The sequence below is a fragment of the Mytilus galloprovincialis genome, chromosome 5 (assembly GCF_965363235.1).
Source record: "Mytilus galloprovincialis chromosome 5, xbMytGall1.hap1.1, whole genome shotgun sequence".
In the NCBI taxonomy this organism is placed as follows: domain Eukaryota; kingdom Metazoa; phylum Mollusca; class Bivalvia; order Mytilida; family Mytilidae; genus Mytilus; species Mytilus galloprovincialis.
In genome coordinates this window covers 52,965,121-53,109,299 of record NC_134842.1, presented here as the reverse complement: position 1 = coordinate 53,109,299, position 144,179 = coordinate 52,965,121, and the positions used below count along the sequence as shown (strand labels likewise).

At 32.5% G+C, this 144,179-nt stretch overlaps 4 protein-coding genes across 5 annotated transcripts; 1 reads left to right on the top strand and 3 right to left on the bottom strand.

Moving 5' to 3' along the window:
* Nucleotides 1–60,034: 60,034 nt before the first annotated feature.
* Nucleotides 60,035–74,990, bottom strand: LOC143076030 (uncharacterized). Its single transcript, XM_076251641.1, has 7 exons — nucleotides 74,943–74,990; nucleotides 74,176–74,247; nucleotides 69,745–69,789; nucleotides 65,094–65,159; nucleotides 63,493–63,588; nucleotides 62,155–62,264; nucleotides 60,035–60,432 (listed from the first exon to the last, which is right to left on the bottom strand). The coding sequence occupies exons 1-7, from the start codon at nucleotides 74,976–74,978 to the stop codon at nucleotides 60,339–60,341; spliced, it is 519 nt and encodes a 172-aa protein (XP_076107756.1). The 5' UTR covers nucleotides 74,979–74,990; the 3' UTR covers nucleotides 60,035–60,338.
* Nucleotides 74,991–77,235: 2,245 nt separating this feature from the next.
* On the bottom strand, nucleotides 77,236–119,154 carry LOC143076029 (myb-binding protein 1A-like protein). The gene is made up of 29 exons (XM_076251640.1): nucleotides 118,918–119,154; nucleotides 118,243–118,347; nucleotides 115,800–115,889; nucleotides 114,742–114,813; nucleotides 113,704–113,814; nucleotides 112,577–112,699; nucleotides 108,316–108,408; nucleotides 107,736–107,841; nucleotides 106,758–106,849; nucleotides 103,312–103,413; nucleotides 102,315–102,449; nucleotides 101,610–101,674; nucleotides 101,148–101,325; nucleotides 99,724–99,820; nucleotides 99,025–99,092; nucleotides 95,763–95,819; nucleotides 94,623–94,676; nucleotides 94,167–94,262; nucleotides 93,311–93,380; nucleotides 92,330–92,472; nucleotides 91,180–91,240; nucleotides 90,584–90,804; nucleotides 85,806–85,939; nucleotides 84,476–84,533; nucleotides 83,730–83,843; nucleotides 81,677–81,752; nucleotides 80,839–80,888; nucleotides 78,891–78,953; nucleotides 77,236–77,320 (listed from the first exon to the last, which is right to left on the bottom strand). The coding sequence occupies exons 1-29, from the start codon at nucleotides 119,068–119,070 to the stop codon at nucleotides 77,246–77,248; spliced, it is 2,862 nt and encodes a 953-aa protein (XP_076107755.1). The 5' UTR covers nucleotides 119,071–119,154; the 3' UTR covers nucleotides 77,236–77,245.
* A 699-nt stretch (nucleotides 119,155–119,853) lies between these two features.
* On the top strand, nucleotides 119,854–126,395 carry LOC143076025 (centromere protein M-like). Its single transcript, XM_076251637.1, has 6 exons — nucleotides 119,854–120,013; nucleotides 122,306–122,385; nucleotides 122,986–123,084; nucleotides 123,698–123,777; nucleotides 124,719–124,810; nucleotides 126,096–126,395. Exons 1-6 carry the CDS (start codon nucleotides 119,951–119,953, stop codon nucleotides 126,225–126,227), a joined length of 546 nt encoding a protein of 181 aa, XP_076107752.1. The 5' UTR covers nucleotides 119,854–119,950; the 3' UTR covers nucleotides 126,228–126,395.
* A 751-nt stretch (nucleotides 126,396–127,146) lies between these two features.
* LOC143076024 (cytochrome P450 4F4-like) lies at nucleotides 127,147–138,369 on the bottom strand. 2 transcript variants are annotated; one of them, XM_076251635.1, is made up of 13 exons: nucleotides 138,252–138,369; nucleotides 136,891–137,066; nucleotides 135,900–136,101; nucleotides 135,040–135,167; nucleotides 134,404–134,528; nucleotides 133,969–134,031; nucleotides 132,316–132,442; nucleotides 131,345–131,474; nucleotides 130,543–130,666; nucleotides 129,356–129,551; nucleotides 128,581–128,663; nucleotides 127,890–127,955; nucleotides 127,147–127,410 (listed from the first exon to the last, which is right to left on the bottom strand). In XM_076251635.1, the coding sequence occupies exons 2-13, from the start codon at nucleotides 137,059–137,061 to the stop codon at nucleotides 127,311–127,313; spliced, it is 1,515 nt and encodes a 504-aa protein (XP_076107750.1). In that variant the 5' UTR covers nucleotides 137,062–137,066; nucleotides 138,252–138,369; the 3' UTR covers nucleotides 127,147–127,310. The 2 variants fall into 2 exon arrangements, with proteins under 2 accessions (XP_076107750.1, XP_076107749.1); XM_076251634.1 differs by having other exon boundaries at nucleotides 138,261–138,351.
* Nucleotides 138,370–144,179: the final 5,810 nt, after the last annotated feature.

Genomic DNA, 144,179 nt, shown 5'->3' with positions numbered 1-144,179 from the left:
AAATTTTAAGTACAAATCAAGTACTGTAAAATACAGGTACCTGAATATTACAATAGTTCTTAAGTAACAAAATAATACTGAATATTAAAAGTAAATTTCCAGTACTACAGATTTTTGGTATAGAAATAGTACCTATGCAAAAGTAGCTGTGTATGCTGGAGTTTCTTATCGACAACATATTTGTTGAGTTTGGAGGTAGACTTTTCCAACAAATTTTCGGCATTCCAATGGCTAGAAACTGTGTGCCTCTTCTTATTTTCATATGAATCGGAGTTCCTTCAGACACTTGGCAAAAACAAGATGATCAAAGAAGCGAGATTATTTAATTTCACTCTCAGATGTATTGATGATGTTCTTTCCATAAACAATCCGAACTTATCTGATTGTGTTCCATTAATATATATCCCCCAAACCTAGAAATTAAAGAAACAACAGACACGGATTCGTCCGCCTCATAACTGTTTTGATCTGAGCGTCACTGATGAGTCTTATGTAGACGAAACGCGCGTCTGGCGAAATAAATTATAATCTTGGTACCTTTGATAACTATTTTATAGCATAAATTGTTCTATATAATAAGGATGTTCTTATCACAAGCAGAAAACCCTAGCCGTATTTGGCACAACCTTTTTCAACTTTTGATCCTCAGAGCTGTACAACTTTGTACCCCACCCTTTTTTTTTACTTTCGAACTTTTATATCTGGGCGTCACTGGTAATTCTTGTTTGGACGAGGCGCGTTTTTGACGTAATGAATTTTAAACCTGATGCTTTTTGTTATCTGTTGTTCGTGTGTTTCTAATACGTTATCCTATTTGTTTGTATTGTGGTCCTGTATTATTATGTTGTCATTTCGATGTTATATTTAACAATGCCATCAAAGTGCGAGGTTTAGCATGCCACAAAACCAGGTTCAACCCACCATTTTTTTCTTTAAAAATGTCCTGTACTAAGTCAGGAAAATGGCCATTGTTGTATCATAGTTCGTTTCTGTGTGTGTAACATTTTTACGTTGTGTCGTTTGTTTTCTCCTATATTTGAGTGTACTATAAGACGTGTCACGGTACTTTTCTATCCCAAATTCATGTATTTGGTTTTGATGTTATATTGGTTATTCTCATCGGATTTTGTCCAATGCTTAGTCCGTTGCTGTGTGTTACATTTTAATGTTGTGTCGTTGTTCCCCTCTAATATTCAATGCGTTTCCCTCAGTTTTAGTTTATTACCCCGATTTTGTTTTTTGTCCATAGATTTATGAGTTTTGAACAGCGGTATACTACTGTTGCCTTTATTTATATCTCCAATTTGACTTAGTCATCTCAGTACAAGAATCTATGACAAACGAAACGATTTTAATTTTGAAATTGTAAATTTTCCCCACCTTAGTAGCAATATACCAACTTCACCTACATATGGGATATATATTTCCCAACTTATTCGATATTCAAGAGCTTGCAGCTCTTACTCAGACTTTGTTAAACGTCACCAGTGTCTGAGTAGAAAGTTGATGAACCAGGGGCATGTCAAAGAACGTCTCGTCCTTTTTCTAAAAAAAAGTTCAACGGAAGGTACCAAGACTTTGTTGATAAATATTCCGTATCAACTTCACAAATAATACACGATGGTCAAGATGTATAGATTCTACGTACTGATGTTGTTTATCATCGTGTTCAACAACGTGTATTATATTCTTTATAGTTTTTTCATTTGTTCTATTATTAATATTACTTTTACTGTTGAATGGTTTTATGTGATATCCATTTGACGTGGCTCAGTACTTATACATCTCGTCAATGTGTTTGTGTTGTCTTTCATTGTTCGGTGGCGTGTTTTGTACATGCAACGTTTTGTATTTTTTTGGTTCTTATAACGTGACTCTGTACTTTAAAAGATCCCGTCAGTTTGATATTGTTCTATTTTATGACATTATGATTATATCTATTATGAATTACAAAATACGTTGAACCATAAACCCCAAAATCATTCAATCACGTAGTGGAATTAACTATTTGTGGATTCTTATAAATTCTATATATAACTTTTGGACTATTTTCAATCTCGGTCTATTTCTGAAATTTATTCTTACATACTTTTTATTTTTTAACCCTATATATATGCTAACATTGCCTATGTAAATTTTAATTTTGTTTGTATTCACATTGAACGACAAATCTATGTGACGTCAGAGGTGTGGAAATGATACGCCCGACTCGTACATTTGATCATCCCGACAAGTGACTTTATTTGTCTGGGTTGCCCGGGAACAAGTACAAAATAATACTAGACAAAGTTGAATTCATACAAAAGTATATAATTATTTTTTAAACTTATAAAGCAGTTTAATTTCATGTAAAGGAAAAAAATGATAAACAAGTGAAACACATATATTTAAGTTTAAAAATCAATGTTCATGACCATAAATATTAAAAAAAAACACCGGGAAAAGATCGATAAACAAATATAACAAAACAGGCTTCTGGGGGAAATGGACAGGGCTTTGGCTAAGGTAAATCAGTCTGAGGTTGATAGGCATTAAAACTCTTCAACCCAGCATATGCAATTGTCAAAAACAATCGACCCTTTTCTGATTAGTTTTATGTGTGACATTGAAATAGAAAATGGTATGCAACTAGGCAATGACCACCTTGGACGGGATGTCTGTGGTAATTTCTTGAAAGCCATGTCTGGAGTTCTTTCTGACAAAACAAAAGAATATATATGAAGTTGGTAAGGTTCATATCTATTATGTCAGACGGAAGCACCGACTCGTCAGTAACAGAACAAGGAAGTGTTCTTATATATGTCCACCCTGAGACACACGAACCAGTAACTGCACTTGCTAGTATAGAAAATCTAGAAAGTGCAACTGCAGATGCTGTATATGCTGCAATAAAGTCAAAGTGTGGCATAACTTTGGGTAATAATGAGGTTGAAGATCAACCAAAAATTGCCTGTGTTTACATGGATGGTGCAGCTGTCAATATGGGGGCTAAAAATGGTGTTGCCAAACAGATAAATGACCAGCTGGTTAACAACAAAGTAATTGTTATGCCCTGTGTTGCCCATAATCTGGAACTTGGAATTTTGGATGCTGTTAAGGATGTTGTATATTTGAAAAAAAATTGAAGATGAATTGAAACGTATCTGTAAGTTTTATTCTTTTAGTCCAAAACGAGGAGTTGAGTTAAAAAAAACGTAGCCAATTTTTTATGAAGACTTGTTGATGCATACAGAAATAAAAGCTGTCAGATGGGTATCTCAAAAGCAGGGCTCTTTAATTAAGCTGATTGTCAAGATTTACATATAATAGCCTCACACATGGAAGACATTTTAAATAAATCCAAACGTGCTGGTGAAGTTGGGCAGGCAAAGGTTATTCTTAGTGACCTAACACAGGTCAAATTTGTAAAATATATCCGTCTCATTCTTGATTTTTTGGGTGCAATATCTGCAACTTCAAAGTTGTTTCAGGGCAAGGATTTAATGATTTTTGAAGTAAAGACAGCTATGGATACTCTATTTTCCAAGATCCATGCTATGAGACAGGAACCTGGTGAAAATCTCTCTGTATTCTATGAGAAATATGATGTTAAAACTAAAATGTTTGACGGCAGACTTGCACTTAAAGGGAACCTGGATCCTTTCAAAGATGACAAAAATGTTTCCACACTTTTTGGAATTTGAAAATTATGTTTTGAAAAGGTTTTCTGATTTTGATATCCCCACTATTCCATTTCAAAGTTTTTGATTTTTGGGCATGTCCACACAGATTGACAGAACTAAGTTTATTTGGTAACTCAGACTCAGAACAAATGCAAATTGTTGTAAAAGGTGTCAGAATAAAGGAATTTGATCCTAGACCATCAGTTATATATTGGTTAAAATCAGGCAACAGACATTTAACTCACAAAATGCCTGTTAAAGCAACTTCTGAAGCTGTTGCAACTCGCTCTCAAGATAAAGATGTAACAAATGTCAGACCTCTTTTGCATGACTTAGTTAAGTCACTTGGTGGGGAAGAAGCTGCACGAGCTAAACTTAAATAAATGGCTAGTAGTGAAAATTGTATGATAATAACAATAAACATGATAGATTAAAACTCAGTAGTTAATCTATTAAGTTTGGTTTTTTTTTTCTTCACTCACTGCCCTCAAATTTATTTTGTGATGCAAAACAGTGCTAAGAAACGTGCAAGCTTTAAACAGGGAAATACTTCAATTTTTATAAGAACTTTCAGGGCAAGTAACTTTTTTTCTGGACAAGTAGAATTTACAGTTTTACTTCCCCTGGAACAAGTGCTCTCAACAAATATTTCCACACCCCTGGACTTATAAAAATTTCTGACGTCAGACACACAAATCAATGAATGTGTTTGTAGATAGATGTTTTTGTGTTCTGTTAAATTGTTCCTTTTAAAATTGTTATACGATGATGACTGGTGTACCCATATTTTGACTATTTTATTTATTGTGTCTGTTTAGTTAACGCATTGTTAAATTGTTCCTTTTAAAATTGTTATACGATGATGACTGGTGTACCCATATTTTAATTGACTATTTTATTTACTGTGTCTGTTTAGTTAACGCATCAATGTAGATATAACGGAATTTTAAAAGGAATATTCAAGTTTGTAATTTAAAAGGTTGATGGTTGATTTAACTTTATTTTGTATACTAGGTGCAATACTAATTATGGCTACACGGCTATTCACTTTGTGATTAGTTAAACACCATCATATGGTGACCCCTATGGATCTGTTGGAGGTTAGTAAATTTCAATGAAGGTTCGTGACGTTATGCCTATTGTTAATTGGCATCAATTAATGGTGTCGTGTTTCAATGTTTATTTTTATACAAAATGCAGCCAAAGATACTAAAATAAAACTTAATGAATTAAAGTTTGGTTCGATAGTATTGGCAGAATCGTTAATCAATTACCCTTTCATCCCCGACGGTGATTTGAGGCATCGCCTTACGTTTGCCCAACGATGCCTAGAGGCATAGTTTTTGGGCATTTTTAAATCACGTTCATAACGAAATAACGGGGCGCATGAACGGAAAAATGGACGTAGTCATTGAACGTATTTTGAAATTTGTTTTAATGCTTCGTTTAGTGTAATCGTACGATTTAAAATTTAAAAAAAATACAGTTGAAACGTCAAAAGGGAAAAATTAATGGCGTCCTCGATGAAGCAAAATGTGTTGAACGGCCGTTTATTTCAATGTTTTACGTTTTGAAAAAGGCCTTCTTCGGTGAAAATTGTAAATGTTTATTCCGTGACCTCATTTGCAATCATTTGAATATCAATGCGGATATTCAGGTGGCATTTAATCCAATATTTCATTGAAAGTTGTCGTTTTCAGATTCGGGTGCGCTAACCTTATTGCTGCTTTGTTATTTATTCATTTGTGCCTGTAAATGGCAACGATATACATTTATTTAGTCCAAAAATGAGACGGCCTGCAAGTCTCCATTTGTGTTTTGTTTTCCGATTCTATTTTATAAATATATTGACCTTTGAAGTTGTCCTTCAGTTGACCAATAACAATGGGGATTCCGTTTCTTTTGTCGTAATGTCATGTGAGACGTCATGTGCTTGCAGTAAAAATAATGTGAAATTTTTCGATGTTATGAACTCATTTGTATACGGGTTTTTTTCATAAATCTTTTGAAACGTAAAATAACGTGTTTATTTTTATTTTTATTTATTGAAATACCAAAGCAGTTGTGAAAAAAAACATCCTGTCTGGAAGTTTAATCAGAGTCCAAATTAAAAACCTATGTCAATGTTTTTCATCTGATACGTGTTTTTCTAGTGCTCAAAAGTCTCATCAAGGATTCTTGGAACTCATTTGCATATTGTTAGGATTTCAAATTTTCACAAATGATAACTAATTATAAGAGCAGGCGTATGTGTTATAAAAAGAAGTAAATATAGATTATTACATTGATACAAGTGGATTATCGAATTTATCCAATCGAGATAGTTAAATTATCAATTTTAAAGTCCGAGCCTCGGAACGTTGGAATGTGTATCACACACATTTCATTTTATTTTTGACTCTGACCTTATATCGTCCAATTAAAACTCGGGGTTCCCTTCTCAATGTATGTGATATATCATGTGATTATAATATGTCTTCTGTAAACAAATAACAAAATTGAAATGTCCGATTCTTCAGACAGAGGAATTCTTCGGTTTTTAAGCTGATGAAATTCAGCAGGCTGCTCAACGGTACAAGCAATTATTACTAGATCAAGGAATTGCTGATGATTTTGAATTCAATACTTCAGAAAATGAGTCCGAGGGATTAGAAACAGAACCTATCGATGATACCATTCCTATTTATAATGTCAATCACCAAGTAGTCCCAGATATAGACAATGTTGCAAACAACTGGCTTAACAATTTTGATATTCATGAAAGGGGTTTACCTCATTTATTTCAACCTAGAGGTCCAGATGGAAGGGCAACCGGTCCAGCTACCATTTTAGCTGCTGATAAAGGTCCAATTGATTCCTGCAAACTTTTCTTGAATGACATAATTTTTGAACATATAATTAATGAAATTGAAAGATATCTGAAAATCTGTCTGGTCAAAACCAAGTCTTACAGAAATAAAAGCTTTCATTGATCTTTGCTTTCTGATGGGAATCTATGTTTAACCAGAAACCAAACTATACTGGTCAACTGATCCCTTCATGGAATCTCCAATATTCACAAAAACAATGCCCAGGAATAGATTTATGCAAGTCATGAGGTACCTTCATTTTAGTGAAAACCATAATGCACAACCAGGTCATCCATCATATGATGTACTTTATAAACTAAGAAACATCTTGAATATGTTTAACACATCAATGAAAACAGAATTTGTCCCTACACGCCAGGTCTCAATAGACGAATGTATGATCCCATTCAAAGGAACGGTCAAATTTAAACAATATATGCCAGCCAACCAACTAAATGGGGTATAAAGATATGGGCACTTGCAGATTCAAATACAGGATACATCTGCTATACAGATGTTTATACCGGAAAAACTGATAGACCACAGGGCAAGTTGGGTGAACATGTTGTAAAACAATGTATAGAGGGGGCTGATATTGTTGGGCAGGGATACCATGTATATGTTGACAATTTCTTTTCATAACCAAAACTATTCCAAGACCTGTTTGATAACTATCAAACTGCAGCATGTGAAACAGTTCGCAAGATTAGAAGTGGTTTACCAGCTGATTTCATGTTAAAACGGCCTGTTGGTATCAATTCTAGGGGGGGGCATGCAGTTCTTTCAAAGGAAGTCTATTTCTGGTGTCTTATGGAAAGACAAAAACAATGCAACAGCAATTTCAACAATTATTGATCATTCTATGTCTGAAGTAGAGCGTTTGGTTCAAATAGATGAGCAATTTAACAAAGCAGATATACCATGACGAAAAATCATAGTCGGCTACACTAAATACATGGGAGTGTCGACAAAGCTTATATACATACAGTATATACAGTACTACTGCTTCAACCAAAAAACACATAAGTGGTATAAACCGGTTTTTTTTTAATGTCTTGAAATTTTGAAAATACAATGCTTTTTTTTGTTGAGTCCAAACCATCAAACCGTTACAAACTCACCTGCTATGACATATCTCCAATTATCACGTCAAATTGTCAGTAGATTCTGTGGTTACTGTGGCATTAGTAACAAAGGTCGTGAAGATGCTGCCCCACGTCTTACAGAGAAACATATGCCAAACATTGTTGGAAACAAATCATGGTGTCATGTGTTTTGGGCGAAGGTTGCCGCTGGCTGTCAGGAGAAGAGAAGATAAACCATGTATGGATGTAATGAATGTGGTAAACACTTCTGCCTACCAGAGTGCGTTACAGCTTACCACACAAAAGCAAAATACTGTTAATTGATTAACTTGTTATTCTTTAAATTGTTGGTTACTTTGTTGGAAATCGTTTGAAACATTTATTCTAATCATGGAGACTTAAATTTCTGTTGGAGAAAATCATTTGAACTTTAAAAACTGTTTGAATTATAGTCACAGATGTGAGGGAGGAATTGGTAAAGGTAAAAGAGGATGGATGGGAAGTCATTAAGGAAGACATCAGGCTTGTCGAAATAGATGAAATGACGCCTATCCCAAATTATCTCCCATCCAGAACTACGCCTACCAACTTAAAATATGGCAAAATATAGGACTGCAGACAACACTATGGCCTGCCCGAGGATAAGGACAAAGAATAACCTAGACATATTCTTCTTTATCCACCTTCCACATACAACTCTTCTAATAAGGCTATCCTGTTAAAGAGACTGAGGAAACAGGCAAGGAAGAGCCACATCGATACTACCATTTTGCCATATGGCTAATCTGGGCTTGGCAAAACAGAGAGGTGTGAACTTCGAATTATGTACTGTTTTTGTTGCCGAATTCGACAACACTGGCTTCAAATTCTTATCGGCAAAGTTCTAGAACTATCGGCATTATCTCCCTTAGACCATAGAGGTCGCGCAAATTTCCGCTTTCACTTTCACTTTGGTTGAAGAAAATCCATCCACGGGAATCTCCAGAAACAATTCAAGAAGACAGGTACAGATCAAATTTTACTGAAATTCTTCTTTCCCTCTTATAAACGTACCACACATATAACCCAATCTGACCAGCACAATTTTTAGCAGTTTAGAAACGTTCGTCAATCTTGTGATTGTTCACATTCCAAAAGATATATATATATAACAGATGGCATGGTTTTTTTTATCAAATCAAGTGTCCTAAATTTGGACTCCCTGATTCTTAACCCCCCGTTTTACAAAAAAAAACACCTCCCTTTATTAGGGCAGTTTTAATGTATTAAACTTTTAGGATGTTCAAATTTTTATTTTTAGAATATTATGGCGTATTATGAGAATTTATCCCATGATATTGATAAACTGAAAAGGAGCTTCCCCGACAGGAAACAAAAAGAAACCAATTAGTTATATTACAAATGAGGGATCTAGGCGATCCACCTATTCAAAACGGGGAACATCTCTTGTATTATCGGTAATTAGTTGTTAAATGTTCAAACGATGTTTATATTTGTGACATTTGTTTCATGTTTATTCTTTTAATTTTTAGCTCACCTGGCCCGAAGGGCCAAGTGAGCTTTTCTCATCACTTGGCGTCCGGCGTCCGTCGTCCGTCGTCGTCGTCGTCGTCCGTCGTCGTTAACTTTTACAAAAATCTTCTCCTCTGAAACTACTGGGCCAAATCAAACCAAACTTGGCCACAATCATCATTGGGGTATCTAGTTTAAAAAATGTGTGGCGTGACCCGGTCAACCAACCAAGATGGCCGCCACGGCTAAAAATAGAACATAGGGGTAAAATGCAGTTTTTGGCTTATAACTCAAAAACCAAAGCATTTAGAGCAAATCTGACAGGGGTAAAAATGTTTATCAGGTCAAGATCTATCTGCCCTGAAATTTTCAGATGAATCGGTCAATCGGTTGTTGGGTTGCTGCCCCTTAATTGGTAATTTTGAGGAAATTTTGCTGTTTTTGGTTATTATCTTGAATATTATTATAGATAGAGATAAACTGTAAACAGCAATAATGTTCAGCAAAGTAAGATCTACAAATAAGTCAACATGACCAAAATGGTCAGTTGACCCGTTTAGGAGTTATTGCCCTTTATAGTCAATTTTTAACCATTTTTCGTAAATTAAAGTAATCTTTTACAAAAATCTTCTCCTCTGAAACTACAGGGCCAAATTAATTCAAACTTGGCCACAATCATCTTTGGGGTATCTAGTTTAAAAAATGTGTGGCGTGACCTGGTCAACCAACCAAGATGGCCGCCACCGCTAAAAATAGAACATAGGGGTAAAATGCAGTTTTTGGCTTATAACTCAAAAACCAAAGCATTTTGAGGAAATCTGACATGGGATAAAAATGTTTATCAGGTCAAGATCTATCTTCCCTGAAATTTTCAGATGAATCGGTCAATGGGTTGTTGGGTTGCTGCCCCTGCATTGGTAATTTTGAGGAAATTTTGCTGTTTTTGGTTATTATCTTGAATATTATTATAGATAGAGATAAACTGTAAACAGCAATAATGTTCAGCAAAGTAAGATCTACAAATAAGTCAACATGACCAAAATGGTCAGTTGACCTGTTTAGGAGTTATTGCCCTTTATAGTCAATTTTTAACCATTTTTCATAAATCTAAGTAATCTTTTACAAAATCTCCACTGAAACTACTAGGCCACAATCATCATTGGGGTATCTAGTTTGAAAAATGTGCCCTTTATAGTCAATTTTTAACAATTTTCATTAATTTGGTAAATTTATGTAAATTTTTACCAAATATAGTTCTCTGTTACTAATGGGCAAAGTTCATTATAGATATAATTGTAAGAAGCAAAATCATTCAGTAAAGTAAGAACTTCAAACACATCACCATCACCAAAATACAATTTTGTCATGAATCCATTTGTGTCCTTTGTTTAATATGCACATAGACCAAGGTGAGCGACACAGGCTCTTTAGAGCCTCTAGTTTGGTTTTTATTTTTCTTCTGAATATATTTATTTATTCAATATTTACATAGGTTTGATATCCATTTTAGTATTTAAATTTTTTTTTCATTTAATGCTTCATGACTAAGGACAACTAAGTCTATAAAGGTGTGCATTTCCTGTAACCCTGCCAACCCTATTTTAGGAGGATACAAGTATGCATTTTGTAATGTATAAGCATTATTAAAGTCAGAAAATTTCTCTCATAGATTTATTTTAAAAACAAACTACATTTAGTTCTATTTTTCAAAGATGTAACAGAAACAAACATACTTTTTTGTTTGCTTTTATAAGATGAAATTATAAACCAGGATATGTACAGGTAATCAAATTGTTGCTTCATTAATGTCTTACACGTTAATGAATGTATTCATTGTTTTAGTCAAATTTTCTATAAATCGTCTTACCTGGTATCTGAAATATATCAATGTTCATTATATTTTGCAAAATACTGTTCTTCAACTCTAACACATGGTTCATCAAGTAAATCTTCACAATTCATTGATAATATGATTTTTTATTGTTTATATAGTTTCATAAAATTGTTAAGTATTTCAATTGCTGGATATTATATTTAACATGTGAAGTCATGTTTTAGATGCTACATTTAGCTGATATAGCAGCCTTCCAAGAATAAGACTTATATTCAAAGATATAAAATATATATATATATATGGTGGTGTTTAACGACCTTGACTGGCTATACAGCCCTCGCATGGTCGGTTAATATAAAATATATGAATTCTCATTTCTTCATATAAACTTACAGGCTATGGAGTTGAAACTACAGACTCACTGTGAAGTGTCTGTTGATGTAAAGCCTGCCTGGTACAAAGGAAAACGCCACCCTTACAGAAGTAGAAACGAGAAGTTAGCGGCTGCAGAAGACCAGACATCTGTCCCTAATGTACATGTATCTGTAAGACCATCGGGTGACAACAGTGCTTGTGTACCAGCTGTCAGTAGCCCGGCAAGGGTCTCAAGGAAACCCACGTTAAAAGCGACTTTTCAAAAAAATCCGCCTTGTAGGATGTGTGGGGCCAAAGAAGATGTTTCGTTTTGACTGGGTTGTGGAAACCGCAACCCCAAAACAAAAAAACCCACGACTGTCCATATTGGGTTTACCAAAATTGCATAGGGCTATTTTACAAACAGCAGGGAGATTGGAATCAGTTCCTTTTTCTTTTGTCCAAAGCATGGGAAATAGCCTTTTATAGCTCACTATGCGATATGGGCTTTGCTCATTGTTGAAGGCCGTATGGTGACCTATAGTTAATGTCTGTGTTATTTTATTCTCTTGTGGACAGTTGTCTCATTGGCAATCATACCACATCTTTTTTATATATACATTTTTGGTGACTCCAATATGATGTTGTTTTTTTCACAGAGGACATTTTTATTCAAGTTATTCTGAAAATTTAATTAATTACAAGGTGAGTATTAGAAAATTCCATGCTGTTATTTTTTGAGTAAAGAAACATTTCTTGAGATGAGGGGGGTCCAACTATGTAAAGACTAAAAAAATCAGGAGTACTTACAAATGAATGACAGAACCACCAAAACAAGGACAGGAGCAAATCTAAAGAACACAAGAGAAATTCCTCAAAGGGCCTGGTCCAATGCAACTGATCCAACAAAATTTCATGTAGAGGTATACAAACATTTCAAGCCAAAAAGACCTACAAAATATAGTAAGCCTGAAGATCCCTTTATCATTCAGGAGAACAACATCCCTGTCAAGTCCACCCTATGGTTTAAGACAAAGAATTGGTATCAATAAATAAGGAAAGTTCATAAAGAAAATGGCTTTACACAAGGTAATAAAATATTGTAAACATGTACATGTTATAAATGTATCTCTTTTTTTATTTATCCTCTGCGTCGTATGTTTTCTCTTATTTTTTACATTGCGATAAGACGTGTCACGGTACTTGTCTATCCCAAATTCATGTATTTGGTTTTGATGTTATATTTGTTATTCTCGTGGGATTTTGTCTGATGCTTGGTCCGTTTCTGTGTGTGTTAGTTACATTGTAGTGTTGTGTCGTTGTTCTCTTATATTTATGCGTTTCCGTCAGTTTTAATTTGTTACCCCGATTTTGTTTTTTGTCCATGGATTTATGAGTTTGAACAGCGGTATACTACTGTTGCCTTTATAGCAATATGAAAGACCAAAAATGAATAAAATTACATACAGAAAATAAAATATGATTCTTATATTATTATGATTTGCATATTATTATCAAATGTGTCCAATCATGAAAGTTTAAAAAAAAAAAATTTATGACCGCTCAGACTAAATTGATTCAATTATTTTCCAATCCAGATTTGAGAAAACTATTATTTAGGGTTACTTGCTAACCTTACTTAGATTTCTATCTAATTTTCAAACCAAGATTGGTATATTGGTATTCTATATATAGTACATCCTTCAATTTGAACTTCACAAACAAGGGTATTGATGCTATAAATATAAGTAATATTCTTCACCATAAAAGAGTAAAAAGCAACATTCCTTCTTACTTTAAGGATCATTCTTCTCCTATAGTATCATATTCCTACACCAACCCTGTTGCATCTAAAAAAAATAATCAGAAAAAAAGTGTTGCAGAATCTAAATATTGATGACCTCAAAGCTAAACCACCTGATTGTGCCTGTTCACATTCCCTTTTCGTGAATAATCCTGCTGGCCATGTAATTTCTGGAGACCTAAACATAGTCAATAACTACAAGTTGAGACAACTTTTGTCCAAAGGTCCGAAATACAGAGAGCCACAGCCAATCATTTGGAAGCAGAACTTCAAACTACTAATGGATTCTGTTGAGGGTTATGCAAAAGACTGGGCCAAAAAAGAAAAGGTTGAGGTTGACACTCTTTCGGGGTGGGTAAAATCAGTGAGGTCATTGAATCAGATAAGAGTGTGTAAGCTTAAAGGGTCAATGAGCACCAAAGCTCCTTCCATCTTTAAAGACCCTCATGTCATGGAGGAGTTGTCTTGCCTCCATGACAAATATGTTGTCGTTCTAGCTGACAAAGCCTCAAACAATATTGTTTTTGTTTGCAAGCAACATTACATTGACTGCCTGATTAAGGAACTGGGGATGGATAAATAACACACTTGGAAATCCTACATATACACTAAGTACGCTTACGAAGCAGGAGATCCTGGAAAACCACAAATCGGTTCTAATCTTCTTTGGTGTAAATCCAGGATCTTCCATCCTTATATTGGATTCCTAAGCTTCACAAGAATCCTTATAAGGAAAGGTATATTGCAGGTTCTCTCAAGTGTTCCACTAAACCCCTTTCTAAAGTGCTTACTGCCATACTCACTGCAGTCAAAGAAGGACTTCAGAAATATTCCGAAACGGCATATTCAAGAAGTGGTGTTAATCAGATGTGGATACTGAAACATTCAAAAGAGTTATTGGTGAATTTACAATCTCAATCATTAAAACATTGTACCAACATTAAAACCTTTGATTTTTCAACTCTTTAAACCACCATTCCACATACTAAACTTAAAGCTCGACTGAAAGAACTCGTCAGCTTATGTTCCTTTAACAAAAAGGGCACTAGACGTTTTAAATATCTAGTTTTGGGCTGGAATTCAGCTTACTTTGTGAAAAATCATACAGAGTCGAGGAAAAAATATACCGACGAGGATATCACTGCCATGCTGGACTTTTTAATTGACAACATATTCGTTGAATTTGGAGGTTTGGTCTTCCAACAAACTATTGGAATCCCAATGGGTACCAATTGCACTCCTCTATTTGCAGATTTGTTTTTATATTCCTATGAAGCAGAATTTATCCAAGGGCTAGTACAGAAAGGCGAAAAGAAATTAGCCCAGTCTGTTAATTTCACCTTTTGGTATATTGATGATGTACTGTCTCTAAATAATTATAGATTCAGTGATCACTTACATTTGATATATTTAAGTGAACTTGAAATTAAAGATACTACCGACACAGATAAATCTGCTTCATATTTAGACCTTTTTTTCTCGAAATGACTACTGATGGTAGGTTGAATACCAAAATTTATGTCAAACGCGATGATTTTAATTTTCCTATAGTCAACTTTCCATTTCTGTGTAGCAACATCCCAGGGCACCAGCATATGGAGTATATGTGTCTCAATTGATACGTTACTCTAGAGCTAGCTCAGAATACGTTGATTTTGTTGAACGAGGAATAATTCTTTCTCAAAAGTTGCTAAGACAGGGTTATGAATCAATCACATTAAGGTCATCACTAAAGAAATTGTACGGTCGCCATCATGAGCTGATTGGCCATTATGACAAAAGAGTGTCTGAAATCATATCTGATATTCTTTCACAGTCATAGTTACCTTCCATCATTACCGAACTGAACAAAGAAATAACAGGACGGGTGCCATACACGGTGTAGGAAATGCTTACCCTTCCGGAGGACCTGATTTCACTCCCGGTTTTTAGTGGAGTTCGTGTTGTTTCTTATTATTATTTATAACTGTTGATGTAAATGTCCTTTGGTTTTGCGAGTCTTTGTTTACTCCTTGGTTTTGATTGTTATTGTCTTGTCACCAGTAAAGTATTGTGCTTCATTATGAACGAATGGAATGTTACATGATTTAATTCTCAAGATATATATAGATATATTAAATTTTAAAAGGGGGGGGGGGCTTTTAATTCTATATCAGTGGATAACCAGGTTTCTCCAATCGAGACAGTTAAATTATGGAATTTAAAAGTCCGAGCCTTGACGAGAATTTTTTAATTTCCATAATTCAACTATCATTTTTGGAGAAACCCATTCGTCCACAGTAACAGATAATAGTTTAAGAATCTGTCTCTTTTATAAATCAGTTTAGTTTTGAAATTAAAAAAACTAAGTCATCATAAAGTCTTTACCAATACGCAGGTAGAACTGTGAACAACACGTTGAATTTAAATTTTTTAATAATCGTCAAATTAAGCTCCTAGTACATCTCTATTTAAATTTTAACAAGGATAAATTGACATATTTTTAACCTAAAAAAATATTACGTTTTCACGCATGCAAAAAAACATTTGTACATACCACAAACACTGCATCAAGTGTGTTACAATATTTCTCCACTCGAGACAGTTAAATTTTAAAATTTAAAACGCGAGGCTTGCCGAGCTTTTTAAATATTTAAAATGTAACTGTTGAGAGTGGACAAATATCATAATACACGAGATATAGCGGTGGAATCTGTTTCTCTTATGAATTTTAGACTTATTGTTCATGTGTATAACCAGCATTTTCTTTTAATCACTGCTTTAAAAAGTGGAAAGCAACACGTTTAATAATTAATTGCGTCCGAAGCGCTTTTCTGGATTTACCTTCATCAGGAACGCTCAAAGCCAAACATTTGAAATCCGAAGATGCATAAGGACCGAAAATCGTTGAAGAGCTGTATGTCAAAAATACCTAAAATAAATCGCGAAATTCATCTAAAGCCAACTTTGCCTGAGGGAGTTGAAACCTAAGTTTCACAATAATTTCAAAATTTATAAATTGACAATTTTAGTAAAGTTTGTTAAATCATGTCAGTACCGAAGCACTGACTAATAAGCTGATAAATCATAAATACATGTATATGTAGGTATTATTAAAGAACCCAATCAAAATGATGAGAACCAACCTCTGGTTGGTAAGGCGCCTGTTTTAGATGATAGTACACACAACAGGCGCCTTAACAACCATTCAGCTAGAAGGTGTATGCTTCATAAGCTTGATGATGAGGGAATTGAACATAATCATATCCAACAGGTTATTAATTATAGAAATATCACTACAACACCACTTCATTAATTACAGTTTGCATCCAATCCATTGTTGTCATGATTGAATTTTGAACAATCATCTGGCGAGAAAATTTTGTCACTAGAGATGAGAAATACTTTTCTCACACAGATTGAGAAATGTGAAAAAAGCATCAAAACTAGACAATTATATGTACACCCATAAAAATAAAACTTCCTACCTGTATGTGACAGGGTTTGTAAATGCCGTTTTATATTTGTATGGTTGAAAGTGGAAAAAAAAACCAAATTTCAAGCTTTTTAAGCATCCAAGCACTTGTCTAGATTTACCTTTATCAGAAACACTCATAGCAAAATATTAAATATTTATATACTCGCCTTTAGCAACCGTAAAACTTCAACCTCTGCTTTACAGTGGATTCAGTAACTTTACTGACTTATAAGTACTGCATGTATATTATGTGCAAGTCTGTAAATAAACTCATCATAGATACCAGGATTAAAATTTTATATGTACGCTAGACGCACGTTTCGTCTAAAAAAGACTCATCAGTGACGCTCGAATCAAAAAGTGTATAAAAGTAAGTGTCTTCCAAGTTATAATCTTACGACTGTTTATCTCAATGTGGATTAGCTTTCTGCAGCTCTAAATGAAGTAACTATAGGTTGCCCTGTTTGTTTTCTATTTTTAGCATTCACGTGAGGGTACCGAAACTGCACCTATATCGACCGTTGGATAAAATTAATATAGGATCAGCAAAACATAAAGAAAGCAAGGCAAGAAAAGAAATTGTTGGACAGATTGTGCGCAAAAAGCAACAATAAATCAACTAATTTACCATATCAAAAATATAAACATGGTTTTGTTAAGGGGCAATCCGAAGCACACCTCCGAGTGGGGGATTTTCTCGCTGTGTTTAAGACCCATCGATAGTCTTCGGCTAATTTTCTGTTTTTGGTCGGGTTTTTTTCTCTTTGACACATTACACATTGCCATTCTCAAAACTATAGACTGTTTTATTACTGTTGGATTATTTTATGCGATATCCATTTAACGTGGCTCGGTACTTAAAAATCCCGTCAATGTGTATGTATCATCTTTCATTTTTTGCTGGTGTGTTTTGTAAAAGCGACTTTTTGTGTTTCTTTGGTTCTTATAACGTAACTCTGTACTACAAAAGATCCCGTCAATATGATATTGTTCTATTATATGTCATTATTATATATTTCTCTTATGAATTAGAAAATACGTTGAACCACAAAGGTCAAAATTTTTCAATCGCATAGCGGAATGAAATATTTGTGGATTCTTATAAATTCTATTTAACTTTTGGACTATTTTAAATCTCGGTCTATTTCTGATATTAATTCATACATTCTTTGATTTTTTTTAAACCCTGTATACTAACATTGCCTATGTGAAATTTTTAAATTGTTTGTGTATAGATTGAACGACAAGTTTATGTGACGTATACAATTTGCTGACGTCAGACACGCGAATCAATGAATGTGTTTGAAGATAGATGTGTTTTGTGTTGTTAAATTGTCCTTTTTAAAATTGTTATACGATGATGACTGCTGTACCCATATATTGACTATTTTATTTATTATGTCTGTTTAGTTTACGCATCATTGTAAATATAACGGAATTTGATGAGACTGTCATCAAAGTGAGAGGTTTAGCGCTTTAAAACCAGGTTTTGAAAATGCCTGTACCAAGTCAGGAGTATGACAGTTCTTGTCCATTCGGTTTTGATGTGTTTTGTCATTTAATTTTGCCATGTGATTATGGACTTTCCGATTGTATTTTCCTCCGAGTTCAGTATTTTTGTGATTTTACATTTTTTTATACCAAATATATAAACATTAAAATATTTACCGCTGGACTTAAAGCAGCTACATGTATCAATACTCATAATTAGATATTGCAGCTTTTGTGTGATGTCAAAAATAGCAGATCCTTTTGTTCCAAAATATGTCTTGTTTGTTAAAATGTTATTCAGCATGTGACAGTTTAAGCAACGAATAGTAAGATAGCTCCCAAATCCTTGCAATGTTTCTTTATCTTCGCTGAGCAGATTCAGCTGGGTCGTGAGGTTTGACAGTTATTCAGTGCTTTTGCCAGACTGAAAAGCTCCACATATTCTTATTTCGTATCGCCATGTTATACTGTCAGTATCCTCTTCTGTTGCTATTTATACCATTTAATACTTCAATTTCGTCATGCAAAGTTGTATTTGATTTATTTTTGTTCATCTCCAGTATGTCCTTTGATCTTCCTGCTCTTCAACCGATTTCTCAATCTTTTAAAAATAGCATGGCCGCTTTTTTAGCAGGTACTTTTTTGTAATTCGCACAACCGGAATTATGACGTCAGCGAATATTCTGCGAAAATATAACTTCATTTACAGCGACGTCGCGAAAATAACAGGAACAATTTTCGAAACATTATCTGCCCCTGCTACTGTATCGTATTCCCTCAAATCACTCTAATTGATTGAATTTGTGTTTTCAAGTTCCAAAGAACAAGTAATTCATTGATCTTTGCGCTGGAAAATTGACATGACGTTATAAGTTTTATGTTTCATTACTGACCCATACGAATCCATAGAGGGTTAGTAAAATCCGTAGGGGGTGAAGCCGGAGTCCGAATCTCTTATAGATTGTATTCACCCTCTATGGTCCATAGGGGGTCAGTATTTAACCGAAAACAAGTTTTTACTGCACGCTTGACTTTTTCTGCTATGTTTTGTTGAAGATAAACGATGAAACACACCAACCTTTTATATGACGTCACCGTTAACAGTAGACGTGACGTAACCCCCTGCGGATCCATAGGGGGTCACCAATCAAAACGTGATAATTGACCCGCGGTGCGATAAAATCAAATACTAGTAGTAATCAAATAAATAGATATAAAATACATGTTTTAGCAACCCCATCTATGACTTTCAGTCGGCAGACACCATCATATCTAATGTAAACAAACTATAGAGCTTTTTCAGGGGTAATAACTTATAGGGGCATGCCATTTCCGGACCATGAATGTTGTTTTGAATCAAAAGTTTTATCTTGATACATTTCATGTTCTCCTGAAATGTATGTATATGAAAAAGATATAAACATTTAAAAATTATGACAATTGTGACATGTTTAATGACATATCTTTCCTGAACAGTTGTTGGTTATCAATAATAGTGTCTTTTGTGATCAAGTAACGCCTCTTCATTTAAAATTTCAATAGAAATAAGTTGTATGTTTACATTTTCACAATAATTATGATTCTGTTGATGGTATTGGACATGTTGGAGAAGTTTTAAAAAACATTACACAATTTTTCATTGAACAAAAATATCAAAAATGCAAAAAAAAATGTCTCTGATAAAACAAGATGTAAATTTCAATACATTGAGGTGCAATGGATGCGATATATATTTATTTTGCAATTCCGATTTGACTAATTCTATGTGTTGGTTTTTCTTTTATATTTCAAATTAAATGTTATATTTTAATGCACACTTGTTCAAACTGACAGTAGAATAAAAATTTGCAGTAAAACAGCTTAACTTTGTCAATTTTAGGCATCAAAATATTTAATTCTGAGCCCAAATGAAAGGGTGGTCGTTTCTGTAGCAACGGGGATATAAACAAAATTTGTGTTGCTATATTTTTGATTTATCCAAGATTTGCTATCATCAAAAAAATATTCAAGAAAATTCGTGACTATGCGTGCCTCTGCATCTCTTCTAAAGTCATATCACTTATGATGATATTTTTTAATAAATGTTCAGTTTTGTCATCAATAGTTAACTAGTATGGCTAACAATTCTTCATTTTTCACGGCAGATAAATTATGTTAAAAAAAGCAAACAAAACTGTTACTGTTTAAATTAAGGATAGGACATATCCACCTGACCAATACTGTATATACACTGTAGTATACTGAGGTATGTTATTAAATTACGTCTACTCTAAGTCCTTGACACGAATAATTTATCCGTTTATGATATTCAAAAAGTAAAATCACAAAAATATTGAACTCCGAGGAATATTCAAAACGGAAAGTTCCTAACCAACTGTCAAAATAAAAAGCTCAAACACATCAAACCAATCTATATCACCCGACTTGGCACAGGTATTTTCTTATGTAGAGATTAATGGATTAAACCTGATTCTATAGCAAGCTAAACCTCTTATTTGTATGACAGTTGTATAAAATTTCTATATATTGACAACGATGTCTGAACAAAACGTACAAGGTTTAAAAAATGTCAAAATAGAGGTACATCAGTCAACGTTGTGTTATTATCACATACTTAACTATAAGACACTCGAATAGGTTACACAGAAGCACAACAATGCATATAGATGCAAATAGAGTTCATTAGCATAAATGAATGACAAGGATACAAAAATTTACCGCCTAATAACACAATGACGGGATGTATAAGTACTAAGCCACGTCCTACGTAACAAAACAAAAACCACAATATAGACAAAACTTATAAGTAAAAATGAAAAACAAGAATACGATAGAACAATAACACTATGACGGGTTATATGAGTACAGAGCCACGCCAAATAAAATGAATATCGCAAAAAAAACAGACTAAACAGTAAAAGTAAAATTCAGAAAAACAAATAAGGTAATATGTATCACGTAATAAATGATTAAGATGATAAATAACGACAGTACCTTGAATCTATACTTCATTAACATCGTGTATTATTTGTGAAGTTGGTGCGGAATATTAATCAACAAGGTATCTTTTAGAAAAAGAACGAATACCCCTAGTTCATCAACTTTCTGCACAGAGAAATGCAGTGTACTTTAGCTGATCAAGTCTCACATTACCTATGTATTCATATAGGAATTGCATTTACAAGGCTCATGAACTAATGGCTGAAAAGATAATTGAAAAACCTTTTTTTGTAGAGACCCTTCGTTAAATCACGCATATTCTTTATACAAATAACAAACCGTGTGTAGGAATATATAATGTAAGTTGTATTTGGTGATTATTTTACGAATTTTAGGTCCTCAATGCTTTTCAACTTCGGCCTTAACTTGGCCTATTAACATTTTTTGGTTCGAGTGTCTCTGATGAGTCGTGTGAAGATTTCCGGTCTCGTGCAACTTTAAAATTTCATTTCTGGTATCTATGAAGAATTTTATTGTACTGGTAGCTTCATGTCAGAAAAATAATATGGGAGGTATGCAGGAATTTTTTTATTTACATTTTTTACATTAAGTGAATTGATTGATTTATTTATTGATTGATTGTTGATTGCTTAACTTCCAGTGGCAAATATTCATATACATTCAGAACGAAAACAAGTGAATAGTTAATGCAATAGGAAGGTCTTGTTATCATAGGGCCATTTCAGATGATGGTCGAGTAAATTTGGACTACCACTGGAAAATGAGGGTATATTGGATAGAAACAAAAATTTTGCCTTGCAACAGGACCGTCAAAGAGTTGTTGCAAGGGTTCTAAACGTGCAAAGAGCATGGCACTCTTTGAGTGAATTGAGAAAAAATAACAAAAATTCCGTACTTCGAGGAAAATTCAAAACTATCAATACCTAATCAAATGGTTAATTCAAAATTGTAACACCTCAAACGAATGGATAACAACTGTCATATTCTGAACTTGGAACATGCACTTACTTTGTACAAAATAAATAAAACATGGTTTTATAGCTAGCTTTACGTCACACATGTATGACAGTGGCATACAATTTCCATCATATTGCCATATTGGTGTATTAAGAGTACACTAACAATGGATAAATAAGTCCAAATAAAGGGAACAGCAGTCAACAGTGTGTTATAATTTTGATCACCAGTCAAACAAACAAAATATGTCAAAAACAAATGGGCATATAAAGACAAAAACTTAAATATATACCATAGCGCAGATATAAAATGGCGGGATGTATAAGTACTGAATCACGTCAAAGAGATATCACATTAAAAAACTCGCACTGTAAAAGGTTTTTTTTTACAAAGTTTAAGTTTAACAGAGTTAACGAAAAATGTTTAACACCTGTCAGTCACAGAATGTTTAATGAAAGACAAAAAAAATGGAACGCATTGCTGAGGGAGATTCTATGAGGGAATGTACAGAGAAAAAGAGTTCTGGAGTTTGAGGCATACTAGTGCAATCTTAAGAAAGTATTGAGTCTTCTTACAGATCGATATTCAAATTCATTATCACTCATTTCTTGCTTGCTTAATCCACACAAGTACATGTTACAAAATGACACAGAGAAAAACATGAAAAAGGGCAAACAAATTCAGACTATCATTTGACATATATTCGACTTTATAAACGCGTGTAGATTTAAAGTAACTTGGCCGTGCATCTGTCTACATATGGTCTCTTTATTATATATTATGGCATATTTATTAAGTATGTTTTGCAAGTATCCAGCTGTAACATTCACTACACATGGGGTCTCAGAGTGTTGTATATCATATATGCAATTAAGTTTTAAAAGACACATCCGAATTATGCCTAATCAATGTGTAATCAAATTAGATCTAGAGTTTACGAAAAAAAAGCCCTTTTAGACATTTCTTTAAAAGTGGGTTTAAATACATAAACTTAGAGTATTAAACTATAAAATGATATACCTGCGTGTTTTTAGTTTCCAAGATTTTTATTGAAAATGTAGTGGAAATGAAAACATAACTGTTGACGCAGGGTGGGAAAAATGAGGTGGTGGCTGATCTTATGATATTCTCAAAGGTAAGTAAAAGAAATTAATAAACATGATAAAAGAGGGACGAAAGATACCAGAGGGACAGTCAAAGTAGTGAATTTTCATACATAAGATTTTTTCAAAAATATTTATAAAACAGAAAACCACAAAGATTTTACAGAGATATAAATATAACCAGAATCAACGTAGAACAGTACTTAAAAACACACACGAAGAGAAATAATAATCACATACAGATCAAGTTAGATTTTCAGACATATCCCTTATACGGTTATTATGCGGTGGCACATGTGGCCTTGCGACACATTATTTTTTTTATTTCCATTACTTAATGGTTGGTACCAGAACAGGGATAATTTTGGGTCCTCAATGCACTTCAAATTTGTACTTGTTTAGTTCAAACTATTTTAACCTAACGTCACTGATGAGTCTTATATACGAAACGCACACCTGGCGTATAAAAAATTGGGAGCGTAGTACAGTTTGGGATCATAAACAAGCAGAATAAAATGTATGTGTAACAACCAGATTGATTGACTGGTTGTTAGTTGCTTAACGTCCAGTGGCAAATATTTCATGCATGTTCAGGACGATAACAAGTTAATAATAAATACAATATGTATGTCTTGGTCATAAAAGAGGCCATCTGGGATTATGGTCGAGGAAATTTGGACTGCCTCATGAATAAAGGCAACAGTAGTATACCGCTGTTCAAAACTCATAAATCCATGGACAAAAAATAAAATCGGGGTAACAAACTAAAACCGAGGGAAACGCATTAAATATAAGAGAACAACGACATAACACCGAAACGTAACACACACAGAAACGGACCAAGCATCAGACAAAACACCACGAGAATAACAAATAAAACCTGAAAACCAAATACATGAATTTGGGATAGACAAGTACCGTGCCACGTCTTATCTAATGAAAATGAGGGTAAATTGGATACGGACAGAATTTTTGCCTTGCAACAGGCCACCTACGGACCCCTCAAGGAGTTGTTGCAAGGGTTCTAAACGTGCAAAGAGCATGGCACTCTCTTTACACGAGGCATCGGGTTTGACGTCCCCATTCTGACCAGACGTAGCTGCAAACTTGATACATCCCGCACATCCAAAAGGACGCCCCACTTTGTAAAGCGTTTTAGTGCCGGTCGGAAGAAGACCAAGTGACCATATTTTTTTCCCCAGTCACCCTTGGGGGGTTTCACAGCGAAGGATGACCAATATACCAAAAGAAGATGTGTGTCGAAAGAAATACAGTGGAAGTTCCAAGGCAATGGAATCTGATATGGTTGTATAGATAGTAGCAGCTACAAGAACAAAAGGTACAAATATTTTGATTATAGTTGGAGAAGATGAGGATGCTACAACCATAGCCAGACTCAGAACTTAAGTTGACAAGTCTATTATAAAGTTTTCAGACAGCAATCACATCAAGAAAACATCAGGAACATTGTCGCCTCACAACATAGATGATTTACTTTTGAATAAAATGCTTTAATTTATTGGTTGCACAAGCTAGAGGAAGACTAGAAGAATTTACCCGCATTACCAAAACACTCCTTGGTGTCCACAGCAATTGCAATCCATTTTTGGTGCAAGTCTATTGAAGACTCTGGTATGAAACTTTGCTTTAACCATATGGTTAACCTTTTAAAGACCAAAAACTGCAGGCCTATGTATGCACCTTGTACAGTAACTATATTACAGTCTGAAAATGTAGCTCATATCGGGAGTATCCAAGGCAACGAAAGATTCCTTAATACATTGGACATCCAAAGCACCGAAACGAAACACTATGCTAGTTTCGGAAGTCTTTGCTATAGGAATGATTCAAGTGTTGTTAAAAAAATATTGTTCAGATAGTTTTGATGTAAGAACAAAATATAATGCATCATTGCATTATCGTTAGTTTCATAAACAGGCCTGGACACTTAGTTATAAAATTATTTTCGTATGTTTTTACTTGAACCAGATGAATATAATTATGAACAAAGTAGATTTCGAGATCCACTGAAACTAAATGCATACATAAGCCAGCTGTAGCAAAAGATTTAGTAATTATTTAAGAATCATCCAACTTCGTTGTTAAATCATCAAGGCAATATTTTACTTAGTTTGGTTCCAACAGCTTAAATTGTTTCAGGAATGAAAACACACATGTGAAAAACTTCTGACTATGAACGATTTAAAGTAGAAGATAGGTTTCATAACTGTATTTGGTTGAGATATCTTGTTTGAGTATCGATTAACGATTACAATACACTTGTTGCTATTGTTTTGTCATATTATCATAGCTGGAGATTCAAACAGAAATGAAACACAGTAGTAATCAGAACCTATTAAAACTGAAATCTTGAATTTATCAATGTCGCTTACAGAGGCTCCCACAGGGTACCCCCCTCAGGTCGCAAGGTCGCTTTTAAATTCGTCGAAAGGTCGTTTTTAAGGGAAATGTACAGGTCAAAGGTCGTTTTTCCCAACACAAGAGGACGGAAGTCGGTCGGAGGTCGTTTTTTTCAAATTTACAGATCGCAGGTCGTTTTTAGAAGGCCCTCAGGTCGGAAGTCGCCTCTAAAAAGCCCAGAGGTTGCAGGTCGTTTTTGACCCTGCGGGAGCCTCCTTACAGGGTGTGGTAATCTAAGTCCACTGAGGTACGGCAGTTTAGCAGCATTGTATAAAACGGTGCTGCAATAGTGGAAACAATCAATAATTATATCGGTATTTTCTTTCCATTTTGAGTCTGTAAATATATTACGGCAGTGTCTAAATTTCATACACCTGTGCTTGCATCTCCAAAATGCTGCAAGGTGAACTTTCAAAGTTACATTTGGTTTTAATTGTAATGTTGTAGCTTACTTAGGTTTTGCTGTTGTGGAAAATGACGCAGTTGGAGTAAAACTGTTTATTTTTTTTGAAGTACCAGTTTCCTGAACGAACATTTCTTTACTGATTCCTTTGCCACGGTTTATGTTTTTTTTTGTTACACTAACATTGAGTGCCAAGGGATAGGCCCTAGATTTCAAATTTTGTATATATCTCCCAATTTATACGATATTCCCGTGCTTGCATTTCCTATCATGATTTTCTTGATAGAGGGTTGTTGCTCACAAGGAAGCTATTAAATAAAGAGTTCCAAATGGTGAAATTAAAATCATCTCTTCGTAAATTTTACGGACGCCATCACGAGTTGGTTGACCGTTATGGAATAACCGTTTCACAAATGATATCGGATATGTTCCTTACGTCGTAACTGCAATTCCCTTCCCTTTCATAAATGTGACATACCGAATTAGATTATTTAACGGATTTGTTATCTCATAAGCAACACGACGGGTGCCACATGTAGAGCAGGATCTGCTTACCCTCCCGGAGCACCTGATATCACCCCCAGTTTTCGGTGGGGTTCGTGTTGTTTATTCTTATGTTTTCTATGTTGTGTCGTGTGTACTTTTGTTTGTCCTTTTCATTTTAGCCATGGCGTTGTCAGTTTATTTTCGATTTATGAGTTTGACTGTCTCTCTGGTATCTTTCGTCCCTCTTTTATATGAAGTTGTGTCGAAGTGGCATTTTTCATAATTCGCTCGTAGAGAAATGCATATACCCATGCGGTTTGAAATGGCAATATTCATACTAGATTTGTTCCTGCAACGATGTTTTATGCAATTATTTTATGAAACTTTTAACTTATAAAAATATAACATTTTCTGTATTGTATTGATCTTCAGTTTCCTCCTCCGTGAAGCAATGACTAGGTCGGAGATTTGTTGGCAATGTATTCTCTTCCCTATTATACTGAGACACTGCAGTTTTATATATATTCATTTCAGGTCTACAGACACTCTGTTGTTAACATATTGATGGTCTGTATCTGACATAAATTCCGACTTGTCATTCCAAAGTTTATACCCTTTGACAAATTTACTTTTTCTTCTTTTTAGTTTTCTGGGTTTTTTTTTCTGCGATCATAGCCCGGCATTTTGAACACTGAATTTTTACTGTAGAACAAGAAATTATCTGATATGGCATTGATGACGTCGCAAATTTTGCTATGACGTCATAATTGTTTTAAAGGTGACAATAGACAATAGCAATTTATTTTATTTTATGTTTTATAGAATTGTCAAGTGCAAATGCAATATTGTTAAATTTGTTATTTGACTCTCTTCATTGTTTCGTGTGTGAATTTGTGCTTTGATTATCTCCCCCTTGACCACAAATAAACTCTGCTATAGAAATATACATATATTTTTTTATTTTGTGATAAAGTGAAATAAAAAAAAGTAAATTTTTCACAGCTCAATATGTCATATTAAAAAAAAACCTGGTTAATGTCTATACCATTTTAAACATACAGTACAATGATATGGCAAGAAATACATTATGTTTGAACTTTTCTTGAAGACGAAGTCTCGGTTCGTCATGTTCTTTATTTCATTCAACAGAAACACAAGTTGCAATAAACATGTCTATACAAATTGAATATTCTGGTTTTTCATTTTACATTTTATTTTTTTATTTTTTTTTTGGGGGGGGGGGGGGGTCAGTGAAGGTTTCACGCAGTGTATCCTTAAATGTCAATAACTTGGTCATATTTACATATAAGTAGAAGATCAAGACACAAAAATGCTTGAAGTGATACTGTTTTTGCAAATAAATGCACAAATGGGTTAATATAAGACATGCTAATTGGTTAAGGGTGCTATAAACAGTTTCGTATAAAAACTAGCTGTATTTCCCCAGTGAGATTTTTATATTGGAGGAATTCCCTGCTATTTATATACCACTGATGTAAACATTTGATTGTTTTTTATATTTATTGTGAAAAACATATAAAAGTTCAGTATAAATGACACTTCAGTCATGATTTTTAATAAAAACAAATGTTTTGTGACTTTTATACGCCCGTCTTTTAGACGGGACGTATTATGGTATACCGTTGTCCGTCCGTCCGTCGTCCACACTTCGGACAATAACTCAAAAAAACTTTCACCAATTTTCATGAAACTTAAGTGAATTATTTATATCTATTGACGTAAGCTCTCTTTCGGTTTTTTTTAATTTCAGATTTTAAGTTTTGGATTTATGGGGCTTTATTCATAAAAAAAGGGGGGATTTTCAACACTTCGGACAATAACTCAAAAAGGCTTTCACCAATGTCCATGAAACTTTGGTGAATTGTTTATATCTATTGATGTAAGCTCCCTTTCAATTTTTATAAATTTCAGATTTTAAGTTTTGGATTTATGGGGCTTTATTCATAAAAAAAGGGGGATTTTTAACACTTCGGACAATAACTCAAAAAGGCTTTCACCAATGTCCATGAAACTTTGGTGAATTGTTTATATCTATTGATGTAACAAATCTATAATACTAAAACTACGAGGTCCAATTTGTCAGCCGTCATCGGGTAAAAACGACAAATCAAAGAATTCAACTCTATATATAACTAATATAGGACAATGGTGTAGATTAAAAATTACACCACTCCAGACCCTTTTGTTTTCCACATAATTAATAGTGCCAATAATTAACAAGTTCCGGGTCTAATCCGATACCGATACCAATAGTATATTCACCTGTTAGCTATTACCTTATCTGTACGTTCCGCATTTGACAGGCGCACCACCAAATGGTGTATTTAGGATTTGATATATATACACGGGTCATAATCAAAGGACTGACACTACTAAATCCAATCATTGTCAAATTGTTCCCTATTGTAGCTTTATTCAGCAATCATCAAGACTTTCTAAGCTAACTAATATAGGACAATGCTGTTGATTAAAAAATACCCCATTCCTGGATAGCCTGGACCTTTTGTTTTCCAAATAATTAATATTTTCAATAATTGATAAGTTCCAGGTCGACGGGTTCAAACAGAAAGATTTGAAAGCAGAGAAAACTGTGTATCTTATAATCGACATGACTTTATCAGATGACAATACCAATTACTAAAATAAGGCTTAGGCATAGCTATATACATTAATTCAGTCACGGACCCGCGATATCACGGGTGTGTACTTGCAATACTTAATAAAAGCTGATGAAAACATAAAATTTGTAAAATCTTAAGTTCAATTTAAAACATTAAATTTCTTGTAAAAAATAGGTTCCATGAATGTCATACGTTTGTACTATTATTGAATGGTTGCAAGGATGAAAGCACATTAGAAGTCCCTGAGATACTAACTGTTCCCTGAGGCATATATCTTTTTATGATAACATTTTTACTATCTAAGCTATGGATAAAAATCAAATACTGTTTTTGCATATAGGATGTTTTACTCTTGTTAAAATTGGTTGCAATTGAAATCACAAATGATACTTTAGCATTGCAGCTTTTTTATAGAGTTCGGTTTCGGTGGAAGGGTTGAGCGCAATAAAAAATGTTATAAAACATAACTAGTCTACAATAACACATAATAAGTGAACAAGTGACAACATGAAAATCCTAACATGTGACTAAATATTCCTTAAATGTTAAAGGGTGTCATTTTATGAAACAAATAAGGAAATCAAGTCTCCTAAACATTTATCAATATGATCATCTTGTGAATATTCTAAACAATAAAAAGGTAATAATCATTATCCACCATATTAAGCACCATTTGAACAACTTTTGCATACATCTTTGTATAATTTAGTATGGATTCCTTACTGTATTCAACAGAATCTAACTATGAGCAATATACCCCAAAAAAATTACCTTCTTTCAAACTACTATAAAATTTGGAAATCAGCCATAGAATTACTAAAACCCATAATCATATATCCCTTTCCTTATATTGCATTGAAGACTTCTATGTAATATGCCAATGTTAATGATATTTGTTTTTTATGCTAAATATTGAAAAGCTGAACTAGGTTTAATCATCAGTGTCTTCTTCACTGTAATCACTGTCCTCATCTTTAGAAAAATCCTCATTTTCATTCTCAGAAGAGGCCTCCTCATCATAAATGAAATCTTTATCTTCATCATCAATGAAATCCTTACTTTCATCACCTACTTCCTCATTTAGATCATAACTTTCAGTAGAGTCACTTTCCCTGTTATCTTCTTGCTGCTCCTCATTGTCATTGTAGTCTTTTTTGCCATTTTTATACGCCCGTCGTCAATGAAATCCTTACTTTCATCACCTACTTCCTCATTTAGATCATAACTTTCAGTAGAGTCACTTACACCATCTTCACTTTCCCTGTTATCTTCTTGCTGCTCCTCATTGTCATTGTAGTCTTTTTTGCCATTTTTATACGCCCGTCGTCTTTCAAACAACGGGCGTATCAAGCGCTAAAGCGCAGCCCTATATTATTTGATGGGAGGCAACTCCATTAACATCAGATGTTCACCTGTTGCAAAAAGCTCTTTGATTTGTCATGTAAGATAGTTCCTTTCGGAGCAGACAAACGTACCCTGAAACTACATTATCTAAAATCAGCCGGATAAGCTCTTCGAAATACATAAAAAAAAAACCTCAAATGTGTGCACAGGTTAATGATCCGTGTGTCCAAATGGGGTATTTTTTTAAGGTTTTTAGAGAGAAAATGCCTAATTTTCAGCTGATAACTTGTCAATTTGCATGTTTAAACAAGAGATGTTGGATTTTGATTTTATTTATTCAAAAAGTTCATAGAATTATCATTCCATTGAACGGATGTATATATATGAATATCTGACTTTTGTACGATAGGTCCACTATTAAATACCCTGTTACAGAATGACGTCACGTAAAAAACTATCGATTGCACCCTTAGGAAAATAGGTACAGAACCGTAAATTTTACGGATGTTTTTGATACATGCAAAGTTAATTTACCCGTTAGAACAGAAAAGGTATAAAAAAAAACCCGAAAAAAGAACAACTAGAGGCTATCTGAGCCTGTGTTGATCACCTTAGTCTATATATTTATCAAAGATACCAGGATTATAAATGAATACCGCAGACGCGCGTTTTGTCTACATAAGACTCATCAGTGACGCTCAGATCAAAATAGTTAATAAGCCAAACAAGTAAAAGAGCATTGAGGACCAAAAATTCCAAAAAGTCTATGTGCATATTTTTCAAAGGACACAGATGTATAGATGTATTCTTGATAAAATTGTGTTTTGGTGATGGTGATGTGTTTGTAGATCTCACTTTACAGAACATTCTTGCTGCTTCCAATTATCTGTATCTATATTGAACATGGTACAGTAGTTAGGGAAAAAATTTTAAAAATTACAAATAAAATTTAAAAAAGTTAGATATAATTACTAAGGTGATAATAGAAAAACGTTCTTTTTTATGTCTCACCCGTTGCTATTTCTGGTTTAAAATGTTTAGTATTCAAATTGGATGTTATCTTTGTGTAGTAGGGATTAAGCCATACTATTTATGACCCCCAGTGCAGTCTTTTTGTTTACCGCGTAGGAGTTTTCTGATACCTGGCTGTGGTATTAAAGAATTACCTTTCTTTAGGAGATGTTCATGATCTAAACTGTCAATAACACTTTGAATAAACTGAAGTCGTGTCAAAGGCGGACGTTTTGGTAGTATAGTATATAAGAATTAAATGAAATGCGATGGAATATATGAATAAGAACTTTTTTCCAAACTCTGCAACTTTTTCTATTATCATTGTATTGTCACAATCATTTGATCTGCAAAATAAACAACCCCAATAAATGTGTTGTATGCACACAGAACTTTTGGTTTGCCCGTATTTGAAAGTGCTTTATAATTTGTTGTAACAACTATTACTGGTGTTCGACGACGTTCACACAGACTCATCGACATTAGGTTTTGCATCCTTCATCATTTTTCTTGTGGTACCTTCTAATTACCTGTAAGATAAGTATTATGTCATAACAGTGTTTTAACCAGAGAAATCGATGTGAAAAAACAAATACGTGGTAACCTTTTCCCAAAAGAGAAATGAGCTCAAAAGGTTCATTCCAACATTAGAACCTTCAAGTGTACCACTAGGAACGGGATCATATGTTTTGCCCTCGTAAACTTTCATATGTAAAATGTTACCAGGTATGGCTTCGACCAACATCCAAAATCTTATTCCGAGTCTAGAACGTTTACTAGGTATATATTGTAGCATAGATGTACTCCCTGTTGTACCTACTAGTGATTCTCTTCGATTGAAATTTCCTTTCTTGGGCAGTATTAACACAGAAACTTGCGGTTCACAAAATCTATAAATTGCTGAAATCTTTGTGCAGGACGATAGTTTTGGTCATTATGTGGGGGAATTCTGTTATCACAAACGAGTCGAAGAAATTTCAAGATATTTTGAAAGCGGTTTCTTAGAAACATGCATCTGAACCAAGGTGTTGACTGCGGTACTGATTTTGTATTCCAGTACTCACTTATCGATACTTTCCCATATTAAAAATGACAGAAAGAAAACGACTTCAACTTCATTAAAAACTGCTTTGGTCACACGCTTTAACCTGACGCGGCACAGACGGACGAACGAACGTAAGCACAGAACGATAAACATAATAACCCTCTTCTATCGTAGGTGGATGCATCAAAATTAAGGTATATAGATTTTATAGTATAGTGCTTTACGGTAGACATTTTCCATTTAAAAGTACACCAACAACTACCTTGAACATTTTTTTTTTGTTAACTCTTTTCTACTAGCTTTTTTGACAAATTAGTAGAAAATATAGTACACAATCAAAATATGCAAAAAAAAATGTATTCCCCTAATAATAATCTTTTATGAAATAAATTTAAAAAAAAATGGTTCTTTTGTCATTTTTTGAGACATTTTGACGGAATTTATGACATAAGCAACAAATATAAATAAACATTATGCCATAAAACTCTGATAGTTTTGCTTAAAGTTGAATTAAGTTGTGTTTCTTCTTCTATAGATAAGCTATACTACAATGCATCATACATAGAGATTTTATTACAAGAGAAAAAAATAGATTAATGTATTTTGCTAATGTCATTTTTTGACTGACAGATGTAGTGCTAATGTCAGCATTTTACCGACTAATAGTTGCTAACATAACATTATGACGGATTATTGTTTGCTAACTAAAATATTTTACAACAATATTCACTAAAATGTTGACTGATTAATATTTGCTAACATAAATATTTGACGGAATGCTCTTTGCTAAAATAAAAGTTTAAAAAAAATGCTTTTTGCAAGCATAAATTTGACAAAAAGCTATTTGATACATGTACCAACAATTCTAATAAGATCATGCTATCGATTTGCCAACATGAAGTTTTGACAGAAACAGACAACTCCTGTTAAGATCAAACAAGTATTTAATGATAAAATAAGTAAAATGGAATCAATTAAGGAAGCGTGCACAGCCGGAGAGTCATAAATTAGGTTGTACTGATGCAACGTAAAGCAATCAGCAATCTATCAATCAAAAAGAAGGAACAACGAAGGACAAGGACAATCCCAGGGACAATAAAAAAAAATACAACAAACAATTGACACTCAATACTAAAGAACTTAAGACAAAGACCCTGTAAAATCGGGGTGACCTCGGGTGCTCCGGAAGGTTAAGCAGGGTTTGTTTCTTGCAAGACACTCCCCTTTTCTCGCATGAAGGTCATTTTTTGGGAACATATATCTACAAAACTTGGAGAAAGTTTGATGTCATTCTGGACACAGAAATCCCATAGAGGACAATCAATTAGTGATGATTTCCGTAGATGATTGGTCATTATATTAAGTATACTTATGCTGTACTTTATTGCTTATCCATGTATCTTTTTCGGTTTTTGTTTTTATATCATGAAATAAAATAACTTAATTTGCTAGGATTAAAGAAGTTATGTAACTCATTTCACAAAAAAAATCTAACGAGAAAAAGTACTTGTAAGTCATGAACATTTCAGTATAACTTACAAGTAATTTTAGTCGTAAGACTTTTTGTGAAAAAAGCACCTTGTTTGAAAAAGCTTGTTAAATGTTTAGGTCAAATCTTTCTCACAATCACTAGTTACTAAAATAAATATCAAGTAGTCACAAGTTTTTAGACTATAGTACATATATTGTAAAAAAAAAAATTCAGAACAAGATCTACACAGTTTGCATTGAATTCTATTTATTAATATCATTTTAACAAAAAGAATGGACAGAAATTTGTTTTCTTCATAGTTCATGTGGTTAGCTAAAGATCTTCTGAGGCCCATTCTTGAAAACATCACCTGTAAAGAAAAAATGTATTGACTAAAATCATTTTTATAACACTATATTTAAATAAATTAATATCATTGATATAAATAAACAATATATAATGTGTCACTTGTTTTATAAATATCTAAACAGGCACAGTCACAACATGGAAGCAATATGCCATGTACTATAACACCTTATCTGCAAAAAGTAAAATCACAAAAATACTGAATTCAGAGGAAAATTCAAAACGGAAAGTCCCTAATCAAATCACAAAACACACCAAACGAATGGACAACAACGGTCATATTCCTGACTTCGTACAAGCATTTTCAAATGTAGAAAATGGTGGATTGAACCTGGTATTATAGCGCTAAACCTCTCACTTGTATGACAGTCGCATCAAATTCCGTTATATTTACAACAATGCGTGAACAAAACAGACATTATCGCTAAAATAGTCAAAATATGGTTACATGACTGTATTTCAATCTCAAAACAAATAAACATTTACAAAAAAGCACAAAAAGCATCTATCAAATTAAAAAAACACATTCATTGTTTGGCGTCAGAAAATGTAAACATCACATAGGAAGAAATTTTGTTGTTCAATTAAGAATTGAATGCTTCTTTGTGTAACTCCGTTTGAGTGTAAAAGCGTTGACCGAAGTATATTTGTCGATTCTAAAAATGTGCGCACGGTCATAGCTTTGAAGTTACAAAAAGAAGCATTTAATACTTATAATTACATTTTTTAGCAAGGATCATGAAAACTCGATTTTTATCAAGTTTTATTTAATTTACCTGTGCACTTTATTGTGGGACCTCGTGTCATCATGAATGATAAATTTTATTGTGTAATTAAGCTGCTTAAGGAATAACGCGAGATTGCAGAGTAGCCAATCAGAATCTCTTATTGTTATGAAACATACATCTAATGTTATTATTGTATATACAAAACTGGGGAGTGGTGGTATGCAGGGTTAAAAAATCAATAGTTATGTTATAATAAATTTCTGAAAAAAGACCAACATTTAAAATTATCCAGAAGTTCTTTAGATTTAAAAATCCATTTAAGGTTAATACCACTACGCGAGCAGGATAATTTTGTCGTATGTCGTTCAAGGTATTATAAAAGGAGTAGTTCCGGTTAGGGCCGATTTTGGCCTCAAATTTCAGGTTCATCTAACGAAAGATTTTGAACACTTTTTAAACACTTAAGTGTCTATTTCAATTGATTTGATTAGTTTTTGTGAAATATTTTAACTGATTTAGTCATTGACAACGCTCTGATTTAAGCTTAAATATGAAAAATCTATCAAATATAGCAAAAAACGTCACTTTTCAGATGGTTCTTGTCAAAAATGAAAGTGGTCGCATCCGTGTTCATCCTCAACCTTAATATATGTTATGTATTATCATCATATACAACTTACGTTTCAATATTATGAATGAACACGAATGCGGCCACTTTCATTTAACTAAAATTTAACTAAAATGCTAAAATTGTGAAAATTTCAGTAATCTAGCATGACTTAATGATGCTAGTACTCGATATATGTACATTGTACAGACGCGATCTTTAAAAGTTCAGAGTCACGTTATAAGAACCAAAGAAACACAAAAAGTCGCATATACAAAACACACCAGTAAAAATGAAATGTAAAATTCGAGATATAAGTCTAAAAATGAGGCGGAGGAATCCGTGTCTGTTGTTTCTTTAGATTTAAAAATCCATTTAAGGTTAATACCACAACGCGAGCAGGATAATTTTGTCGTATGTCGTTCAAGGTATTATAAAAGGAGTAGTTCCGGTTAGGGCCGATTTTGGCCTCAAATTTCAGGTTCATCTAACGAAAGATTTTGAACACTTTTTAAACACTTAAGTGTCTATTTCAATTGATTTGATTAGTTTTTGTGAACGATTTTAACTGATTTAGTCATTGACAACGCTCTGATTTAAGCTTAAATATGAAAAATCTATCAAATATAGCAAAAAACGTCACTTTTCAGATGGTTCTTGTCAAAAATGAAAGTGGTCGCATCCGTGTTCATTCTCAACCTTAATATATGTTATGTATTATCATCATATACAACTTACGTTTCAATATTATGAATGAACACGAATGCGGCCACTTTCATTTAACTAAAATTTAACTAAAATGCTAAAATTGTGAAAATTTCAGTAATTTAGCATGACTTAATGATGCTAGTACTCGATATATGTACATTGTACAGACGCGATCTTTAAAAGTTCAGAGTCACGTTATAAGAACCAAAGAAACACAAAAAGTCGCATATACAAAACACACCAGTAAAAATGAAATGTAAAATTCGAGATATAAGTCTAAAAATGAGGCGGAGGAATCCGTGTCTGTTGTTTCTTTAATTTCTAGCTCTGGGGGATATTTAAATGGAACCCAATCGGAAAAGTTCGGAATATTAATGGAAAGAACATCATCAATATATCTGAAAGTGAAATTAAATAATCTGGCTTCTTTTATCTTCTTGTTTTTGACAAGTGTCTGAATAGATAAAGCTAGCATTAGAACTATGGCTGCTACATGTACAACATTGGATAAATTACAATGTATAGTAACGTGCTACTCTACTGATTAATCAACGATTTTGTGAATTTATAGACAAAACTTGTTTATCCCCTCAACATATTTATGTGCTCGTCAAAAGTCAGAAGCCTTTTCAAGGACTATCAGTCGAGTACCTACTATTTAATATGTAGAAAATGCGACGGCCTTACATTTTAGTATCAGGCGGGTCCACAGTCCTGAGAACATATGTGGCAGCAACAGTATACAGTGTCTGCCCATCTATCCATTTTCCTTCTGTATATTATTTTAATAATGTAAATTAACAGAAAATATTGGAAAGACTACTTAGAAATGACAGCCAGTTGTGTGTATATATATATTCAGTAGTGAAAATAAAATGGTGAGATTATACAAGTTTTTCTTTACAATTGATATACAGAAATTTCTGTATTCTCCGATGACTGACAGGTATACACTTGTCAAGAGTGATTAATTTTATTTTTATTTTATTTTTTAACTTCAGACTATACGATTCTACTTCTCCTACTACATTTGTACTTGCATAACTAATTATTTGAATTTATCTGGGTTTTTTTTTAAATAAACTAGAAACATAAAATGTGTGTCCTTCAAACTGAAAGTTTATGCTTGCAACATAGCACATTAAACACGAGAGGTGATCATTGTCAGACAATACCAAAATTATGTAAACCCCCAATACAGTTAATGAAGGGACATAGAGCTTATGTTATGGTTCACATAACACACTCACTATGAACATAAGAAATTATTAAAAACACTAAAAGTAAAGGAACAGTTCCCTAATAATGAATAAATGTATTGATAAGATTTTTTAGGCGACACAGTATTCAATTATACACTGTGTACCAGTATATTTTCTGAGATTTATCATATCATGGTGTACTGTGAATAAAACAAAACAGAAATAACAAGAAAATTGTTCATAAACTCAACTTACTACTGCTGGAATAAGATGACAGCCAAGTTTGTACCATTATTATAATGTCTGATAAAAAAACATTGAGAAAAAGTTGAAAGTGTTGGATTAAATCCTTATTAAGCAAGTGTTAGAAATAAGTGCTAATTTTTTTTTTATTAAAAAAAATATTTTTAAAAAGTTTAAAAAGTCCAAATGAAGTACGACGTTGGAGAGCGTTTAGGACCAAAAATTCCAAACAATTTTGTCAAAAACAGCTCGAGCCATTCCACTGCCATAAAATAGATACACTAATCTGATTTTTCATTTTAAAACGGATGCCAAAGAAAACATCTGCCGAATCCCTATGTACCTGCCTAGCACTATATTATTTCAATGATTTCTTGGCGAAATACCCTTCGTTCAACAGTTTGTGTTTAGACTGCAGATAGATCAAACGCATCAGAGTACTGAGCATAGAAAATTGTATGGTTTTTAATCACATATGCGCCAGGAACCCTTACTTAAAATTGTGTTATATGTTTAAATGTTCAAAGGCAATGCCTTCTGTTGCTATTCTTATACGCAATTTAATATGGTGCGAACCAGTAAATACTGCTACACATCGGAGTAATTTGCATTATTATCTATTCCACATTGAAGGTTCAAAATTGTGATATATGGATTTACATTCACTTCATAGCCCTGTATAAGTGTTAGTGAATTTAGGCATTCAGCTTGGATTTTAAAAGGATGAACAATTTTTCGCAAAGTCCATTATGTGTAATGTCAGTTCGGTGGCAAAGTATTTTTAAATGCTGCATTGTTTACTTGCCATTGAGCACAATGCAGGTGTTTGATAAATGTTGTTCCTTGTGCTGGTTTCATTATGTCTTCTTCTACCATTTCTTTCCATAATGAACCCTTATTTCTAGACTAAGATACTATAACTCTCTTTACTTTTTTGGTTACGGTGTCTGTTGATTTTCCCCTGTACTTCATTGTGTTACTTCATTTTCAAGGATTCCGTTGTAAAATAGCTGGAGTTTCCTATTGTAATTATTGCATATTGAGCATTCACAATTAATACACCGGGACTTATGAAAGTGCTCGTTGTCAGATTTACTGCATACAAGTATATCCAAAATATCCTTTTCACACTTTTTGTTTTGCTGGAATCTTTCACTGTCCTGCTCAATACCAAAAGTTTGCATCTGATATTACACAGTATACACAGGCCAGGCACAATACTCCCTGTAACTGGCTGCAAGTTTACGTACATTTTTAGGTCTAAGAGCTGCAAATTTCCCTAGGCTAACAGGCTTTGCATGATTTTCTGTCTGATATATTGAATGAGCTGCTTTCACGGAAATTGCATACCATACACAGGGCCATCTTTGGTAGCAAATCTTTTTGAGGTAGTATGCTTGCGATATTTTCTCTTTTGTAAAAGTTCTGTATACCCTCTTTACCCACTCTGGTACCCTTCTATTGCCCTATCTTTGAAATAACTTTGGTGATTGTTCTTCTATTTAGTGTCAATGTTTTAATCAAAGACTTTTGCTTTCATGAACAAGGGACTTTGTAATTGTTTTGAGGACACGTTTGCCTTCTGAAAATGCCTTGATGTCTGTAAGTATGCCAAATAATCTAATTCTACAGATTCGATAATTATTTTTTCCATAGATCTTCACTTCATTGGTGTGGCGTTTTCCACTAAATTCTTGACAATTTTGGCAAATTTTACAGGTGTATTACTCCTTTCTAATCTTTTTTTTTATCTCTATTGTATTGCTGACGACTTTTCCTGGTTGCGTATCTGTACCTTTCTCTTTTTTCTTTGGTTTCCAGTTTACATTCTCTGATTTCTTTCTGTCTATGGAATGAGCTTGCCTTTGCCTTTGTTGTTCTAATTGTTGATGTTTTTGGTTTTTTTGGCTTCATCAGATGTTTTTTTTTTCCTCATCTTTTATTTTAGATTTTCTCCTTTTTTTTTTGCTCTTTCACGTTGTTTTTCCAGATATTCTGAATATTTTGGATGATTTTCTTTCCTAATTTGAGCAGATTTACTTTTAACTTGACCCCCCATGTCAAAGAACTACGTAATATATGCAGGTGTAAAATGTTGGTATCTGATCTACAGTTGTCTCATTTGCAATCATTTCACATCTTATTTTATATATGTGAAAAACAAGGTGTTACATCTCATCAATCAATCAATCCTACAACTTTATTTTTTAGGCGTTTTGGAACCCAACATTTTAATTAAGTAATCCAAATTGTCTTGAAGGCTTGATATATTTTTTTATCATGTTAAATTTTGGTTCCCATCCCCGAGTTTCCGTCGAATGGTATCCAAAAGGTTGGGGACAACCCGCCAAATTGAGAACTATTCCCCAAATGAGTAACAATCAATTTATTTGGTAGTGATAAACCAAAATTTTCTTAATTGACTCTTTTTTACTTTTCATGGCACATATTCACAAACATTGCAGCAAATTTTCAAAAAGATGTATAGTCCTAAACTGATTAACTAAGAAGTTGCAAGCCGCTGAACACTTTGAAAAATTGACAATTTCCAATGCTACTATCTTTAAAAAAAATATTATATAGGTTTTTTTTAAAGAAGTTAAAAGACCAAGTTAAGAAAATTTCGTTTTTAGCGCTATCAAATGATTACAAAAATGATAGATTGTTACTCATTTGGGGAATAGTACCCCATTTTGCGGGTTATCACCAACCTGTCCAATGCAGGTTATTTACATTATTATTATTATTGTGCACATTCCATGATACTTTCAGATTGTTTGAAGTTCCATCACATTTGTTTAAGTTAATATCGTTTTGGCCATTAATTTCTTAAGTCTGTTAGAAAAATGACCGTCAGCCATATAATAACGATAGTAAAATAAATTCTGTCAAATTCTGACGAATGAATTAGTAATGCTGTATACTGGTAATGGTATTTATGTCAATTACTAGTGATAATAATATGGCCATTGATAAACATTTGGTATGTAGGGACCTAAATTAAACAGGAATTTAGTATACAAAATAATTGGCCATGTAACCTGCATACTCACATAGTTAAATTAAGTCATTGTATGTTAATAGTTTTAATGTAAACAAAATAATTTCATGCCATGATAAAGAATTAAAAGACGTCTTACTGGAACAGGCAATATTAAGTAGATAGATCAATGTTTTGGTTTTGTTTTCTTGTTTGTTTGTTGTCTTTTAAATGATGAATACATAAATTAAAATTGGAAAACAAATACCACTTAGAGGACTCATGTTATAAAAATTACTGTATATATGTTCCGGACCATATGAGTATTTGGACCATACCCGTATGGTCATGACCATATGCGTATACTCATATGGTCCGACCGTACGCGATTGGTCGGACCATATGAGTATAATACTCTTTTGGTTATTAACGGGCCGGACCATATGAGTATTTACACCATTTAGGTAGTTTTTTTCAAATTACATTATAAACGTTTCAATAATTAAATACAAAAACTTTATCTAAAAAAAAAATGATGGTTACATGACAGTTTGTTAATTTTATAATTAATGTTTTCTACCTCAGGCATAGATTACCTTAGAATTAAAATTTTTCATCGCTAGTTGCATTCTTGCATGTATGCTTGAGTTGACATTTACTACCACGTGGTATCATGTTTTTTTGCATTTTTTGCATTTGCGAGTCTTGGTAGTGCACGATCCTTTTCAGTTACACCTTTTGTTTGCGTGTGAAAAGCTAGCCTTTTTGCAGCTGCGTACAGTGATACCGAGGTCTTTGGCCATTATGATCTCTACGGTGTTTTTAAGAAGCTCTTACAACCACTGGGTCGATGCCAATGCAGGTGGAGATTTATTTCCCCGAGGGTATCACAAGCCCAGTAGTCAGCACTCTTTGTGCTGACATGAATTATCATTGATATTGTTTTATCTATAAATTAACTGTTTACAAAATTTTGAATTTTTTGAAATACTAAGGCTTTTCTACCTCAGGCATAGATTACCTTAGCTGTATTTGGCAACACTTTTAGGAATTTTGGATCTCAATGCTCTTCAACTTCGTACTTTTTTGGCTTTTTAAACTTTTTTGGATTCGAGCGTCACTGATGAGTCTTTTGTAGACGAAACGAGCGTCTGGCGTATATATAAAATTTAGTCCTGGTATCTATGATGAGTTTATTTACTAGATCTCAAATCTCGCAAAATGACTGCAATACACCATATTCACAAGAATTTAAAATAAACTATCATGTTACTTTCAAGTAACTTCTTGTTACAGTAACCATGGTAACAGTTCATTAAGAGATTTTTGGAATTTAATTATTTAATATTGCCATTCACCCGCAACAAATCGGCAATGAACATCGGTAATGACCATCGGGCAGCAGTCCTTTTGCGTCAATTACTGTTTTTCAGGGGTATCATTTGCGCCAATATTCGGAACTCATTTGCGCCAATTTACCTGTACACATATCTATCATAAGTATTAATGATTAGTATATATTTATTCTTATTTTTGGCTTTAAAAGTATGTATATGTTCGAAGATATTTTTTCACCATGAAGATGAGCATTTGGAGAGAAATGACTTAAAATGCATTGACAGTTCATGTATTGATTGAAAGGGAAGAAAAAATGTTACTTTGCTGAATATTTAATAAAAGATATGCCAAAAGAGAAGCAAATAGAAGCATTTTCTGATTATGTTTTAGTCACATATGTTGATGACACAGTGCTTTGTTTCCACCATGCGTATGGGCTGAAACTATCTACCGCAAGACGTACCAGTAAAGGGGCAGAAGCCTTCCACGGGCATTATCATGAACTGTTTTACGCATTTCATCCTTCAATGTGTGTGTTTTTGGACAATAAAGTGAAGTTACAAGCTACTATCTACATTAAAGTACCCATGCAGCAGCAGTAAGAAGAAGATATGTTTCAGAAAAGGAAACATTTGCCGTGTAAACTGCCAGTTCCAAGTCCGAAAAAAGGAGCAGGGAATTCATTTTTCTTCTGATTGGCGCAATCGTATGTTTTATTTTTGGCGCAAATGATACCATGTAATTTTGAAACAGGTGGCGCAAACGTAGCATTGGAGAAAAAAGTTGTGGCACAAAAGGACGCATTTTTGGCGCAAACTGATTTCTCCCATAAAATGTGTTGTTTTATAGTTTTGACAAGTAAGTAAAATCAACTTTGTGAAACTTCTTTTTTTTAATAAGCAAATTTTTTAATCATAATAAAATATACATAAAATTACCTATATGATAGTGTCTTTTTAATTAACGGTCATACCATATGAAGAGTTAAGAAGTATTAGAAGTATGCTATAACAGAATGTTGATTACCCCGACCATACGCATACGGTCGGACCATACGCGTATGGTTGGACCATATGAGTATATACCCATATGGTCATGGCCATACGCGTATGGTCAAAACACTCATATGGTCCGGAACATATATACAAACTGAACTTAATTGGTTTCTATAAGAATTAAGACATTGTTAATACTGGATATGTTGATGTGTTTTTTCTTATTTTTTCTTATTATAATTATTAGTCGATACTGTAGAAATATGCAGATATTCATTAATTTAGATTAAGATCATTTCTCATTAATATTTTTCTAGTTAATACATCTTTTAATGAGAAAATAAATTTAAGGCTAAATATTAACAAAAACTACATTTTACCCCTATGTTCTATTTTTAGCCATGGCGACCATCTTGGTTGGATGGCCGGGTCACCGGACACATTTTTAGATTAGATAACCAAATGCTGATTGTGGCCTAGATTGGTTAAATTTTGTCCAGTAGTTTCAGAGGAGAAGATTTTTGTTGAAGATAACAAAAATTTGAGAAAAACTGGTAAAATTGACCAAAAAGGGCAATAACTCCTTAAGGGTTAAACTGACCGTTTTGGTCATGTTGACTTATTTGTAGATCTTACTTTGCTGAACATTATTGCTGTTTACAGTTTATCTCTATCCAAATAATATTAAAGATAATTTCCAAAAACGGCAAAATTTCCTTAAAATTACCAATTCAGGGGTGGCAACTCAACAACCGGTTGTCCGATTCATCTGAACATTTCAAGGCAGATAGATCTTAAATGTTTAACAATTTCACCCCATGTCAGATTTGTTCTAAATGCTTTGGTTTCAGAGTTATAAGCCAAAATCTACATTTTACTCCCTATGTTCTATCTTTAGCCATGGCGGCCATCTTGGTTGGCTGGCCGGGTCAACGGACACATTTTTAAACAAGATACCCCAATGATGATTGTGGCCAAATTTGGTTAAATTTGACCCAGTAGTTTTAGAGGAGAAGATTTTTGTAAAAGTTAACAGACGACGACGGACGACGGACGCAAAGTGATGAGAAAAGCTCACTTGGCCAGGTGAGCTAAAAAGCAGTAAACATTGCATCAAGGGCAGAGTCAGGACAATATTCAATAGATGTATATGTAAAGGTTCAAGCATTAAAATATATGGCAAGAGTATCTAACACAGAAATTAATCCGTTTTTATATGATGCATATTGCACAGCTAAACTGTTGGATGAAACAGGAATCTATTCTTGGTATACCTTTGTAAAAAAATATAACTCATGAAAATAATTTAAATATATCTGATATACAAAATATTAATTTTATAAAAGAACCATAAAATAAATAAACACTTGAAAGAGATTATGCAAGAAAACTATAAAAAGCTGTTCTTTAAAAAATTTAATTTTTTAACAGAAAATAATAAATTATTTATGTATAGTAAATTCAAAAAGAAATATGAAACTGAGCCTTATTTACTTTTAAAAAGAGAATAACTTTGAAAAAAGGAAAAAAATTACTAAATTAAGGGTAAGTGACCATATTATGGAAATTGAAAGGGGTAGATACAAAAATAATAAAAAGGGAAGACCGTTTATGTCAACATTGTTGTCTAAATAAAAAAGATGACGAAGAAACATTTTTTATTTTACATGTACACAAAAAAAGATTTGAGATTTGAATTTTTGCAGAAAGTTAGAAATATCTATTCCGATATAGATAATTTGGATAAATTGGTTTTATGTCTTTCGTGTCCGTCAATTATGCAGTATGCTGCTCCATTTGTTAAAAAGTCATGGTCACTGAGGAGGGTGGACTCAACAGCTGCATGATAGATACATATATGTATATAATGTTTTGTTCTTTTGTCGTTGTTGGTTTTTTTTTGTATGATGTATTGTAAAATTATTATGTTGATTTATGTATGCCTTCATCCCATATGGGTAAAAATGTACATTTATTCAATAAACTTATTAAAGTAATGTCCGTCAAAATATGACGATCGCAAAAACAAATTTGTGAAATAAACTCATCATAGATACCACGATTAATTATTTTATTTACGCCAGACGCGCGTTTCGTCTACAAAATACTCATCAGTGACGCTCGAATTCAAAAAAGTTAAAAAGGCCAAATTTGACGATCGCAATATAAAGATCCCTCAAAATTTGACGATCGCAATATAAAGATCTATCAAAATTTGACGATCGCAATCACAAATTAATATCCATGTGCTTTCTAGCCGATTTTTGCGCGTTTACCGATGTTTATTTATTAAAAATAGGGTTAGGATGGTGTGTGTAAAAATATCGGTTACAGGAACTGTTAGAAATGACAACTTTAATAACATATTTCAATCGTCATTATTTGCTAACGTTTAAAAATATGACAGACGGATGAAAAATAAAGATTGCTGTTAGCCTGTTGATGTGGTCACTGACTGGCCATGCTTTTCGTTGTATGACATTATCTAAAAGCGCTCCAAGCGGCAAAAGTTTTATTATAGCACTGTATGACACTGAAAGTCAAAGTTGAACGCCTTTAATTTTGACAGAAAAGACGATCGCAAAATTATTTACGTTGATAAATATACTGCCAACAAAAATATGTGGTTCAACTGATGTTTATTTAGTCTTTGTGATCGTTTATTTTTATAACATGAATCAGCAGGAATAATTATTTATAAATAACCAACTTTTCACGTGTGTTTAAGAAAAATGTCAAAATGGCTGACAGAACGGTTGCTTTGAAATGGTAGATTTTCAAATTAAAAAAAAAATCGATATTTATGATCATATTACTCCATTCTAATCTAATTTTGTCGTTCAAAGTATATTCAAAATTATGATTTCACATGGGGAATGGTAGTATACAGGGTTGAAAAAATTAAAGGTTCAGTAAGAAAAAACCGAGATTTAAATTATCCAGAAGTTCTTCACAGTTTTTAAGAATCAACATATGGTTAATACCACTACGCGAGTAAAATAATTTTGTCGTTTAAAGTATTTCCAAAATTATATTAAAATAGACTAATAACAGAAATAAAATAATAGCGGGATCCCATCAAAAGTACAGAGCAATGTTATATGTACCAAAGAAACACATAAAGTCACAGGTACAAAACACACCAACCAAAATGGAAGATAATACATGCAAACAACACATTGACGGGATGTATAAGTACCGATCCACGTCAAATGGACATCACTAAAACCAGACCAAACAGGAAAAGTAATATTTATAATAGAACAAAGATTAATAAAAGAACAATATTACACGTTATTAAGATGATTAACAACGTCAGTACGCAGAATCTATACATCAAGACCATCATGTATAATTTGTGAAGTTGACACGGAATATTTACCAACAAGGTCTTGGTACCTTCCGATGCACATTTTTAGAAAAACGGATGAGACGTTCTTTGACAAACCCCTGGTTCATCAACTTTTTGCTCAGACACTGGTGACGTTTTGCAAAGTTTGAGTAGGAGCTGCAAGCTCTTGAATATCGACTAGTTGGAAAATGTATATCTTATATACACATTATGGCGGAGAAGTTTGTATATTGCTACTAAGATGGGGGAAATTAATAGCTTGCTGTTCGATGTAAGCCAAGGCTCCGTGTATTTTGAACAATAATTGTTTACTTTTATCAATTATCACTTCAATGGAGAGTTGTCTTATTGGCACACACAACACATCTCTTTATAAATATATATGATAAGTAAAAATGTCAAAAATTTGTGTCATTAGTTAACATAGTGTTATAATCTTAATCATTATAACATAAACAATATAACATAAACAAATATGTGACATAGAAACACTAAAAAGGCATATAGAAAAAGCACATTTAGTGAAAACAAAACACTAAAAATCTACTATAACTCAATGACGGGATGTATAGGTACAATTCCATGTCAAATTGGTATCATCAAAAACAGACTAAACATTAATAGAAGTTTTCATAAAGACAAATAATAGAATACCGAATGTGCATGGACATGTAGTTCGGTGGTTGTAGGTTCATATTTCATAATTGTTTTTTTTTAAATGTTATGTTATTAATCGTGTTGTTTAATGCTAAGACTTTGGCTTTTAGGTTGTGTTTTTTTGTGTGTACTATTGTATTAAAATATTCTTTAAAGGAAACAATCCAGTTCCATTTTCACGAATGTGACCTACCGAATTAGACTTATTACTGGTTTTTACTAAAATGAGTAACACTACAGGTGCCTCATGTGGAGTATCTGCTGACACTTTTGGAGCACCTGAGATCACCCCAAGTTTTTAATGGGGTTGGTATTGCTTAGTCTTTACTTTCTTTGTTGTCTTTTGGGTCCTATCGTTTGTCTGTTCGTTTTTGTCGTATTTAGCCATGACATTGTCAGTTAATTTTCGATTGATGATAAAACTGAGAATGAAATGGGGAATGAGTCAAAGAGACAACAACCCGACCTTACAAACAGACAACAGCCGAATGTCACCAATGGGTCTTCAATGTCCTTTAGCTGGTCCCTTAACAAATATGTTACTAGTTCAGTGATAATGGAGTTTGAATGTCCCTCTGGTATCGTTCGCCCCTCTTTTGAATGTTGGTATTTTCCTCTTTATTCCTTTTTTAAATAGCGTTGTCAGTTTATTTTCGAATTATGATTTTGAATGTATGCCTGGTACCTTTCGTTTTTATCTATTTTAACCTCGCTTAAGTTTTTCCTGAATTTCTGTTGTTATTGAACTTTATTCTCTAAAAAAACGACGGACGTATCATGCGCTTATGGCGCAGCTGCTTATTCATTTCGAGGCCATGTAAAGTTTATTATATGGCATGGGCTTTGATCATTGTTGAAAGCCGTACGTTGACCTTTAGTTGTTGATTTCTGTGTCTTTTAGTCTTTTTTGGAGAGTTGTCTCATTGACAATCATACCACCTTTTTTTTTAATTTATATTCCAGTCATGATCACATTTCTGATGAATGTTCTTGTGGCATTCATTAGAGGTGACGATTACAGAGAACAGTGTCGTTAAAGTTTGCTTTTTGACAATGTTTAATATATTACACTGTATTGAAAAGCACTTTACTCCCATATGGGCCAATGGCTTAAAACATTATACATGATATACAGTTTCCATATATAAAACAATGAAAATAAACAATGCAGACACTTTGAACTATAAGTCTTGTCTTTTTTAAATCAATATATATATATATGTATATAAGAGATTCAAATTATATCAAGGACTCCCTGCCCTGTCTTAGTGACCTTTTAAAAAAGATGCCTAATTTGTAAGTGTCCTGTTTTGTTTCAGGATTGAGGATATGTTTTAGTAAATATCATTTAAGTTATTATATTTATTTTCATTTAAAAATTCTTTTCTTAATTGTTCACTTATTTTTCATATAAAAAAGAAATGAAACTCATCATCAAGTACATCACAATGTGTTCATAGTCTTAAATTTATTGCAATCTCTAAGACTTTTATATCTTCTATTACGGTATTGGTGTTTCTCACCGCTAAAGGGCGTAGGACAGTGAGTTATAGTTGCTTAACCATGTAAAATCCACTTCACTTTGTAAGATAGTAGTCTCATTGGTAATAATATCCTATCTTTTTGAAGTGGCAAAGCAGGATTGGTCATGTTAGTCAAAGATTCTTGTTAACAAATCGGTCATCTGTGTCAATATCACGATATTAAAAATATTGAACGGATGTTCACCTAAAACCCGAGTCATTACTTGCTTATAAACGACCATGATATTACAAATTGAATTTTAAAGCGATGATATCAAACACTTTGAAGTATAAATCTATCAAAAGGGCAGACACTATTAATCTCTACATGATGGTATGGAAATAAACATCAAATGAAACTCCTTATTAATATAACATGAATTAAATAAAGTATGATTAGTATATCATAAACAGAAATCTATTTTGTATATAGTCAAGCGTTTTATATCTCAATACAATAAACTATGCAAACATTCAATTCGGTTAATATCAGACGAATATAGATATTAAAAGTATATCAGATGCACTAAACTGTTAAATGTTCTATGCAACATCAAAAAAAATCATGAATTTTAAAAGTACGCAGATTATTTTTTTATTTTGCGCAAAGGAGCAATAAAGAATATTGTATTCTTATTCCGGATCATTTAAGTAGTTTGGGTTTTTTGTAATGGAATATTGAAATGCATTGTAAGACCGACAGATTTTGTATAAATTCAAACTTTTTAGGTGAGCATTTTGCAGAGATCGTTCAAACAAAACTGCGATTGCGTCTGGGCGGGGCGTCTATAAGGAGTTTATTTACCACCACTTGATTGATGTCACTGCTGGTGGGATTTTTCTTCCAGGGGTTGCAACAGCCCAGCAGTCAGGACTTCTGTGTTGACATGACTTATCATTAATATGGTCATAATTATAAATTAATTATTAACAAACCAAAAATCTGGCGTACAATATTTCAGTCCTGCTATATATGGTGAGGTTTTTTATTAGGTAACAAGCAAGGAAAGGAGCAATCTAATTTATATATCTTTAGTAAAACACTTATTTTGTCGTGTTTTGATAGGATTAAAAATAACAGATATCTAGCAAGTTGATAGATTTTATCGTTCAACATAGGACTGTTTGATTCACAAAACAATGGTTTTCTTTTATTTTCACTATATTTAACTGCATTAACGAATTGTTTCATACATGTTCAACTTTTTATTCTTGTTTTTTTCCCAGATAAGTTAATGATAAAAACGCATAGTATAAAGCAGGGCAAGCCAGCAACACAGTATTCAAATGATGCACCCTACACACAAGTTTTCGTTGACGCATTTTGTGTAAAATGTCCAGTCATGATCAACAGACCAGACCATCGGTTGACCTCTAGCGATAAACTGACACTCTTTGATTTTATGATTCATGTTGATTCCCATGCAATTCTGAAGTAATGCACATTCCAAGGCACAGCTTATTATACTGGAATCCATTGAAGTGGTCAGAATGACCATATCACCATATATCCCATTTGCACCACAGTACTGACCATTGAATAGAGCTACAAAAAAGAAGATAGATCATCATTATAAAAGATGATGCAAGATACCAAGTTGACATAACCAACTCAGTGAGGAGAAGCTCACGGGTGACACATGTGGAGGAGAATCTGCTTATCCTTCCGGAGCATCTGAGATCAACACAAGATTTTAGTGGGATTCTTGTTGCTTTGTCTTTAGTTTTCTATGTTGTGTCTTGTTTACTATTACTTGTATGTTTGACGGTATTTTTAAGCCATGGGGTTGTCAGTTTCTTCTCGATCTATAAATTTGAATGTCCCTCTGGTATCTTTTGCCTCTCTTTTACAACGCCATGACAAAAAACGAAAGACGACCAATAGTCAATAAAGTTCAAAAAGAAAAAAGCATTACATAGAAAACTAATGAATAAGCAAATCCTGAAAATATTTGATAGCAATTTACCCGAAAGGGCTCAGCAATCCTACCATTTGTCGTGTTGTTCACTGAAGGTATTTTTCGGTGATGTCATAATCGGCTAAAGAGGTGGAATTGTGATAACATAAATATGCATCAAACTAAAAGTGTCAATACTTTGTTTTAAGTATAAGATATGATAGGAACACCTTTTCGATATTTTCGATTGAACAGTTATTTGATGTTGGAATTCTTTGCGACTGTCGTACAAGTGAGAGGTTTAGCTATCTATAAACCTAGATTTGATCCATAATGCTCAACACAAGGAAATGCATGTACAAAGTCAGAAATGTGACAATTGAATTCGGTATTTTTATAGAGGACTTTCCGTTTTGGATTTCCCTTAGAGTTTTGGTATCATTGTTAATTTCCCTTTTTTATATTGATAAATAAAGGCAACAGTAGTATACCGCTGTTCAAAACTCATAAATCCATGGACAAAAAACAAAATCGGGATAACAAACTAAAACCGAGGGAAACGCATTAAATATAAGAGGAGAACAACGACATAACACTAAAATGTAACACACATAGACAAAATCCCACGAGAATAACAAATATAACATATATATATAACATCAAAACCAAATACATGAATTTGGGATAGACAAGTAAATAAAAGTGAATATAAAGGAGAACTTTGGAAAATATCGTCTCTCCGTTACATTTTTTACAAAACGCAATACCAATTGTCTTTTAATTTAGGTATTAACATGCAAATTACGTTACTAAGTTAAACATCCTTTTCTGTCGAGATTCTGTTTTTCATATTTTATAACACCCAACGTCCACACAGACGAACATAAGTTAAACATTATGATTATGTTTAAAACATGTAAAACTAAGCATCATATAAATACTTTAATGATAACAGGCTTAGTTATAAGATCAATTTGTCATTGTTACAAAACATGAACTTAATAAATATTTCAATAAACTTCAATTGATCTTTCCTAGCATAAAATGTAAATATGTTGCAATTAATATATATTGCTATATTTTTTCAATAAATAAATATTTTGCGGCTAATTTTTAACTGTAATTGTTATATTACAGCTGTACTACTAAATAATGGAGGCCTGTTGCTTACAATGTAACAAAGGTTTTTGATGAAAAAGGTCATCTACACATTCGATGTGTCACATATAGCGCAATAAGTATGTTCCATTTATCATATTCTGTTACATTTTTTTTTATTCGGCCGGATTAAGTAATGAACAACATGAATTATGCGGGTAGTGGAAACTGAGGACCGTTGCTCCCTCCCAGATTTTGGTTTGGCTCGTGTTGCTCGGTGGGGTATATTGCTTTATATTAGTGTTTCTTTGTTCGTGTTTTCTTCCTTCAATTATCGTTGTTGATTATCACAAAGAACAAAAGAAACATGATTTTACTTTTTACTGTACCCATTGGAAGTTATTGCATAAAAATAACAATATTTGAGTAGGTCCGGTAAGGGCCGATTTTGGCCTCAAATTTCAAGTTCATCTGACGAAAGATTTAAGACACTTTTTAAAAACTTAGATGTTTATTTCAGTTGGTTCAATTAGCTTATGTGAAAGAGTTTAACTCATTCTAGCTTAATATGATAATCGATCAAATATGCCAAAAAATGTCACTTTTCAGATGGTTTTTGTCAAAAATGAAATTGGCCGCATCCGTGTTCATCCTCAACCTTTATATATGTTATGTATTATCATCAAATACAACTTACATTTCAATATTATGAATGAACACAAATGCGGCCACTTTCATTTAAGACGGAAACCGTCTAATATTTAACAAAAATGCTAAAATTGTGCATGACTTAATGATGCTAGTACTCGATATATGTGCAATGTATTGTCAAAAACAGCCCATATTCATGTAGCAGAAGCATTCTTTCCAATAATTAACTAAAAGCTTACATTTTAACAATTTTGCTCAACTGATATATTTTTGGAGCCAAAAAAGGGTCTTACTGAACCTACTCCTTTGGACATACATCACCGAGATCTTAAGTCAGCCAAATGTTTTAAGAATTATTTTTTTCTCAATACCACTTTTAATATAACATTGCAAATACGAAAGTCTTCAAAACAGGCAAATGCAAGCAGATAATCATCGGCCATGACCTTTAATTGTACACATTTGCATTTACTTAGATATATAAAAAATATTAATCGAAATGATTTTTTTTGTCAGTATGACACTCATATTATCACGCTAGAAGTATCATTTGATACTATAATTAGCCCATAAACAATGACATCGATCCAGTTTTAGATCAATTTTTATATAGCCGATTGAAAAATTTTAAAAGGATAGATGCATTTGTTCTACAGTCTTTTACCTGCAAATGCTATTGAAAGTAATAATTGAAAATTTACTCTAATTTCCATCATTTGTCCTTTTAATTACATTTAATTCCAGTGTTAATTCACGTGGATTGTATTAACGTCCATCAGTGTAGAAATATATATCTAAAAAAGTTTCTTTTAATTAAGTTTTCTCGTAAATATAAGGTTATACATGAAACGATCATTCTTATCGAAGAGTTTCAAAATAAATTAAAATGTTGTTCATTTGGTCATTACCTTGAACAAATATCATCGTACTAGATGAAAGACTTTCAAATTACAATGCCAATATATTTTAACGTATAAGTGTATACATGAATTTGTTAGCTGCTGTAACACTGCATAATTTAATCAATAGATATAGATACTGACTAGAATGAATTGTATACAAAATTTTAACATTTAAACAGTGATTACTTTTTTTTATTCACTAGTAACACATTCAAACCAAATAACTTACATAAGTTCTCCACAACCCATGTTCCGTCAGACCCCCAAGCGCCCGCAAGTCCGACACCTTGTACATCTATAGGTATATTTCTGTCAGTCCAATTCATGACAATTCCCTTAGTTTCTGACCACAGAGTTATTGTACTGGAAACTCCCCAATTAAGTTCAAATAACCTGTAATCTTCACAGCTTAACAAACCATAACCATTAAACGCATATTGTTCATAATAGTTTGTTACATTCTGTCCAAGTTTACGTAGGTATACTGCTGTGTTTTCTGCTCCACCGATGCATACCTCATAAAAGTCGGGAGATTGTAGATCGATTGCAGCAGAGAGTAAAACTAAAGCGGCATCAGATGTTTTAATTCGAAATCTAAGAGATCTTCTTTGTGCGGGAAATATCTGAAATGTTGATAAACTGGTGTAATAGTTGAAAACATTTGGAGTCCTATAATCAACCTCTCCACTGTCTGCTGTTACAATCCACACTTCTTCCAAAATATTCCCTGCAATTACAATATGTATTTGAATATATTATTTTTGACATGTTTTTGTGCGATACTAGCTAGACAATTTACAATAATAGAAGATTCATACCACAAAAATTCCATTTGTCTAATAAACAAAAAAAGGTTGACAATTTTTTGTTGTGCTTCTATAGAGCTTTTGGTCATCTATTTACTTAAATGTTCCCAGGTAAAATTTACGAGCATGTTGGGATCTGTTTGGCTGTGCAAAAGCGTATATTTTTAAAGCACAGACTGGGTACGAACATGAACGTTAATGATGATGCATCATGCAGAGTGAATGAGTAAAAACTTGACAAATTAAAAAAGCTAGAGTTTCAACTCCATCAACAAAGTTGGTAATACCAGAACATGAAGAATTTCGATTTGTTTATGTACTTTTTGAAGAGAGGTACAGTATTGGACAATCGATTTGATAGACACTTTATGCATGTTATTGGAAAGGTTATCTATTATTTCATAGTCTAACCTAGACAATTGAGTAAACTTGTAAGACCAAACAATTTTAATTGGGTATTAATTTGCCACCATTTGTATTCACTATATGTATCTATTCAATCGATTCTTTACAAATAGTTACATTGTATAAATTCAATTATATAACCAAAATTTACAAGGAGCAAGATTGTGCCACTGCTGATCAACTCAATAAGTTCTATTAATTTAATCTACTGGGGAAAAGATCTTATCGATCATATTCAATACGTGTATTTTCTACAATTTTAATTTGACAACCTTTGCCTTACCAAGTTATCCTTATATTTGTTATTCCCATCGGAATTCGTCTGGTGCTTAGTCCGTTTCTGTTTGTGTTAAATTTTAATTTTGTGTCGTTGTTCTCCTCTTATATTTAATGTGTTTCCCTTAGTTTTGGTTTGTTATCCCGATTTTGTTTTTTGTCCATAAATTTACGAGTTTTGAACAACGATATACTACTGTTGCCTTCATTTATCCTTACATTTTTATTAAGAATTAAACATTGACTGCTATACATCTGAATACTAATAAAACTGTAACAAAAAGGGCTAGTTATACTGTATATTTTCATAATTATTGATTTTTAAATTTTTTTATTTTTTTTTTAATATACGTTAAACATTAGATTATCTGTTCATATAGAAAACTAGTAAGTAATTGCTAGTATTCAAAATTATAAAATATATACAATATATTATTATGTATCCATTATTTCCATAGTGTTCAATAAAAAGAGAATTGTATTTAAGAGAGAAGGAGAGAATATTTTCATAATATTGTCAGGTTTCAAACAGACGATCATACTGCATTGAAAAAGAAAGCCATCATTTCTTGTCCAATACACAATTTTCCGCTACGTACTTACATTATTGTTCGAAGAAAATATAAGTGATTGGAGCATTTGAGTCTCTGGCGGAAATATACAACTCTTATCACTGCACAATGGACAATACTAAGTTAAAAGAATAGACTTGTGTTCAACGTTTAAATTTCAAGTTTCTAAGAAGGAATTTTGATTCATGAAGTAAGTAAATAGTTTATCATAGTGAGGGCCCTCATGGGGTTTTTGATTATGTGATTACTTCGCCGTTTTTTTAATGATTATTTGATTATTAAGCCAAATATTTCATGATTATTTGATTACCTAGGACTGTATTTTTAGTTTATGATTATTTGATTACTAAAGATAAGCAAATATTTAATGATTATGTGATTATATTGGCAAAAAAATGGTGATTATGTGATTACTAGGACCCCCCATGAGGGGCCTCCATAGTGTCACGATTCAATATACATCATCATATAAGCAATATAAACATCTTTACAACAATATTAGATCCCTGCCTTCAAAACATATATGAGACACTTTCATTTACTCAAAATTAAAATATATGCTATAATGTCAAAGTTAATTTAAATAATTAAACTTTCAAAATGCTACTAAAAATTCTAAAACTGTGTTTTTGCAGTTCCGTATTTACTGAAAGGTTAAACGTTCTTTGCTGGGAAATATCATTCGTTTGTGGAATTGATTGATGCAATTTATGTTGAATGGATATATGAATATCAATCAACACGATGAAAAATCACTTACCTTGATTGAAACATCTTTATCAATCTTAATTTTGCATAAATATTTCGAATATTTTTCGCTTCATCTATACTTCATGTCTATAATATCAAACAATTTGAAACCTCGGTATATAACTAACATACAATGAACAGTATAGGTACACCTATAAGAATAATAAATATTTTTTTTGTTTTTTACTGCAGCTTTTCAAAGAACGAAGGAAGAAATTGATGGTCATTCGTGTCATGTACATGGTGAAACAAAGAGTACTGCATAATAGAGAGGAATAAAATATTAAGAAGAAGTATATGCGCCAATGCAGGATGTAGGGTAATCTATGACACCAATATTTACAGGATGGATTGGATAGAGAGTGGTGGTGAGGTTGGAATGAAATAGTATGTGGTTGAATTTTTTTCTTCAAATACTAGTATCATCAAGCATAATCAAACTGCATAAATCTTTAACGTAGACTTGGTCAAATTTTTTACATTACCATCATATTATTGAATAACAGACCACTGATAACCAATTTCGAACTGAAACGGCATTTTTTATTGAATGTCCACAGTTGTAAATTCAATAATATTCAGACATTTTCTTTGCATTTAATTTAGATCTGTTCAGACGGTTCGGTAGTTGTTACTTACCTGTACGAAACAACAATATACTGATTTTGTTTTTAAACAAAGCCTTTGAACAGTTCTGTTTTGACTGCAAACCAAATATTCAGTTCTGAATTTACATGAATATATATCTGAGAAGTTAATTCTTATCAAATCCTAAATATGTTGATATTCGGATTTTCAAATGAAATTATTAAAGTTCATTTGGCCCTTTGAGACTCAGATGCATTTACTAATGGAAATAAGGTAGTATAAAGCCGTTCTAGATCTATTATGCATGTTTTCAACAAGAAATTATTTGTGTTGAAAGAAAAGGATTTTGCTTTTTTTAATTAAAATTCACAGTTATATTGTTTTCTTAATATTGAAATAACTAAAATATCGGGAAGGTACAAAATGTATTATTGAGAAAAACTCGTTAAAGCTAAAACAACGCATTATGGCGTTCATTATTTGTGAAATACGACACGATAGGTATGCAAACAAGATCTTCCTATAATGACATGATTAATCTATATGTTCATATAAATAAGGTTATAAAATTAACGGTATCAATTTTCTTGCACCAGATGCGCATTTCGACATTACATGTCTCTTCAGTGATGCTCGTGGCCAAAATATTTGAAATCCAAAGCTTATATAAAAGATGAAGATATAATCCAAAAGGTCCAAAAAGTATAGCCAAATCTGTGAAAGGAATCAGAGCTTTGCATGAGGGAGATACATTCCTTAATTTATAATAATTTCTATCATTTTGTAACAGTAAATTTTAATAACACAAAAAAATCCGTATTTTCATGCCAGTACTTCGGTACTGGCTACTGGGTAACAGGAGAGATGTCCTTTCGTTACCATGACATATGTGTCTACTTTTTGGAATTAGACCTTCAAGAAACATGGTATTTGAATATTTTTAAGACTGTTGTTTATATAACAATTAAATTTAATGGTATCATTCATACTGCACCATATGCACATACACAAAAATACTGAAAACTGATAAATTTATATTCTATCAGAACTACACAGAAGAAATACATTATTACGCATTTCCTAGATATCATTAAAACATTGGTATGCGTATGCTAGTGTCGGGTCTGTTGTACTCTTGAGATTGTACTACAGTACTTTGCTGCTGAAACCTTGGGACTACCAGCAAAGCTAAAGACTATTATGTATAGACGTAAATAATGTTACTGTAGTTATGGAGGTCAAAAGAATTTTTCAAACCTAATAGAATCGTTTAATACCTAAATAATCGATAAGAATCTCAAATGTAGCTTAACCAGGGCAAGGTATGGAAAGCTATCAATTCCAGAATGTTAATCAATTATTTGGTTTCCTGAGATTTGGCAAGATTCTGCGGATTGCCGGTATCTGAACAGGTACCAAAAGTGCATCCCTAAAAGCTATCCGTTTTTATATTCAAATGAACCACAATCCATACTTAAAATGAGAAAAGAAAGAGGGCAATAAAAAAAGTCATGGCTAAAAGAAAAAGGATGAAAATAAACAACAATAACATTTTTTTTACATATAACAAACTTGACTGAGCAACACGAAATCCGCAAAATTGACTGATAAACAAAGGTTATTTTAGAGCTCACATTTCAGGGCTGAAATTATCAGTTAACTTGAAGGTCTGTTCCAGTTTTGTTTATTCATGGACTCGGGCCAACATACAATTTACGACAAACTAGATTGTTTTAACTTTTACATTGTCAATTTCAATGTACTATTATGTTCCATTTATTCTGAAACATCATATGGCATTTCATATTCTGATGGATGTATTTCGTGTTTGGCTATTCGCTCAAACGGATTTCATTAACAGGAATATGCTCCTTTACAAAACATCAACGATCTTCATTTGAATTTCAAATGGAGTTACAGTTTTAAACATATATAGACTATTGTTGTATTTGAGAACACCCAAATTCGTTTGTACAAAGTAAGTTTGTCTAATTGATATACGTTTTTTATGTTTAATTTAACGATCACAGCATTATTATTTTAAGTTTTAATTTAAAAAAAAATGTGTAGTAATTTTCTGTCATAGTTTAATGAGTGAATACAACAAAGTCCGAATTTATTTAGTATAATTTAATATAGGCCCTTTTTCATAAACAGTGACAGGTGGTTTTGTGGAAAGGGATTATTTAAATTCGCAAAAAAAGAGAGCATAAGCAATTGAAGAATTAACCCAAACAAATTATCAATACAGTAATTTCAAATTTAATATACTGAATCCGATACTGACATGATGTATCACAAACTGTTTTAATAGTTATCAAAGGTACCAGGATTATAATTTAGTACGCCAGACGCGCGTTTCGTCTTCATAAGACTCATCAGTGACGCTCATATCAAAATATTTATAAAGCCAAACAAGTACAAAGTTGAAGAGCATTGGGGATCCAAAATTCCAAAAAGTTGTGCCAAATACGGCAAAGGTAATCTATGCCTCGGATAAGAAAATCCTTAGTTTTTCGAAAAAATCATTATTTATAAGTTCCTGACACATGTACATAGGCAATGGTAGATTTAAAAAGATCCAATTCTTCATCTTTAGCTGGAATCTAACAGAAGAACAAGAGTGCAAAAGATGCTTGACTATTCATGATATGTTTTTAAGTTTATATTTCTAAAGATAATTTTTCTTCAAGTAACAAATAAACTTATGTTATCAATGATCAATAAAAATGAGGTAAACTTAGACAGACAGATATGTACACCTTGCAATCATTACAAACAGAAAATATAGTCTACCTATGGTTTATGGTATCTGAAAAATAAACCTGACCTGGAAACTTGTCTTTAACCAATGAACCATGAAAATGAGGTCAAAGACGGGTGACAACTGCCAGACAAAACTTAACACTTTACCATCATATCATACACAGAATTTAGTTGACCTGATCTATTGCTTTTGTATTAGAAAACCCAACTTAATCAAAAGAACTTAACGTTGACCAATGCAATAAACCATTGAAATACGGTCAAGGTCAGATAAAACATATAAGACAGACATGTACATGATACAATCATTCCAAACACTACATATAATTATCCTATTACTCATTATAAATGAGAAATACTCTAACCAAAACAAAACTAATTTTCTTTTATAACGATCAAAGAACCTTGAAAATAAGGTCAAGGACAATGATCATATGACAGACAGAAACTTTGTAACATACGTATATACACAAAGTATGTAGCCTAAAAATCTGCTATCCTCTGAAATATATAGCTTAATACAAAAAGTTTAAAACCCATCTACTGTCACCACCAGATTGAAATTCCTATAAGTCATTGCAGGTGAAACAATAAAACATTATAATTCTATCTACAACTATGAAAAATAATGTTTGGTCCTTCATCTACAGAGACCAAAAGTTTATCATGGAGTAAGGATAAGAAATCAGCAACATTCAGATCATTGTAGGTAGATGAAGCAGGAGTGTTCCTAAAATATTTGCTATCATTGTATTAACATTTCACATGGATTTAAGACACAGGACTTACAGCTAATGACCCATTTTCATATAAATTGAGTTTTCAAGTTCGATTTTAAGGTAAATGAAATCAAAAAGACACTGATTTATTTGTAGGTTAATGTTGCTTCTTTCATTATTGATATGGGAAAATATGACCAACATCCATCCCTATAGATATATGTCCTGTATAAATTGCTTATACTTAATTGTTCACATAGAAAAAGGAAAGGATATATCAAATGCAAAATACTATTGTCACGTTTAATATATATTTTTATTGTTCTTCTATTTTTGTCTTCTTGTCTGGTGATATCTGTTCTGTTTTTATATCTGTATCTGATTTTCTTTTCTTTTGTTGTGACTGGGCACTGCAAAAACAAAGTTTTAAGTTATTTGCAAATTGTCATAATTGTGATTCAATTATTCATATTTTTAAAATAATTCTTATACAAGCTGTAAGAAGTTTTATATTTGAAATAAACTGCACAGAATGAGAAATAATAAAAATAATAAGAAATACTGAACACAATGAGAGATATACTTTACACCATGAGAAATACACTACACACCATGAGAAATACTACATACAATGAAAAATACACTACACACCATGAGAAATACTACATACAATGAAAAAATAAAGTACACACCATGAGAAATACTACATACAATGAAAAATACACTACACACCATGAGAAATACTACATACAATGAAAAATACACTACACACCATGAGAAATACTATATACAATGAAAAATACACTACACACCATGAGAAATACTTAGTAACATACAATGAAAAATTTACTACACACCATGATAATTACTACAATGAGAAATACACTACACACAATGAGAAATACTACACACAATAAGAAATAATACACACAATGAGAATTATACTTTACACCATGATAAATACTACCCACAATGAAAATTATACTTCACACCATGATAAATACTACCCACAATGAGAATTATACTTCACACCATGAATAATACTACCCACAATGAGAATTATACATCACACCATGATAAATACTACCCACAATGAGAATTCTACTTCACACCATGATTAATACTACCCACAATGAGAATTATACTTCACACCATGATAAATACTACCCACAATGAGAATTATACTTCACACCATGATAAATACTACCCACAATGAGAATTATACTTCACACCATGATAAATACTACCCACAATAAGAATTATACTTCACACCATGATAAATACTACCCACAATGGGAATTATACTTCACACCATGATAAATACTACCCACAATGAGAATTATACTTCACACCATGATAAATACTACCCACAATGAGAATTGCTATCCAGGCAAAATGTAGTAGATTACTGCATCTAAACTGAGCAGGTAGAACCACAAAATGTTAATACAAATGAATACCAAATACATTGACTTACAATAAGAGGTTCCCCTAAATTGACCTTACCACAAACTTAGTATTTAAACTATGCAGAAATTACAAAGTCAATGAAACATGACTGAGGGTTAGGGACTGACAAATGTCAATCGCAATGATATTTTAGGCTATCTATCATAATTAAATAAAGCCTGTTAATAGTAGTCATGGTAGTGCTCATTATGAAAGTTAAACCAATAAAAAATTTACACAAAACACCTGTATGTGTAAAAAAAAATATTATTCACCCAGTTACTGAATCAATTAATAAAACCCAATCTTTCTACGAATCAACAGTCAAAATTCAAATATCTATTATCATGGACTTGAATGACAACATTTTATTCCATTTGATTTAGTGCTTAATCTATACATAAATAGTTCTTAAAATGAATAATTTTTTAAATAAACTATATGAGAGTATTTTATTATCTCATACTGTAGATCCATTTATTTTCGTCTGTATCAATTTTCGTGGATTGCTGAAAACTTGCATATTCGTGGATATTTGAGTTTGTGGTTTTGCCAATCTGTAAAAAGCCTTTTCATGGAACATTTGAATTCGTGGTGCACCTGTACCCACGAAAAACTAAGAAAAATTAATATCTAACAAATAATAATGAATCCATAGTAATTAGACAAACAAAATATATTACCTATAAATGTGTGCCTGCTGTTTATTCATAACTATATTGCACCTCCTTCTAACATTAGGGCTGAACTTCTGTTTATGTGATAACAGAATTTTAACTATATCTCTGGACAGCTGTAAGAAAGATTACAATAAGAAGTATTAGTTATAAAAAAAAACCCAAAAAAACACAATTCTGGAAAAGCTACATACAAATACTGTTATCAAAATATTAAATCACCATTACAGCTAATTTCCTATTGCTTGTTGAGTAAAACTTTGGTTGGATTTCTTGCTTTGTTTGAACAAAATTTAACCTTTAGGCTTTGTAATTAAGATTGACATCTTTAAACAATATATATAGGCATATTTAAACCTGTATACTTTGTTATGATTTGATTGAATGTTATCTCAATATACAAACAAAGCAAGCAAGCTAACCAAAGTCTACAAGCTTTAGGAAATTAGCTGTAATTTTTGAGAAACCTATCTTGTTGTAAATTTTGCAGTAACAAAAACATCATAAAAACTTTGAGTATCTTTATTTACAAAGACTTGAGTACACTTCAGCTCAAAAGGATTTTTTTCAGTATTATCTGATTACAGTGGGCACAGAGCAGATAAAAACTTCCATTAATCTTTATTGACGTCATGAATAAAACTCCAAGGAAACACATAATCAATGTCACAATCAAGGCAATATACAGTCAGCAGGGTTTCTTTCTGCTGGCAGTCACCGTTTTTGATTTTTTGAAGAAAAAATAATAATAATTATGGCGATTGAAACTGCAGGCAATTTTTCGTGAATTAAAGAAAACTATTATGTTTGGATATTTGATTTCGTGGTTTAAATGGTTTAGCAAAAGTCTGCATAAAAGGATACAGAAAATTTCTGATTCATTGGAGATTTTAATTCATGGTTAACCTGTACCCACGGAATCCATGAAAGTTGGTATGAAACAAATAATAATGAATCCACAATAAACATCTTCATTCCACAATTCACAATAAAGATCTTCATTCCACAATTCACATTGAGCAAACACAAACAGTATAGTCATGATCAATGGCCATAGAATTACAAATTATACAAAGAGAAAATGAACAGTTGTATATCTATCCCAAATTCATGTATTTGGTTTTGATGTTATATTTGTTATTCTCATAGGATTTTGTCTAATGCTAAGTCCGTTTCTGTGTGTGTTACATTTTAATGTTGTGTCGTTGTTCTCCTCTTATATTTAATGCGTTTCCCTCAGTTTTAGTTTGTTACCCTGATTTTGTTTTTTGTCCATGGATTTATGAGTTTTGAACAGCCGTTTACTACTGTTGCCTTTATGTATACAAACATGACAATCCTTACCACAGCTTTCTCTGACATTTGGAACAGCCTGCTCAGAACTATAACTACTTCTTCCAGTAATTTACTCTTTTGAAATCTGTCCATATTTCTCACAGCCTGTAAAATAAACTAATCATAGATACCAGGATTGAAGTTCTATATTTGGGCCAGATGCACAGTTGGTCTACAATAGACTCATCAGTGACACTCGAGTAAAAAAAATGGTTAAAGGCCAAATAAGTACGTAGTTAAAGAGCAGTGAGGACCGAAAATTACTAAAAGTTTTGCCAAATACGGCTAAAATAAATATAACTTTAAGGAGTGAATACTAAAGAAATGCATTTATGTCCAGTATATGTACAATGATGTAGAAGTCTTAAAAAAGGTGACTTAAAATCCTCATGATTCTGTTTGGTAATTAGTATATATACGCTTAATACAGAATATTAGAATTATTGATGATTAGGTAAAGACCTCAATAACACTACTTTGTTACATAGAAGTTAAAAATTTTCCTTTGGCATTTTTATTTTTTTCATATTTACAATTGGCTCTCAGTATTTCAAATTTGATCAGAATGACAAAATAAATTTTAGAAAAGAGCAATTCTAAATATCAGGAGTAAATTTAATGCAGATCTATCCATTGGCTTTAAAAATTTTACTTTGAATTAACAGGAATTTTGTGATACAACAGTTTGAGATAATTGTAGTATATTGTTAAAAGTCCATGTACTATAATTTTTTGGTAGATTATTTCATAGCAATACATATCATTCTACTATGCAGTGTTTTGTACTATAAGTATTATATTTCAAACACGACCCAGATTTCAGATAAGACAATTTGTATTATTCAACAACAGATTTAAGTATTAAAATGTGTTCGTTTCTATTGGGAATAGCTTGCCATTGAAGTGTGTATAAATGCATGTGTTAAATCGTGCAAACGTGATTACAAGAAAACTAGAACCTTGTAGTGCATGCATATTTTATGTTTGATGAAACAAAAAGCATTAAGTCAACATAAAATATCTGAGATTTTAAATACTCAATGGAGTATTGTTAAAAAATAACCACTACTGATCATGAAGCGTATATCCTTTCATATTAATATTGTCAAAAGCTTAAATCTTTCCCGCAACAATCTTTTGCCTTTGAATCTATTAATTTTAAAATAAACAAGCATTCTGAGAGTATTGAATGACAAGAAAACCATGTTTGCTAATATTGTCAATTTAAAAAAATAAGGATACATTGTCAAGAAATATTACTGGTAATTGTTCAAGTGTGCAGCGATATTGGTAGAGTTTAATGTTATACTGCCACCATCTTATGTTTTTCATGGAATATTAAGTTGCTCACCAATAAATTACAATTTCAAGTTCAGTGTAATCGTCACACTTTCATCATTCCAAATTACGCATTTAATCATTCACTAGACACCATACCCAAATTACGCATTTAATCATTCACTAGACACCATACCCGTTCCTCCATTGTATTATTCACAATATTGAACCATTCAAAATAATCAATTAGGGACCAACAAGCATTCAAATGACCACATTACTTCAGTGTTTTTGTGATGCAAATAGCAATGTTTGTGTAAATAAAAACTTACATATTCAATGGCCTCTAAAGACTCTGTTGTTAAGCTGTCCCACTCAGGTTCTTCCAAACTATCTTGCTAAAAACATAATGTTTTATGTTTGATAGATTATAATTTAATTTTGGATGTAACACGTTTTCTGATTGGCTGACGTTATTTTGTTATCAGACCATAGACATAATTTAGTCATGTGACCGTGACGTCATCAACGGTTTTTCAAGGTTTTCTACGGTTTAAAATGGAATTTAGAATAAAATTATAAGAAATGACAGTAATATTTTTTCTATCTATTCATAACATAAATAACATAAAAATGTAGTGCACACTGTTAAATAACCCGCTACGCGTGTTATTCAGTGTGCACCAATTTTTTTATGTTATTTCTTCATAGACAGAAAAAATATTACAGTCATTCCTTAAATAATAAAACTCAAACTGTTTAAGGACTTAGAGTAAAAAGTCTGGAAAATGACAGTTTTTATCCATTTCTTTGATGTGTTTTAGCTTTTGATTTTGCCATTTGATGAGGGACATCCCGTTTTGAATTTTCCTCTGAGTTCAGCATTTTTATGATTTTACTTTTTAGACTCACATAAATTTAACAAATGCCATATTATCTAAAAACATATACAGCTTGCCAACACTACTTTTAGTCTACAGCAACCTGACAAAATCAACTAAACTAACATGACATACTTCTTTTGTTTTATAATCAAAGCTATGTTATCATTTCAAGAAATCATGGGGCACACATGTATAGCATCAAAATTAAAATTGCAACACCGACGAAAGATCGAAAAGGACATTTCCATATGAGTTTTAATTGCTAAGAAATTCAATAAAACTTGAGATAAATTTACACTTCATACAACCATGAATTGTTTTTTTTTCTCTTATAATTGTGTTTGCTTATGGCTGCCTTAGCAGATGTTTGAACAGTTTGCTTTAAAAGAAAACTAGAGGCTCTAAAGAGCCTGTGTCGCTCACCTTGGTCTATGTGCATATTAAACAAAGGACACAAATGGATTCATGACAAAATTGTATTTTGGTGATGGTGATGTGTTTGAAGTTCTTACTTTACTGAACGTTCTTGCTTCTTACAATTATATCTATAATGAACTTTGCCCATTAGTAACAGAGAAAAATATTTGGTAAAAATTTACATAAATTTACCAAATTAATGAACAAGAGGCTCTCAAGAGCCTGAATCGCTCACCTTAATTCTTTTGGTTAAATCTCTCATCAATGATTATTTTGGCTTTTCAATTTATTTAAATGTTTTTTGGATCGTCCTATTTTCTTCAAAAGCCAAAAAAAATAATCATTTTCTCCTATGTTCTATTTTAGCCATAGGAGCTATGTTTCTTGACATACAAGGAAATAAAATATAAAATTTATACTAGATACTCTGAAACTCATTTAGCCTAAGTTTGGCTGAAATTGATACAGCAGTTTCAAAGGAGAAGATTTTTAAAAGTAAGTCAACATGATGAACAAATTGTGAAAAAAGTCTTTAAAGGGCAATAACTCCTTAAGGGGTCAATTGACAATTTTGGTCAAATTGACTTAATTGAAGATCTTACTTTGCTGAACATTATTGCTGTTTACAGTTTATTTCTATCTATAATTATATTCAAGATAATAAACAAAAACAGCAAAATTTCCTTTAAAATTATCAATTCAGGGGCAGCAACCCAACAACAGGTTGTCTGATTCATCTGAAAATTTCAGGGCAGATAGATCTTGACCTAATAAACAATATTACCCCATGTCAGATTTGCTCTAAATGCTTTGGTTTTTGAGTTATAAGCTAAAAACTGCATTTGACCCCTATGTTCTATTTTTAGCAATGGCGACCATGTTTGTTGATAGATCAAAACTTCGGATACAATTTACAAACTAGATACCCTAAGGAACATTCAGTTAAAGTTTGAAAGTATTTGGCCCAGTAGTTTCAGAGGAGAAGATTTTTGTAAAAGATTACTAAGATTTACGAAAAATGGTTAAAAATTGACTATAAAGGGCAATAACTCCTAAAGGGGTCAACTGACCATTTCCGTCATGTTGACTTATTTGTAAATCTTACTTTGCTGAACATTATTGCTGTTTACAGTTTATCTCTATCTATAATAATATTCAAGATAATAACCAAAAACAGCAAAATTTCTTTAAAATTACCAATTCAGGGGCAGTAACCCAATAACAGGTTGTCTGATTCATCTGAAAATTTCAGGGCAGATAGATCTTGACCTGATAAACAATATTATCCCTTGTCAGATTTGCTCTAAATGCTTTGGTTTTTGAGTTATAAGCCAAAAACTGCATTTGACCCCTGTGTTCTATTTTTAGCAATGGCGACCATGTGTGTTGATAGATCACAACTTCGGATACAATTTACAAACTAGATACCCTAAGGAACATTCAGTTAAAGTTTGAAAGTATTTGGCCCAGTAGTTTCAGAGGAGAAGATTTTTGTAAAAGATTACTAAGATTTACGAAAAATGGTTAAAAATTGACTATAAAGGGCAATAACTCCTAAAGGGGTCAACTGACCATTTCCGTCATGTTGACTTATTTGTAGATCTTACTTTGCTGAACATTATTGCTGTTAACAGTTTATCTCTATCCATAATAATATTCAAGATAATAAGCAAAAACTGCAAAATTTCCTTAAATTTACTAATTCAGGGGCAGCAACCCAACAACGGGTTGTCCAATTTGTCTGAAAATCTCAGGGCAGATAGATCTTGACCTAATAGATTATTTTACCCCATGTCAGATTTTCTCTAAATGCTTAGGTTTTAGAGTTATAAGCCAAAATCTACATTTTACCCCTATGTTCTATTTTTAGCCATGGCGGCCATCTTGGTTGGTTGGCAGGGTCACGCCACACATTTTTTAAACTAAATGCCCCAATGATGATTGTGGCCAAGTTTGAATTAATTTGGCCCAGTAGTTTCAGAGGAGAAGATTTTTGTAAAAGACTACTAAGATTTACGAAAAATGGTTAAAAATTGACTATAAAGGGCAATAACTCATAAAGGGCAATAACTCCTAAAGGGGTCAACTGACCATTTCGGTCATGTTGACTTATTTGTAAATCTTACTTTGATGAACATTATTGCTGTTTACAGTTTATCTCTATCTATAATAGTATTCAAGATAATAACCAAAAACAGTAAAATTTCCTCAAAATTACCAATTTAGGGGCAGAAACCCAACAACGGGTTGTCCGATTCATCTGAAAATTTCAGGGCAGATAGATCTTGACCTGATAAACAATTTTACCCATGTCAGATTTGCTCTAAATGCTTTGGTTTTTGAGTTATAAGCCAAAAACTGCATTTTACCCCTATGTTCTATTTTTAGCCATGGTAGCCATCTTGGATGATTGGCCGGGTCACCGGACACATTTTTTAAACCAGATACCCCAATGATGATTGTGGCCAAGATTGGTTTAATTTGGCCTAGTAGTTTCAGAGGAGAAGATTTTTGTAAAAGTTAACAACAACGACGGACGACAGACGCAAGGTGATGGGAAAAGCTCACTTGGCCCTTCTGGCCAGGTGAGCTAAAAACAAGACCAATATGAAATTATAATTTTTATTTGTCTTTCATTTCTGACAATATCATCAAATTTTTAATAATAAAATAATTGCTTTAAGAAATAAGCCGATTCATCTCTGAATACAAATTGTCTCATTGAAGGAAATTGCAAATTCAACATTTTAATTGTTGCACACATGTAATCAAAAATGGTGACAGTTATCAACCTGAGATGGAATGATCAATAGATAAATGATCAACAAAGTTTGTAATTGGGCCATTAACATGCCATTTAAAGAAAATGTTTGCATGAAAATAACACAAATTAAAACTGCCATAGGTCAATTCAACAAACATTTTGTCCTTCTCAGTTTAAAAATTGCAGCAGTTATGAATTTCTCCAATTTCTATGTATTTTCCAATAATGAATTATTATTATTTATGATTTATATATAATAACTACATTTGATCTAAAAACAAAATTCAAAAGATGGAACAATAAAATTTAATAAGAGTAAGGTTCAGTTTTTCTGTAAATTATGGGACAGAACCCTAAAAGTAAATTTAGACAGTCTGACTTGGCAAATAAAGACATGTTCAGCTTTCTTAAAGAATGTTCAGTAACTGTAATTTACATCTGAACTGTTCGAAAAAGTAAAAAAAAAGTACAGATCTAGATGTTTGAAACATCTGAACAGTTCATAAAGAAGCACCACAGAAAAAATCTGCAACCCTAAAAAAGACTCAAAATTCTTGTGTTCAATGCAGAGAGGGTGGCAGGGTTATTTTCATACTACATTTTTTGCAATTTTTATTTCACATGCAGCGTGAAAAAGGTTTGTTATTCACTGTGTTTCATGGAATCTGTAAAAAGATCAACGTGCAAGAAATTTTTCTATTGTTCGTTCATCGTGAAATGGCAATTTTATTTCATGTTCTTCCGTGCAGATACGCCTCTCTACAGATAACGTGTAAATCAAAAATGGCTATCTGATTAAATGCTGCTACTCATATTGGTAAGATACAAACACACAAGTGGTCTATATATACTTCCTTATATTTTCTTACACAGCTTAAAAATGATTTGAACTAGTTTTGAACTACTTAATATACTCACAACATTTGTATTGATGATCACAGCTAACAAGGAACAAGCCTGGATCTGTAAATAAACACACAATATTATCGTGAAATATTTTGTTTTTTTATGCTTTGCTTTTATGGTCAAGCCAATCATCAGGATTGATAATCTACAGAAATGCTTACATAGTTATAAAACTAAATATCCTTAGAATGATTGTGATCCCATTTGGTTATAATTGACTAACTAGTTTTTAGTGAAAGAGATTTTTTAATAAAAAAAACCAGGTGCTCCGCAGGGCGCAGCTTTATACGACCGCAGAGGTCGAACCCTGAACAGTTGGGGCAAGTATGGACAAAACATTCAAGCGTGATACAGCTCTGAATTTGGATTGTGATCAAATTTTTGACATTACATGGGTTTTTTTTACACAAAACAAATGTCAAGATTTTACAAATCAATTAAAGATTTCTTCTTCAAACTTTTTAAATCTAAAATTAAATAGTTGACACAGCATAGGTTTCTGACACAGAATGAATGTGGTCTAATGAACTTAAAAGTTTTTTTTTGCCTTTGAGCAATTCACTATGCTGTTGAATAAACCCCCCCCCCCCCCTTTTTTCACATCCCCGTTTCCCTTTCTCCAAAACTGATATCAATTCAAATTTCTAATGGAGTTTGCAACAATAACTACTCTTTTAAATACATCATAAAATATTAAAATGTAAAATAAAGTGCTTGTTATCACTGAATGGTAAAGATTGGTTGGTAGTAAAAGTGAATATACATTGTTTATTGTATAAAACAATAAAAAAAACTTCATCAGCAACATTTTATATTGGCAAATTTCCAATGAAGTTATTTACATAAAGTTATTGGCAAATAAAAATAGAAAATGACATCATAGTCATGTCTGGCAAATTTCCAACATATATTATCAACTACTATTCTATACAAAGAAAGATAACTCCAATTGAAAATTAATTGCTATTGCACAATATTGTGCAATTAGATATTTCTTGCTATTGTGCAATACTGTGCAATTGAAAATTTCTTGCTATTGCACAATACTTGATATGGAATCCTGATTTGGACCAACTTGAAAACTGGGCCCATAATCAAAAATCAAAGTACATATTTAGATAAAGCATATCAAATAAGCCCAAGAATTTAATTTTTGTTAAAATCAAACTTAGTTTAATTTTGGACCCTTTGGACCTTAATGTAGACCAATTTGAAAACTGGACCAAAAATTAAGAATCTACATACACAGTTAGATTTGGCATATCAAAGAACCCATTTATTCAATTTTTGATGAAATCAAACAAAGTTTAATTTTGGACCCCCATTTGGACCAACTTGAAAACTAGGCCAATAATTAAAAATCTAAGTACATTTTTAAATTCAGCATATCAAAGAACCCCAAGGATTCAATTTTTGTTAAAATCAAACTAAGTTTAATTTTGGACCCTTTGGACCTTAATGTAAACCAATTTGAAAACGGGACCAAAAATTAAGAATCCACATACATAGTTAGATTCGGCATATCAAAGAACCCCAATTATTCAATTTTTGATGAAATCACACAAAGTTCAATTTTGGACCCTTTGGGCCCCTTATTCCTAAACTGTTAGGACCAAAACTCCCAAAATCAAACCAAACCATCCTTTTATGGTCATAAACCTTGTATTTAAATTTCATAGATTTCTATTTACTTATACTAAAGTTATGGTGCAAAAACCAAAAATAGTACTTATTTGGGCCCCTTTTTGGCCCCTAATTCATAAACTGTTGTGACCTCAACTCCAAAAATCAATCCCAACCTTCCTTTTGTGGTCATAAACCTTGTGTTAAAATTTCATTGATTTCTATTTACTTATACTAAAGTTATTGTGCGAAAACCAAGAATAATGCTTATTTGGGCCCTTTTTTGGCCCTTAATTCCTAAACTGTTGGAACCAAAACTCCTAAAATCAATCCCAACCTTCCTTTTGTGGTCATAAACCTTGTGTCAAAATTTCATAGATTTCTATTCACTTAAACTAAAGTTATAGTGCGAAAACCAAGAAAATGCATATTTGGGCCCTTTTTGGCCCCTAACTCCTAAAATGTTGGGACCAAAACTCCCAAAATCAATCCCAACCTTCCTTTTGTGGTCATAAACCTTGTGTTTAAATTTCATTGATTTCTATTTACTTATACTAAAGTTATTGTGCGAAAACCAAGAATAATTCTTATTTGGGACCTTTTTTACCCTTAATTCCTAAACTGTTGGAACCAAAACTCCCAAAATCAATCCCAACCGTCCTTTTGTGGTCATAAACCTTGTGTCAAAATTTCATAGATTTCTATTCACTTAAACTAAAGTTATAGTGCAAAAACCAAGAAAATGCTTATTTGGGCCCTTTTTGGCCCCTAATTCCTAAAATGTTGGGACCAAAACTCCCAAAATCAATCCCAACCTTCCTTTTGTGGTCATAAACCTTGTGTTAAAATTTCATTGATTTCTATTCACTTTTACTAAAGTTAGAGTGCGAAAACTAAAAGTATTCGTACGACGACGACGACGACGACGACGACGACGACGACGCCAACGTGATAGCAATATACGACGAAAAATTTTTCAAATTTTGCGGTCGTATAAAAATGATGATGTATGATCACAAAAAAACACAAATGGTAATGGCCATTTCTTTAAGATGAGCTTTAAATACTGAATTAAATTATAAACACAGACTCCTTGCTGATACTGAGATTGACTGATTGATTGTTGATTGCTTAATGTCCAGTGGCAAATATTTCATGCATATTCAGGACGAGATGCTGATACTGAGCAGAGACTATTCAACCTGTGATAAGTCAAACCAATACAACCTTTACTATCTTACTATTCACAAACAGGACCAAATGCCTACAAAAATGTAAATCACAACAATGCTATAACTTGGTATTGCAATCTCTAGTTTGGACTAAAGAAACTCTTCTTCCTATAGGTCAGTGTTTAAGTGATCGTACTGTGAATTCATCTATTTTCGAGGGTACCAATTTTTGTGGATTGAGGAAAACTTGCACATTTGTGGATAATTAAATTCGTGTTTTTTCAAAAATCTGCAAAATTGGTATCCACGAATAATAATGAATCCACAGTTATAAGGTATAGGAAGATGTGGTATGAGTGCCAATGAGACAACTCTCCATCCAAATAACAATTTATAAAAGTAAACCATTATAGGTCAAGGTACAGCCTTCAACAAGGATTCTTGTTTTGTTTAATGAATCTTTATATCTGCCACAACAATGTGAGGAACAATGTTATGAAGAGTGACTGTTGAAATTAGACCAATACAGTGTCTGAATATGTGTCACTGCATCTAATTGATTCAGGTTTCATCTCTACTGAAGCATGACTGACATATCACAAAAATCATTGAATCCGAGAAAACTATGACAAAATGTTCCTTGTACAGTAAGTATTGTAAAATTTCAAGGTATCAGCAAACAAGAAGTACAAACACAACATTATCAAGGGATAAACCAAAAATTCAACCATTCTTTTCCAAAAAAGCTTAGAAAGGTTTGATAAAAATCTTAGTACACAATGAAAAGGAGTAGGGGTAATAAGGCCCATATTTGGCACTGCAAATTTTAAAGTTATCCTACATATTCTTAAATTACTGAAAACCTGTCTAAGGTATAAGGTCCTAAGAAAAACAAAACAAATTTAACATCGAACAAGTTACCATGGCAACAAATCATAACCTAATTTGCATATTTTGTTAAATTTCGTGATTTTCCTTGTTTTTTTATCAAATTTTAAGTATATTTTAGATTGAAAAGAAAGTGCGCACCCAAGAAACAACTGTATATTTGGTGGGATCTTGTCAATAGTTATAATAAAGCTTCTGTTAAATTATTTTGTTGTTTCTGGGCGGCGCAGGATGTTTTCACAACGGAAATAAAGTCAGAAAACTGCATAAATTCTGTATTTTTAATAGTTTTTGTGAAAACAGTACATATTATGACGTAATTATGACATCATCAGATAAAAATTTTAATGTTTCTCATTTATATTTCTTGACCCTATGCATTTCTAAACATTATGTGCCAATTTGAAATAGTTATCAAACATTTCATTTTCTTGGGCCAAAACTAAGCCTTAATGCCCTTACTCTTTTGTCCACCCAATATTTTTGGACTAATGAATGAACAAACAGATAACAGACAGGTGGGTAGGATAGACTGACCCACATGTCCAGCAGTTACTAGACTTGCTTTCACCATCTATAACACAGGTACAAAAAAATTTAACACACACTTGGTAAATTTACCAAGACATTTTGTAAAATTAAATAAATAAAAACTGCATTTTGTCCATCATTCCCTAGGTGCTTTATCTCCCTTTAATAATGAAATATGTAGCTAATGGTATAGTTTATTCAAATCAACTTATATATCATATATACCTACTTTGAAGAATCCTTTAGGATCATCCCCTTTCAGTATTTTAAATAATGTTTTAGATAATGGCCAGTATATTGCCTGAAATGTATAAAATAGCAGTATAATATTTTTTTATCTTTCAAACATTACGACTTCAAGGGTAATCATTAGGGACTTTCCATTTTGAATTTTCCTCAGAGTTCAGTATTTTTGTGATTTTCCTTTTTTCTCCAATGCATTAATAAAAATAAGGTAAATTCATAAATTATTAAGAGGTTTTTGTTAATGTAAAAAATGCAACTGGTTGAATATGGCAACAATAAAAACATGCATTCAGATATTAGATAAATATACAAATGTATTTGTATGCCAATTTTCATGAAATCAGATTACGTAATATCATATTTATGCCCATTCTTCAAATATTGTAATAAGAAATGACTGCAATAATTTCTGAATTAACAGTATTTAAGAAATATTTGTAAAGGGGAAAGACTTTTTATTTACCATATTTTCAATGTCACTCTGCAATAGACATTGAAGAATATTTACATTTTTCTCAATATTAATACTAGTCTATAATTGTTAAATGTTTCTAATTGTTCTTTGATAAATGTTGGGTTGCTGCTGTAATGGAGAACAAAACAAACATGGATTTATTGATGTCTAAAACTTTAGCATGAATCATGAAAATTCTTCGGATTTTTAAATTCATACAGCAATATATGTACTATTTCAAACTTGTTTGGAGTGTGTGTATTTTGATATTTCTTAAGTCTAATAAAAGTACTCACTGGATCTTTGGAAACAAGGTTAGTAAAGAATTCCATATTTATCTTACTTTTCCTAAAAATGAAAAAAAATATGCATTGCTGATTCATTTAGCACATAAAGAATTCAATTTTTATTTTTTTTTTCCGTTGAGAATGAGCTGTTAAGAGCATTTTTTGTATTTGGAGCACAACCCTGATTATGAAAACAGTATAATAATTTGTGTTGTTTGATTGATGTTTTTTGATAATTTCTGTTGTTTGGTTGATGTCTTTTGGTTTTTTGTGTTGTTTGGTTGATGTTTTATTGAATTTACTAGATATAGGAAGATGTGGTATGAGTGCCAATGAGACAACTCTCCATCTAAACAACAATTTATAAAAGTAAACCATTATAGGTCAATGTACGGCCTTCAACACGGAGCCTTGGCTCACACCGAAAACTAAAAGCTACAAAGGGCCCCAAAATTACTAGTGTAAAACCATTCAAACGGGAAAACCAAGTCTAATCTATATAAAAAAAAGGAGAAACGAGAAACACGTATAAATAACATAAACAAACGACAACTACTGGATATCAGATTCCTGACTTAGGACAGGTGCTCACATTTGCAGTGGGATTAAACGTTTTAATGGTACCAAACCTTCTCCCTTTTTCTTAAACAATAGCATAACATCACAACATAGAAAACCACACGATAAAATATCAATTGGAAGGCTTAACTCAATCAAAAAACATAAATTAACACACTATGAACGAATAAATTTGATCTGCGATACCTGAATTCAAATGCACAGTTGATAAAATATTAGGGACAAACATTCAAGGCCAAAAAGCAAACAAACAATCCAAACAAAGCCATGGCAAGACACCAACACGAAATATTTAACCCTTCGAAAATAATCACTTTTGAAAAAAAAGTTTAAATAATATCTACAGGTAAATAAAAAATAAATTTGTCGTTTTAGGTATACTACTTATGTGTATAAAATTCTTCCAATAATTAGGAATACCAAGAAAGTTCTGTCATATAAATACATGATTTAACACTAGATACAAATTTGGGTGAATATCAACAATAAAACTATACAAACAAAGCTAGCTAAAACTTCCCTGTACAGATTTAAGGAAAACAATCTTGATGTTTATACAAATGTATTACGAAGAAGTGAAAATTAGTAGATATTCCAAATAATCAAAGCTGGTATATAGACAAGATCCATATTAATTAAAATAACAAAAAAACATTATACAACTTAAAGTATCAACAGGTCGAATTAACAAGAAAATACGATTTGAGAGTGCTCGCAGTTACTGACAGCTAGTTAAAAGACAAAAATAATTAATAATAAAAAATCATGCATCAGAGACTAAAATCAATTAAAACACATCCCAGGGATTTAGTATTTTAACGTAATGAACAGTCAGAGAAGACATGACTTGTGCAATGCCAAAAATAAATGTATCGACAGGTAGTAGGATAGTGAAAGCGACTTCTTTAGAGATAAAAATTAACATGTGTGTGTCTCTATACATTCCGCCTCAAAAGAAGATACAATTTAGTGTTTTAATTTGGTAATGACAAAATCAATATTAGTGCCAATGTAAACTATATTCAGAGATCTAATTACAATATTGGTAGGATAACCCTTACTTATAAGATTGTTTGGTTCGATGAGTTTACACGGATCACATAGTGATTTCCTCCCTTTAAGTACAATATTACCGTAAAATTTAGGATGTAAAATATCATTTATAATAAGTTTTCTACAAATACAGCCAAATTTACTAATAAAATCTATGAAAGAATTTAGTAAAAGTTTTAAGTAAAATATGGTATCGAAATCCCTGACACAATAATTTCCCAGTGATGCATTGATTACGTTCGGTATAATCTATGACATAGGAAAACACACATGGGCATACCGAACGAGTTGGGATATATAAACACCGTATATACTAACATGTTTAACCCTGCCACATTATTTATGTATGTGCCTGTCCCAAGTCAGGAGCCTGTAATTCAGTGGTTGTCATTAGTTTATGTGTTACATATTTGTTTTTTCGTTCATTTTTTTATACAAATAAGGCCGTTAGTTTTCTCTTTTGAGTTGATATACATTTTCATATCGGGGCCTTTTATAGCTGACTATGCGGTATGGGCTTTGCTCATTGTTGAAGGCCATACGGTGATCTATAGTTGTTAATGTCTGTGTCATTTTGGTCTCTTGTGGACAGTTGTCTCATTGGCAATCATACCACATCTTCTTTTTTATATTTAAATACTTTTTAAAATACATTAAGGCAGTATGCTACTACTTTTTTCTTACTTTTTAGTTAAACATATCTCTAATTCCTCAGCCAATATTCTGATAACTTCTTTATGTAATCTTTCATGTTCCTGTCAAGAATCAAAATTATGTAAAACAAATATTGATAAAAGAAACAAACTGAGTAAACAATATATATAAAGTACAGGTTCCAGCCCCGGCACCGGGGAGGAAGTTACGAATCAAATCTACTCTAACATCGTTATATATATATATATATAAAACCCTGATCTCTTAATAATGTGTTAAATAATGTGTTAAATATCAAATCAAAATTAACAACATCCTACAACATTCTAATGCTGTGCATTTGATATTTCATTTTTGTTCTTTTTTCTATTATTGATAGGAATAGCTGTTAAACATCTAATACATTACAATGAATTAAAATGAAAGTAAATGTTCGGTAAAATATTGAATAGAAGCATGTTTTCAGCTTCTTTTTGATAGCTAATGGATAGTTATGATGATAACAAGACTCAGCTAGTGTTTTTAAGAAGCGTCCATCGAAATCACGGTTGTGTTTGCATACCTTAACGTAATAACGAGAACATTGCTAGAAAGATAAACACAGGGTTTTGTCAAGAATGAAATCAGTTGGAAAAAGTGAAAGGCCTAATCAATTATGTAGTTGGAAAGCATGGGAAACCAAAAGTTCTAATAAGGTACTACTTAACCCAGATTTATGTAAATTAAATTGAACAAAAACATTCAAGTATAATTTCAGTTTATATATTATTTTTTCATTTTAGTTGATGATATCCTTTTTTTACGTCAATGCAGCTTGACAATTTCTTTGTTTTAGGTCTAATTGTTCTGCATACTCAAGATAGTTGTCTTTTTTGCAAGTGCAGTATAAAGTTGTCATTTATTTATTTTATGTTGGAGAATTATTTGTAAATTTAAGTTAGATGTGGTCTCTGTCAATAAACCACCCTATAAACCTGGTCAAGGTTTTGGGGTATATCTTAAATTTGGGAACTACTTATTATTTTTATTAAAAAGCAAATCTGGCAAATGGGTGAAAGGACTGGCAAAACTTTCTTACAGCACCTAAATTTCATATATATAACATACAAATCTAAAACACTTAGTCACACTTATCCCAACTAAACTGAAGGGTAATCATATGGGATCTAGAAGGTAATTAGTTACTGTCCAACTATAGTGACACCAGCTGCAATTTATATAAGTTGTGACAAAATACAAAACTGGCAGAACGTTTAAAATGGGACACAAAAATGTACAATTGCTTGTAAGGGAATAAACCAAATAAAACAGCTATCACATATACAAAGAAAGATACATATTTAAGATTGAAAAACATCTGGGGTTGATATATATATATAACATGCCTAAATATTCAATATGTGTTGATTAAAAAAAAACAATACATTAAGCAGTTTGGTGGTGAATACCTCAATTTGGAGTATGTTTGAGGGGTGAATTAGAATTGATAATGCAATTAAAAAACTTCATCACCCAATTACATAAGAAAAATGGTGGGTAAAAACCCTAATTTGTGAATTCTTATCTGCAGCTCTGGGAAGGGTTGGGATCCCGCTAACATGTTTAACCCCACCACATTCTGTATATATGTTTTGTCCATTGGAATCATTTTACTAACCCGAAATAACTTACCTCTGACTTTGTCTTCTTGGGTTTTGCAATGTCACTGGGTTCCACATTTATTAATAATTTTGTCTACAAAATGAATGAAAATTATTCAATGATTAACTTAAGGTGGTATGATTGTCTAAATTAAAAATGATATAATTTTTTCATACTTTGCCAAAACATAGTATATATTGATATATGTTGAAAAATAAAATAAAAATAATAGGTCACCGCCCATTTCTCAAGCTATAGGTTGTGAAAAAATGACAAATTTTGTATAGATTATACAGGAAAAAACATCATTATGTGAATAGAAGCTAAACTAAATGATATAATTGTAAAATAAAATACGAGAAGATAGCTTTTGGAAAATGCTTTCAGAATATCAAAAGAAAAGATAGGGTCACTGTACGTTTTTTCCGGCTTAAATTCAAAATAGCAAAGTTCCATGTAGATTCCTTCAGAAAATGCGCTATTTCAGAGTTACTTCCCCTTAAAATGCCAATTTAAAAACATTGAAAATCAAACAAAAATAATCTACATTTGTAAAAATATTAATATTTTTAAGGTAAAATCTTCTAAATTTGTTCTTTTAAATGCAAATTCATATTAGTTATCTGCATTCCAGCATCAAATTTTGCTAACTTGATTGAAAATCTTGACCTTAGATTCTCTGTTTTTTACAATCCAAGATGGCGAAAGACACCCATACCATCTTAAGCCACTTGAAACCTTTATTCAAATCTTCCTTTGAAAGAAATATGTATAGGAAGGCAAGGAGTATTACATCTTTTTTTATTGAAATTCACTGAAATAAACTTTTATCACAGAGATATGTCTCACTTTTTTTGTAATTTTGATTATGCAAATGTTGAAATTAAAATAGCAATACTTTAACATGTTACATGAGTTAGACACATATCATTGACTTAACAGTTCATCTTAAACTGATCTAATCACTAATTAAAGTATTGACCTATCACTAGTGGTTTCCCATAAACTGACCTAATCACACACTAATACATGTAAATTAAGCAAAGAGACCATGACTGAGGGGTTAGGGACACATAATCTCCATGGAAATAAGTTATGCCAATGCTTATACAACTGCATACCATTTATCATTGAGATACCACTTGTGGTTCTGCATAAACTGACCTAATCACAAACTCATACATGTAAACTAAGCAAAAGTTTAAGAGTCAATAGACCATGACTGAGGGGCTAGGGACAATTAATCTCCATGGAAATGAAATGTTCCAATGCTAGTACAACTGCATACCAAATATCATTGACCTACCACTAGTGGTTACCCACAAACTAGACCTAATCACAACCTAATACATTGTTGACGACGACGTTGCTGATGCCTGAAACAGCATACCTATGTCTAGCATTTTGACACTGTCAAGTGAGACAAAAACTGTATGTTTTTCAAATTTATAAATGTATAGCAGGATATGGATTTGGAAATGAAACAGGAAGGGAAATGACAAGGCCATATAATGACCTATAATGGTTTACTTTTACAAATTGTGACTTGGATGGAGAGTTGTCTCATTGGCACTCTTTCCACATCTTTCTATATCCATTAATAACAATAATTTTGCTTCAAGCTTTTAATTAAGTATTTTTAACAAAAACGTGTACATAGAACATCATAGTTCTTTGAGGGGTAGGACCTGTATCAGGACTCAGGGAACAGGTGTTTTCAAGTTGGGATTTTCGGGACTGATCCTTTTATGATCTGGGAGTTCTTTTTTAGAATTTCGGGTGGTCAGATTTAAATTTCTTAAAATTTGGGACCTCTGGATTCCTTGTTTTTAAGTCCCCACCTCTTCTTTTGATTCATGTACAGCTATAAAACACAATATTTTTAATTAACCTATAAATTCACTGACTTGCAGTGTCAGGTTTATCCATCCTTATTTTTAATACTCATACATGTTAGTGCTTAAAATTCAATACTCACTATAAGGAAATAGGCATCTGATATAGACAGCAGCAAGGATCTATCAATTACTGAAAATAAATCATACCATATATATATATATTAATTATGTCACATTTTATTACCAACTCACTGCTGAAGGGTAATGGTAGTATATGTTCTGATTTTTTTTTTGTGGATTTTGTGGGTAAGTGTCCACTACAAATTCAAATTTTAAAAAAAATGACCAATTTAATTATTGTATTTGTATATGTTGGTTTGTATATTTGCTAATTTTCAAAATAACTCACAGTCATAGTTAAACTGGTCCGCCATTCCATCTATATCTTTGCACCGAAGGAACGCTTAGAGCCATTATCACATTGGCATTTATAGGACGAGTCTTACAAATTCAACGCTTTGCTAATAAAACTGACCAATTATATTGATAGGAAATTGACCTCAAATGATAATACTGTGAAGCCCCTAAAAAAACAAGTATCTGTTAATTAACCCCATGGTGGTAGCGCAGATAAATGAACAAGTGTGTTATCATGTTTTTGACAAACTGAGCTGGAGTCTTTCATTCCCTTGAGAACTCAGTAGGGTTATAAATGTGTTTATTTCTCGTTTGATTACATAATTAACACAGCACATGATGCACTAGTCTCGTCGAATTATTAAAACCCGCAGTCAAATGTTCTGACCACAGGATTTAGGCGGTACCTGTTGTCAGTGTAGCGATTAGTGAACACAACAGGGGTCCAGTTTACAGTCATAGTGAAAGATAAAACAGGAGAACCAAACAAAGGGGAACAAGTTTTGACAACCTCAATCAGATAACAAACAGGGGGAGATAATTTTTGAAAAATCAACATACCGTTTTTAGACATCTCAATTACAGACTTTAAGGATTCCAAACTGCGTTCTGTATCTGCAATTGCACTGCTGTTTACCTGAAATAAACAAAGCATTTTTTAGAATTACTTAAAATCTATTTAATTTCCTTACTATAAATTTTCTTTGCCATTGTTTTAGCTGTATAAAGTACCTGATTTCTTATACATGTTCTAGGATTTATCATCTGCTTTTAAGGATGTATTCTGCTGACGTTTCATTCTCGTTGAAAACTCATTTTGGAAATAATCTTGTTCTTGAATTATTTCAAAAAAACATGTAAAACAAGTGGAAAACATGAATGAATTTAAAAAAATAATAATCAAACTTTATTAAACTCTAGATCTGTGAAATATTGTGTATTTACAATAAGTAATAAAAATAATTGTGAAACTATGACTTTTTTCATGATAATAACCCAACATTGGGTAAAAATTGACGAACAATGCAAATATCTTCAAAATTGGGTATTTTCCAAAAAAAAAAAGTGCACCACCATATGATTTTTTCTTGGCCAATTACTTTTAAAGTCATATGAACCCAAAAATCAGACGAAGAAAAAAAGGTTTAATGCTAGAAATTTTCCTTTTTTCAAAGGTATATATCCTTAATTCAATTATGTCTGAGTTTGTCTCTTTCAATTACAGAAAATAAAGAAGTCTTTTTATAAAACCACTTCTCGTTTTTATTTTTTTTTTAAAGTTTCCTAGTCTTATTCGGATTTACTTTTAAACAAATGTCTCTTAATTTGGTAAAATTCAAGAATTTGTTTACTCTAAAATATACTAATAAAGATAGTTCATAAAGGTGAACCTTTGGTTTGGTTTAAATGTTTAAATCTCTATTTGTACATGTTGTAAAAGGTCCAGCAAAAATAATCATCCCCAACTGGAAACTAATACAAAATACAGTTATAGAAGTTAAATCAAAGAGCAGATTGCTCTGAGGGGTTCAATTGCCAGCCGTGGTGCAGTGGTTAGTGCATCGGACTACTAACACAAAGGTTCCTGGTTCTATTCCCGTTTGGGATGAAAATTTCAGGAACTCAATTTTCGGCTCTACCTTGACACCATCTGCGAGTATGGTTTTGAGGAAACGATGATAGTCCGTCGGAAGGGGACGATAAATGGCTGACCCGTGTTAAGAGAGAGCCATATCTCTTGCACGTTAAAGACACCCTTGTAGATTTCGAAAAAGAGTAGGCTAATGCTGCTACAAGGCAGCACTCGCAACCCGAAAGTGGAAAGGGATTAATATAAGTTGCAAAACTTGTTTCCCAATCCACTATAAATAAACATGTTTAAACTAAACATTGTTTTCATTGACACATGTATACATGTAGCTGGATAATATTATTTTATCCAGTACTATAATACTACTGTGAAAGTAATTTAATTCATGGGTATCAATGTATGTGGTTTGAGTAACATTTAAATATTCGTGGGTTTTTAAATTCGTGGATTTTAGTATTTTAAAAAAAAAATGAAAAATTGAAGTCATTAGAAAAGAAGGTTACAAATTGTCTGAATTGAAGGAAATTGCAAAGTAAACATTGACCCGTGTAGATCGTAGTAATTACACTAATTAACCCAAGATAGAGTGATCAACAGATTAAAGACAATCAAAGGTGTTAATTAGGCCATAAACATGTCACCTAAAGAAAACAGTAACATAAACAAATGTTATAAACGTATCTTGAATTGGAAAATAATTCTTATCAAAAACAAGCCTTACATGAAATTATTATTTCCCAAACGTACGAGAACTATTAGGATATAGAATGAACACTTTATCATAGCATATCAATACAGGAAATCTGACGAAAAAATCTGACTTTCATCAATGAAAAATATTTTGTTATTACAATTACAAGATCAAAAGTTGTACAGTTTAGGTTATTAATTCATGGATAAAGTCATCCACGAAAACCATGAAAATTGGTACCCCACGAATAAAAGCACTTTCACATTTCTGTTTTTGTAGTTTTTTGGTAACAAAGTTGTCATTCACAATAAAAAGTGTACAAGTTTTCTCACCTTTGCCCTCTTATACAACTGTTTAAAAACTCCACATGCCTTGTTACTAAGTTCTCTGTTTTCTTTCTCTTTTTCTCCATGTATCATAAGTTCCAACAGTGGAAACAATAAATCCTGTAATTTGAAAATTGATTATTAAATACATTTATCTTTATTAGGAGTTAATGTAAATTTCTGTCATTGATTATATGATCATCTTGTTTATATGTTTTTCTTCTAATGGTTTTTGAGTGACCCCTTGGTTATCTCCCTTAGTTTAGCCTATTCCTTTCCATAAAATTATGAGCAATTTGACATATGAAAAATCTCCAAGAATTTCTTAACAAGAATGAGTCCATAATACACAGATGCCAAATCCACAATATAATTTTCTATGTTCAGTGCAACGTGAAAATGAGGTAAAAACTTTTAATTAAAATTAGAAGACCATATCATAGGGAACCTGCATACTAAGTTTCAAATTGATTGGACTTCAACTTCATCAAAAACTACCTCGACCAAAAACTTTAACCTGAAGCTGGACAGACGGACAAATTAACAAACAAACAGACAAATGAACGAAGGAACAAACAGACCAGGAAACATAATGCCTATAAATGGGGCATAAAAAATGTGATTCACTGCTCTCCACCATATTTGTATTTTTATGTTCCTTTATAATTTGTCCGAGAATTTCTCTGCATCATTTAACTTCTATAGCGTAAACCATGCAAGCTAATATTTCCTTTTGCAATATTTTCTCTTACCAAAACAAGATCTCCAGAAAGTGGTGTTCTAACCAGTGTTTCTACCAAATCTAATACTCTGTAAAACATAAAATTAAATTAGTTCAATTTAAAGGTTCATACTTTTTTATGGTAATTATATCTGTTCGATTGGATAGCTAAATGAATATGGAATCAATCAATCAATCAATCAATCAATCAATCAGAACTTTTTTTTAGTAGTTTAATTTATTCAAAGCTTTGCAGTCAAGTGAGCTAGAGGTTTTTTCTCAAATAAATAATTAGAAAAAAAATCAGCTGATTTCATTGAGTGTGCAGATAAAGGTAATATCTTTGGTTAGCTTGCTTGCTTGCTGAACTATGAAATCATTATTAGGTTAGGTATACTACCCTCCTTTAAGAGTAGACTAGTCCAAATGATAACCAATCTATCTGTCTGTAGGACTAGACTACTTTGAAAGGAGGGTAGTACACCTAACCTAATAATGACCTTACAGTTCAGCTAGCAAGCATGCTAACCAAAGATATTACTTTAACTTACACACTCAATAAAATCGGCCGTAATTGTCAAAGACAGGTTGCAAATATTGAAGTGATATTTTGAGACAGACAATATTCATTGAAGTTAAGTGAAAACTTGTATTAATTATCAGAATAAAAACAAAACTTTGTTTATGCAAGGGTATACTTCATTGAAGGAGTTTTGCATCATATTGATAAATATATTTTATTAGGTAAATTTATGAATTAGAACATAATAAAGATTTTTATTGACTTCTAACTGTCTTTTGGTTATTTGTGTTATTAAGTTGACCATCTAATTACTGTAGATTAATTTATTTTCGTGAGTACCAATTTTCTTGCTTGGAGGAAAACTTGCATTTTCATGGAAATTTAATTCTGTGGTTTTTGGCAAAGTCTTCATTCATTTAGAAAATTTGTAATTCCTTGAATATTTAAATTCGTGGTTCTCCTGTACCAAGGAAATCCACAAAAAATTGATATCTGATATTTGTTAGGGACGACATTAAAAGATCGATGTAGGAAAAAAAAATTAAATTAAATAGTTTGGGGGTGGGGTGGGGTTAAATTCTGCAAGTTTTGTATATCTAAAATTGATTTTTACATATATCCCTATTGGTTAATCAATTTTTTCCAAATTAAGTTAAGAGGGGGGGGGTTAGTGAAAAAACTACTTGAATCAAGTTTTTTATCCTACATTGAACTTTTGATGTCGTCCCTTAATGAATCCAAAGAAACATATTCCCCACAACTCCTTTTATTGAAGATTGATGGAAGACAACAGATAAGATCAATACAGATCAGCATGTCATGCTTTAGTTTAACCAACCTTAATTTGAAAGAGCCAAGTTGTCTTTGTGTTTCTTTTTTCTCCTTGTCTTTGTTTCTCTTGGAGTTTTTAAACACCATCGCCAAGGCAGCATCTAACTTAAACATCTCACTGTCACTCATATCTTCATCCTCCTGTAAAACAAGCACAAAAACTGTAATCCAATACTGTGGATTTATTATTATTCGTTGGATACCAATTTTCGTGGGTTTCGTGGGTAGAGGTGAACCACAAATTCAATTTTAAACGGATAACATATTTTCAATAGGCTTTGTATTCAGAGATTGGCAAAACCACGAAATCAAATATCCAAGAAAATGCAAGATTTCAGCAATCCACGAAAATTGATACAGACAAAATAAGTGAATCGGCAGTATCTAAGTTCACAGTATTTTATTAGAAAAACTATTTTCCTTCAAAAGGCTGTTTCAATAAAGCATACATGTTGCCCAAGGAAGCAACTTTGAAAATAGGGGAACCACCTACAAAAGCTGTATTCCAAATAGGTAACTTTACAGTTATTTCAGCCAAATTTAATAGGGGCAGATTTTTTTTGGAAGAGGTGGATATAGTATGATAGTATGGGAAATCTAAAAAATGTTACCGAGCAACTGCTCTTTTTAATGATGTTTTCCAATATTTTTCAGACCCTTTTTATCTCTTTTATAACTAGATGTGTCAAAGCTACACGAATGGCCCCGTCTCAAAATGTTGAAAACAAGTGAAACTGCGAGCTACTGCTCACTGATGATACCCCCGCCGCAAGTGGATAATATTAATAGTGTAAAAATATGCAAGTGTTCGGTAAACAGGAAGTAGTCGAGTGATGAATCTGAAAACGCATCACACGGTATAGCTGACTTATATAAATCCTGAAACTAAATTTCAGAAATCCTTGTATTGTAGTTCCTGAAAAAAAATGTGACGAAAATTTTTAACTTGGTTATTATGTGTAAAATCATACAAGTGTTCGGTAAACAGGAAGTTGTCGAGTGATGAATCTGAAAACGCATCACACGGTATAGCTGACTTATATAAATCCTGAAACCAAATTTCAGAAATCCTTGTATTGTAGTTCCTGAGAAAAATGTGACGAAAATTTTCAACTTGGCTATCATGTGTAAAATCATACAATTGTTCGGTAAACAGGAAGTTGTCAAGTGATGAATCTGAAAACGCATCACACGGTACGGCTGACATATATAAATGTTGATACCAAATTACAGAAAGGGTGGATGTGTAGTTCCTGAGAAAAATGTGACGGAAGTTTCATGGGACGGACGGACGGACGGACGGACTGACGGACGGACTGACAGACAGAGGTAAAACAGTATACCCCCCCTTTTTTAAAGCGGGGGTATAAATATGCAATTTTAATAACACATGTGGACGCAAACATGATGGTAGTCTCACATATAAAAAATCAGCTCAAAATCTGGACGCGTATAGAAAAAAAGTATAACTGATTTTCAACAATTTTCAAAATTGTAAACCCTTAATTTTGGAATAGATAAGTGGAGCGGAATGAAAACAAGTGAAACTGCGAGCTACTGCTCACTGATGATACCCCCGCCGCAAGTGGATAATATTAATAGTGTAAAAATATGCAAGTGTTCGGTAAACAGGAAGTTGTCGAGTGATGAATCTGAAAACGCATCACACGGTATAGCTGACTTATAAAAATCCTGAAACCAAATTTCAGAAATCCTTGTATTGTAGTTCCTGAGAAAAATGTGACGAAAATTTTTAACTTGGTTATCATGTGTAAAATCATACAAGTGTTCTGTAAACAGGAAGTAGTCGAGTGATGAATCTGAAAACGCATCACACAGTATAGCTGACTTATATAAATCCTGAAACCAAATTTCAGAAATCCTTGTATTGTAGTTCCTGAGAAAAATGTGACGAAAATTTTCAACTTGGCTATCATGTGTAAAATCATACAAGTGTTCGGTAAACAGGAAGTTGTCGAGTGATGAATCTTAAAATGCATCACACGGTATAGCTGACTAATATAAATCCTGAAACCAAATTTCAGAAATCCTTGTATTGTAGTTCCTGAGAAAAATGTGACGAAAATTTTCAACTTGGCTATCATGTGTAAAATCAGACAAGTGTTCGGTAAACAGGAAGTTGTCAAGTGATGAATCTGAAAACGCATCACACGGTGTGGCTGACATATATAAATGTTGATACCAAATTACAGAAAGGGTGGATGTGTAGTTCCTGAGAAAAATGTGACGAAAGTTTCATGGGACGGACTGACTGACTGACTGACGGACGGACTGACGGACGGACTGATGGACGGACTGACAGACAGAGGTAAAACAGTATACCCCCCCTTTTTTAAAGCGGGGGTATAATTAAACTTGATCTGTAACTCATCATGGTTAGCTCACATACCAAAAACTAGCCCCAATATCTGAAAGCATTTAGAAAAAAGGTCTGTATAACTGGGATTTTTAAAAATTTATTAAAGTCAAAAGCCCTAAATTACAGCAAAAATTATACGAGTGGAACGAAACTTAAACTTGATCTGTAATTCATCATGAGTAACTCACATATAACAAATCAGTCCAATATCTGAAAGCGTTTAGAAAACAAGAATGTGTCCACAGTACACGGATGCCCCACTCACACTATCATTTTCTATGTTTAAAGGACTGTGAAATTGGAATAAATTCTCTAATTTGGCATTAAAATTAGAATGATCTTATCAAAGGGAACATGTATACTAAGTTTCAAGTTGATTGGACTTCTACTTTATCAAAAACTACCTTGACCAAAAACTTTAACCTGAAATTTGCACTATCATTTTCTATGTTCAGTGAACCGTAAAATTGGGGTCAAAACTCTAATTTGGCATTTAAATTAGAAAGATCATATCATAGGGCACAGGTATACTAAGTTTCAAGTTGATTGGACTTCAACTTCATCAAAAACTACCTTGACCAAAAACTTTAACCTGAAGCCAAAAACTTTAACCTGAAATTTGCACTATCATTTTCTATCAGTGAACTGTAAAATTGGGGTCAAAACTCTAATTTGGCATTTAAATTAGAAAGATCATATCATAAGGAACATGTGTACTAAGTTTCAAGTTGATTGGACTTCAACTTCATCAAAAACTACCTTGACCAAAAACTTTAACCTGAAGCGGGACAGACGGACGAACGAACAGACGAACGAACGAACGAACGAACGAACAGACGGACGGACGAACGGACGCACAGACCAGAAAACATAATGCCCCTCTACTATCGTAGGTGGGGCATAAAAAGTCCTTATAACAGTGATTTTCAACAATTTATCAAAGTCCATAGCCCGTAATTTTCGGCAAAAATTAACTAAGCGGAACAAAACTTTAACTTGATCTGTATGTAACTCATCATGCTTAACTCACATACCAAAAATCATCCCAATATCTGAAAGCAATTAGAAAACAAGAATGTGTCCAAAGTACACGGATGCCCCACTCGCACTATCCTTTTCCATGTTCCATGGACCGTGAAATTGGGTAATTATCTAATTTGGCATTAAAATTAGAAAGATCATATCATAAGCAACAAGTGTACTAAGTTTCAAGTTGATTGGACTTCAGCTTCATCAAAAACTACCTTGACCAAAAACTTTAACCTGAAACTCCCACTTTCATTTTCTATGTTCAGTGGACCGTGAAATTGGGGTCAAAAGTCTAATTTGGCTTAAAAATTAGAAAGATCATCTCATAAGCAACAAGTGTACTAAGTTTCAAGTTGATTGGACTTCAGCTTCATCAAAAACTACCTTGACCAAAAACTTTAACTTGGACGGATGAACGGAACCACAGACGGACGGACGGACGGACGGACGAACGGAGCCACAGACCAGAAAACATAATGCACCTCTACTATCGTAGGTGGGGCATAAAAATGATTTTCAACAATTTATCAAAGTCCAAAGCCCGTAATTTTGGCAAAAATTAACAGAGCGGAACAAAACAATGATCTGTAACTCATCATGGTTAACACTCATACCAAAAATCAGCCCAATATCTGAAGGGGTTTAGAAAAAAACTCTGTATAATGGTTTGTTGCGGAATGAAGGAATGACAGAATTTCGATATGACAGACAAAGGTAAAACTATATGGCACTGACAACTTCGTTGCAGGGCCATAAAAATCTGCCTCCTATCCAATATGAAGAACTAACCTTTAGAGGGTCTTTTTCTCTAATACTTTTAATAGTACAAAAACACTAGCACATAGATTAGCATGATGCTATCTTAATACCATGTATAAGCTACATGTATTAGTGATACTTTCGATTAATTATTACCAGTGATGTACCAATTTTCCATACATTTCATGGATATATGTGAACCACAAATTTGAATGATTAATAAAGTTCACATTATCAATAGGCTTGTATGTTGACTTGAGCAGAACTAAACCTCTAGGGAAAGAAGTTGAATGAAACAAATGGAAAATAAATTCAAAGATCTGGAAAAAATTAATGGAGATGTTGAGAAATTCAAGAGAGGAGCACCTCTACTCCTCAATAGACCCCTTCAACCATATTGGATAGGGGTAGATTTTCAGAATGGAGGTAAAAAGGGTGTAAAAAATATGGAAAAACATCGTTTAAACAGAGCAGTTTCTTGGAAACATGCATAGGATTTCCAATACTTTCATACTATTTTCACCTCTTTCAAAAAAATCTGCCCTTTATCCAATATGGCTGACTAACAAGAAGGGGGCCTAAAGAGGCTGATGTTGATCCCTTAGCTACATTTATACCTCCTCATCATCATCTTCATCCCCCTCCTCCACAGCAGCAGGGCCTAAAGCTGATTTGATAGCAGTCCTGAACTCTTCATCCACTTCATCCTCCTCTGACTCACTGCTATCTATATCATCATCAGCATCCGACTCCTCCATTTCTTCTGCCTCTTTTTCATCTTCTTCTCCCTCCTCGTCAGATTCTCCCTCATCATCAGATTCCATGTCTTCCATATCATCTGAAATTTAAAAAATTAAGCTGAAAATGTTAGCTACTTGTTTTCATCATTTTTTTCATAAAATTCAATCAACACAAATATTTGTCTTTAATCAATACTGTCTACTATATTACATGATTGTCTGGGTGGATCTAGTTTACTATGTTATAGATCATCTTCAGGTTAGCCCAATGCACATTTTTTTAAAAGATAAAACTATCATTTATCAAACGCTTCTAAAATGGTGTGCTCCTGATGTTATGCAGCCATATAATACACTGGGAAAAATTAAGAATAGGTACAAAAATAACATTATAAGATTTTCCACGCAACAATAAGACCATACATCTTAATGAAAAAACCATTACCACAATTAATGCATATTCCAGAACTAACCTTCATCATCCTGTAAGTCAAATAAACTGTTATCTTCACCTGGCTTCTGTACTTTTAATACCTAGAAAAAACATAGATTCATTATCATGATGTCTTGAATGTATATATACTGAATGATTGATTGGTATTTTAACGCCACTGCTTGCATTTCCTATCATGATTTTCTTGATAGAGGGTTGCTGCTCCAAGAGTTCCAAATGGTGAAGTTGAAATCATCCCTTCGTAAATTTTACGGACGCCATCGCGAGTTGGTTGACCGTTATGGAAAAACCGTTTCACAAATGATATCGTATATGTTCCTTACGTCTTAACTACAATCCCCTTCCCTTTCATGAATTTGACCTACCGAATAAGACTATTTACCGGATTTGTTATCACATAAGCAACACGACAGGTGCCACATGTGGAGCAGGATCTGCTTACCCTTCTGGAACACCTGAGATCACTTCTTGTTTTTTGGTGGGGTTCCTGTTGTTTATTCTTTAGTTTTCTATGTTGTGTCATGTGTGCTGTTGTTTGTTTGACTTTTTCATTTTTAGCCATGGCGTTGTCAGTTTGTTTTAGATTTATGAGTTTGACTGTCCCTTTAGTATCTTTTGTCCCTATTTTACAACAATATTGTGCTATTTTGTGGAAGTCTGTTTTCATTGGTGGAGGAAGCCAGAGTGCTTGGAGAAAACCAATACCTTCGGTAGAAATGAATGCATATAAATTCAAATCTTATTCTTTCCATTTTGAATAATAAATTTTAACTGATCAGACTGGCAGATCTGATCTATTAAAAATACGTCATTTAACCTTTTAACAGATTGTATAAAAGATGGAGATGGATTAGCTATGTTCTTAGAAGACCAGCGGAGGACTTGACCAGAGTCGCCCTAAGATAGACACCTGAGGGGAAAAGAAAGAAAAACAACTTGGAGAAGAACAGTTGAAGCTAAAATGAAAGAACATGGAATCAGCTGGGACAAAATAGAAAAGAAAGAGCAGAAAAGAGACCAGTGGAAATATCTAGTCCTTGCCCTATGTGCCTCAGGGCATTATTAGGACTAGGTAGGTAGGTAGGTAGGTAGGATAAAAGTAAAACTGAACTGGTTAATTGCAGGCAAGGTGGTTCATATTTGTTTGATTTATAATGTAGTGAGCATACCTCTGTAATCAAAGACATGGCTTCTGGGGTGATGTGCTTTGCCATACAAGCACAGACATTATTAGCAACCATTCTGGCAAATGTTGACCCTTGTGACATCATGCTGAGCAACAGTTCTGTTAATACCTCAATCCAAGCAGGTTCTGAAAGATATATAATATAGGAAAATTTTTCTCTGTCAGAAATCATCAAACTACAATTAAGATTGAAGATTAAAACCAAGATTTATGTTAGAGGTGGAATTCTGATGTCATAACCTCAAATCTGCACGAGATAAAATCTGTTTACAATTTCAGATTTTTTAAACTTGTAAAACATATGTATATTCAATTTGTTTAAATATGCATCTTCTTGTTCCGGTTATTTTTGCAGGTATAAAATTTCGCGATTTTCATTGAATAATTGATGAAATATTTTGACGATCATTATTTTGGCCGATTCAATGTTTTAATCTATATCTTTGCATGTGCACTTTTAAATTAGCGGAATTTATTTTGGCAATTTTGTTCTATCCACTAAAATAAGTGAAAATTTACACTTTCAACTTTTTATTAGATATGAATAATTCATAATTTCTAATGACTATTATATACTGTTGAAACATTAACATATCTCACCTGTGTATCATTTATTAAAACTATGCAAAAGTTGAAAAGTTGATATACCATGAAAGAGGTGTGGGATGAAATAATCTCCATGAAAATTAAATATGCCAAAGATAATGCAACTGCCTACCAAATACTATTTACAAACTATAATGATTGCTGACGCGACACATGCCAATGCTGACAGTAGAAACAGCAAGCATGTCCAGCATCTAAGACTTTGGCAAGGCAAAACACGGATACTTTCTTTAATACCAGTTTTTTTCAAGCTGAATGCTGATTTGATTATTTTCAGTACTTATGTATTGATTTGGTCTCTCCCTATTACATTTTTTTCAAATATTAAGAAAACTATTTATAAATAGTAACATATTACCTTTTTTAGGGGTCTTGCCGACAGATTTTCGTTTTGTTTCTGATGCTTTCTTATAACAGACTATCAAATCCTGAAAGAGAATAATTAAGAAAAAGAGTGATCATATTTTTACAAATTTGAAAAATCTAAACACAGATTTTTTTGGCTTTTTAAGTCAACTGTAAAATGATAAAATGTCATGACCATCTACCATTCATAAAAATGATTTTTTTCATACAAGAGAAATATTTTTAAAATGTTACACCAAAAACCTGTTCAAGTGTTCACTTTATTTTTTTGTAACTAGTCAGTAGCTAGTTTCAACTTTAATGAGGCACTCTTTACACAAAAATCTAATATGAATCCAATATTCATTTGTTGGTTAATCAACACAGTCAAGTCAACGAATAATGCAGTTGAGTGCCACCTGAGTAATATTGATTTCAATTTAAGTAAATGTTAAAATAGGTAAAACTAAAATTGAACTGATAAGTATCAAGATAATAATTAGTCATTCAATATTAATAACTATGTCTTAATTAAAATGATATATTTAAAAAAAAAAAAAATAAAAAAGAGAGAGAGAGAGATTGTATGCAAAGATTTCCATGTGAATAAAATATGAATATTATTTTTAAAAATTTGGGAGAAACAAGATGCAAATAAAAGGAGCAATGCAACTTTTTTGAAAAAGTGATATCAATCTTTCAGATATGTTGATTTTCAACTGAGAAGTGCCACATCATCATATTTATTATCTATAATACTTTTTATCAAGGCAATATGTAAATTTGGTTAAAGGACTATGCTAGAAGCCCTCACATTTATGCAATTTTCAATCCATTATCAGGAATAGGGAAAGTATTACTAAACGTACCTCTAAGCCTGAATTATCTGAACTGCCATCAGTAAATATTTGTATGGCATTAAAGAGGAACAATAATTCAAATGCATGGTTGACTGGTGTGTCTTCCTGTAAAAATATCAAATGTAGAATTTACAATCAGTTTAATGATATATACACATTCAAAGTACCAGGTAAGCATTCAATTTTAAAAACCTCATCCATATATTCACCAAATTGGTATATCTTTATAAAATCTAAATCCATTTATAAACTAGGGCAAAACAAATGTTTTTTTTTTTTATAAATTTTGACCTACACTAAACTTTGCAATTAAAAGAATATCCGATATTATATGTAATAAAAAAATTTAAAATTGTCTTAAGTGGTTAATTTATGTCGACATTAAAATCAAAAGTTGGAAAGTAGTCTCATTGGCACTCATACCACATCTTCCTATATCTACAAACAATAAAGCCTTTTACTTACTTTACTATGTATTTCTTTCAAATGCTTGAAAACTGTATCCCAGTCTGCTCTTGCCTGTGAAAACATGTCAGAACAATTTTCAAAGAATGAATAATTTATTTATAGAGTAATCAACCAATCATAATCATCATAATACTCAAACTAATATGGCAGCAATTAAGAACTGACGACAATTGAACTAGCACGTCTGTTGATTGTCTAATCCCAATAATACATGGACACAATCATTTCTGAATTTACAATTAAAGAAGGAATGGACTAAAGGGAAGACAGACAGATAGACTCTCTATCACTCTATACCAGTGGCAGATCCAGAAATGTCCATAAGTGGGGCTCACTGGCTGCCTAAGAGGGGGCCCGCTCCAGTCATGCTCCAGTGATTCCCTATATAATCAACCAAATTTTTCCAAAAAAAGGAGGGGGGCCAAGGCCACCTGAAAAACCCTCTAAATCTGCCCCTGTATACCTTCAGCTTCAGGAAAGCAAGGGTTATAGAAAATATTTCTTACCTGAACTACAAAAAAAGACATGTGTATTATAAATGAAGTGGACAGCAGCATTAAAACATGTGCACTTCGGATAGGAAAAATGTGTCTACAGAATACAGGGCCACCACTATTGTGTGCTTTGTCTAGATGCCTTTTTGTGTTTCTTTTTTACATATTTGTCTGTATTTTTTATTTTAGATTAAAATTATTACATAATGTTGACTGTTGCGCCCTTATTTTGACATTTTTACTACTTGTGTCTGTTTATTTTATGGGACTGTCATACAAGTGATAGGTTTAGCAAGCTATAAAACCAGGTTTTATCCACTTTTTTCTTCATAAAATGCCTGTACCAAGTCAGGAATATGACCGTTCAGTATTTTTGGGATTCTACTTTTTTGGATATAAATGTATTACAGTAATGTGTGATGATCTTGATGAGATAACAATCTAACAATGACATAAAAGCAAACAGATGGTTCAAAGTCAATACTGCCTGCATACTAGGCAGCTCAATTCCTATAACTATTTATTTAAAATTGTCGTTGGAGATTTAAATGAAGTCTTTATAGTAAGTTTTTTTTTTTTCTATTATTACTACAAAAATAGCACAAAATCTGCTGTGTTGACGTCTAGATATCATCACAATTACCTGATGACGCATAGGTTTGACTAGAGCTACTGTATTGGTCTTGTCATCTAATAAAGTCTGAAAAGTAAACAAATTAACATTATTTTGAATGCCTACCATTTAAAACATGTGGACATAACACACAAACAATGCCCAAAATTAACTTTCTGTCAGTCAGTAGATGTTTCACTATATAAAGTACACTTTCATTTTGAGAATTGAATAATATTTCTAATCAAATAATGAATATAAAACAGACAAAAGTTTACTTCTGTGTAAGTTCATTTCTTCATTTTACTAAATTTACTGTCGATTTATTATAATCAGTTGGTTACCAATTTTCATGGATTTCATTGGTACAGGTGAACCACGAATTTAAACATTCTTGATCAATGAATTGCAAATTTTCTATAGGTTTGTATGCAGACTTTGGCAAAACCACCAGGCCTCGACAATAACGCTTGTCCGATTGTCCTGTACCAGAGGTAATAAACAGCTGCGCCATGAGCGCATGATACGCCCGACGTCTTGTGTGGAAGTTTTATGCAATAATCATAAATAGTTTCTGAGGAAGTTTTAAGCAATAACCATTTATTGTTTTTGAGACACGGCTGGACATGTGAAACCCCCCCCCCCCCCCCCCACCCTGTTTTTTTTTTTACAAATATCACTAAAATAAAATTTTGAATCAAACCAAAAAGTATACAGATCTTTAAATTAGTATAACAAAGAAGTGTGTACAGTTTCAAGCAATAATCATAAATTGTTTTTGAGATACGGCGTGACATGTAAAAAAAAAACTCCCCTTTTTTACAAAATACTCAATAACTCAAAAATAAAATTTTGAGTCATCACCAAAAAGTATACAGATCTTTAGATTAATATAACAAAGAAGTGTGTAAAGTTTTAAGCAATAATAATAAATCGTTTTTGAGATACGGCACGACATGTAAAAAACCCCTCCCCCTTTTTTACAAAATACTCAATAACTCAAAAATGAAATTTTTAATCATCACCAAAAAGTATACAGATCTTTAGATTAATATAACAAAGAAGTGTGTAAAGTTTTAAGCAATAATCATAAATCGTTTTTGAGATACGGCGCGACATGTAAAAAAACCCTCCCCCTTTTTTACAAAATACTCAAAAACTCAAAAATGAAATTTTGAATCATCACCAAAAAGTATACAGATATTAAGATTAATATAACTAAGAAGTGTGTAAAGTTTGAAGTAATAATCAAGAAACGTTTTTGAGATACGGTTCGACATGTGAAAAAAAACACACCCCTGTTTTTGTTACAAAGTGCCGTAACTCAAAAAGTTTAAATCTTATTTTCACCAAAAAGTATACAGATCATTTGACCATCATAAGAAACAACTATATTAAGTTTCATGAAATTTGGATAAGTCGTTCTCAAGTTACGGTGCGACATGTTTACGCCGGACAGACGGACGGACGGACGGACACTGGACATTTGTATACCATAATACGTCTCGTCAAAATTTTGACGGGCGTATAAAAAAGGTCGGACAAGTAAAAGCTATACCAAGCTTGTCCGATGGGACAAGTAGAATCATTCTGCAGAAAATAAATTTTAATCAAACTTTGATGAACAAAGTATAATTATTAACAAAAAAACAAGAAAAGAAGATTTGTTTGACATCTTTCCTTTTTAAACTGAAACTAATTGAAACTTTTTATTTCTCAAGACCCCTCAGACTTGCAATCGATAATTTAAAACTGGTTATTTGTCAAGTACTTTTAACAGGTAAAAAGCACACTTTTCTCAGAAACCAGTCTTACCGATCCCATTCAACCATGTGCTTTTTAAATAAGGTAACTTTAAAAGACAGTTTGTCACCAGCTTGGAAATGATTGGGCTCCAAGTTTAATAGACAGTTGGGCACTGTAGGAGACATATTTCATAGACATGATTAATATACAGTTTTGCAAGGCAGTAGACATTTCTGGACCAAGACAAATCAGAACTTCTTTTCCTAACTTATTTTGTTGCTTTATAATAATTAATACCAATGTCCATAACGTATTTTTTAAATAAGAATGAGGAAATTATTTACCATAAAAATCATCAAATCACGTTTGATCTTTATGTAGAAAAAACAATACTTGCAATGCAGTGACCTATAGTTGTTAATTTCTGTGTCATTTGGTCTTTTGTCTCATTGACAATCATACCTCATATTCTTTTTATTGATTGCATTTGAATAAACTTTTTTCAACTTTTAAAAAAATAGGATAAAAATCCAATGAGTGTACATTTAGAGGCCAATCAGATGGTGCCTCATGTGCAAAGTATGATGAGACTTTAGCATTGATAAAAACTAGAACCTAAGTCCTGTGACACAACTAAATTCAGTTGTTCGTTGCTCATATCTTTTAAAAGTATTTCAAAGGATATAAATCAAATTCTGTTCAATTTTTTTTAATTCATTTTGTTCCTTGAATCAACTTGAAATGCAAAAAAGGTTAATATTAAGATTTTTTTTGGACAAGTTACAATCTCATTCGGACAAGTAAGTTTTGGTATGTACTTGTCTTACTGGACAAGTTGAAAAAAAGTTATTGTAGAGGCCTGACCACCAAAATATAGACATTCTTCAATTTATGAAAATAAATGAATCCATAGAATTGTAATTTTATATACACATATATCATATTGGAAACAGTGTTTCTGGTATTAGAGGTAAAAGATTGAACCTTTATTTCTCAAGTTTGAAGATTCCTAAATCTCCTTGATTTTTTAGCTACCACAATATAAATGTAAATATATAGCAGTGTTTCTAGTATTGGAGCTCAAAGATTAAACCTTTATTTCTAAAGTTTGAAGATTATACAATATCCTTTTTTTTTAGTTTAAACATACTTATTTATAGTTGATTGGGAAACAAGTTATTGCAACTTATATTAAACCTTTTCCACTTTGCGGGTGCAAGTGCTGTCTTGTAGCCACATTGGCCTACTCTTTTTCGAAATCTACAAGGGTGTCTTTTAAGTGCAAGATATATGGCTCTCTCTTATCACAGGTCAGCCATTTATCATCCCCTTATGAGGGCCTATCATTGTTTCTCAAGACCATACTCGCAAATGGTGTCAAGGGAGAGACGAAAAATTGTTTTTCTTTGGCTGTGGTAAATGAATGAATAGCAGTGTTTCTGGTATTAGGGCATAAAAGATTAAACCTTTATTTCTAAAATAAGTAAGAAGAGCATAAAATCTCCTGATTTTTTGGGCTGCCATAAATTTAATGTCTAGTACTTACCTGAACATATGTGGCCAGAAGATAAATTGTATCTTTGTAGGCATGTACTGATAACGTCTTAGAATTTTCTGAATAAGATAAAAAAATATTCATTGCTTAGGTTTTAAAAATAGCTTGTATGCAAAAAATCATTATGGGATCGAAACTATTATATGCCCTTAATATAATCATTTTGAGGTCTTTCTTCAAGTCTTTATAGCTTTTTAGTTTTCTTTACACTAAAAAATGTTTTTCAAAACCAATGAATGCCATTATAATTTCATGTAATCGTGAAAATACATAACAAAATTGAGACAGCTTCTACTTAGATACCATTTTGAGAAATAGCAGAGACTGTGCTGTGCGTCGCCAATGACGCATTTTACGATATTTTATTTCATCTGGTGACAGCTGCTGGCAATATTTCTGGCGTCAACATTTTCCTATGTAAAAATGTTCATTTCTTGACAATATGGATCTTCAAGTAAATTGGTATCAGTCAAAAATAAATTGTGTGAAATTTTACTTGGCGACAAGTTTGGTAGAAGAAATCAAGACTCTAGCTAAGCTAATTTTTCTGGCTGCAACTTTTTGGGAGCCAGAGCAGCCACTGAATAGGTATACTTATTTCTTCATTTTTTACAATGTTACCACTTACTCTGTTTTTTTGTTGTGTGTTAATTTTAATGACATATTTCTATCTTCCGTCTATACACTCACCAGTTTTGTAGATAAGAAGTTGTGTCAGAGATTTATGTAAACTATCTTGGAACTGTTTTCTTATCTTGTCCTCCATTTCATCACATTTGTGATTACACTATAAAACAAAGACATAGGATAAACTAAAAGAAAGTAGAGAATGAAAATATACAAAATGAAGTCTTCAGTGCAGCTAAAATGTACCATTATGTTTCTTGATTGAAATTATATGAAGTCTTTCTAAACTTTCTCGTCTTCCCCATTAGACAAAAAGCTTCATTTTGTGACTCACAGCTGATATATAACAGCATCAAAATGTAGATAATCTGATAATTGGTACAACAGCTACTGAATATATAGAGAATATCTTTAACCTTCTTCTCATTATTATACCCAATTAGTTTCCTAATTGTAGGTCCTTGTTGAGAGAAAATGAACCAAAATTAAAGAACCTTAGTGAGCACCCTCACATACCCCACGTCCCCACATTGTCATTGGAGAAATTAAATAAGTGTAAGAAAAAAAAATTGTATAAGAAAAAATATTGAATAATAATTTCCTGTCAATATGCACATCAACATAGTATGTCCTTATTATCTACAAAATTTCATGAAATTCTGTTGTGTGGTTTCAGAGGAGTTGAGATGACAAACTGTTGCAGAAGTACCTTAAAGCAAATAAGTTCAAAGAGAAGTAACTCCTAGAAAAAAAATTGAATCGTAATTTCCTGTCGATATGCACATCTACATAGTATGTCCTTATTATCTTAAAAGGTTTCATGAAATTCTGTTGTGTAGTTTCAGAGGAGTTGCGATGACAAACTGTTGCAGTAGTACAATAAAGTAAATAAGTTCAAAGGGGGGTAACTCCTAGAAAAAAAATTGAATCGTAATTTCCTGTCGATATGCACATCTACATAGTATGTCCTTATTATCTAAAAAGGTTTCGTGAAATTCTGTTGTGTAGTTTCAGAGGAGTTGCGATGACAAACTGTTGCAGTAGTACATTAAGCAAATAAGTTCAAAGGGGCGTAACTCTTATAAAAAAAATTGAATCGCATTTTCCTGTCGATATGCACAACTACATAGTATGTCCTTTTCATCTGAAAAGGTTTCGTGAAATTCTGTTGTGTGGTTCGAGAGGAGTTGCGATGACAAGAAACAGGACTGACGGACGGACGGACGGGTCAAAAACATTATACCCTCCGCAACTTCGTTGCGTGGGGTATAAAAAAGTATCACCTGGTGGTCAATGGGTTTCAGGATTCAAACAAAATCTGATGTAGTCGTAGTCTAAACTACATCACAATAAAGCTATAAAAGTAGGATCTAATTCTTGGTTAGAACCATTGATTATGAACAGATATCTACAATGTATATTTGAGAGAAAAAACTGACAGTAACCCGTCATCTCAATATATTAACAACTTTCTAAGGTCAACATACATGTTTGATAGCCTTTGATTCCTTGATAACTTTCCAATATGAATGAAGCATTAAAAATTCCAACAATTCTAACTGCCATTGATGGTCAGCAGCTGTACTGGATAAACTGACCAGAGTCCGTAGGTGAATAAGCATATGTAATGATGTCATCATACCAATAGGTCGAGGATCTACTGACCTGTAATAAAAATGATATAATGAATGAAATCAAGTTTTTTACATTTGTATCAAACATGGGTTTGTTTACTGTTGTTAGTCTTTTGATCTTTTCTTTTTTTTATCATGGTGCGGCCAGTATCTTTTTCAACTTAATATGTGTTTAAATGTCCCTTTAGTATCTTTCGCAGCTCTATAAAATTCTTTCAAAAGCAAACACCTCCCGATATAAGTTTACACAGGCTTGATCATTATTAAATGTCAGAATGAACTTACACTTCCATGGTAAAACTATAGATACATTACCTGATTTGCTGAATCAAGGTCTGCATTAAATAATTCCCATAATCCTTTGCTGCTTCTGCACTCAACTGTCAATGAATATTTGTTTTATAATAACGTTGACTTGTAAACATAAATTTAATCTATCATATTTTTTCAAAGCATAAATATTTCTATTTTCTCTGTTGCTCAAGTTTATTTCCAACTTCAAATGAATATTTGTTCATCATACATAAAGATGTGTTATAAATAATTTCAGAGGTATTACAACTGATCATGATGTTGTACAATATGGTATATATTTTTTTTACTTTTCTACACATTGATTTGAATAATGAGCGCGAGCATTTCCCACTTCAAATAAATATATTTCTATCATGCAAAAAGGGGGAGATGTTACTACTGTGGATTCATTATTTTTCATTGGAAACCAATTTTTCGTGGATTTCGCGGGTTCAGGTGAACCACAAATTTAAATGTTCAATGAATTACAATTTTTTCATTGACTCGTATGCAAACTTTAGCAAAACTATGATATTAAAAATCTGCGAAAGTGTAAGTTTTCATCAATCATCGAAAATTGGTACCCACGAAAATAAATGAATCCAAAGTATATGATATGGGTTGACAGTGGCTTATAGTTGCTTAGTTTTATTATTTGGTCACTGGTGAAATTGTTGTCTAATAGACAATCATACCCAATCTTATTTATATATTTCCACTACGTACCTGAGTAACAAGGTGATCCAATGTTTTGGTTGTTTGATTTCCAGGAAAACCTTGTGTCTGTACGATACTTTTCATGATAGCTATTTGCATATCACTGTTGTTACATGATTTCATTATATTAACAATCTCAGTGCCCTAAAATAACACCAAAAATATTATCAAATTTGGAAGTTCAATAATAAAAATTTTCACACGAAGTATAGAGGAAAAATTCAAATGTATTCTTAATTTAAAAGATATCATCTTTTAAATTAAAGTATTATGTACATGAACTACAATAATTGATACTTATAAACTTTTATAAATCAAAAGTCACAAACCAATACACAATTTATTGATTTACAGCGGATTCCATTGAGTGTGTAGCCTAATATATTTGGTTAGCTTGCCTGTTAGCTGAACCATGAAGTCATGGTTAGCTTAAGTAAACTACCCTACTTTAAGAATAGACTAGTCCAATAGAAAACCAATCGATCTGTCTGTTGGACTATGCTATTTCCAAAGAAGGGTAGTATACCTGATCTAATAATGACTTCACGGTTCAGCTAACAAGCAAGCTAACCAAAGATATTACCTTTTGCTACACACTCAATGAGATCTGCTGTAATCTACATTGACAGTTCTGTGTGATATAACAACTAATGGCTTGCAAATAATGAAAATTGGTATACAAATGACAAAATATTTGTTCTGCTTCGTTATACTATACATAAGAATTAAATTTCATCTTAAAAATGTGAAATGCTTAATTTTTATTAATTTACTAATTTTCCAAGAGAAATTAATCATGATATAATTTACAAAAGTCTATCATGAAAGAAATTTGATGATAATGCCACTATTTTGGCACCTTCATTCAAAAATCAAAAAGCGCTGTCAGCTTAAATTTTTCAACCTTCAGATGTTTAGTAGATGTTTTTCTGGTATTTCTATCTATGAATTTTTCTTACATATTTTGCATTATAGCTTTATACACATTGTATTTAGTTTTTCTTACCAAAGTTTTAGTTACTGTCAGTAAGGGGTTTAGATCCCTTAATTTTCCGTCAACATTCTTTACCCACATTTTGACAGTCTCTCGTGACAATAGTTGTTTCATCTGAAATAGAAATGAATTTTGATATTGAATCACCATGGCCTAATTCAATTATGTCATATTTTACATATGTGGTTTAATTAACAAAGGTCACTGATCTCAACAATAATGATGTGAGATTAAACCCCAATAATTTAATGGCAAGGTAATTCCAATTCTGATCTTAACTGACAAAGATAGTTGTTCTCTCAGGGTATTGTGGCTACCTCCATTAATAAAAACAACCAAGTTCTCAGGTGTTGTAAAATAACAAAAACCAGATGCTCCGCAGGACGCAGCTTTATACGACCACAGAGGTTGAACCCTGAACAGTTGGGGCAAGTATGGATACAACATTCAAGCTGGATTCAGCTCTAAATTTGGATTGTGATTAAATAGTTGACACAGCATAGGTTTCTGACACATAATGAATGTGGTCTAATGAATTTAAATTTTTTTTTGCTTTTGAGCAATTCACTATGCTGTTGAATATTAATCCTCTCAAAAAAATGTTTGAAGAAATTTTCTTTTTATTTATGAAATCTGAAATGAAAAAAATTGAACCCCCCCCCCCCAATTTTTTTTTCACATCCCCCTTTCCTTTATTCCAAAACTGATCTCAATTCAAATTTCTAATGGAGTTTGCAACAATAACTACTCATTCAAATACATATTAAAATGTAAAAAAGTGCTTGTTATCACTGAATGGTAAAGATTGTTTTAATTTATCAGTTGATAGTAAAAGTGAATATACATTGTATATTGTATAAAGCAATGATTTAAGTTGATTCAACTACTATTCTGGACAAAGAAAGATAACTCCAACTGAGTATATGAAACTTTCTTGCTATTGCACAATATTGTGCAATTGAAAATATTTGCTATTGCACAATACTGTGCAATTGAAGATTTCTTGCTATTGTGCAATACTGTGCAATTGAAAATTTCTTGCTATTGCACAATACTGTGCAATTGAAGATTTCTTGCTATTGCTGAATACTGTCCAATTGAAAATTTCTTGCTATTGCACAATACTTAATATAATAATTTTGGATCCTGATTTGGACCAACTTGAAAACTAGGCCCATAATCAAAAATCTAAGTTGTTTAGATTCAGCATATCAAATAAGCCCAAGAATTCAATTTTTGTTAAAATCAAACTTAGTTTAATTTTGGACCCTTTGGACTTTAATGTAGACCAATTTGAAAACGGGACCAAAAATTAAGAATCTACATACACAGATAGATTTGGCATATCAAAGAACCCCAATTATTCAATTTTTGATGAAATCAAACAAAGTTTAATTTTGGACCCCGATTTGGACCAACTTGAAAACTGGGCCAATAATCAAAAATCTAAGTACATTTCTAGATTCAGCATATCAAAGAACCCCAAGGATTCAATTTTTGTTAAAATCAAACTAAGTTTAATTTTGGACCCTTTGGACCTTTATGTAGACCAATTTTAAAACGGGACCAAACATTAAGAATCTACATACACAGTTAGATTGGGCATATCAAGGAACCCCAATTATTCAATTTTTGATGAAATCAAACAAAGTTTAATTTTGGACCCTTTGGGCCCCTTATTCCTAAACTGTTGGGACCAAAACTTCCAAAATCAATCCCAACCTTCCTTTTATGGTCATAAACCTTGTGATTAAATTTCATAGATTTCTATTTACTTATACTAAAGTTATGGTGCGAAAACCAAGACAAATGCTTATTTGGGCCCTTTTTTGGCCCCTAATTCCTAAATTGTTCAGACCTCAACTCCCAAAATCAATCCCGACCTTCCTTTTGTGGTCATAAACCTTGTGTTTAAATTTCATTGATTTCTATTTACTTATACTAAAGTTATTGTGCGAAAACCAAGAATAATGCTTATTTGGGCCCTTTTTTGGCCCCTAATTCCTAAACTGTTGAAACCAAAACTCCCAAAATCAATCCCAACCTTCCTTTTGTGGTCATAAACCTTGTGTCAAAATTTCATAGATTTCTATTTACTTAAACTAAAGTTATAGTGCGAAAACCAAAAAAATGCTTATTTGGGCCCTCTTTTGGCCCCTAATTCCTAAACTGTTGAAACCAAAACTCCCAAAATCAATCCCAACCTTCCTTTTGTGGTAATAAACCTTGTGTTAAAATTTCATAGATTTCTATTCACATTTACTAAAGTTAGAGTGCGAAAACTAAAACTAAAAGTATTCGGACGACGACGACGACGACGACAACATCATACCAATATACGACCAAAAAATTTTCAAGTTTTGCGGTGGTATAAAAACCCACCTGAAACAATTAAATAACAGCAGGTGTATAATTTTAATAAAAATGATATCTTTAAGTTAACTTTCAAAGACCTAGATTGAAAACTGTAGAAGAAAATGATTCAAAATAAAACTAGTTACATCTTTGTTTTGCTCACACATCTTTGTCAATATAATGGAATTTTATGTGACAGTTGCATACAAGTGAGAGGTTAAGCTAGCTATAAATCCAGGTTTAAACCTCCATTTTCTACATAAGAAAATGCCTGTACCAAGTCAGGAATATGTCAGTTGTTATCCATTCATTTACTCATTAACATGTTTAACCCCGCCGCATTGTTGCGCCTGTCCCAAGTCAGGAGCCTCTGGCCTTTGTTAGTCTTGTATTATTTTAATTTTAGTTTCTTGTGTACAATTTGGAAATTAGTATGGCATTCATTATCACTGAACTAGTATATATTTGTTTAGGGGCCAGCTGAGGGACGCCTCCCGGTGCAGGAATTTCTCGCTACATTGAAGACCTGTTGGTGACCTTCTGCTGTTGTTTTTTTTCTATGGTCGGGTTGTTGTCTCTTTGACACATTCCCCATTTCCATTCTCAATTTTATTTTTATTTGATGTGTTTGAGCTTTTGATTTTGCCATTTGATAACAAACTTTCCATTTTGGATTTTTTAGAAGTTCAGTATTTTTATTATTTGACAATTGGCATATTATGCTGAAAAAAATATCTAGGTTCCTAAGTTTGGAAAAATGGAGAAAATTCCTCAAGCTGTTCCATTATAATAGGTGCACAAGCAAAATAGGTGCAATGTTAACCTTTTTGTGAAGTTTCAAGATCTGCATTGAAAACAGTATAAGTTGATTAGGGCTATTCCAGAAAAAAATGTATGGGGGAGTTGGAAGGCACATTATATTAATAATACATGGGTGATGGGAATCAGAGCAACTTTTCACACTATAATGCACTATAATACGTACTCAATTACAATTGTCTGGGTGGTGGGTGCTGACAAAAACTGCCTTCCAAACCCCCCCCCCCCCCCCTACATTTTTTTCTGGAATAGCCCTTACTGTTAAAAGGACTTCAGTAACTAACCTCATCAGCTGTTTTGACTAAGGGAAGTAACTCTAGCAACATATGGAAACCAAGGTTCAACAGTTTCACCTGTGACTTGCCAAACACAACACCTGTAAAAATGATTTCATTTAAGCACACAATTTGCAAAAATTGAGAAAAATAACAAACAAATGGAAGTTTTGAACTACCTTGACTGGCTATACAGCCCTTGCACCGTCGGTGAGATTGCACCATTGGTGAGATTGCACCATCGGTGAGAGAAAAAAATAAAAGTCATTGATAATTTTAAATGGAGATGTTCAGGCCTTTTTTTGGTCTTTTCTTTTATCTTTTAAAGTTTTTGCATTTTTGATTTCATTATCACTAGCATTATTCTTTTATTCTGTACCATCAACATATGTACAGATGACAATTTTTTAAAGATTTCTATAGTTCCTGTTTGAATTAATTGTGAAATCTTGTTTGTGTAGATTTTCTAATGTTTTTTAAAAAAGCAAGAATATCAAGAAATTTAACAAAAAATGCATAAAATTGACTATACACAAATTCAAGAAAAGGTTGAAAACATGATGTACATCCTAACTACCAATAATAGACCACTTTTGAGTTCATCCGTCACGGGAAAAAAACTCGTCAATTATACGCGCCTTTATCACGTCATTTACCAGATAGAGGGGGTCGCCTGTATCCCTGCACTTTTTACATTTATCAAGCGTCTTAGTGATCGTCATTGAGCAGGATAAACTAGAAATAATGGTTGTTCTGTAGGTACTTAATGGCAATTCCCTAATTCCCTAATGACAGCAATGCTGATTGTCAATTTTTCGAGAATTCAATTTGCCAAATAATTCGTATAATATAGAATTATAGTTTTCGAACCACTCGCTCAACATTGGAATGGAAGTGACGACGCCCCTAAACGCACTAATGATGTTCACTAAAACCAGAGTTTTTGACGAAAATGCATCGAACTCAAAAGTTGTCTATTGATCTTACCCTGTCCTGCTTGCCAAAACTTTCCTAATGAACATTTGTTGTTTACCAGTTCCTGGACAACGACTTTGTTGACATGATGAATCACAGGATCACATGATGTTCCTTCCTTGAGAAAAAAAAGTAAATTCATAGTGTATAAGATTACCATATAATAAATGTTCTACAGTTCATCAAAAGAAAATCAAGTTTCTAATTGTATGAAGCAGCTCTGTACCCATTTCATTCCTACATTCTCTAATAATTTTATTCACAATTTATTTACACTTAAGACAATTTTGAGCTTCATACATTTCTACTGACTCCATATACAGCCGTTTCAACAATATTTTAAGTAAATGCATGATATAATTGTACATGTTTTATTAATAAAATTGAGAATGGAAATGGGGAATGTGCCAAAGAGACAACAACCCGACCATAGAGCAGACAACAGCAGAAGGTCACAAACATGCTGGTATTTAAACTGGAGTTTAAACTGTTAATGTAAAGCTCTAAAATACCATTAAGGAAAAATGTTGAGAATAACTCACCACTGGCCTTTCAAGGGTTTTAGCATGTTTAAGGTGCACTTGATACTTACCATCAAAATATTCCATATTTTAGTGAAATGATCATCTTTGAACAATTTCTTTGTTTTCCAATGCTCTTTAAGAAAGTCTTTGTTTACTAAATCCTAAAACAAAAACAATATTCTAATCAACATTAACAAACTAATTTACAGAAGCGATTTATTTATGGGATTATCACAAGTAGAAATAGCAAGCAAAAAGAATGTGTCCTTAGTACACGGATGCCCCATCCACACTATCATTTTCTATTTTCAGTGGACAGTTAAAATGGGGTAAAACTTATTTGGCATTAACATTAGAAAGATCATATCATAGGGAACTTGTGTACTAAGTTTCAAGTTGATTGGACTTCAACTTCATCAAAATCTACCTCGACCAAAAACTTTAACCTGAAAACTTTAACCTGAAGCGGGACAGACGGACTAACAAATTAAACAAACGAACGGACGGATGCACATACCAGAAAACATTAAAGAACCTTAGTGAGCACGCTCACATACCCCATGTCCCCACATTGTCATTGGAGAAATTAAATAAGTATAAGAAAAAAAATTGTATAAGAAAAAATATTGAATAATAATTTCCTGTCAATATACATAGTATGTCCTTATTATCTACAAAATTTCATGAAATTCTGTTGTGTGTTTTCAGAGGAGTTGAGATGACAAACTGTTGCAGAAGTACATTGAAGCAAATAAGTTCAAAGGGGCATAACTCCTAAAAAAAAAATTGAACTGTAATTTCCTGTCGATATGCACATCTACATAGTATGTCCTTATTATCTGAAAAGGTTTCGTGAAATTCTGTTGTGTGGTTTGAGAGGAGTTGCGATGACAAACTGTTGAAGTAGTACATTAAAGTAAATAAGTTCAAAGGGGCGTAACTCCTAGAAAAAAATTGAATCACAATTTCCCGTCGATATGCACAACTACATAGTATGTCCTTATTATCTGAAAAGGTTTCGTGAAATTCTGTTGTGTGGCTTGAGAGGAGTTGCGATGACAAACTGTTGCAGTAGTACATTAAAGTAAATAAGTTCAAAGGGGCGTAACTCCTAGAAAAAAAATTGAATCACAATTTCCTGTCGATATGCACAACTACATAGTATGTCCTTATTATCTGAAAAGGTTTCGTGAAATTCTGTAGTGTGGTTTGAGAGGAGTTGCGATGACAAGAAACAGGACTGACGGACGGATGGGTCAAAAAAATTATACCCTCCGCAACTTCGTTGCATGGGGTATAATAATGCCCATAAATGGAGCATAAAAAGACTTACAAAGGAATTGTTACTTTTCACTAGGTTTTTTTATCAGGCGATGGTCTCATTGAACAGATTATTTGATATCCCAAATATGTACACATATTTTGTTAGCAGATCTAAACTAAAGATCTGTGTTTTGTGCTGTTTAAAAAATTCATAAGAACATGACACATTAATGAATGTTGAGTGTCAAATGGATAGTTGTAGTTGACATGTCAAGTAAACTGTCTGTTGAAATAAAATATGCTGTTGTATAATTTTTAACACTTAACATGTTCAATAAAAAAAAAATATGAAAATTCTTCTCTGTTTATACAAAAGCTTTTAACACAAAATCTGAAAGAAATATGTACTACGTGAAAATATTGAGGTTGTTCTTTGACAGAAAAATCTAAAATGTCCTCCATTGCTTTAAAAGAGGGGCGAAAGATACCAGAGGGACAGTCAAACTCATAGATCGAAAATAAACTGACAATGACATAGCTAACCAGGTGCTCCGCAGAGGTCGAATCCTGAACAGTTGGGGCAAGTATGGACAAAACATTCAAGCGTGATACAGCTCTGAATTTGGATTGTGATCAAATTTTTGACATTACATGGGTTTTTTTTACACAAAACAAATGTCAAGATTTTACAAATCAATTAAAGATTTCTTCTTCAAACTTTTTAAATCTAAAATTAAATAGTTGACACAGCATAGGTTTCTGACACAGAATGAATGTGGTCTAATGAACTTAAAAGGTTTTTTTTGCCTTTGAGCTATTCAATATGCTGTTGAATATTAATCCTCTCAAAAAAATGTTTGAAGAAATTTTCTTTTTATTTATGAAATCTGAAATGAGAAAAATTTAAACCCCCACCCTTTTTTTTCACATCCCCGCTTCCCTTTTTCCAAAACTGATATCAATTCAAATTTCTAATGGAGTTTGCAACAATAACTACTCTTTTAAATACATCATAAAATATTAAAATGTAAAATAAAGTGCTTGTTATCACTGAATGGTAAAGATTGGTTGGTAGTAAAAGTAATTATACATTGTTTATTGTATAAAACAATAAAAAAAACTTCATCAGCAACATTTTATATTGGCAAATTTCCAATGAAGTTATTTACATAAAGTTATTGACAAATAAAAATAGAAAATGACATCATAGTCATGTCTGGCAAATGTCCAACATACATTATCTAAAAACATTTTAGATAAGATAAGGAAAAAAAGCTTCATCAGCAACATTTTATATTGGCAAATTTCCAATGAAGTTATTTACATAAAGTTATTGGCAAATAAAAATAGAAAATTACATCATAGTCATGTCTGGCAAATTTCCAACATATATTATCAACTACTATTCTATACAAAGAAAGATAACTCCAATTGAAAATTAATTGCTATTGCATAATATTGTGCAATTAGATATTTCTTGCTATTGTGCAATACTGTGCAATTGAAAATTTCTTGCTATTGCACAATACTTGATATGGAATCCTGATTTGGACCAACTTGAAAACTGGGCCCATAATCAAAAATCAAAGTACATATTTAGATAAAGCATATAAAAAAAGCCCAAGAATTTATTTTTTGTTAAAATCAAACTTAGATTAATTTTGGACCCTTTGGACCTTAATGTAGACCAATTTGAAAACTGGACCAAAAATTAAGAATCTACATACACAGTTAGATTTGGCATATCAAAGAACCCCAATTATTCAATTTTTGATGAAAACAAACAAAGTTTAATTTTGGACCCCCATTTGGACTAACTTGAAAACTAGGCCAATAATTAAAAATCTAAGTACATTTTTAAATTCAGCATATCAAAGAACCCCTAGGATTCAATTTTTGTTAAAATCAAACTAAGTTTAATTTTGGACCCTTTGGACCTTAATGTAGACCAATTTGAAAACGGGACAAAAAATTAAGAATCTACATACATAGTTAGATTCGGCATATCAAAGAACCCCAATTATTCAACTTTTGATGAAATCACACAAAGTTCAATTTTGGACCCTTTGGGCCCCTTATTCCTAAACTGTTAGGACCAAAACTCCCAAAATCAAACACAACCTTCCTTTTATGGTCATAAACCTTGTGTTTAAATTTCATAGATTTCTATTTACTAATACTAATGTTATGGTGCAAAAACCAAAAATAATGCTTATTTGGGCCCCTTTTTGGCCCCTAATTCATAAACTGTTGTGACCTCAACTCCAAAAATCAATCCCAACCTTTCTTTTGTGGTCATAAACCTTGTGTTAAAGTTTCATTGATTTCTATTTACTTATACTAAAGTTATTGTGCGAAAACCAAGAATAATGCTTATTTGGGCCCTTTTTTGGCCCTTAATTCCTAAACTGTTGGAACCAAAACTCCCAAAATCAATCCCAACCTTCCTTTTGTGGTCATAAACCTTGTGTCAAAATTTCATAGATTTCTTTTCACTTAAACTAAAGTTATAGTGCGAAAACCAAGAAAATGCTTATTTGGGCCCTTTTTGGCCCCTAATTCCTAAAATGTTGGGACCAAAACTCCCAAAATCAATCCCAACCTTCCTTTTGTGGTCATAAACCTTGTGTTAAAATTTCATAGATTTCCATTCACTTTTACTAAAGTTAGAGTGCGAAAACTAAAAGTATTCGGACGACGACGACGACGACGACGACGAGACGCCAACGTGATAGCAATATACGACGAAAATTTTTTCAAATTTTGCGGTCGTATAAAAATGAAAAAGACAAACAGATACATATTATAGTACACATGACACAACAAAGAAAACTAAAGACTAAGCAACACGAACTCTACCAAAATCTGGGGATGATCTCAGGTGCAATGCAATGAACCTATATAGGAGAAATTAAATATTGGGCCTGACAAAATACCTAGATTGATCAGAGTTTTCGACACATTGAGTTTGAAAGGTTCATGTATGAGTTACTTGTTTTTCTAATTTAATTTGTGCATGTGTGTGGGTATGGTGTGAACTAAGATTTAAAAATAAATAATATTTACAGAGTGTTGTTTCCTGCATGTTATCAATAGACTAAATACATCTGCTGAGCAGCCCTCCCATCCTTTCTTTAACTCTCCTTCTATCTCTGGCCAAGCATATTGCTCAAAATCTTCACTGCTGAGCTATAATAAATTTACAATTATAAAATGGATCTATATTGGAATAATACAGATTTATAAATTCCCTTCCAACATAATGTCTGTGTCATTTTGGTCTTTTGTGGATAATTGTCTCATTGGCAATCATACCACATCTTCTTTTTTTATATAAACCACTTTTAGTATTTTACAAAATACCCAGTGATGAAAACAGTACCCAAATTCCAAGAAAAAATTAAAACCATAATGTTTGTCAATATTTCAATAACAGATGGTCTGCTGTCTCTAGATGTGGATAAATGTACTGTAAATTCAGAAATTATTGCGATGCTTTTATTATTTCGAAAAATGCAACATGGTTACAATAGCAATAATTTAAACTGGTATTTTGATTTTTTTTTCAATATGAATTAAACAGGATTATTTTCAATATCACAAAAATTTAAATCAAATTTTAATTTAGTTTAGTTTCTCTATCATATCAAAGCAAAAAAGTGAAATGAGTAGTTATGTCATTTTGGCCATAACAACTTGTCAAGGAAGTGTTATTGGCAAAACCTAAAGGATACAGACAACTTTGGAGTTGAACATGTTAAACAATGGACCTTCGGCTGTTGTCTGCTCTATGGTTGAGTTGTTGTCGCTTTGACACATTACCCATTTCCTTTCTCAATTTTATATTCTCACAAATCAATCTATAGCATTTAATGTTCAAGATTTATCTCATAATTTCTAGAGGTTTTTGAGCGCAAACATTTCTGTTTCTTGACACATCTTACAAAATGTTTCCTATAAATATTCTTTTGAAAAGAACAAAATTTTCATTTCAAACTGCATAAAAATAAACTATGTTTCCAATAAAATGGTGAAAAAATATCTAATCCCTTTTATAACATGATAATTGCTGGTAAATTTGAGTCTTTAACAACTCTGAATTATGTGAATCTATTAAGTTGTTTTTTTAAGGTTTTTGCAAAAACAGAATTTTTCACTTTCTTATCTATACTGCATCAAAGGATAATATTAACCTGTTGAACAACAAGACGAATGCCATTATAACAGATCTGTCGTAAGTACACTCGCTTCTCACTGACCCACAGTAACCCTCTAATCACTTTCTTTATAAATTGTCTGTCTCCCTGTAATGAATTGTATATGAAATCATGTAAGATGTATTCAAAAATTTAACATAATAATGACAATGGCAAATATAGTTTTAATTCATGTACTACTGTCTCTAAAATTGCAATCTGTATTTAAAATCTGTGAAAACACAAAAAAATTCAAATATTTAGAGTTAGTTCATCTTTGACATAATGAAACAATAATAAAATAACAAGAATATTTTTGCATTTTAAAGTCATGAAAGTCTCTCAACATGTTCAAGAAAAAAATGTCCTAACTTTTTTGAGTATTTTTGAACTTGTACAGCTGTACAATTGAATTATTTGACAATGTACTACTAAGTACATTTAAGCTGGTGTGTTGTTTGGGTACACTTTACTTATAGACACATCCTATTTGTTACCTATCACATATAAATTTGGTTTTATATACCATGAAATAACTATTGATACTCTTTCAGTAAGTAACAAAAAATAATTGTTACTGTGGTCCATATAAAATAAAAAGTTAAGTTCATTGGTCTGTGTGCACACTTGAATACATGTACATGATGTAATTTGGTAAATGCCTTGGCATCCTAAATTTCACTTCAATATTTTTTATTAGATGTGCTTTACAGTTTTCTTTTACATTTTCTATTCAGTCTCTTTTCAATTTGGCTTACAAGCTCCCCAATGTTTTTGTGTTGTTGACGTTTGATGATTTTCAGATTGAACATACATTAGGATTTGACTAAAACATGTGTTGTTCTTATTTTCTAATAAACATTACCTGATAAACAATTTTACTCCATGTCTGATTTGCTCTAAATGCTTTGGTTTCAGAGTTATAAGCCAAATTCTACATTTTACCCCTATGTTCTATTTTTAGACATGGCGGCCATCTTGGTTGATAAATAATTAAAACATAAAATCATGTTATTGATCATCCCACATACTTACTTGCAGAAGTCTTCCTGATTGTATCAAAGTCAAGTAAGCTAATGATTCTCCTAAAAAGCTACTCCCTTTCTCCTAAAATTGAATAAATATATCAACTTCAAATTCAAATATAGAGAAAACTCCTGTTTACCAAGAATATTAAATTATTACATCTGGATTGTTTTTAATAGTCACTGAACATATATAAATTTTTGAGGGGGCCAATTATTGTGGGTACCACTTTTTGTGGATACCAATTTTCATAGATTGAAGACAAATCATATTTTTCATGTTTTTCTGGAAACTTGATTTTGTGAACTTGTCAAAGTTTCCATACAAGCTTATAGGAATTTCATATGCCCTTGAACATTTATATTAAATTGTGTTTTTTTTCTACCTACGAAATTCTCTAAAATTGGCATTCAATTCATAATAATGAATCCACAATATCATAGATGCCAACCCCCTTTTGACACAATCAGTAACAATCTATCAAACATGTCAAATTTTCTGTAATTTTGAAAAGTTTTCAGTAATCATTCAAAATGTGCATTTACCAGAAAAATTACGGACGAATGCATGGTTGCAAAGTAATGTGCACTAACATGTTTTGTTAAACATATTATCTGTAGTATGTATTCCATTCATTAATTGTTCAGACATTTTCGACTCGTACATTTTGTTTTGTCAAGGAGAAGTAGAGAAAGGGGGAAAGCTACTTCATAAAATGCAAGTTTGCCTCTTCGGAAGTCAGTTAGTTTCCAATCGATAGGTTGATAACTCCTGAGAAACCAAAAGCATTACATTGGCGTTTTCTAAAAACCGGACCAGGCCGGAAAAGAAATGATAAAATTCCCTGTTTTACAAAATTGAACAGCAATGACTTGGAATCCGTAACTATTCGACTTTGACCGTAATAGCGTAGTTTTGATTGCTAAATCGGAAAAATTACGGAAAAATCATAATGGTTGGCATCTATGCAATATACATGCATATGACAAGACTTTACTAAGGACAGAACGTACATATCCACCAAACTGGCATGCTTAACTATTGATAAAATTCTACATTAAACTTACAGCTTTAGATTCTTTCTTTGGTAACTTCAAATGTTTGGATATCAAATTTAAAAATTCTTCCACTGTTACTACATCAAACTTTCTTAGAATCTACAAAGAAACAAATGCAAGAATCATATCAGTTATCAACTAGGTTTTTTATTCCAAATACACAAGCATCTTAATTAACTACTGTGAAAGTACTTTAATTCGTGGGTATCAATTTTCGTGGATTGAGCAATATTTACATGTTCGTGGGTTTTTAAATTCGTGGATTTTAGTATTCCATCTTGGTTGGTTGGCTGGGTCACCAGACACAATTTTTAATCTAGATACCCCAATGATGATTGTGGCCAAGTTTTGTTTAATTTGGCCCTGTAGTTTCAGAGGAGAAGATTTTTGTAAAAGATAACTAAGATTTACGAAAAATGGTTAAAAATTGACTATAAAGGGCAATAACTCCTAAAGGGGTCAACTGACCATTTTGGACCTGTTGACTTATTTGTAAATCTTTCTTTGTTGAACATTTTTGCTCTTTACAGTTTATCTCTATCTATAATAATATTCAAGATAATAACAAAAAAAAGCAAAATTTCCTTATAATTACCAATTCAGGGGCAGCAACCTAACAACGGGTTGTCCGATTCATCTGAAAATTTCAGGGCAGATAGATCTTGACCTGATAAATAATTTTACTCATGTCAGATTTGCTCTAAATGCTTTGGTTTTTGAGTTACAAGCCAAAAACTGCATTTTACCCCTATGTTCTATTTTTAGCCATGGCGGCCATCTTGGTTGGTTGGCCGGGTCACCTGACACAATTTTTAAACTAAATACCCTAATAATGATTTTGGCCATGTTTGGTTAAATTTGGCCCAGTAGTTTCAGAGGAGAAGATTTTTGTAAAAGTTAACGACGACGGACGCCAAGTGAGGAGAAAAGCTCACTAAAAATGTATCGATTATCAGGTTGTCTGCATGTTGATATGGTTAAATATCAGCTGCAAGTCACAATATGAAGCTTTTTGTCGTGTGAGCACAGAGAACAAGATCAAAATAACTTCATATTTTGTTGAGCAGCTGATATTTTACCACATCAATATGCACATATAACCGATAATCAATTTATCAGGCTGTATTTGTATCTTTTGGAAGTGTTCTCTTAGTTTCACCAGCAACCGAAAGATGACTTGATAGCGTCCTGTCAAACTTATCAATGTCGGTTCAAACATTATGACGTCGCTGATAAGTCTGGGTCAAAGTAATGAGGCCAGGTCAATGTATTTAACGTCACAAAGCTGTGATTTGCAATTTTATTAAGAGATGAGCAGAATGATATAGACAGTGGGACGTCTGATAACAGTATCTATTGTCTAATAACTTATCAAACAAACCACCTGTTTTACATAGATCTATTGTCATTGATTGTCCTAATATTAATAAATTTCAGTGGGAAATAGTTCATGCAAATTCTTCAAGAGAAGAAAATAGTCAAAAAAGACTAAAAGTGTGATAACTAAGATGAAGATCTGCATGATTTGTACCTCAATTGGAAAAGCAGGGTATAGTGGGTAAGGACTTTACACCGTACACAGTCAGTCTCCTGGCCTCAGTATGGGTTTTACTTCAAGGCAGGAGAAGTTAAGGTCTTCCATATGTTTTTGTATCCTAAACAATGTATACACAACCCATATAGTGTTAACTTAACTTGCACGTACAAAAAAATGTACCTGAAAATCCGGGCAAAACAAAATCCTTTTAGACAAATTTACAAACATAAAAACTGTAAATGATGTGCTTTAGTCAAATTTATGCAGCAACTAGTGCATGAAGTGTGCTTAGAAAGACAAAAATAACATCATGCAAATCACACATATTATAAAGATATTGCTTTTTCCTAGAGAGCATCGATCAGCATGATTAGCATTGCAAATAAACGTTAGAAAGGTCTTCTCAAGAATTGTCATACAAACATGTATCACAGCTTTCAAAACATTCTTGTAAGTTTAAATGCCTTTAATTAGCTAAAATGAACTTTGCCTCAATATGTTGGCACATTCAGCTTTTTGTTAAATTAGTTTCCATGCCATTGTTTCATAAGTATCATTTTAGCTTCTATGTACCATGTGTAAACACGGTTTAGATTGATTGAATTTTGTTACCATTACTACATGTACATTGTACTAGTGGTTGTTCTAGATCTCGTTTCTTTAAACACAGGTTCAGCAAATTTTTGCATTTCTGCATATTTCTGTACATGTTTAACCAATTATTTCATTTCCATGTGCCTTAAACTTTTCATAAACTTTTCTAGGCCCTATTTTTCTGTTCAATTTGGCTACTGTTCTCTTATAGGTGTAAGGATGACAAGCTTTTTCACATCCAAATAGAATATACTCAATAAATTAACAAATTTCAGCAAGCTATTTCTAGTTGCTAGCCATGTCCATTTTTATTTTTATTACCTGACAAAGAGCAACAGAAAAGCCTTGTCGTGCTGTTTCTCTACTTGAGGCTAAACCTTTTACCAATCTTTTTACACTGTATTCCAATTCTTGTGACAATTCATTCTAAAACGAAAATTAAAACATTATATAAGATCATATAACAACCAATAAAAAATCAGATGGTTTTAATGAGGCACAAAATGTCGACCTAGGCTATGATCATCATGATCATGGATGGATAGATTAATGTCTAGTGGCAAATTAAATGCAAATTCAGGATGATAACATTATAATGTGAAGAACTGATATGAACCAACACATACAATGTATCCACATTTTACAATGTTCCATGATGTATCTTCCTCCCATGATGTGGTGTACAGTACAGTGCCACTGCTGTAGAAATATTTTCTTAAATACAGCTAATAAGGGATGGTGTGGCACAACTATCGAAAAACTGCTTGAGACCCAGAGTCCCCACTCAAAGTCAAAGATAATTTGGAAAAGTCATAACAACTGTAGTCTGTAGATGCACAGTGGACAAATGGATCCACTCATCAGTGCTCATTATAAGCAAAATGATATGACTTCCAATTAAAACTTGAAAACAACAACTCTATTTAAATGTGCAACTCAAGTTGTTGATCTTTTTTACAGTATTTTTTGAAATATAAATAAAAATTGGTCTCACACCTCAGTGTTTCGTTTTTGTTTTATCTTTAATAAAACCACCAGTTGGTCTGTTGCCTTGATGATTTCTGCAGAGCTGGATTCAGATAATGTCCAGAATTTATCAAGGATTTGTTTGTCGATTTTTAAGGCTTTTATTTCATTATTTTCTGTCATATTGTTAAAACGTGCGATTTTCTTTCCACGTGCAAATGCTCATTCAGGGTTTTGAAAATTAAAGTAAAAGTGCGCTTACATAAAACGCTTTAATGCTTGTCAACAATAAAAATGTAATAGTAAACACAAAATCGGATACTATTTGCCTATGTTCCCTTACAGAACTCTATATGGTACAACTAAATACACAATATACATTCTTTTACAACAGCGCACAATAACTCATACATAGAACCACATTGGCACAACACTGAAAAAGACTTTACTAACACTTTATGTCTTATTCATTATACAAAGAATAACTAGATCTGTTACGATTGCCATAGAGATAACTTCCATAAACGTCAGGGGCTGATCCAGCCATTTTAAAGGGAAAAAAGGGGGGGGGGTTTCTAACCAAGAAATTGTATATTTAAATATACAATTCCTTGTTCTAACCCAGGACAAAAAAAGGGGGTCCAACTACATGTCCCCATTCAAATGCATTGATCGTTCAAAAAAAGGGGGCTCCATGTACCATTTTTAGCCATTACCAATAAAGACAAAAACAAGTTTTTTTTGTGAAAAGAGTCCCTGTTTCTTATTTGAATACACATTACTTTGACCAATAAAATCAGTCAAGTCAAGCATTGATATAGTAAGACTATTTGTTGACCGATTTCTGCTTATTTTTAGTTACGTTGTTGAGCTTTATCACAGTTTTTTTATTTTGGTGTTTAGAGTTAATCTCTAAAGATTCTATGTAAGAACTATGTAACCAGGCTGTTCACTTTCAACCGGATATAAATAGAAGGGAGATAAACAAGAAAATAACGCGCTAATATTTAAGTTTTTTGTAAACAAACACCAGAACTGGACAAAACCTTTAAAAAATGTGAAAATGACAGCAACTTTTCTTAAACCACACAATAAGCTACCACAGTACAATACAGTTACAGTTTTAGTAAATATGTTGATTATTTAACTTACAAAAAGGCGTGAAATGTTCACACGATAAATTATCTACTTGTCTCTGAATAACAGAAATGTGAATCATGGAATTGTTTTTATCTATATTTAATTTTCATTATGTAATTTTCTAATTTGTGTTATATATGAGTGTGTATGGTCGGAGTATGTTTTTGTGTGTAAGAACATGAAGAGAGAGTTGTTATCTTTTTTAACACCAGTATTTTTTAATGGCAAACATTTATAATTTATATGTTCTAATGAATTACATACATGACACAGATTTCCCAGTGAAAAACCCCCTGATAATCAGGGGGGGATCCAGGATTTTCGGTTAGGGGGGGGGGTGCACATTTAAATTTCTGCCGAGCTGGGCGAGGCGAAATTTTTTTTGAGGTATTATTATCGAAATTTTTTAAATATTCTTCTACAGAGGGTGCAATGTAGATATCTTGCCAAGCGTGGCGAGAAATAAATATTTTGTGGTAAAATTAGCGAGAAATTTAAGTTTCAAGCTAAACCCGCATAAATCCACCGCTGCCAATCTGCAATCACCATAATTAACAAGAAATCTGCGAGCTTCTATTCATTAACTCAATAATAGCACACCGACCAATATAAGATTTTGAAAACAAGAATTTCTACTTTTGCCAGCGATTTTTAATTGTCTTTTCTTAATATTTCTTTTCTTCTATTTCCGGAGGTCATGTCAAACTTTTTATATACATTTCTACCGCAAACCAGTAAAATCAGAATTAGGTCCCGTTGCGAAGATATATATATATGTTTATTGTCGTGGCATCCTATGTAATACGGTAGTACGGGTTGGGGCCTTGACCGTTTATGCATGCTTCGGCAAACTTTACAGGTTGAAAGTGAGAAACATATATTGATATCATACAGAGATATTAAACAATGATACAAATTAATAAACAAACCTTTCGCTTGATCCAGTATTCCTATCTTTCATTAAGAAAGAATTTAAACAGGACTGTTTTCTTGGCCGTGCCATAATGAAATAACCAACCCAACCGCGGGTAGGGCACTTTCGCCTACTTCGTGGGAAAGTGAGGTAGGGTTGTTTTTGAACTTCAATTATCAAAGAAATTGTTTATAAAATCCGCAACTACCCGGCATGTCACAATTGTTTTACTTGAACTGCTAAAAGCCTATGATATTTTTTCACCAAACGCAGTACCGCGATTGACACCTTTCTTTGATTTTATAGAACTTATAAATAAACCGTAGGTCAGTTTATTAGTAATCACGTTGATTCTGTTAAACTTACTGTTTTATATACTTCTTTGAATGTTAAGGGACGACATCAAAAGATCAATGTAAGATAAAAAACTTAATTCAAATAGTTTGGGGGTGGGGGGTTGAACAGCTGCAAGATGTGATTATCCGACATTGATTTTTACATATATCTATATGGGTCAATCAATTTTTCCCAAATTAAGTTAAGAGGGGGGTGGGGGGGTCAGTGAAAAAACTATGTGAATTAAGTTTTTTATCCTTCATTGAACTTTTGATGTCGTCCCTAAAACAGATGAAATGCGACGACATTGATATTCGTCGTCTGTTCAGATACTTTGTTGAGCTGAGGACAACCCATGCTTTGCAAATTTTAGGGGGGGCGCACGCCGGCCACGCCCCCGCCTAAATCCGCCCCTGATAATTTCACATATGAAAGAAATGTAGTTATTTCACTCCTCTGACATGTCTGACGTCATACAACAATAGGCATTGTAAAGACATAGATAACGTCAAATCAAAACAAATTGTGAATATATAGTCATGTTAGTAACAGTTAACTAAGTTCCTTTCATTTGCTAAAAATAAAAAAAATAACTAATCGAAGAATTCAAATATCGAAAAATGTTCAACTCGTGACCAAACAACACTGATAATTATCTCATGCCCTATACGCATTCGTGAATTAAAATGTATTGTATCGTCAGTTGTAGAATATTTCTCTATTTGAATTCTTCGATAAGTTTTCTATAAGTATCACAGTGGCGGATCCAGGGGGTTCCGGGGTTTGGAACCCCCTTTCCCCCTTTTTTTGCATCAATGCATTTGAATGGGGACATATAGTTGGAACCCCCAGAGGTGGATTTAGGGGGGGGGGCAGGGGGTTATATAGGGAATCACTGAAGCGTGACTGGAGTGGGCACCCTCTTTGGCAGTCAGTGCCCCCCCCCCCCCCCCCCTTTGTCATGGGTTAGGAACCTCTCTTTTTAATATAACTGGATCCGCCCCTTTATCATCATGTTTCTCTTTGTAGTTAGTAGGAGCTGAAGGTACTGGAAAACATGAATTAGCCAAAGGAATTATTTCTATTGATGAACCTTTCTCTGTGCAGATGTAAGTATGATCACAATGTAGGTTTGAACTTCTTGATACTACTTAATATGAATAGCACAAAGGAGGGTCTGAAAAGGATTTACAGAATAGAGAATTATTTGCAAAAACTGCAGAAGAAAGGACAGACAAAAAAAAAGAAAAAGGAATAATTGGGGTCTAGATTACAAAGAATGGAGAGCATGGAGAGTCCAGGGGTGCAAGATTATATAAAAAAAAAAAAAAAAATAGTACAAAAAAATAAAGATATGTCAGAAGGACCCCAATCGAGACACTCTTACACTCTTACATGAATTATCAAGAATGTGACAGCAGACCAGACAACACCATGTGAACACTATTTAACAATACCTCTCAAAAATGAATGTCAAATATTGGCTCAGATACATGTACATGATGTAGATACCTGATGGTCATTAGTACAGGTGGTACAAATGTAAATGTGGTGGATTAAACAAGTTTTATATGTGCGACTCACACAAATTTATGTTAATTATCACTACAATATTTTTGGATTTAATAACCACACTATCAAAAACTACAAAAAGGCATGTTGGTGACATGTCAATTTACTAGTTATAATTTCAGTTATATCTTTTTTAGTCGTACAGCCACATGTTTACCACTATCTACTGAAGATGAGGAAAGCAGACCTAGGATTGATTTTATATGCTTCATTGTAGATCTAACCAACAGAGAAAGGTAACATCTTTTTTATTTGTTGAGTCTTGTTGTATATAAATAGCTACTGAAATTCCTATATTCCAAGATGCAGGAAACACAGGTTTGAGGTGGTGCCCCCTAACATGCATAAGGCCTTGTTGTTCAAAACAACTTTTTCAGCACCTGATTTTATTATTCTGTTTTAAGCCATTTGCAATTTTCTTTGAGTATTAAATAAGTATTTGGAATTTGAAAACAAAAGACAATAAAATAAATCAAATAACTCTGTTAACATGGTTAAAACTCCTTTTGAAAGAAAAAAGTTTATAATCATAGAAAGTCAAAGACCATATTAAAATTGATTTTCTGCTTCTTTAAGTATTACTTATTTTAAAGCTGATGTGTCAAAGAGAAAAGCAAAGAGTTCCAATGGGTCTTCAACACAGTGAGAAAATCCAGCCCCCTTAGGCAAAACTTTACCTGTTGATCTAGAGATCATGGCATTCATACTTGATGTATCAGCTGCTGTACCTCACAAAAGATTTCATACAGCAATATTATGAATATCACTGCTAGCTGTCAGCCATTATTTAATATATACATTTTATTTAATTCTCACTTATTAACATAAGGAATACTGTTCTTCTTTCAGCATGAGAGTGGTTGAGGAATCAGTCAAACATGTAGACCTCAGATATTTTCTAGGAAGATCTTGTTTTGTGGCTTTAAAAGGTACATAACTGTAGGCAGGAGATATTAGATTAATGCATTTCCTATAAAGGGGGTCTCATTGGGGGGTTCTGATCCCAGATCCCGCTGACTGTTTTGTCAGATTCCCGTATCCCGCTTATACTATGTACCTAAGCAATTCTAATTTTTTTATAATTTCCTGTGTCCCGCTAGACCTTAATTCCCGTTTTCACGGCACAATAATTTGACTTTCCCCGTGTCACGCTTACGAAAAATCAGCAATCCTGCGTCACGCTTAGACCCCAATGAGACCCACTATAAAGACATTAAGTCAAAGTTATATTAGTATAAGGCCAAACATCGATCAGACATTGCTTGAATGATTTGTATGTGACCATGAGGGTCCTGACATTTAGTAGACTTAGAAGATCTTGTTTTGTGGACTTAGCTAGACATCTGGTATTTGATGTGAATATCATGTTATATGATAATGAAGGTTACAGTTGTTAGACTGGAAGGCAGTAGGTATATCATGCAAGGATCATGTTTCTATGGCCATAAAGGGTAAAAAATATTACATACCCACTTCACAGAAGTCCAGAAAATTTCGTGTTCAAAAGTGCAAGCAAAATGCATGTACAAAATGTATGCAAATATTTGCAAAGAAAATTATGCCGGTAAGAGGAAATTCAAAATGCAAATTTTATGTTACTTCTGTACCATTGACATCAAAAGGCAATGTGTAGTTTATTGGACACTTGAAATTCAAGGATTCACATACATGTATATTCCAGCTTAAGACATCCACGAAAAGTATTAACCATGAATGAATATGAAGCTACAGACGAAGTATCTTTCCTTTTCAAATTGCAAAGAATTTACTGTAATTTTATATTTAAGTTTAAAAACATGTGTGATGAAGACAGATTCTACTGTAATAGGGTTTAATACGTATGAGGTATATGTTCTTTTTTTTATTGTAGTGAAATGTCCTGAGAAGAGAGGAGTTGGTTTGGAGTTAGTTTCTGAGTTCTGTGATCATTATGGTGCTCCTATATTGTATGGAGCACTTGAGGTAATACTTTACAATAATACAGCATTGCTCCTATATTGTATGGAGCACTTGAGGTAATACTTTACAATAATACAGTATAGCTCCTATATTGTATGGAGCACTTGAGGTAATACTTTACAATAATACAGTATAGCTCCTATATTGTATGGAGCACTTGAGGTAATACATTACAATAATACAGTATAGCTCCTATATTGTATGGAGCACTTGAGGTACCGTAATACTTCACAATAATACAGTATAGCTCCTATATTGTATGGAGCACTTGAGGTAATACTTTACAATAATACAGTATAGCTCCTATATTGTATGGGGCACTTGAGGTAATACTTTACAATAATACAGTATAGCTCCTATATTGTATGGAGCACTCGAGGTAATACTTTACAATAATACAGTATAGCTCCTATATTGTATGGAGCACTTGAGGTAATACTTTACAATAATACAGTAGTGCACTTTACAATAAGAGTGATTTTAAACTGAATGAACATGTGCATACTGTTATACAATTCTTATTTTAACATCCAGGGACAAAATAGTGCACAACTGTTTGATTAAGTTACTTCACATGACTTATATTTTTTTTTGTCGGAATAAAACTTGAAATTTATGACACAAAAATGCATCAATTTTTAAAGCATGCCAAAATCAAATCAAAACACTGGATGCTAGGTGCTAGGTGCTAGGTTCTGATGATCCACTGGCTATGTAACCAGCCTAGTGGTATTAAAATTGATGTTCCTTCTTTAAAATTGCAAAAATAAACACACACAATTTTTTTCTGAATTTACACTATTTAAACACATGTTAAGGGTTAAGCTGATACAGATAGCCACACACCCACACTTTTTTTGACAACAATGAAAGTGTCGGAGTGGAAATTAATACTACTCTGATAAAGCTGAATAATTATTATTTGAATATACAATTACTATCATAAGGCAGCAACCATTTGATTTTCTGGGGGGGGGCTATGGTTTTTTTTTCTGGACAAATATTTTTTTTCGCCTACGGCGAAAAACAATCTATTTTTTTCTCGACAAGTCGAAAACAATTTTTTTCTTTCAATGTTAGCATTACATATAGTGGCAGCTGAGGGTGAAACAAACATTTTTTTTTTCTCAGAATCTAAAACAAATTATTTTTTTCTCCAAAAACTGGAAACAAACTTTTTTTTCCAAAAAAGACCATAGCCCCCCCCCCCCCCCCGAAAATCAAATGGTTGCTGCCTAAATAGTCTAACGATTGAAAATGCTTTGAAGCCAGAATGATTTTTTTTCAGACTGATCAAGAACAGATAACTCTTGCAAAACAGATTCTAAACATGGCAAAAGTTTCAGCAGGATTAGTGAACAATATTTCGCCATTGCTAATAGACTCCACCAGAAGACCATATGATACACAATTATTATGATGATAAACATTAATTTGAGGATGGGGATAAAAACTGAATATGAATAGAAAAAAATCATCATTTTGGATGGATATTGAGATTGATTCTGCACTTACAAAAACATTTACAAAATGTATAAAATGTCAAGTTTTTTTTTAGTATAGAAACATTATATGTCGCATATCCACACTATGTAAATTCTGTACTCTATGAAATTCTTTCAAAGGGTGACTTGGGAATAGATATATGGTCTCTTTGGTCTTTTCCTTACATCAGTAAAACCCCTGCCAAAGTGGGGATGTACAAGTACGCAGCCATTGTCAGGCCAGAATTGGGGTGTATAATCTGATGCCTCGTGCACAAAGAGTTGAACACTCTGCATATCAAGAACCCTTGCAATAACTCGTTAAGGGTACCATAGGTGGCCTGCTGCAACACAAAATGTCTGTTCCTATCCAATATACCCTCATTTACAAGTGGCTGTCAAAATGTTTGCCTGACCTTCTTCTAGAATGGCCTTCATTACAGGACCTATCAGTCATATATATTCTTAATTTGTTCCCTTCCAGAACATGCATGAAATAGTTTTCCCTGTAAGTTAAGCACCTAACAATCAATCAATCAATCAATCCTACAAGAAATGTGCATTCATGTCTGAGGTGTACTGTGACTCCCATTTTCGAGCACCTCTACAAGAAACAAAATATAGATTCCTCTTATTATCTCTCTTTAGGTGCATAAAGAATTTGGCAATTTCACATGTACAGGAATTAGAAAACCAGCAGCATACAAAAAGATAATAAAACCTTATTTTTAACCAACAAACAAACCATGTTTTTCTAAACCAAAATATGCTAATCTTTCTTTCATGTTTGACAAACACCTTTCAATCCATTTGCATTTTAATCTAAATGCTCTGGATAGGTGATGAATGACGTAACAAAATACACATGCTTTTATTGGATCAACTACATTTTCAGTGCATTCTAATGTCCTGTTTGTAATGATACTTGCTCCGTCATATTAAGCTCACTTCTATCATCATAGACATACTTTTTCGTTCCAACTAATACAAATTTAACAGTTCATTTCTGCCTTTTTCACTTAACGACTCTCTAGTTTTACTTTAATGCCATGTTTTGCTCTCATTACAAGTTCAGGATTTATATCATAGTTGTGTCCTTCGACCAGCTTTACTTTGTATCTGAAAACAATAAATCACTATATAATTTACAACAGTAAAAGTTTTTCGACAACCTTTTTCATACCACTAATAAAAGATTTAGTAACCTAATGGTTGTTTCAAATATATGCATGATTAGGCTCTGCATATATACATGTAACAACAATTTTGTATAACTTTTGCCATCACAAATTTGGTTTCAAGAAACCCAAATTTTCGTTGAAATATGATTTGGTTCTGAAAAATATGTCAATAAATGCTTGTGTTTTCCATAACTTTTTCCTTTTTCACAAAAATATTTTCAAAAACAAACAAAAAATCGGTGAGTTACTAATGTGATTCCTTTCAAGTATGATATAATATGAAAATAGAGTGCCTGCAATTGAGGTACCACATAATATTTGTGGCTGGACATTAAGTGGAACCTTATAACAACAACAACAAAACTAAATATGAAAATATTGATCGAATAATAGTTAACTTTAGTATTTTATACCTACCTATGAACCAACCTGCCTATAACTACTTTTATTTCATTCATAGCAAAATTCTGTCCGATACAATTTCTGTAATTGGAAAATTTGATTTAATTTGAAATATTTAAAAGTTTTAATTTTGAATACACTTCGTAATTGACTTATACTTCTAATTGTTTTAATTTGAGCCATACTATATACGTTTTTTTTTTGGTAGCTGATGAAATGTTTAATCAAACATACTCTTTTACAAGGCTCCACATGAGGGTGTCCAAGTAATCAGATAATCACATATTTTTTGCCGATATAATTGCATAACCATTAATTGTTTTTTTAAACAAGATAATCAAATAATAAGAAATACAGTCCTAGATAATCAAATAATCAAATAATCAAATAATCCTGTAATATTCGGTCTTGTAATCAAATAATCACTATAGAAATGGCCAAGTAACATAAGGAAGCTACCATTTGATTTTTATGGGGGGGCTAGGATGAAAAATTTTGTCCTGCATTTTTTTTTTAGTTGTAATCTCTGTCCTGCCTTTTTATTTTTCACTCTATTCGGTCCTGCCTTCTTTGCAAAGTGTCTCATCCTGCCTTTTTTTTTTACTCAAAACTCCTGTCCTGCCTATTTTTTTCAAATTTCATCCTAGCCCCCCCCATAAAAATCAAATGGTAGCTCCCTAATTTAAAACCGTATGAGGAGTCTCACCTTGGGCCAGCAGCAAATGGAACAAAACTGTAAGGATGTCTTTCCGTCAAATCGTTTTGAAGAAATCTTTCTGGTTTAAACACCTGCAATATAATATTTATTCATATTTTTTCATACTTTAATGACTTGTTTATACTATGTTATATATAATATTTTACTTTTTGTTTTACAACTTCAAGAACTACTGTAGATACAAGTAGTAAATAACTTGATTAAAAGTATGTTGGTTGAAAACCATGGTTTATATTGATTAATATCTGCAATTTGATATTGTACATACTTTGATAAGTAATAAGTTAACATGAATCCCAACTTAAATCTAAAAGGAAAGTATATGGAGCTTAGATATGGTACACCATGTTAATTTCTATGTTATTCCATGGCTAAATTTCCACCACATTTCCGAGGCCCCTCATCGGGGTGTCTTTTAAAGTAATCACATAATCACATTCATAATCATTAACTACTTTCATAAACAAGATAACCAAATAACCAAAACTTCGGACCTTGATTAGCAATTAATCAAAAAATATTTTGTCTGGTAATCACATAATCACAATAAAAACGGCAAAGTAATCACATTATAAACAAGTGAAGGTCGGTGGTTTTCTCTGGGTACTCCAGCTTCCTCCACCAATAAACACTGGCGGCCATGCAATAGCATAAATGCGGTGCTTAAAAGTGGCATTAAAACACCAAAAATAAAATAAATATAAAAAAGGCCATGAGAAGGTTTGTTTTCTGTTATTATTGTAAAAAGATTTTTTTATAATACCTCATGTTCCGGCCAAACATCAGGATGGTGGTGGATCATGTGTTGATTGACATCTACATTTACACCAGCAGGTATTACTACGTCACCAATCGTCATTGGTGATGTCAGCTGCCGTGCGCCCATTGGAACAGGTGTAAACATCCTCATTGATTCTTTTACAAAAGCTGTCAGTTGTGGCATGTCTTGAAGATTTTCCCTGTCAAAATATATCAATTACATATATTGCTACAACATGGTCAAATCCAATCTGTGACATTTGGACCTGATGTCTCATTCAGTTAAAACGGCATATGCCATAAAAGCACGAGGTTTGGCTAGCGACTAAACCAGGTTCAAACCACCATTTTTTCTCGAAATGTCCTGTACTAAGTCAGGAAAATGGAAGTTGTTATCTTATTGTTCGTCTCTGTGTGTGTTGCATTGTCAATTGTTTTTTTTTTGTTCACTTCAGTGTTTCTGTCCTTTCGTAAATTGTTTTCCTCTGTTTAGTTTGTAAACCTGAGTTGTTTTTTTTGTCATTCGATTTTTGACTTTCAAACAGCGACATACTACTGTTGCCTTTATTGATCTTTATTGAACACTGCTTTAAAGTATAAGAAAAAAAATCCTTTCTTCTATTATGTGTTTTTAACGACCTTCACTGGCTATAAAGCCCTCGCATTTTACATTTTCCTTAAAAATGACGTGAGGTATTTTTTTAACTTGACCTTGCAACCTAAGGGGTATCATGCTGGAGCCCCACATGTACAGACCACTCTGACACAGTCAAACCATACAGAATTAATTAATATAAAAAAAAACTGCTTTCAATTCAGATAGTACAAGTAGATGTTTTCATCACTGGTCAGATGATACTAACGATCGATGAATTGGGGCGATCAGAGGAACAGACATGACTAACATTGCAATGTTTTTCATTTAAAAAGAATTCACACTAAAACACTACAGAGATTTCGACTCATGATCTTAAGGCGATGCTTCCAGCCTTTTCAGTTTTTTGTAGCTACATGTTTATCAGACTATTGCCACACTTAAGCTTTAATTTACCGTCACCACCAATCCATTCATATCAATCCTGAAATAAAACCCGCTGCTGATTTACTGGCAACGACTTGATTGAGGTTTTCCTATGATTGTTATTTGCTTTGTATTCTGGTTTCGTTTGACAGCATTCTTAGCTTACTTACCAACTGATTTCTTTGTTGTTTCTTAATAAGTTTGACATTTCTTTATAGACTATATCTTGTTCTCTTGGATATTTCCCAAGCGAGTATATTGCCCAACTTATTGCAGATGCTGTCGTATCATGACCTAGAAATTAATGAAATAAGGAGTATGTTTAATGAAAACTCCTCTATCAATTTGTTTCTCAAAATAAACTAGTTTAACACACCGTAATACGGCATTTGATAAAAGGCAAAGTGGTACGCAATATATGATAATCTAGCCTAAGATCTATAATTAAAAGTTAACTACATAGATGGTCACAACCACTAACAAGATAAATTACAAACTTTGACTCGAATACAATCTTAGTTGACCAGGATCGCAAGTTTTCCTACCGAAGGTCAGTGGTTCTCTATAATACTACCAAATTATAATCTTTATCATCATCGTCAACGAATACACCTAAATCACAATCATCGTCACCAAAAACTCATTAATCATATTCATCGTCACCGAATACTCTTAAGGATGTTCGCTACTCTGTTTGAAAATAACAAGCTTTTTAAAAGACTGTTATAAATTGATAGTATATAAATAAAGAAACTGAAAAAGCAGAAAAAAATGGAGGGTCCGTGAGCTTGTTTTCGAGATATAAACCATTGAAAATTTGGCGGGAAACTATTCTCTCTGGATTTTTCTTTCACTTAACATTGACAACTTTTTTATATATGTATTTAATAAGATAGAACAAATCAACTTCTTAATGAGAATCTAACATACTGAAATAGAAATCTAAATATGTGATTCCTTTATTTACACTACCTTCAAACATAAAAGTATCAACTTCGGCTCGAATATCTTCATCAGAAAGTCCTATTCCATTCTCGTCTTTGGCAGTCAGTAAAATGTCCAAAAAATCTAGATGGCGCTTTGTAGGTGGGCCTTCTTCAATCTATTCATTTTAAACAAATTATTTACAATTAACAATAAACGTATCCATTAGTAAATTTTTCGTTTAATTAACCAATTTTAACATCATTATTTACACCCTACTTGTAATAAAGTGCAGCGGGTACTAACTACGACAAAGAGATAAGGAGCACCGGAGTTTATGGCCAGTTTTTTTTCGAGGGGTCAAACTTTTTTTTCTTCTGTTTATCAGAGTTTTAGTCGTTGTTCAACATACAACGGATTTATTTCGAATTGAAATGTCACATTTGTATAATAAAGTAAAAAATTATAAGCAAAGCAACACTGAAAATTACAAACCTTTTTTTTTCTTCAGTTCTTCGATTAACAACCGATTCCAGTAATTGTATAAGTAAAGATAATATCTTTGGTAAGCTTGCTTGCTAGCTGAACCGTAAAGTCATTATAAGGTAAGGTATAATACCCTCCTCTCGAAGTTGTTTTGTCCTACAGACACTGTCCGACTAGTCTACTATTAAAGGAAGGTAGTTAACCTGATCTAATAATGGCTACACGGTTCAGCAAGCACGCAAGCTAACCAAAGATATAACCTTTACCTACACACTCATTGCAATCTGCTGTAATATGTGGCACACGTCGTGTAATTGCTCAGATAAGTACAAACTCGGTAGGAAAATTAATTCGGGATGTCCCATTCGGGGATAACGGTGACTGAATGGTAGTAGTATTTGTAAACTTAGTGTTTATCATGTTTATCGACAGAATTTAAAACTTTGAACTCAAATTCTAGCATTGTACCAATGTTTGACAAACCTTCATAATAGGTATTGGATTTTATGTGTTGTAAATTGTATATATCATACCAGAACTTTCTTTCTCTTCTGTATAATTCTATTGGAAAACTCATGTGCATAATCACAACACTTTTTATATTCTCTTCCTTCGCTGCTCAAGTTATAATAGACGAAGTCGTGCATTAACCAAGGTTGTCTAAATACAAAAGTGGTTAATAATTCCTTATCAGTAAAGAAATATACCGATGTATATGTTATGAGATGCAAAACGACTTCTCTGTTTCTGACATTTTTTAATTTTCACGTTATGGGAGAGACTTAATATGTTCCTTTATTTCTAGTCCGAAAATTCAATTGAAAAAGGTTGTTTTTTTGGCAGGAAATCTTATAACTGCCTTAATGTCGAAGAGTAAGAAAATAGAAATTGAAGTTTAAATGAATAGTATAGGTTTATATAATCATACAATCAATTTTGCTTTGGTTTGTTAATTATTCCGTCTCTGTGATCATGTGAAAGAAAGTTAATTCGATCACAAGAGTTTATGTGTTCGATCCTCGATCAAGTAAAACCAATACTAGTACGTCAATACTAATAGTTGGTTGCTGTATCTCCACTTTGGAAATTGAAAGGGGTAGATACAAAAATATAAAAATGGAAGAACGTTTATGTCAACATTGTTGTCTAAATAAAATAGATGATGAAGAGCATTTTTTATTTACATGTACAAATAATAAAGATTTGAGATTTGAATTTTTGCAGAAAGATAGAAATATCTATTCCGATATAGATAATATGGATAATTTGGATAAATTAGTTTTATGTCTTTCTTGTCCGTCAATTATTCAGTATGCTGCTTCATTTGTTAAAAAGTCATGGTCACTGAGGAGGGTGGACTCAACAACTGCATGATAGATACATATATGTATATAATGTTATGTTCTTTTGTTGTTTTTTTTCTGTATGAAATATTGTAAAATTATTATGTTGATTTACATGTATGTATATGCCTTCAACCCATATGGGTAAAAATGTGCATTTATATCAGAGTCAATAAACTAAGCACACAGCCTTTAAGCATAAAAACATTGACTTGTAGGAGCTAATAGTTGGAACATGTGACTGAGTAGGACGCATAGTTCATGCTCATAATACATCGACTGTTCTCCTCCCGCTACACATGTAATATTTGCCCCTGTACATTAGTAAGCATCAATTTATACACCCATCTTGTCATTATTGATATATCCTGCTTTTTGTTTATTTTGTCACAAATAATATCAGATGTTTTTTGCATGTCAACACCACCAGTTTATAACGTTTATTATAAGTTTTATCCAATACAACCTATATAGCTATTGGTTGAATTAGTGTGACGTATAGTTTTATATAAAGTCTGATACATATAAGGGACGACAGCAAAAGATCAATGTAAGATAAAAAAAAATTTAATTCAAATAGGTTTTTTTTCTTTTTTTTAGGGGGGGGGGGGGAGGTGAACTGCTGCAAGATTTGGTTTATCCGACATTGATTTTTACATATATCCATATGGGTCAATCATTTTTTTTTCCAAATTGAGTTTAGAACTTTTGATGTCGTCCCTAAACCAACGTTTCTGTGAAATAGTTCAATATGATTTGTGTTCTTGATATTTTTCTACGCATTTATTCAGTCAAATTTCCATGTTAAAATGATTATTGATGTTTTCTTTCTTGTATACTTACAGCAATCTGCTTACTAAAAGAGATGACAGCCTGTTGACTGCATGAACATATGGGTGCTTGGATCTAAATAGATAAAGAGGAAAATAGTTACAATTTTGTTCAATCACTTAATTACGTGAATCTTACTACGGATGGCAAATAATGAATATATCGGACTTAAAATATTTATGAGAGCTCAAGTCATCCCTTGCCTGGGACATCACAACATAAGAAGAAACTGTAAAAAAAAAAAAAAAAATTCTCAAGTTTTCCAGTTTCGTCTTGAGTAGAAAGTGTGTAGGTTTAGTTGAATGCTGTCAATCCGCTAAAAAAACTAACGATCACTGTGTGTCACTTCTGACTGCAGCTTCGTTACATCTGGCGCCACAGTTTAGCAGTTCCTAAATGGTTCGGATTAAACATGTTTCACTGTATTATGCATCTATATCTCCTTACCCTTGGCCTTGAATGTTCCCTTCGTATGAAAATGCACATCTAAGTATTGTATCCAACGTCGTTAAAGTCACATAGGGGAAAATGTCAACTGCCTCGCCACTCTCGGCATTGGGTTTGACCTGGTTCTGTGAAAATAATCGAATAGTTAAAGCTTTTTATTTCGAAGCTCCTTTTCTAAAAAAAAAATAGTTATCAGACGTGAAAGATGATATGATACTGATGAAACTCTAAAATTGTTCTTTCAAAAATGTTCACACTTCCACTTGAAAAGTTTGCAGTAAAAAAGTTTCAAATCAACAACTTGTAATTTAAAAATGGAATGCTTCTTTTTGTAACTTCATTGGGGTGTAAAAGCGTTGACCGAAGTACATTTTGTATTGTCATGACTTTCGACCAATCTTGTAGTCCTATATTTTTTAAGGGGCGTTATTTTGTTTTTTAATTGAAGGATATTTTGGTGGTATAATTGCAAGTATGTCCTCCCCCGTCACATTAGAAGAAAAACAGAAAGAAATATAGACGATTTAAACTAAATTCATTTTCCCCATTACTCTTAAAGAAAAAAATCATATATCCTGGAAAATACTCAAATCAATATATATGTATATAACATATACATGTAAGGTTCCTACTCACCAGGAAAATGTCTGTAACCGTGTTATACACCTTAACATATGGCTTCAGTATTTCAAAATGGAAGGCTGGGGTGAGCAGTCTTCTGTTTCTCTCCCATTTCTTTCCACTAGATACCAGCAATCCATCACCTACAGTTAACATTAACAACACCAAATCAAAAACAAACGAACATTGCAAACTCTTGTAATCGTTTAGTTCAGATACACACATGTTTGCGCATACGATACATATAATCTAATTTTCGTATCCGATACCAATAATTCGCATGATTTTTGTATTATCGAAATGAAGAGATGTGGGATGATTGCTAATGAGACACCTCTCCACAAGAGACCAAAAAGACAGAGAAATTAACAACTATAGATAGGCCACCGTATGGCTTTCAACAATGAGCAAAACCTATACCGCATAGTCAGACATAAAGGTCACGAAATGAAGAAAAAAAAATGTAAATCAATTCAAACGAAGAATTATACATCATTCTTCTTATTGACGCAAGATGAGACACAACAAACCTCGTTTCTTCAAATATAAATCTCCGAAATATTTTCTTCGTCATTTTTTAAAATGCTTCTCTTAGTTCGACATAACATCGTATCGACCTAATACAAAGGCTATAATTGTAAACATTTTACAGTTTTATGGAAACTTGTAATTGTTATCTTATAGTTTGTTTCTGTGTGTGTTGCATTGTCGTCCGTTTTTTGTTGCACTTTAGTGTTTCTGTTGTTTTGTTGTTTTCATCTTGTATTTGATGTGTTTCCCTCAATTTTAGTTGGTAGCCCGGATTTGTTTTCTCTCAATCTCTTTATGACTTTCGCACAGCGGTATAGTACTGTTATTTAGGTACTTTTATTTACCTATCCAGTCCTTGATATACTTATAACTCCCTGCTGTAGAAATAGCCTTTGGTTCGGAGGACTTATACAAGATCTGTGCACTATCTGGGTGACAGATTCCAAAGTTAGGAAAGAAAAACATCACCCATGCGCAGTAAACTTTAGGTCTCTCATTATCCACAATTGATCCAAGAAGTTTGAAATATGAATTAAGATCAGTAAACTGCAAATAGAAAATACATTTGTTTCATAGGCAAGAAACTGTGAGAATTTTTATTATAAATTTCTATAATGTATACAAAAAACGTTGTCTGATCGAATAAACCACCCAATTAGTGTAATTATATGTGTTTGCATGCATATAGTTATTTTTCTTTGATAAAAAAAACTGAAACTTATTTTTCGCTGATTTTAAAATCTGATTTTCGAGCATGTTTTTCATGCACATACAATAAGAAGTACTTTACTTTTTTAATCAATGTTGAACTATGCTTATTGGCATCTGATACAGGAGTCGGTTTTACAAAAATACTTAAGATAAAGATTGATCGTAAGTCATGAACAATTCAGTATTCTTACGATCAATCTTAGTCGTGAGTTTATATGTGAAATCGACTCGAACAAGGAACGTATGATTTAGCAACAATAAGAAATCTCTTGTGTGCTGGTTGTGCTTCAATTACAGGTTTGTGTATTTGTCTAGAATTTGATTTTCTTTTTCCTTTTCAAAATAGTTCTGTATACATTAATACGCATTTGTTAGTCTTATATGATTTTTAATTTTAGTTTCTTGGGTATAATTCGGAGTTTTAGTTTGACGTCCATTATCACTGATCCAGTATAGATATTTGTTTAGGGGCCAGGTGAAGGACGCCTCCGGATGCGTGAGTTTCTCGCTGCAGTAAGACCTATTGGTGACCTTCTGCTGTTGTCTGTTCTAAGGTCGGGTTGTTGTCTCTTTGACACATTCCCCATTTTCATTCTCAATTTTATTAACTCTGAATACACTTACCAAGTGAAGTGAGCCCCATATTGGATGGATTGGACCTACAATAGCTATGTGTTGTTTAAACGATGCAGCTTTCCATTTTCTGTATTTCCTCACGAAAACAGATATGTGCCATAAAAGATATGTAGCAATGGCTATAAGTATGGCCGAAATCAAGTAACTACCTAAAACCATTGTGACTAAATAAAAAGTCAAAGACAGATGTATATTACTAAATGCGAAATGATAAGATGTATAACACTTTTTTTTTGCAATATAGCAGCCATATGTTAATGTGTAAAAAATTAAGGTGCATTAAAGAACCAAAAAGAATAAGGTAAAGGTTCTGTTGTGAGTTTCATATAACTGTTCATTATGCAAACTTAAGTAAGAGTGCAAAAACGAAAAAAATGCATTTTTCAAGTTATAAAGGGTATAAGCTTTAGAATGATAAGTGACTCACTACCCAAATCAAACTCTGTCTGCGAGTTTTGGTTCTTAGCATTGTATAGAGTAACATAACAATGGACGAGGAAACTTTAAAAGACAGAGTGCGGAAATGAAAATGGGAAGGACGGTCAAGAAAAAAAGTACATGATTTAATTATAGACTAAAAATACTAGAATGGTCCGTAGAACTCATTGACTAACCAAAAAGTTATGAATATATCTTTTTGTAATTTTTAGTTTTAAATTGATTTTTACAATATCAAATAAATATGATTAATTGCCTATTGTTTGCCCGACGTACAGTGACAAGTACTTCATGCATTTTTAGGACGGAACAAAATTAACCATAAGAAAAATTAAAGTAGGTACTACAAAGCGTTTTGACTGAGATGTTTGGAGGGATTTTTTTAATGCCACTTAAATAAGAAAAAAACTAATTGGTAAGCCGTGCAACAAACCACTTGTAGTTCCCTCGAAGACAATCTGACAAAATGCAGATTCTTGCATCCATGCTTTTCTTACAAGGATTTCTGACTTTGATGGATTAATTAATGAATTAATAAAATGCACATTTATACCCCTAGGGATTCCTGAAGACATATATACATAAAAATGAGGGGTATAAATTAAACCTAAACATCTCTGGCTTAAATTTCACTAGCTGATGTAATGATTAACAGAACAGGAAGTTATTGTAAGATATATATCCTTGTAAGCAATTCTGCATTTTAATCAGATTTTTAAATAAGTAATTATGTTTTATATACTAGTATACGTCAAACAAATTGTTTTACACATGTATATAAAAGGTCACATGTAATCAATGATGTTATACATGTTATACATTTTGTTCAATTATTTGTATTTCAATATCAAATAGCATGTTAAAAAAAGTACACATGTGCATGATCTTCTTAGTTTTAATACTGATCTTACGTAACTGACCTTGAGTATGTACTTCCACTGGACAGGTATCTATTCTTTTTATCAATTACATTTTTACATCTACCATATATACATAAATTATACACACATGCTGTGGTATGTACTCAGATATTGAACTTTTAAGAAGTTTAAATACCGTATTTGTAAATCATGTAAATATTGGTCTTTCAGCGTAAACTCGTCATATGTGTTACATGTACATGTAGTATGACCGCAGTCGACGTATGGATGTTATCTTGACCCCTGAAAGATCTAGTAAAAAATGACAACAATTTGAAAATGAGACAACAAATAATATATATGAGACAACAAATAATATATATATATATATATATATATATTATTTGTTGTCTCATTTTCAAATTGTTGTCATTTTTGTTATTCCATAAAAATATATATATTATGATGCTTCAATCATATATATGCCTCTTTCAAAATAAAGTCAAAAAAGTAATAAATAATAGCCTGTATTCCTAGTATACGTTTCACATTATACATTTGCAAAATACGAGACCATAACGATCATTGCAGTTATTCAGAATGAGATGAGGATCCATGGTTCGAGGAAAAGGAGCGAAATAACAGTAGGTGATTTTTTTGTATGCTTTTATGATTATCATGATTTTTTCAGTATTCAAATCCAACATTTTTTTTTCAGGTTTATAATCATTTTTACGGAATAACAACCCTTTCAAAATTTCAGGATTTCATGTCTTCATTCTATCATTTAATCAAAAATTTATCAAGTAGATTTTGTCAAATTTGAGCCTTTACTAATTTATAAAGGTTCTGAACCAAATTTTTCTCATTGTTGAAGGCGATAAGATAAATGATTAATGATCAAATTCGCTTCATTTGGGCCTTATTGGATAACTGTCTCGTTGGAAATCATACCACTGATATTGTTTTATACAATCTGTTATCGAGCGTCTCACCAGTTTCGTGCCGAATGTTATGAAAATGATAACCTCTATTTCAAATGAAATTTAACATTCATGATGACGCGAGCTTTCAATGTATATATGTAAAGTGGACAGATTAATAGAAGAAAAACTTAATAGAGATTGTGTTTTCATGTCCCTAGCATAAAAATGTAATTACAAGTGTTGAATGCTTCATTTAGTAGTTTAGTAGGGTTGTAAAAGCATTGACCGTGCGAAACTTTTTAGAACGAAGAGCTTCCGCGCTTCATACGACATGTATTTCGGTCAACGCCTTTACACCCCAATAGATTTACAAAAATGAGCAATCTTAAATAAAACTTATTTTATATCACAAAGCGAATTCCACCAGATTGTGAAGAAAAGTCACGTGACATGAAGTCAACAATGCACGAAATACTCCTTGGTAAAGCAATAGTTCAAGCTTCGGAATACTTAAATGATATTTAAACAAACAACTGTTGTGAAAGACAGATAAGATAAGATAATTATTTTATTAACCTAATAATGTGCCTAAAATTTTAGAAATACAAGAAAAACACAACAACACAAAAAAACAAAGTAAATTATTAAATTGGTTACAGTGATCAAAATATATTTAAAACAAAAAGTAACTTATATAAACAAAGTCATTGATTTTACGTCTTTTTGGCGGCCACTGTGGTCTGAGACTGTGGTTTATGTGTATTCTATATTGGGAAGCCCTCTCACTCATCATTTCTTCCGTCATAGCATTTTACTCTTTTTGCATGATTTATTTTCAGTCATCAAAGACTTTGATGATCTGTTCCCATAAACTTTCGCCCGACGATTAACGCCGAGCGGGCAATAACTCCTATCTGTAATAACGTTGAAAATGTGTTTAAGTATTACATATTTTTATTATTTCTATAAGGTGTGATATAATTAAACAATTTGCAATTCTTAAATTTTTTTGGACATCATCAAATCAAAATTTATGTAATTATATGATTTAATATGTTTTATTTGTTTTTTAATTATGAATTAGTCAGAAAACAAAATCATATTATAAGTTTAAGTAGAATACTCATTTCAGGGGAAGTAACTCTACATTACTTTAATTTCATGTTTTTGAACTGTTTTGTATGGCGAGATACCCGAGTACATGAAACGAACAAAAGCTGCTGCAGTACGTTAGTAAGTAAGTAAATAAATAAGTTAGTAATTATGTTTTGTCGGGCAATTTATCTTCATATGAAGGTGTTAACATTGAAAGGGAAGTTCTGTGCACTTTACTATAGAATATGCAAAATTATATTGATTGCTTGACTAGTCTATTTGACAAAATACTGTTGTGATTGATAAATCTTTTTAATTTGGAGTACTTTTTTAGTCATTTTTTCACACTACCAGGGACATGCGTTAAAATACGTCTTTGCTGGAATGTAGTCATGGTAGTCCCAGGTCTTTTTTTTTAATTTTGATTGGCAGTTTTCTCAGGAGAAAACTTTCTGGTCAGATGGTCAGGGGCCTACTTCGATAACTTGGGTTGACTCGAGTTATAAGGTGAGTGCTTATGCGCATGTGCACAACCTTTCCGACCTACCATCGAATTGACTATCACAAAGGGAAGTGAACAAAAAGTGCTTTTCAATAAACATGATAAAGTTTATTTAATTAAAATAAACAAAAAATACATTATGTTTCAGAAAGAAAAGTTATGCCTATATGCTTTTGATAAAATAGTTTGTTAGTGAAAAAATTGAGAGAAAAAAATGATTCGTTCTCAGGGGCGGATCCAGCCATTTAAAAAAAGGGGGGGGGGGGGTTTCCAACCCAGGACAAAAAGGGGGGGGGGGTTCAACTATATGTCCCCATTCAAATGCATTGATCGTTAAAAAAAAGGGGGTTTCAACCCCCGGAACCCTCCCCTGGACCCGCCACTAGTTCTGATAGAAAAAGATAATTTCTGTTTTATTTATAAACGTCACCGACAGTTGATACACACATGACAAATATTTGTTGATTCCGAAATACAATCAAAAATAAATCCCCCTGGTCAGCTACTTTCTTCGGCTGTATTTTTGGTAAAAAAAAACCCAGACATTTTGTATTAATTTTGTGTTGTTGCATTTATTTGACGCCATCTTGAAACCCGACTCAGTGTTAAAGTCGAGTTTACTAGGGTAGGTTCAAAAGGTCAAACTCAGGGGGTTCGGTGTCAGTCGAGTAAACTCGGCAGACTCTACTATCCCGAGTTGAACGATTCGAAGTATAGGTTATCGTGACGTCCTTTGATTTTCGGGCATGAATATCTCAGCAAAGTAGTGATTTTCAATTTTGGTCCAGTTTTGAAAAGGTCAAAAATTAGTATAGCTGAAGCTGTTGAACTGAACTACAAACCCCCTTAACATAAGTATTTTGAGTTAGAGTCGATAGACTTTTACATGATTTTAATATAGTTCGTCCCAAAATTAGTACCAACTACACTGTAAACATAAACAATTTTCTTTGTATAGAGCAGGTTCGGGTTTTTTTAATTTGCGTTTTTGTATCTGAAAGAAATGCACTACTGTATACGAAATAACTTTGTTGTTGATTCTTAGTTTTATTGGAACTGCAGGCTGATTTGCATTGAGTGTTGCTAATTTTTGTTACCTCTACATACATTTTGGGTGTTAAATCCTTTATTTAAAAGTGTGACACAGGCTAGGAATGGTATTAATCATAGTTTTTATCAACAGTAGAGTTTTCTATCTAGATAAGTTGTAAACATTGATATATATCGAGGGGGGAGGGGGGGGGGTCAGTGGCCCTTGACCCCCGCTTCCTTACCTCCAACTCATAATTCCCTCACCATAACCTTAATTTCCTCCGTACTTTCCGACGAAAATCGGTAAAAATCTCAGAAAAAAAGCTATTTTACTCCCTTCTCCCCAAGTTCCCGCCCGCTTCCCTCTTTGTTGAAGGCCATACTGTTACTTATAGTTGCTTACATTCACATCGTTTGGTCCCTTAAGTATGGTAGATAGTTATGCAATTGGCAATCAAAACGCACACTTCCTTCTTTCTATATAGTACATAATTGACGTGTATAGAATTTAAGGCAGAAAAAGGGAATTTTATATCATTATAATTACAAAAATGTATTGCGAAATTGTCCGACTTGTAAGCAAATAGAGCTCAATTATGACTTAACATGACTAGTAATATATGTTTTTAGAAATCTAATTATTAATCAATTTTATTCTGGATTCCTCTGATATCATACGCGATCTCTTGATTTTATATTGGTATGAAGTACGACAACAACATACATTGTAAAATGGTCTATATAGCACTATAATGATGGCAATATCAATAAACAGACAAACAAAAAACAAACAGTTTCATCTTTTATTTAACAATCTCAAGGCACTCGTCTTAAAACAAATCATTGTAACGATGTAGAATTAATGTTGGATATATTAAGATTCATTGTTTGATCTGAGAGAAGTTTCCAGTCTGGGTACTCATGTAGATCTAAGAAAGCTGCTCCATAGGTTTTGATGGCCACTGTCACAATTATCACACAACTGTAGTTTTGTAATACTCCGATCTTCATCTGAAATTAGTGTTATATTTAACTTTACAATAAAAGCGGGAGGTTTAGCAAGCCAGAAAACCACCACCCACCATTTTTTAATAAAATGTTTGTAACAAGTCAGGAAAATGACAAATGTTATCTTATAGTTCGTTTCTGTGTGTGTTGCATTGTCGTTTTTTTTGGTTGCACTTTAGTGTTTCTGTTGTTTCGTTGTTTTCCTCTTATACTAGTATTTGATGTGTTTCCCTTGGTTTTGGTTTGTAACCTGTATTTGTTTTCTCTCAATCGAATTATGACTTTCGAACAGTGGTTTAATACCGTTGCCTTTATTTCGTACTAGATCGACCCACAAAGTCGGATGTTTTATGTTCTAGTTTACAGGGTACACTCAAAAGAGAGACTAGTCACCCTATTCGAAAAAGTAATTCATACTCATGATCAGAGCCGATAAGTTTTTGTTCTTATTTCTAAATGCCGACTGAATGGTATGGAAGCAAAACATTCCAAATTTGAAGTTTTACAGTTTAATTCAAACCGGGATCTTATCCATGGCATCACACGCTCGAGGTTAGGAGGGTACGATCACCTCACGTAAACACGAATTTAGAGGATTTTGGTTGATCTTTATTATTCCCTTTTCATTTTTAGCCTAGTCTTTCATTTTTGCTAATGTGCTTTGTTTCTATGCCTTTTGTGTTTCTATGTTAATTCTAAAAAATTATAATAAATTCTAAAAAAAGTTCATCGGAAGGTACCCAGAACTTGTTGATAAATATTCCGTATCAACTTCACAAATAATACACGATGGTCTTGAAGTATAGATTTTGCGTACTGACGTTGTTTATCATCTTAATTACGTGTTATATTATTCTTTTATTTGTCTTTATTAATATTACTTTTACTGTTGTCTGTTTTTAGAGATATCCTTTTGACGTAACTCTGTGCTTATGTATCCCATCATACTTTGAACGACAAAATTATTTTATGATGTGACTCTGTACCTATGTATCTTGTCATACTTTGAATGACAAAATTATTTTATGATGTGACTCTGTACCTATGTATCTTGTCATACTTTGAATGACAAAATTATTTTATTCATTAATATTACTTTTACTGTTAACCAACTTTTTTTGTGATATACATTTTACGTGACTCTGTACTTATGTATCACGTCATACTTTGAACCACACTATTATTTTATTTATTATTATTACTTTAACTGCTAAGTCAGTGTTTGTTATATCTATTTTGCGTGACTGTATTTATGCATCCCGTCATACTTTGAACGACAAAATTATTTCATGTCTACCTGTGCGAATTTCAAACGCGCAATTTTACACCAGTACCCATACCCTCCTTCCTTGACGGGTGCATTTTACTTAGACAAATATAATCGTATAATATAATCAAAATGAGGATGTTAATTTG

Bases quoted from the DNA above. Each gene is read 5' to 3' on its own strand.
- LOC143076030 (XM_076251641.1), bottom strand. From the start codon at position 74,978: ATGGAATTCTTTACTAACCTTGTTTCCAAAGATCCA. The intron at 69,790-74,175 runs GTAGGTATATAT...GTTTATTTACAG, and splicing joins ATCCTAAAGGATTCTTCAAA to ATCCAGGCTTGTTCCTTGTT. The intron at 63,589-65,093 runs GTAAGTTTTTAT...TTTATTTTACAG, and splicing joins CTTTAGAGGCCATTGAATAT to GCTGTGAGAAATATGGACAG.
- LOC143076029 (XM_076251640.1), bottom strand. From the start codon at position 119,070: ATGACAGAAAATAATGAAATAAAAGCCTTAAAAATCGACAAACAAATC. The intron at 94,677-95,762 runs GTAATTGTGATG...ATGTTTTCACAG, and splicing joins TCAAACCTATGCGTCATCAG to GCAAGAGCAGACTGGGATAC. The intron at 84,534-85,805 runs GTTGGTTAAACT...TATGTTTTACAG, and splicing joins CTTGGCTCTTTCAAATTAAG to AGTATTAGATTTGGTAGAAA.
- LOC143076025 (XM_076251637.1), top strand. From the start codon at position 119,951: ATGACAGCAACTTTTCTTAAACCACACAATAAGCTACCACAGTACAAT. The intron at 120,014-122,305 runs GTAAATATGTTG...TTCTCTTTGTAG, and splicing joins ACAATACAGTTACAGTTTTA to TTAGTAGGAGCTGAAGGTAC. The intron at 124,811-126,095 runs GTAATACTTTAC...ATTTTTTTTCAG, and splicing joins TATTGTATGGAGCACTTGAG to ACTGATCAAGAACAGATAAC.
- LOC143076024 (XM_076251635.1), bottom strand. From the start codon at position 137,061: ATGGTTTTAGGTAGTTACTTGATTTCGGCCATACTTATAGCCATTGCT. The intron at 130,667-131,344 runs GTAGTGTAAATA...ATTAATTTCTAG, and splicing joins TGATACTTTTATGTTTGAAG to GTCATGATACGACAGCATCT. The intron at 127,411-127,889 runs GTAGGTATAAAA...TATTGTTTTCAG, and splicing joins ATAGGCAGGTTGGTTCATAG to ATACAAAGTAAAGCTGGTCG.